Source organism: Podarcis vaucheri (assembly GCF_965113315.1).
Source record: "Podarcis vaucheri genome assembly, chromosome: 11".
NCBI classification, from domain to species: domain Eukaryota; kingdom Metazoa; phylum Chordata; class Lepidosauria; order Squamata; family Lacertidae; genus Podarcis; species Podarcis vaucheri.
The window spans coordinates 23,767,940-23,871,429 of record NC_138749.1 but is presented as its reverse complement, the minus strand read 5'-3'; the positions used below and the strand labels follow the sequence as shown (position 1 = coordinate 23,871,429).

Genomic DNA, 103,490 nt, shown 5'->3' with positions numbered 1-103,490 from the left:
TCATCTGCTCGGCGGGTACCTGAAAAACCAAGCGTCAGGCGGCATTCAACGCACACCTCCTCTCCCCTGTTTTCTCAACACGCTTTTGTTGGAACCCGTCTGCTTTCCTCTTCGTGGCCAGGGACCAGTGGTGCTGCTGGGATCTCCTTGGGAGTTTCAGACAGAGGTGCCAACTAGAATAAAATATTGGGGTGGAGGGGGGGACAGGTAAGCCCTGCCCCACACAACTGATCACAAGACACGCAGACCATTTGAAGGGCAATGCCCATCGACTGGGGGGGGGTTACCCCCTCTATTTTATGGGGGGTGGGCAAAGGGACCTCGGCACCTAGTAGCTGACTCGTATGCTCTGAGATCACATTCACACAGTCCATTAGAGGCGCATTTATCTCACTTTAAAAAGCCCTGGCTCCTTGCAAAGAATCCTGGGAACCAGGGCTTCTCTTCAAAGCACGGGGCTGAGGGAGGACTGGATGGCAGGAGGTGATGCTGTTGCTTTCAGGGGCTCTCATCCCCATTGCTACCCACCCCCACCCCCTGCTGCCACCAGCCTCCGCCCGTCCCTGTTGCATCTGCTATCTGGTAAGCTCATCTGGGAAATCCCTAAAAGGGTGGTGTTTGGGGGGTCTAGGGGCCCCCTGAGACGCGGGTGGTGCTATGGGTTAAACCACAGAGCCTAGGACTTGCTGATCAGAAGGTCGGCGGTTCGAATCCCCGCGATGGGGTGAGCTCCCGTTGCTCAGTCCCTGCTCCTGCCCACCTAGCAGTTTGAAAGCACATCAAAGTGCAAGTTGATAAATAGGTACCACTCCGGCGGGAAGGTAAACGGCGTTTCCATGCGCTGCTCTGGTTGGCCAGAAGCAGCTTAGTCACAGTGGCGTAGCGTGGGGGGTGCAGGGGGGCCGGCCACACCGAGCGCAACATCTGGGGGTTAGGGTTAGGGGGCGCAAATCCATGGGTGAGGGGGCGCAAATTACTTGCCTTGCCCCAGGTGCTGACAACCCACGCTGCGCCACTGCTTAGTCATGCTGGCCACATGACCTGGAAGCTGTACACTGGCTCTCTCGGTCAATAAAGGGAGATGAGCGTCACAACCCCAGACTGGACCTAACCCTTTACCTTTGTCTAGGGGCCCCCTACCCCTTCACACCTAGCTCTGACCCTGGCTCAGGAAGTTTTTAACTTGCTTTTCCTTCTTTGAACAACAGGGCCTTAAGTCTTAAAGTGAAACCCTTTTCTGAATCTGTTTTAAAAGTGTTTTGCTATGCTTGACAGGGCACTGTTTTCCCAGTCCCCTTTGAGAGCACAAAACTAGTTCATTGGATCCTGGTCATCATTTGCTATCTACCCATTGGGAACATTTTTTTAAATGATGCTGCCAGGAGACATAAGCAGAGCTGGGTGAAACACATATGGTTGAGCAATCTAAAACGATATTTCAAATGGGCATTAAAAATATTTTATTTGTGGTGGAGTAATACTCAGAATGGACTCTAGGTTTAGATTCCTCTTGATAAAAAAGAGCAGTGGAGACCTAGGGTGTCTTTGTAACGTTTGCTCTATTTACAAATACTCAAGCAGAGCCAGTGGCGTAGCGTGGGTTGTCAGCACCCGGGGCAAGGCAAGTAATTTGCGCCCCCTAACCTGTGGATTTGCGCCCCCTAACCTGTGGATTTGCGCCCCCTAACCCTAATCCCCAGATGTTGCGCCCGGTGCGGCCGGCCCCCCTGCACCCCCCACGCTACGCCACTGAGCAGAGCTTACGTGGAGACAAACAAATAGCAGATCTGCAGAGAAACATGGAGACTCCAATGAGCTTCACCTTCAGCTGACTCATAGCTCTCTCTGTCCCTTTCTTTGTAGTATCACATTCAAAACTCAAATCTGCTCTTTTGCAGTCTCTCTGGCCCTACCCTTCCACTGTAAATGTGTTATGTTCTCCAAGCTCTGGTGGCATCACATTCAAAACCATAAAGAGATTCCCAGCTATCAGGAGAACTTAGTCATTGGCTCCCATTGATAACATATAAACTGACCGTTCTCCACTATTCAGAAGCAACCCATTCGACAGAAGCACTTCTAACACCAGTTTTGCAAAGATTTGACTAAGAGAAGTAAAACAGACCATTGATGCATTTATCAAATCTATTGTAATAGGTTGAATATTCTCACCCTGATTCCTCAGGTTTGAAGAACCACTTCTCCCAACAGCTCTCATTCTTCTCTCATTCTCCCTTGATTCACCCCCTAATCAATCTTCTGGTCTATTCACCCCCTAATCAATCTTCTGGTCTGGGGCAACCCCTAAGTTGTGGAATTCCCTCCTCGCAGAGGTATGGCTGTCACATTCACTATACAGCTTCTAGCAAATGCTGAAAACATTCCTCTTTACCGTGGCTTTTGACACCTGATGTGTGTTTTGAGGACCCACCCTATTCCTGTGACTGTAATTTGTTTTAAAGGTTTTTAATACTGAATTTTAAATTGTTGTAAACTGCCCCAGAACTTACTGGTGAAGAGCAGGTAGTAAATTTAATAATAATAAAGCAACAAAGCTGTACTCATAGCAACCACTTTGACGAAGAAAAGGTAGCTGTGGCGCTTTCTGCATTAGAGACTACTGTATTTTTTTCCACATCTCACAGTCAATTGTTTGTTTGTTTGTTTGTTTGTTTGTTTGTTTGTTTGTTTGTTTCTCCCCTCCCCGCTTCCTCCCAAAGGAGCTCAGGGCAGGAAACAGACAAGTAATAAAACAATTAAAGTTTCTAAAAATCTATCCTGCTGCCAACGGGAATTTTTTCCTACCGTTAACAACAAACTATCTTTTAAAGCACAAGTTACCATTCAGGAAAAAAATACCCCTGAAAATGCTCTATTCATGAGTCTCAAACTCTGATTGACACTATAAAAAGGTAAAGGGATCCCTGACCATTAGGTCCAGTCGCGGACAACTCTGGGGTTGCGGCGCTCATCTCACTTTACTGGCCAAGGGAGCCAGCGTACAGCTTCTGGGTTATGTGGCCAGCAGGACTAAGCCACTTCTGGCGAACCAGAGCAGCGCATGGAAACACCATTTACCTTCCTGCCGGAGTGGTACCTATTTATCTACTTGCACTGTGTGCTTTCAAACTGCTAGGTTGACAGGAGCAGGGACTGAGCAACGGGAGCTCACCCCATTGCAGGGATTCGAACTGCCGACCTTCTGATCGGCAAGCCCTAGGCTCTGCGGTTTAACCCACAGCGCCACCCGCGTCCTGCTATACATCAGTTTAAAATTAACAGACTGGTTGAATGCTAAATATAAAGCACATGCCTTTGCGGTGCATGAGGGAACATCATAAACACACAAAGTTAGGAGGAGGAGGAGTTGCTGTTGTTCATTACGTCTTCTTCTCTGCGAGCACACACATATATGGTTGGTTTTCAGAGCGGGAATCGGATCCTTTGCTCTATCATCCTGAGCCACCGCCAGGGTCCGTCGATCATAAACTACGACGATGAGAACGGGAAGACTTGCCTCCACATTGCTGCCGCTGCAGGATACAGCGACATTATCAGTGAGCTGGCCAGAGTCCCAGAATGCAACCTGCAGGCCCTTGACGTGGATGACAGGTGACCATGGAAACCAACTGAAAAGAGCTGCAGAGCTCTGGCAGGGGCCCTCGTTGTTTTTTGACCTACAGTGAAGGAGGTTTGGCAGCTTTGTTATGAAACGTGTCCTCTAATGAAATGATACTCTCCATGGATCCTCCTTGCTCAGCAACAACTCAGCAAGTGTCTTCCTTAACCTTTACTGTTACGGTTCTGTAAAGGAGAAAAAGCAAGTGTTTTTGGAAGGCGTTTCTTAACATGTTGTTTGCTTAAATGTTGGCCAGAGTTGATTTTGTGGCACCACGGCTCAGTAGGGAGGAGCCTTGTGAGTTATTATCTAATAAGTAATAAGATAAAGGAGGAAGTGCTTCTTGCACGTCTGGGGTTTAAAAGGTAAAGGCTTACAGGGTAGACGATGAGAATCTCAGGTGGGCTTTTGCCCTTTCAGACAGAGGGCTCCTTCAAATTGGGAGCCGTCTTCTGACAGCCCTTCTAATAGAGGACGGTCCCCTGTAACATGGAGCGCATGGCCTCCCTAGGTCCCAGAAGCTCTCATTTTATTTTAAAAAGCCTACTGTAAAAAGAAGAAAAGCCCACAATAGATAAGCATTTGTGTTTTTAGAACCAGAAATCAGTATAGAAATGTTTTATAATTTTTAAAAAAGAGTTTCAAAATATAAGGAGATTTTTTTTTAATTGTTAAGAATGCTTTAACAATATGGTGTAAAAGCATATAATATCTGTTTTATAAAATAAAGTGATGCTCATGTAAATGATCTTGGAGCACTGAGGTTAAGCAGGTGTGGACTGGGTAGTTTTTTCTGGATTGGAGACCGTTAGGAGCCCCATGTAAAAGTTGAATGCAGAAATAAGAAACAAACTATTAAAAAAAACAAAAACCTCTCTCCAACACACAATTTAACACAGAGAATTCAGTCTTTAAATATTTGTGCTGTGATGCAAAACTTTGATCTCAGCACAAAGTCCTACTGGCAAATCTCAAATTACATCCAAGTGTGAGATCTGCAAATATAATATTGGCTGTGCTGCCTAAATCCAGGTTTCTTTGGCTGCTTAATGTTCAAATTCAACTCTTTTGAAGTAGAGTCAGAGGAACAATGGAGGTGGTATTTCATAGGCAAGTATCAAGAAGATTAACTGGACCTGAGTGCATCTCATGAGCTCCAGGAATCTTACAAAGTCATGCTATATAGGAAGTGGTGAACTACTATGTTGCCTCTGACATCTAATTGCATCAAAATGAACAGTTGCCATGCCTCAAAAATCCTGACTCCATAGAGGTGCTAACCTCCTCAGCTGGTGGTTTTAGTCTGAATTTAAACAGCACAAAGCTATAAAATGATTTGTTTTTCTGCTCTCTAGGACACCTTTGCACTGGGCTGCAGCAGCAGGAAAAGCTGACTGTGTAAAGGCCTTGTTACAACTGGGGGTGGATTGCAGCCCAAGAGACATCAATGAGAACACCCCCCTGACATATGCTATGTACTGTGGGCACACAGCCTGCATCAAACTGCTGTCCCAAGAGAACAGGTAAAAACCTTCCCTTTTCACTTCTCCCAAAATAGCAAATGGGAACAATTATAACCTTGGAGGTTGTCCCTCACTGTAGTTTTCCCTGAGGACCTTCACCTTGCTTCCCCACTCCCCACCCAACGTAATAGCCACACCGTTGCAAAGTGAGTTGCAATGAACATAGGAAGCGGCCTTATACTGATTGGTCCAGTAGCTCAGTGTGGTTGGCACTGGCTGGCAGCACCCATTCAGAGAACGAGACATGAGTCTCTCACAGCCCTACCTGGAGATGGCAGGTACTGAACTTGGCACCCGTCTGTATGGAAAGCAGATGCTTTATCACTGAGCTATGTCACTTTTCCAGATTCTGTTTTTGAGTTGAAACTATTCTGTGAGGTCATTTTTTTTAAAAAAAGAAAGAAAACCCTCCTGAAAATTCATCAGCATTTTACAGTTAATTTCTCCCAACAAACACATTTTATCTTCAGCTTTGACTAATGTTCATATTTTTGCAAGCTATTTCCCCTAATATAATGTGATTTTCCATCTTATTCTCACCAATTTGGTCATTTTCATGAACATTTTCCCCTAATATATGTATTTTTGTAAACATTGGTTGGCAAACTGCATGGTAAAATTCAGATAAATGCAAAATTCAAGCAATAGCCGCGTTTCAGTTTGCATATTGCTTTAGAAAGTGTGGATTTGATAGGTTCTGCTTTAAATGAGAACCTGAATCAAATTTCTTCCTCATCCCTAGTCGTAACAGCATTTGTGATGATTAACAAAACTCCCTGCGATACCAGTGCCATTTTGAGAACTATTTTCATATTGTGTTTTTATACTCAAGTACTTTCCACTAAAGCTTAGAACAGGGGTGTTGAACTACATCATCCCTGACCACAGCCCTGAGGCAGGTAGAAGTTCACCAATATTGGGAAGGTCACAGGTTCCCCATCCCCAATTTAGAAGTTGTGAGGACACTGTCATTATATAGTTTAGTCACTAGGTTTCATTGCACTTAATTGCATCTGGGTGGAGCATGGGTAGGCAAACTAAGGTCCATAGGATGGATCAGGCCCAATTGCCGTCTGGATCTGGACCATGGACGGTCCGGGAATCGCCGCGTGGTTCGCCAGCGCGTGTGTTCTTTCCCTCTCCCTCCCTTTCCCTCACACGGCAGCGGCGCCTCCTCCCTCCCTCCTCCTGGCTTCTCCCCACCCTGCCTAGAGGAGGAAGGGGGCTGGGCTTTGTTGGTGCCAGCAGCAGCAGTGCTCGAGCGGCCGCCATTTTAAGCAGCCGCTCTCCGGAGCCCTTTCGTGTGCCACTCATCGTCCTGCCGCTGCCAGCCCCTGCCGCTCGCAAGACACAGGTCACCAGGGCTCATGGTGCTCTTGCATTATTTCCCCCCAAAAAAATATAGTCCGGCCCCCCACAAGGTCTGAGGGACAGTGGACTGGCCCCCTGCTGAAACAGTTTCCTGACCCCTGGGGTGGAGTCAGGAGTTGGTGCTGCTTTGCTCTTGTTTAAAAGAGACGATAATGTTTTTGTTGCACTTCCTGACTGGAGAGTCCTCTAGCTTTCCATCAGAGAAAGGCACTGGTTTTATTAATGTTTAAGTAGTGAACACAAACAAGGCTACCTTCCTCTCACATCAGTGCCGCACATATAAAACAAAAATGTACCTTTTGCTTTATATGTTTGTAGTTGCAACCCCAAGCTTTATATACACCATACATTTAAAGCACACACAAAATCCTGGGAACTGTAGTTTACCCCTCACAGAGCTACAGTTCCCAGAAACCTTAGCAAACAGTGCCAATAATTCTTTGAGGGGAGAAATGTGCTACAAATCTGCTTCAAAGGTATCAGGAAGGATTCAGCTAATGAGTCCTATCAATGGAATCTCTGAGCAAGGGCAGGTTATAAATCTGAACTGGAATTGTGAGACTAGAATCAGCTAGTCATGCAGTCTTTGTTCACTGTTCTAAATTAAGTTCAGAACAAACAAACCCTAGATTAGGTTTCAGTTTACATAATACTCAGTCTGATACATACAGTATCACATTCAAAGAGTCATGGACTATATATAAAAGAAAGTTCTTTGGATATCTAAGTGCAGTTTGAGAGATCTACCTTTGCATGCACATTCATTTTTTTCTCTCCCTTAATAGTTTCTGATCAAACATGTTTTGCAGGTTTTAGTAGTACTTCAAGCACCTGCAAAGCCTGTTTTGCCAGAGATCAACTGAAGCAGGCAAAATTATGTATACCCAAGGAGTCTATCACATCATCATTAGGTACTACCTTAGAGCTGTGGTGGTCGTCCGTTTGTTCTGGATTATTGCCAAATTCACTTGCAAAAGAGGTTCATGGTTTTCCTTAAAATACCACTATGTACTGAAAAAAATCATTCTGGATACAAGATGTAACAATCACACAACTGCCCTACTAAATGGCAATGCACTATGAATCCTCTGTGCCTTTTGTATCGATATGCTCTCCATTTTTGAGGACAGTCATCTATGAAGGTGGAAATTTAGCAATGTTTTCCCCCAGTCTTCTGAATATTACATTTCTCTGCCCTTCCCCACCCTCCGGTTAATGACTACAACTAGCCGCCTTTCCTGTGCTGTGAAGTGTGAGAGTGAAAATGTTTAAGCCTCTTTTCCGATAAATTTTCAGCAAACTGCAGTACACTTCCTGTAAAGGTTTAGCAGAAGCTCACTACTTTGAGAACAATCCTCTTGCTGCAACCGTACAGAGTTTAGGATATTGGTTGGTTGGTGGGGTTTTTTAAAGTTAAAACTAGAACCTACTCCCATTGTATAAATGTAGCTGGTTCTCTTAACCAGTTTGCGAGCTTCAGCTTTATCTATGTGTAACATTTTATTTAAGATAAACTTTTTTCGAATATTGGAGAATGCTGCTGGGATATATGTTTATCATGACTTAGCAGACATAGCAATAGGTCTAAAAATAGCATACCAGTTGAAAAATGAATGTTAATTCTGTGTACTTTCACTATTGCAAGAATTTTATATGCAGAAATGTAGAAACATCCTTTTTAAGTCTAGGAAGTAACTATTGCACAAATTATGGGAATGGACTGAAATTCTTAAATTAACAGCTATATTGAAAGACCTAACAGGATTATGTTGCAAAAAGTAACCTACAGACATGGATCCCTGTGATTAAATATATTAGACAGAAATTAGTTTTTAAAGGAACAGAGGTAGAATTAAAGTACTCTGAATTACTTTTTGTATGTTCAGTATGTTTGTGTGTGTTTTTGTGTGTGTGCAGATAAATTGGTGTTGTATAATAATAAACATAATGTGTATTGTTAAACCTGATTTTTGAGAATAGAAGTATATGACCTTGTGAAAATTGCAAAAGTTGGGATATAAATTTGTGGGCAGAATTACATGTTTTAAATATGGGTATGATGGGTGACAGTGTTTATTTAATAGTATTTTAATTAAAAATATTTTTCCAAAAGTCTCAAGTTTTGTTTTTGCTTTTTAAGTAGAGTGTCTATAGCCCTATAGTTTTCTCACCATGGATTTATTTTTTATTATTGTTGTTGTTTTTATTATTCTTTAAAGATCTGAGTTTGTCCATCAAGTTTCCAACCAGAACAATAAATTCCTGAAGAAAGAAGGCAAATTCAGCATGCTTAACCAAATCTTCTGCAAAAAGAAGAAGGATGATTGGAAGTCAAACCCAAAAGACAAGAAAGAGAGAGATCTCAGAGGGACGAAACCTCGGAGATGGATGACATTATCACCACATTTGACTGCATTATGGATGCCAGCTGCAAAGGTTCCTCTGAGGAATGTGTCACAGCGATTGACTTCAAACGAAGAAGCGCGGACACCAAGAAGTACCTCATCTCAGAGAATAACCCCTCAGACTGCAATGGCCTTCCACCAATAAGAGCCCAGAGTCTCCCGCCCATTACTGTGGGTCATTCTTTTTTAACAGCTTCTCACACGACAACCCCTAGCATGAATCTGGGTACTGACATCCACCATTTTGTACACCGGTCCCAAAAAAGCAGAAGTGAGCATGATTTGTCAGATCAGAGGAGCAGCCGTCAAACCCTGGACAATCCTTGGAAAGTTGACACCAACCAAATACTCACATGTAAAGTCTGGACAGCAATGCCTTCTGATAATAAACTGATAGACGGATTGTACCCGGAAAGATCCAGTCATGTGCTGTTGTGCCCTCCCCATCTTCCCCACCTGCCCAATTCTCCATCAGGTATTCCCCCCCCCCTCTGTATTTATTGCATGTGGTCCACGAAGGCCCATAAGTGCTTAGAATGGCATCATTACATGCAGCAGTCAGAGCTGTGCTTATTGCTCTCAGTATGACAGTTTCCATACTGAAGAGTCAAGCCCCTATTAAGCTGAACTGTGGCTTTTTTCTTCAGAAGTGAGAATGAATAAACCCCACACAGTTCACATCATTCTCTTCCACACATTCGTCATCCGTCCCCTTTCTGGACATAGTACCGTAATTCATATACTCTTTTAGTTCCCAATACTCAAACGAGGGGATCAAGGAAGTAGGATAGTTTTGTTTCAAATAAGGCCAGATCCGCTCCAAGCACTGGTCTAGCCATAGCATTACTATAATACCATTTCATTTGTTTTATATTACTTTTCAGTAATAAAAATTACAGTTTTGTTTTGTTTTTAATAATCAAATTCTTAATTTAGCGCTACAGTCTATTACCATCATGCATGAATGGCCAAGTTACAATGTAAGCCTTTATTCCATACAGATATCTAAATTAATGGGGGGCGGATTTGCACATGTACTAATTTGTCCCCATTTGTGAAATACCATCCTTCTTTCTAGTCATCTGGCACCAAACTTCACAGTTATTAGGAACCTGGTAATAACTGTTTCATTTCCCTAGCCAGGTTTTTTAGCTGGGATGGATGAGTTTGAATATTTTAAATATACAGCGGTACCTTGGTTGTTGAACTTAATCCGTTCCGGGAGCCCGTTCAACTCCTGAAACCATTCGAAAACCAAGGCGTGGCTTCTGATTAGCTGCAGGCGCTTCCTGCACTCAAGCGGAAGCCGTGTTGGATGTTCGGCTTCTGAAAAATGTTCACAGACCAGAACACTTGCGTCCAGGTTTGTGGTGTTCAGGAGCCGATTTCTTCAGGAGCCAAGCCATTCAAGTACCAAGGTACCACTGTATATCATAAAACACAACCACAAAATAATAGCAAATGGTTGTGTGTATCTGCAAGGCATCTGGAATGGCTTCTGGTTTGTGTTTTTAGAAATGAACACTTACTGGATTTAGAACTGGCATTTATTCCAATGACAGTGTCTGTGGTTAGTGCTGTGGGATTATGTGTTACACAGTTTTACCACTGGCACAGGCAATTTCTCTTGGATTGCTTTCATGAATATCATGGCTCAAGCATGCACAATCTGTTATATTTCAATTGATACTTTCAAAAATTGGAATGGAAACTCATGAAAGCTTACACTGGTGAGATCTCTACTGAGAACTAGTTCCTTGGCTCACATTCTATAGCAAAAATTGGCCATCCTGGTACATTTTAGTATCACAACTGGTGAGCACTGGACTGTTGTTCAGGGTGCAGATCTTACAAGGTATCACAAAACCTAAAGTGCGGTTGGGGTACATGTTCATCACGGGTTAAAAAGCCCATATTTTGCTGTCACTGCAAAGCTCTTACGGAGTTCCTGAAATTTAAGGCCAAACTAGATGTAATGTGAGCAATTGCATGTGATTTTTATTATGCTAGCTAGTGGGTCTAGGATGTGTTTACTAGCCATGATGGCATTATGCCTCTGAATGCCAATTGCTGTGAATCACAGGTGGGCAGAATACTGCTGTTCTCATGTCCTTCTTGCTATATGTCTCTGATTGGCCACTGTGAGAACAGGATGCTAGACTGGATGGGTCTTTAACCTGATCCTGCAGGTCTCTTCTTATTTTCTCTTGTAACTCTTTTTCCTTATGGCCTTTCCCCAAGATAAACCATGCCTGATCTTTGGTAGGGAGACAGCAGCACTATCTGCATGTAGGATAATACTGCTTTGTTGATCACTTGGGAGGTGAGAGAAAGGAAAGGGGCTTACAGAATCAGTGTCGGCCCTCCTCTCCCCCCTGCCCTCACCCCCATATCCCACCCTTGTTAGGCTCAGTGTCTTTTCAAAACAAACACAATTTGTGTGTCTGTATTTTCCTCCCATTTCAGGGAAAAGCTTTCAACAAGCAATTCTAGAACGACCCAAAGTAAAAGAACTAACACCCATTCGGAACAACTTGGCTCCCATACTAAACCACTGTGTTCAGAAAGGTAAGAGTATTATCTATGTGTAATCTGTAAAAAATGATGGTTTACTGGCCACTTCCTCATCCCCCGCCCCCCAAAAAATGCTTAATCCAGATCATCTAAAAAATATTCTGCAAAGATTTTGGTCAGGTGTGGGGAAGCTTTGGCCTTCCAGATGTTGCTGAACTGTGACTCCCATCATCTCTGACTTTTGGCCACACTTGCTGGAGCTGAGGGTGAGATGGCGCAACAGCACTTTTCTCCCCGGCGCCGTTGGGCCTGCCCTCACTTAAATATAGTGCACCCACCTCACAGAATACCAATTACCCAAATTCTTACAAACTACCCCAGATTATCTTATGGGGGACTTGTGTGAGGGAAGACTTAATAATTTGGAGTCTCAGGCAGGATTTGATCAAATAAACAAGAAAGATTTTATTAAACAAAGGAAGTTTATGACACAATGTGGGTAAAACATAGGATACTTCAGATTGTATTGTTCTTTCACTTCAGTTCTTCCTCAGTTGTTGCACAGTTGTTGCCTCTTAATACTTTGGTTCTTAAACAAGGTGGTACTTCCTGTCAGTTACACACCCCTTTTACAACCCTACTCCTACCAATGTATGTAACTCTTTACAATAGCTTTTCAAATAAATTATAAACTTTCCCCATTCTTTATTAAAGAGGTCCTCTTCCTAGTTTCTAATTCTGCCTGCAAGCTTTGCCATCTCGACGTTGTTCATCAGTTTTGTCTGCCACTCTTCTTTGGTCAGAGTTGTAGACCCTTAGGATCATCTAGTCCAACCCCCTGCAAAACACAGTCAGTCGCAGCAAAAGCATGGCTCCATCAGTGCCGGATTTATGTATAAGTTAACCAAAATTCCTTATTTTGGTTGCTGATCCCTTATTTTTGAGGCTGCTGGTCCCTTATTTTCAAATCTGTAAGTTGACAGCTATGGGTTTGGGAATCTTCTCTTTTTGTAGAAGAATCTCTCCCCCTCCTGACTGGAATGAGTCCTAAGTAGACTGTATCCTCACAGCTTCTGCTTCTCCTGGCTCAGGCTCAGGCTCCTTCCTGGCCTCTTACTCTCACAGGACACCACACACTGTCCTTCACTCTAAGCTCAGAGACTCCTTTCTCTAGCTTTTGATATATTCCTCAGTGTGGATGTTTCTACAGTATCCAGAACCAACTCTCTCTCCTCTCACTCCCTATCTCCCAACCTGTTCTCCCAACCTCTATCCCAGCCAAAAACTGTTTCTCCATATCCTCTCCTTTTCAACTCCCCCTCCTGGAACCCAGGCCAATCATAAGCTGCCATTCATTAGCCATTTGCTGTCAGGGAAAAAGAAAACACTTGGTGAAGCAACCTGCCCAGCAAAAACAAACTTTTCCATCACGCTGGGAGCTGTATTTCAGCAACAGCTGGAGGGCCAAAGGTTTCCCAGAACTGCGTTAGGTTGTGACCATTGCTTATCCTATTGCGTGGACAGGCGGAGTCCCCAGATCCCGAGCGGTCCCCCCCCCCATCATGTGGAATAACGACTCAAGACAACGTGCTATGGGATTAAATTGGCCACAACTTTATTAAATTTCAAATGTGGGTAGACCTTGGCTCAGGCATTGGGCGTTCTCCCTCCCCAGTCCCAAGCCGGGGACCTAGGGAGCTTCAGGGTTATCCAGTGGGGGGGGGGATTGGCCGGCTCTGGAGAACATATGTTCAAGCAGAGATAGCCGCCCCCATTGTGCCGCCGCAGGGGAGAGCAATGACGACCTTTTGGCGTACTGTCAAAGCCTCCCTTCAGAAACCCCTTTAACGGGGAACCCTGGTATCGCCACCGCAAAGAGGAAGATGGACTAAAGGATTCCGCCCAAGGCCTGATACGGCCAAAGTTGTGACGTTTTGCTATAGGAAAAGCGAAACCTGCCAATGCAGGGAAATTCCTTTCCGGCCCTTTAACAGCGACCTTAATGTAGCAACCCCCGCATACCTGTGAAGATAAGTTAACCTGCAAAACCTATGAAGAAAAGTTAACCTGCAAAAGAAGACATTAACTGAGGATGGGTAGGGTGGGAGAAGCTCTGGAGCCAAGTGAGGATTCCCAGGTAAGATCCTCCCTCTATTGTGTGGGCAGGTAATCCCTCCCCTACCTGGCCTGGTCTCCTTGGCAACGCTTCCCCCAGGTGGGATTGGACAACTGACTGAGGTAGGCGGAGACCTCCAGGTATCCCACCTGAGGGAAGGGCAAAGCCAAGCCTATGCTGATGGGGCCGCTCCAGATCTAGGGCTGCACGCGTCCATGCAAAAGGCGCCCCCCGTTTTAAGCGGGGAGCGGTCGTTCTTTATTTCTTACTATCAGAGCCAGTACTGTGCACCAATAAATCCCTGTTGCAGTGTAGGAATAGCAGGCTATACTATATTGTAGTACAGTATAGACCTTGTAATGTTGAAAGGCTGGGTGGAAAATGTTCAAAACAAACGTTGGTGTTTTTGTCTGAATCACTTAAAACTCCTGCAAACAAAGTGATTTCTCCAGTAGTTTACCACAAACTCAATTTCCCCCAGTAGTCAGCACGTTGCTTCAGTGGTTTACAGTAGCAAGTGGTGAGGCAAAATATCAGCTAGCAGAAGCACTCTATTTGGAGCACAATGTTTGCATGGCTTTTCTGGGTTGTTTTTAAAAACGTTTCCCAAGTTAATAATTATTCTGTTGTACAAACAGGAATCACATTTTGAAGCTATAATGGGTAACTGTACTGCGATCTGAAAAAAATAGGCAATACTAGCTGTCAGAGCAACATAATTTAAAAACAGTCAGCCTGAAACCACATCCCGATAAGAGCCAATGTGTGACTTGCCTTTTGATTAGTTGATTAGAGGAGCTGAGAACCTTTTAAATTAAGCACAATGTTGATTAGTAAAGGCATATCAAGATAAAACTTCTAGCCATTTCCTACTATGGAGAAAGGGTTCCTGCCAAGACAGAGAGAATTTGAATTAAGTTAAATTCAGGTTTAAATGTATATTATAATAAGTGAACCCCACAAAAAGACATAGTGATTTTTTAAAAAGTCAAAAAGAGAAGGGGTGGAAAGCTGTATAGCTTAGGAGAAAACTTTAAAACCTGAACTTTTTAACGGTAAAATATAAAGAAAAACAAAATAGAATGGGTGTAAAAAGTAAAGAGGAACCACTTAAAAATAGAACTGCAAAAGAGAAGTATGTTATTCAGTGTTTATAACAAGTAGAATTGGCATAAAAAGAGAATAATGATTCAGGAAATGATATTTCCACATTTCTTTGGAGCAGGGGTGCATAATCTGCGGTCCTCCAGATTTTTCTGGACTACAATTCCCATCAGCCCCAGCAAACATAGCCAGGGATCAGGGATGAGTATGTCCAACAACATCTGGGGGGCCACTGGCTGGGCACCCCTGCTTTGGAGGAAGGCCTTGAACAGAAATAAATATATCTCCCCTCCAAAGCTGCTATTTGCTTTTGGGATGTTTAGTACCTTTAGCACCAAAGGCAGCATCCCTTGAAATGTGGACAGCCACTTCAGACTGAGCGTTTTGGTTTTAATGTTATAAGGAGAGTAACAGAGACAGAATTATACCTTCCTTTACTTTCCTTCTCTGCTTGCCGTATTCCTGAAGCTCCTCACTTTCCCTGTTGCAACTATTTACATACAGTTAATTGCATGCAATTATTAGTGTCATGTCTAATTTGGCTCTGACTTCTGGTGTGAGTGGAGGGATTTGTTTTGCAAAGAAGCAGAAAATAAACCAAACTCAAATGCCTTTCACTCCCCGGTAAAGGAAACTTGCTTATGTAACTATAGGCAGAAGTAATTGCCACACTCAGCAAATAAAGTGTTCATTATTGGCTGCTGTGCATTTGGTTGGAGAAAATGAAGAGCCTTAGAAGCAAGAATAATTTGACCTCTATTCTCAGCCATATCAAAATAAAGCTGGCCAAATATTTGTAATATTGGTTTTGTTGTTTTTTTAAAAAGGCATATCCATTGCAAAACAGTTAATGTATAGATGAAAAGGTAGATCAGCATAAACTAAAACATCAAGACTGAGCAGCAGCAGCAAAAGGAGTACTTGTAAAACATAACTGAGCTATTAGAAGAAGTTTAAGGAAAGAAGGTTTTAAGTTTATGTTATTTATTAAATTTGTATTTAAATTTGTATCATCCGAAAATCACAGGCAGTTCACAACATCAATTCACAAAATACATGACAAAACAAACTAACTAAAGCAAACCAATACCCCTCCCCCCTACTCTCACAAGCACATTTTAAAGGCCATAGATTGTTCAATCTATCAAAGGCCTGGCTATAGAGAAACGCTTTTGCCTGGAGCCCACAGGGACGTGGGTGGCACTGTGGGTTAAACCACAGAGCCTAGGACTTGCCAATCAGAAGGTTGGTGGTTCAAATCCCTGCAACGGGGTGAGCTCCCGTTGTTCGGTCCCTGTTCCTGCCAACCTAGCAGTTCAAAAGCACGTCAAAGTGCAAGTAGATAAATAGGTACTGCTCTGGCGGGAAGGTAAACGGCGTTTCCGTGCGCTGCTCTGGTTAGCCAGATGTGGCTTAGTCATGCTGGCCACATGACCCGGAAGCTTTCTGTGGACAAACGCTGGCTCCCTCGGCCTATAGAGTGAGATGAGCGCTGCAACCCCAGAGTCGGCCACTACTGGACCTAATGGTCAGGGGTCCCTTTACCCTTTACCTTTTAAAGATATGTAATGAAGGCTCCAGGAGAACCTCCCTAGGGAGTGCATTCCACAAACAGGGAGCCACCACAGAACAGGAATGAATTCAGTTTTGTCTATGCTCAACTTTAGTTTGTGTTGTGACATTCTAGATGAGGCTACAGATAGAGAATTATAAGGGGATGTCAGACACGCCTACCCCTCCACATATCATGATCTCAATTCAAAAGCCACATACTGGGTTGACATCTTCATCAAGCTGTCCAGTACAACTCCAGGGTCTGCTTCTTCATCACAACCAGTTCAGTCCTAATTAGCATATATGCAAAATTAGGAGTGAGGTTGCCTTGGTGGTTTGCAAGAGGCAAGTACCCAGTCTGCCCATGGAAAGCAAGAACAGTTGAAGTGTTAAGCATGCATAGTATAACAGTTTGGCAGAGGAGCAGAATGCCAGTATTACAATGGTGCATCTTAAAGCAGTTATGAGCAAGTCATACATACATATTGCCTGCAGCATAGCCCACTAGAATGCACTAAAAAATATACATCTGATAAGCTGCATTATCTCTTGGTTTCTTCTCTTACTTTTCTCTCTTTGCTTTCTTCCAGCCCAGCTACCACCCAGCCAAGCTTCTCAGGGTGTCAAGGAGACGAAGTCGTTGTCTTTAAACTCCTTACGGACTGGCGCCTCTGTTCTCCCACCAGCACTTACCACAAAATCCCCCAAAGCAGGACTCTCTCAGAGTAATTTGCTGTACTCTTTTTTACCAGTGCTGTCAGCAGAGCCTCTCCGAACAAGCCGAGTCCTGCCTGCCATTCCAAGCCAGAAGGAACCCAGCCTCGCGGAAACACTTAGCCAATCACACTGCAAATCAAACAGCGACAATTAGCTGAAGAATCCCGGGCCGTCCAACAACTGGCAGATAAAAAAACATTTGTACACATTGCTTTCCAATCCATTGTCAATGAGAGAGTTAGCAAACAGACTGTTTCAAAATTCATGCAGCACTTATCGCAGCAATCTATTGGGGGCATTTATTTAACTTAATAATATATTGGGAAAGTGCTAGCAAATGTGCTGTGGAAACAGAAGGGAGACGATGAAAACACAGTTTTTCTTAACTTTGTTATTTAGGCCTGGGAGCCAAGCAAGAGTGCCTGTTATCAGTGCCCAGTCAAATGTACTTAATATTTAGCACATGTACATCTCTTTGAGGTCTGATTTGCATATGGTGCCACCTTTAGGAGGCCACTCAAAAGGATCTACCTGTGCAGGTACTCCAAACACCAGGCATTACATTTATCTGAGTTGTAAGACATACATATGCAGCATTTATATGCCAGTATTCTGTGGCCCAGATGGCAGCCATGTTCATGTGCAAATGCTCCAAATTTATCAGTCACCAAATGGGCTAAGAACCTTTTAAACAGGATGTCCCTTATATAAAGCATGCACCCAGGTAAGTGTCTTTCAGAACTATCCCCACACAATGGTCTTGTTCATTCATCATGATAGGCTACAGGTTGTCTTCAACCATGGTTTAATTAAGAACGCCCCTGCCCTGCTTCTATTCCTTCTTTGTATTTTTCTGTTTTGTGGCTCATGGTTTGTTTGAACCAAGAAAACCATGATCCAGGTTCAGATGATGAAAGCCATACTATGGCCTTTTTGGGTGCCGCGATATAAGCAGGAGAGGAATGGCAAGGGGAACAGCATGGCAGGAAGCAAGCACATTTATGATTAAAGAATGGTTTAAGGCAAACAGGCTTGTTTTCATGTGCAAACCAGGCCATATGGCTGACCCAGTTCAATCATCTCTAAGACCATTTTGAAGGTTGCATTGACTAGTAGGAGTGAAGCACACTTAACTTCCAGTATTTTGTACCCTGAGTGTTGGCTAGGATTTTCTTTTCTTTTTCCCTTTTAATTGGCAAAGGTTTTTTAATATATCGAAACAAAATATAAACCAACAGTAAAAAAAAAATGTTGACTATGACTGTAGAAAATCTATGAACTAAAAATAAAACTCATACTTTATAAATTTCTTGATGTTGGATTGTCAAGAAATATGCATTTCCTGTGTTAGGAACTGTTGGTCCCTGTGATTGCTGTGCTAAATATAGTGCAGAGAAGGGCAGACCAATGAAGAGCATTGCCTTTTCAGTTGTATAGTTGATGATTGCAAAAGAAATATATATATAATGTATATATTTGCAAATGTACATATCTGCATTCAGCAAACGTGCTTGGGGATTTCTCCACACAATCAGTTTAAACTTATTTGTGGTGCTTTTTCAAGCCATTGCAGCAGCACTGCTATATTGCTCTGTTCACAGTTACTCAGTTTTGCCAGCACCACCATGACAAATAAAGTACCGCTATCTAGGGCTTTTTGCTACAAGGGCATGTGTGGCGGCATTATTATTCTTATTATCATAGTTGTTATTGCTATTTATTAAATTTCAATACCACCCTTCAGCTGAAGATCACAGGGTGGTTTACAATATAAAAACACAGAAATATACAAACCACAATAACAAATTAAAACAATAACCCACACACACACAAACATAGATTGCTTAATTAGCCATAGGTCTGGGAGGAGGAGAATGTTTTTGCCTGGTGCGTAATAATATGTCATGATATACAACACATTCACCATTGTGTGGAAGGCTGTGGTCTGGTGATTTGTGTGCTAGTTGTTGGTGGGCCCTACTTTCCCTTCCTGCAGTTCTTTATCTTTAAACTGGACTTGGACTAGTCAGCCCTTCAAATAGAGCACTGTCCACCATTCATTTTCCTTCCTTCTTGCTTTCCTTCTAGAAATAAACAAATAATATTGTTCATTTGCCAGTAAGTGTGGCTAGAAGAATAAGGCATAACTATACAAACAGATTTTCATACTCTTATCTAAAGGAGATCACACAAACCTATGGGCAGATGAAATCTCTTCCACCACCATCCCACTTCCTGCTCAGAGGGATCTGCTCCTTCTTCTCAGGTTACTCCTTCTCTGAAAGTTCAGATCCTTTTCCTCCATCTCACAAAGGTCATGGTTATGCATAAATCCCTTTCCATCTTCATTATATCTAGCCTAAGTATGTACCTACCTACTAAATTCATAGGGAAATTTCTAAAATCTCTCCCAGACTATTCTCCCTAAATCTAGCCGCTAATCCTTCCCAGGCTATTCTCCCTAAATCAAGCCCTGTTGAATTTTAAGCTTACAATAGGCACTTGCAGATGGCCTCTTGAGAAGGCTATCAACATCTACTACTAGCCAAGATATCTGTGCAGACCCTCCAAGTGTCCCTATTTTCCAGGGACATCCCTGATTTAGAGAAGCCATCCCGTTTTCTGATTTGATCCCGGAATGTCCCAATTTTCCTTAGGCTGTCCCTATTTTCATTGGAGAAATGTTGGAAGGTATGGAGTTATGCGACCCCCAAGGTGTATGAAGGCAATCCTGTAGAGGGAAGGGTCTTTTAAATGTTTAATGTTTTATTGTGTTTTATTTATATGTTGCAAGCTGCCCAGAGTGGCTGGGGCAACCCAGTAAGATGTGTTGGGTATAAATAGTAAAAATCACCATGGAATGGGACGTCCCTATTTTCGTTGGAGAAATATTTGAGAGTGTGTCTGTGTAGTATTGTAGGTGACCACAAGCGGGGAGAGTGCTGTTGTACTAATTTACTTCATGACATTTTGTTTTCCTACAATTTTAGAAAATCTTAGTGAGATTTTGCAAACTGATTCCAAGCAAAACAGTATGCTCAGAAACCTTCAGGCAATGATCTGTCTTTTATCCTCCAAAAGTACCACGCCAGAAATGTTCATGACTTCTTTAACCAATGTAGGGCAATGCCATCATTTTGGTAAGTGAACAAGACAACTGCATTACAGTTTGAATCTCTTCATTTAGAAGGGTGTGTCCATTTCATTTTATTGGAAGTGATTGTGGTCCTTAAGCAATAACCTTTTTATATGGTATTTTTTTAATGGAAGCCAACAAACCAGCTGGTCCTGATTAACACTACTGCTAATTTGTTGCCAAGAAATGCCTTCCTTGTAATTTTGTAGGAATGTATTTCCTTTTTTTATTGCAAAAATTGTAATTATGTTTCCCAGAATATTTCTGAGACAAGGACCAATCATCGCTGAATCGGAGCTCCATCACAATTACCATACCTTCCCCCATCCTTGAGTACAAAGTTCATCAGTGAGGAACAACCTACTGCAATCAAGTACATCAACAGGGGCCACAAGATGAGCAGAAAACAGTCACGGAAACCTGAGAATGTGGGTGGAAATTATACCATCAGCTTTGCTGCATGTCTTCAAAGTCTGCAGTGCAGGGAGAGCAGTTAAGCTTCACCACCACCACCAATTGCCTTCTGTAACCCCAACTCTCAACAGCTGTTCTCCTAGTTCAGTTCCAAATGAATGGTTTTGATGGAAACACAGTTCTGGGCTGGAGAAAAGAGAAGATGATGAGGGAGAAATTGAAGTAGAAGGCAGCACATAAGACAGGGGTGAGCAACCTAGGACCCTCCAGACATTCTTGGACCCCAACTTCCATCATCCTCAGCACAGACAATGGTCAGCGATGATTGGAGTTGTAATCCATCTGAAGGGCTGTATGTTCCCCATAAGAGAAGCATTAAGTGCCTTCCTTCCAACTTCTACTTCTGCTCTGAAAACTGTACCTTCCCAGTCCTGCTGTGGAGCTGAAGAACCCTTTGCTAAGTAATGAAACTCTGCTCCCACCCACCCTGTACATTTAGAGCAGTATAATGCCACTCTAAACAGCCATGGCTTCCTACAAAGAATCCCAGAAACTTGCTGAGAGTTGTTGGGAGGCTCCAATTCACAGAGCTATAATTCCCAGTGTGGTTTAGCAGTCAGGCCACTTACATCTTGGTAGCATAGGTGGGGGTTGGTCACTGGCCCTGAGAGGGTTTACTTGAGCCTGCAGTGAGCCCATTGTGGCAGGAACTATCCTGTTCTTACTGGGCTCCTGAGAAAACAGGGACTTGCTGGCAGCAACCAAGGCAGAATCCAGTCCAAAGTCAGAGTCCAAGCAAGCAGAGTCCACAACAAGGGTCAGGTGAGAGGCAAAGCCACAGCAGTCTACAAACACTGGAGCTATTTCTTGTATCTAAACAGAACTGTTAAGTTCCCTGAAATTAGTTATTGCCTCAGTTATGTTCTTGGATTTGTGTATTCAATTCAGGAACCATTTGTACATGTCCCTTGCCAAAGGTTAGAAGCAGTTATTGGAGAAAAGGTACTCGTGGATGGAATGCTTTTGTTGTGTTTTGTTTTAAAGCCTGAGACTGTGTTGATCTGCAAACAGTATCAGTCATGCCAGGCAGGGCAAAGCAGCCTCACCCCTGAAGTTCTTCCAACTGATTGGTGCAGCTGCAGTAGTGAAGGAAACTTGCTTAACATTTGCACCTAGATGTTCCCGCTTGTTTGTCTTCTCTTTCATCATTTGTGCCTGTTTCTTTCTCCTCCACATCTTCAATGTAGACTTAATTCACATATGGGATGCACAAGAGAAACCACTCAACAGGAGTTATAGTTTACAAATTTAAAATAGAGTCCTCCCAAAACCAGCTCCAAGATCACAACATGTCAAAGATGTGAGATATATTTTATTTTAATCTTCGTTTTATGACCTTTGTTTCTCTTTGGGCTTCTTTTAAACTAAATTCTTCATTACCTAATAAATAGGAAGAATGTATGTTTGCTCCCATGTGCTTCTCTCACAAAGCAACACCTTACACTTTTCCAATGTGGTGATAATTATTGTGCTTTTAAAAAATGTGGTCTATAATTGCTGAAGTACAACTTCATATTCTTGTTGCTTCATACAAAGCAAAGGTTTAACATCTATTCAGAGATATCACTTTCTGTAGACAAGAAACCTTCACTTAGCTATTCGTAGAATCATAGAATAGTAGAGTTGGAAGGGACCCTGAGGGTCATCTAGTCCAACCCCCCTGCAATGCAAGAATCAACTAAAGTATCCATGACAGATGACCATCCAACCTCTCCTTATAAACCTCCAAGGAAGGAGAGTCCACCACCTTCTGAGAAAGTCCATTCCACTGTTGAACAGCTCTTACCATCAGAAGTTCTTCCTGATGTTTAGTCGGAATTGCCTTTTTCGTAATTTGAATACATTGGTTCGAATCTTACCAGTTCTATGAAATCCCCTAAAATATTCACCCACTTCTTATAAGAATCAAGGTTCTGAGTTACAGGAAAAGGCATGGGATGGGCTGCAGTCCATTTTCTTCTTCTTTTGTCAATTTCACAATAATACAACTTGACCTTGACCTTGAAAACAAAAAAAAGAGGGGGAATGTTCACCCTTTTCCTGTTTTTGTTCTTTGAACTTTTCAGTTGGGTGGACTCCCTGAGATTACTTTCTTTTCCCTTTTTTAAAAACTCACAAATGCAGAGCAAAAATGAAATGGACAAACAAGTGTCACACATCAGTTATCATTTTTCTATACAAAAGTGGAAACCGAGTGGAAAATATGTTGATCAAGCAGCCTTGCACGTTGACAAATTTAGGTTCATATTTGATCTAATGCTTTATTACTCCGTAGCCTATAATGATTTACATGATCCACATTTGGTTTGGCCATTAGGTAGATGGGGGTTGCGGGTCTCTGCCCCCCTGACCCAACCACAGTTATTCTACCTGAGCAGGCAGACAGTAAACCAGCCAAAGCACTCCAGCAGGCAATGTGAGTTTGTTCTTGCTTGTGTAGGAAAGGAGCAGGCACCAGGTGGAGTAGTGAGTGAGATGCAGACAGGTATTGGAAAACCAAGCTGTATGTGCCACACTGTGACCTGCCTTGGTCGCCTAATATTGCTGCTGTCTCAGCAGAGAAGCTGGAATGAGATCAAGCTGCAGTCCAATCAGCTTCCGCACAAGGAATGGGGGTGAAAGCATAATCCTGGCCCGATTGCGCTGCCCCAATTCAAAGTGCTGGTTTTGACCTATAAAGCCTTAAACAACTCAGGACCCCAACAGCTCATGAACCGCCTCTTCCCATGTTAGCCACCCCAGACCCTGTGATCAGTTTTTTTTCATTAGTAGTAGCAGCCGTAGTTGCAGTACTATTTTGTGTTCTCATTTTGTATTCTTCTGTTGTGAACCACCCTGTGATATTCGGAGGAAGGGCAGTATCCAAGTTTAATAAATAAATACTCTCATTTACTTAAGGCAGCAAAATGTCTTGAACTGATCCTGCTACATTCTGGCTCTACCAGGAATCGACTGGTAACACCAAGCAGTCGATTCAAATGGGCAGTTCCTGAGATCATCTGTGTTCAGATATAAGTGGATGCTGTTTTGAATAAAGACGGAAGCTTTCAAAACTGCACGGATTTTAGCCACCGATTTTGTGTACCACCTTGTATATCACCAGCAGTACCACCCGGGATGCAACCCAAAGGACATTCCTACTGGCTGTAGACCAGGGAGGAGGATCCTCTAACTTCCAGTTGTTGCTGGACTCCCATAACCTCTGAACATTTGTTATCTTGGCTGCAGCTGCTGGGAGTATGGATAACTTAATGCACAATAAAAAAGACAACTGGAGAGACCCTGTGTCAGACCAGTGATGCATCTAGCCCAGTTCCACCCTGGAGCGACTCTCAAAGATCTCTGTAAGAGGCCTTTCAAAAGCCCTTCTAGCTGAGATCCATTTACTGAAGATGCCATGAAGTGAACCAGGGTGGCCATCTTTCCTACTTTTCAGAGGAAAGTCATCTATTTGAAAGGCTGCCCATCTAAGGGTGGCTGCAAGATAAAAACACCCTAAGAAGGAAGAGCAGGGGCTTTGAAGTTGCCCGTTGACAGAGAACACCTAGCCAACAGTCACAAAGGTCACCTGGTCACAATCTTCTCCATTATGAGATTTTATGTGTTTCTATTTAAATTATAGTAATTCTTTCTATGCAAATAAATTAGCACATTGCATATGTATCCTGTTTTGTCTTTTTTGTGACTTTTGTCCTCTTTTTTGGCAATGCATACCTGGCCACCCTGCACTGAACTTGGGATCTTCTGCATGCAAAGCGTATGCTCTACAGAGCCAGTGAAAAAGAGGTGCCAAAACCAATGGCGGCGTTAGCTGCATGGGAGCCCAGAGTGGCGACCATGCTGTGCACCGGGGGGGCGGGGCGAGCTGCGCGGCGAGGCCATTCATCACACACAGGGTTGGCAAGGCGAGCCCCCTGCTGTGTGCCTTTTTGTCACCCCACTCATAGATGACATCCAGGGCATCCTACACCCCTGGCCAGAACTCTCCATGAACACCTCCCTTGTTCTTCTATAATGGCAATGGCACCCACTTGAGAGGTGCTGGAACTGAGTTTCAGCAAGTTCCGGATGGTGAAAAAAAGCCCTGCACAGAGGTATGGCCAAATCCCTTTTCACAGAGAAGCATTTTCACTCAGCACAGACTAGGACACATTTCTATTACATTACATTCTAACTCTGGCCTTGAAAACATATTGGGATCTGTTGGTTAAGGAGAGGCTGCCAGTCCCATAATCTCCAGAATCCAGTTTGCCCAAAGAACCAAAATGCTAAAGGGCAGAGTTGTGGTGAACCAAAAAAGACTGCTGTGTGGTTTTCCATAGTCTATTGTGTTCCTTATTTACAGCAGAGATGCATTTCTTTGGAAATGTGATGGCTTCGTTGCCAAGAATCCCATCCTCTATAATCTGCTCTGCTGAGAAATGTTTGTAAAAAAAATATAGTGGAGTTTGACGGGTAAGCCAAAAAAGCATATGGGAGGACAGATGTGGAGATCTTTGGGGGAACATAATCCCTCTGCTATCGGTCAGTGAAAATAAAGAATGGCCTTCCTAGAAACCATTGTCATATCCTGAAATGCTCCTTTCTCTGAAATGTTTGAAGGGCTGTTCTCTCAACAGCACAGCTTTTTCCTGGTAAGTTTAATTAATTTGGTCTTGGCGGTCGTGTTAAGGGTAGAAACAGATGCTACTTGGGAAAGCCAGGGGTCTCAACCCCATGCTTCTTTCATAACATTAATGGAGGCAGTTTCCAGCAACTAGTATTCAGGAGTAATTTTTTTTTTTACTATTATAAAATATTTATTAAAGATTTTAAACAATATAACAAACTTCATCCTCACGCCCAGAAAAAGAAAAAAAACCAACACCATTACACTCAATACAGGAAAAAAAAACAGAAAAACGTGCAAAGCATACAGAAAAAAGAAAAAACAAAGCATATAATAGACATACAAAAAGAAGAAATTCAGTTTCTCAAATGCTATTTCCATAACCTTCTTTCTTGACTCCCTCGCATCTCCCTTTTCTGTGTTCCCATTTAGAAAATCTTGTTCAGCAATACTTCACCTTCTTTCAAGTCCTATTTTATATTGTATATTTCAACCATTATGCCCCCAATTTTTCCCCTTTTTTGTCAGTTAATTAAGCTTGGCATAATATTGTTCACATTTTACCTTTGTTCTAATAAACCAATTTTGCTTATTTCTTTCATATATGTCACTAATGCCATGTTATCTTTATATCCTGCATCATTCTAACATTCATACAGTTTACAATACTTCTGCAAATAGTCCTTAAACTTCTTCCATTCCTCTTCCACTGTCTCTTCTCCCAGGTCTCGGATTCTGCCAGTCATTTCTGCCAATTCCATGTAGTCCATCAGCTGCATCTGCCATTCTTCCAGAGTGGGCAAATCTTCTGTCTTCCAATACTTTGCAATGAGTATTCTTGCTGCTGTTGTCGCATACATAAAGAAAGTTCTATCCTTCTTTGACACCATTTGACCGACAATGCCCAGGAGGAAAGCCTCTGGTTTCTTAGGGAAGGTATATTTAAATACCTTTTTTAGTTCATTATAGATCATTTCCCAGAAGGCCTTAACCTTTGGGCATGTCCACCAAAGGTGAAAGAATGTTCCTTCAGTCTCTTTACACTTCCGACACTTATTGTCTGGCAAATGATATATTTTTGCAAGCTTGACTGGGGTCATGTACCACCTATATATCATTTTCATAATATTTTCTTTCAAATTACATGCCGTGAATTTCACCCCGGTGGTCCATAACCATTCCCAGTCAGCAAACATAATGTTATAGCCAATGTCTTGTGCCCATTTAATCATGGCTGATTTAACCATTTCATCCTGAGTATTCCATTTTAACAGCAAGTTATACATTCTTGATAGTATTCAGGAGTATTACTGCCTCCAGACGCAGAGGCAGAACATAGCCAGCATGGCTGGTAGCTGTTGATAGCTTTATATCCCATTAATTTGTTTAAGTGAAAGGAAATAAAAGCTGGACCATAAAGAAGGCTGATCGCCGAAGAATTGATGCTTTTGAATTATGGTGCTGGAGGAGACTCTTGAGAGTCCCATGGACTGCAAGAAGATCAAACCTATCCATTCTGAAGGAAATCAGCCCTGAGTGCTCACTGGAAGGACAGATCGTGAAGTTGAGGCTCCAAGACTTTGGCCACCTCATGAGAAGAGAAGACTCCCTGGAAAAGACCCTGATGTTGGGAAAGATGGAGGGCACAAGGAGAAGGGGATGACAGAGGATGAGATGGTTGGACAGTGTTCTTGAAGCTACAAACATGAGTTTGCCCAAACTGCGGGAGGCAGTGGAAGACAGGAGTGCCTGGCGTGCTCTGGTCCATGGGGTCACGAAGAGTCGGACACGACTAAATGACTAAACAACAACAACAAATTTGTCTAAGCCTCTTTTAAAACCATCCAAGTTGGCGGCCATCACTGCCTCCTGTGGGAGAAAGTTCCATAGTTTAAACTATGTTCTGCACGAAGAAGTACTTTCTTTAATCTGCCCTGAATCTTCCAACATTCAGCTTCATCGGGTCTCCACAAGAATGAACCTATAGATGCAGCCCAAACATATATAAGTTTGCTCAAAAGTTAAGTTTTGCTGAGTTTGGCAGGACTTGCTCGCAGGTAAACAGCCAAAAGGTTACCAAGAGAAAGGTTAAAAGTAAACTTCTTGAGCTTCGTGTAGAAAATGGGTGGGAGATCTTGGGTGAAACAGAAGTCAGCGGATAGTTTACAGAAGCTTCTTCCTCCAATTCTTTTGTGGAAAGCAGGATGCTGATAATTAAAGCATGAGTCCTTGGATATGCAACTGGAACTGGCAACAAACATGTAGAATCCAAGAGAAGGCTGAAGAGTTATCAGTCTAAACAGATTTGTTTGCTCTTAGATGGAGACTTCTCACCCACTCCTCATATATAACGACATGTTGACACCTACATTACATATATTTGTGGCTTTGTATGCACACATAGGTGTGGTATGTGGAATGCCTTCTTCGAGATCCCTTCTCACCAATTCAAATACACAAGCCCATTCATGCCCATTCAATTTTTTGGGAGGAGGCACCTCAAATATTTTATGGGGTGGCCCCGAAGAAACCTTGGCCCTTAGGAGTTGACTCCTATGTCAGTGGCCAATTGATTTATTGTCACTTGAATATTGGACTTTAGGTCTTCAGCAGTTGCAGGTTCCTACATTTTGATTGCAAGTTTGCAGATCCCATTAGTTAAGGGATCCAAGCAAACATTTACTTAATGCCCCTATTAATGTGGAACAGGCTGAAATGTTTACATTGGCACCACGGTTTTCAAACGTAATCCGTTCCAGAAGACCATTCGAGTTCTGAAACATTTGAAAACTGAAAACTCGACAGCCGACAGCTAGGCCTCAGGATCTTGCACTCAGTGGAAGCCGCGTGGCATGTTCGACTTCCGGGGCATGTTCAAAAACCAAAGCATTTACTTCCAGGTTTACAGCAATCGTAAACCGAAATGTCCATCAACAGAGACGTTTGAAAACTGAGGTACCACTGTATAGCACTTTTAAAGTTATTCACAGTTTTATTTATAGGGGTGAAATGCTCAAACCTTTCCAACATTCAGCTACAAGTGTCAACACTGCAATTTGCCAATAAAGCCAAAGTTAAGGATTACAAGCAATAATTATTTTGGGTTTACTTATAAAGCCCACCACACAGGCTTTGTGACCCACTTGCAGAACACGACCCACAGAGTAAGGAAACACTACCCTAACCTAACAGAGGGACCCTCCTGGCTGGTTTTTTGGGAGTTGTATTCTACATTCTTGAGCTGATGTAATGAAGTTTGTTTGTGGTTGATTTATACTGAACCATCCACACATCTTTCTCCTTTGCTAGTTGCGCTATGATTCTTCCCCAAGATTACCATGCTAGTGCCCTCTGGCAGGACACTGTTTTGCTACAGCGCAACAAGAGCTGGACACACAAAAAAATCCCACTTGGAATATTTGTGGTGGTATGGTTTTGAAATGAAGAGGTATATCCACAAAACATTTGCTGGCACAAACAGCATTGAAAGCGCATTGTGTTTAATCACCCCAATACCATCATGAGCACAAATCATAACTGATGCACATTAGAAATGACATCTGGAGAGGCCCAGATTATTCAAAGCTAGTAGTAACGTCACAGAAATTGTGAGGGCGGTGGAAGGTGATGAGACACTTACTTCTGGTCTTCCTAAACCAGGAAAGCATGAGTTTCTGGGAATTAGAGAGAAAGCCATATCTTCCAGGACATAGGTTAAAATGGGAGGACAACTTTTGAATCAACCTACCTGCTGGACAGCTGAAAAGCATTGGAGGAATATTGCTTCTAGTTTGGCTGGAAAGTAGGGTACTGCTAGCATCTCACTCTCCAGCTAAGCTAGTAAAGAATGGCATTGAGTATAGAGAATCCAGCTCCCCAGGCTCAATTTGTTGGCCAAATTCTGATATAGGGGGTGAGATATGGGAGGGAGCGCATTGCTTTGTGCATATGGGCATCATTTCAGGACACAATGCTTCTGTTGAGTCACTCTTGGCTACAATCAAACCCCAAATTATTTATTTGGAAAGCAACTCATAGTGAACCACTGATTCACGGCCATGTGAATCCTTCTGGTCATGTGGGATACCATCAAATAAAACTGCTATGAACCACTGTCACCTAAAAAGGACATTAGCATGCCATCTAAGTGTGCTTTTCATGAATCATGAGACAATGAAACATTCCTTTCTGGCTGTCGGAACTGCCCTAGTCTACATCTTGATGTCGAGTACAGGGCAGAAGTACTGGCAAGGATCCCTTACCCCACTTTTATAGAGCAAAATGAGAGACGGCTGTGGAATACCATCTCCAGTTCCTGTTAGATTTAGCAACACAACCACATTACAGGGTGTGAAGCAGCATCTACTGATCTGCCAAACTGCTAAACAGAAGAGAGAGCAAATCACCTAACATGGTGATATGCATTGACCAAGAAGCTGAGACTTGCTCCATTTGTGTGTGGAAGAGACAGTGAGCTGGTTCTCTCCCCTAACATTCTCCTCTCCAAGCTGGTGCCCTTCATATGTGTTGGTCTACAACTCACTTTACCCCTGGGGCTTCTGAGAGTTGTAGGCATCATCTCTGGAGAGCACTGGGGACAGAGAAGCTGCTTTAGAGATAAAGGTGTGTTGATTCTAGTCCATACTGTGGGAGAGCCTACGGACCCTGGAAGTGGCTCTCTAGGTTTTGTTAGTTGCAGCCCAGGGCAGCCCAAAGTGACTTACTACCAACCAGACAGAAAGACAAAAAAAAGACCAAAAGAAAAAGATGCCAGGATTTAACCTGGAACCTTCTGCATGCAAACCAGATGCTCTACCACTGAGCTAAGAAGGCTCTTCCCTTTAGGCAGTGGTGGCTCTTCCTCAACCTTAGGCAGGAGCCTGGAATGATGAGAGAGCAACACAACAGAAAAGGTATTGGGGGGGGGTTAAAGAGAGAAAGTCTCCATCCTACCCCATAAACAGCAGGTTGAAAAATTTCTTCATTCAAAGAGGATCTGTCGGCAAATGCAAGGAGCACGACTTGCAGGTGTGATCCTACTCCTCCATCACTGCCTAAGGATGTTTACTTAAAGACAGTGTTGTTCACCTTAAGACAAGGCGGTGGAGAATCACTTTTGTCACAGTAGATGTGAAGGTGTCAGCCACTGTATGAGCTTTCCTAGTTGTACCACTTTGTGCTCGGTTCCGACAAGCCCATGGCTTTCAAACCATTACATTTAAAACCAAACTAAATGAATAATGGTGTCCTGCCATGCTCCCACTGAACTCCGCATACTATCAATATAATTAGTTCGCATTTCCATACCTAGCCCTGTGACTGTGATTTGTTTTAACTGTGTTGTTGTTAAAATAAAAAATTCCTTCCAGTAGCACCTTAAAGACCAACTAAGTTAGTTCTTGGTATGAGCTTTCGTGTGCATGCACACTTCTTCAGATACACTGAAACAGAAGTTGCCAGATCCTTCTATATAGTGAGAAGGTGGGGAGGGGTATTACTCAGAAGGGTGGTGGGAATGGGAGATTGGCAGATAGCTGAGATGAGCCTGTTGACGACTCTTAACGACTGCAATAGGTCTTACAGGAAAAGGCAAGGGGTGAGAAATGGCTTGTTGTTGTTGTTATTGTTGTTGTTGTTGTTGTTTACGTTTACTCTGGGTTTGGAATGGTAGACACCTGACCTGGGACTTGCTGGTGAAGGGCAGGGAATTAATGTAGGTTCATCATTGTTATGATTTCATAAAATGTATTTCATAAAATTTAAATGCTGCTTGATTGGAAAAGAAAAACAAAAACCTCAAAGAGGTTTACAAAAAGAATAAGAATAATAATGAAGGGGTGTCATTCATGGTCACCAAATCTTATGCTGTTTGCACTTGAACATCTGCTACAGAACATGCAGTTGTCTTTACCTTAACCCTTCTGGTTTTTCAACAAAATCAACCACTTGTCAGGAAGCTGTATGGCTATGTGAGCATCATCTGCCTTTACCAGGCCACTTCACACTGATATAGGAAGAGGGCTTGTTGCTGCGTGCTTCCTTCCTCTTCAAAGCACAGGCCACATTCAATTGCTGGGGCATCTTGCCCTTGCCCACATTGAGATGCTTTATTTTTGGCATACTGCTTCAGTGTTGAGTGGCAACAGCTGCCCGAGTGGCTCAATGACATCACACATTTGAATTCCAAAGGGGAGTTTCCAAAATCAATCTTTGACGTTCCCTTGCCTAGCAGATCTCAGGTTGGAAACGAACAGGGAGGGCTCCCTGTGTAGATTAAATACTGGGAGCAAGCAGGATCCAAAGTCCTACAGAGGAGGAGCAAACTGTTGGGTGCTCCAGGTATCCAAAAGATTGTTTATTCCCTAAGGACGCCCTGATTTTCAAGTGCTTTTTGATATTATTAATGCTTTTAAAATATTTTAGATGTGTTTAATTGTAGTTTTATTTGCAACAATGACAAAACCAGAGGAATAAGAGTGGGTAAGCAAAATTATAAAACCAAAGCATTTGCAGACAATAAGCATTCGCAGTCTTAACTTTGGAACAACCCTTAGAAAGTGCATTAGAGTTATTAAAGGAGATAAACGAATTTGCAAAACTGGCAGGCTTTAAAATAAGCAAAGATAAAACCAATATGTCAGTCAAGAACATGGATGATCATGTTAAAAAGAAATTAGGGGAAATTGCTAGTTGGGAAATAGAGAAAAAAATGAAGTATTTAGGAATGTGGTTGATGGCAAATAATCATAATATCTATAAGGATAATTATATGAAGACTTGGAAAGAAATTTTAAAAGTCCTAGATATATAGGGCAGAATATAACTATTTCTAATGGGGAGAATCTGGGCGATAAAAATGAATATTCTCCTAAAAATGTTATTTCTGTTTCAAATGACCCCAGCGCTTAATGATGTATGCTGTCTTAAAGAATGGTAAAAAGTTCTGACTAAATTTATATGGAGGGGGGAGAAATCCAGGATAAAACATAATATTCTTATTGATATAAAGGATAGAGGCTATAATCATTCATGAGCGATTTCAGCAGCAAAACCCAAAGAAAAATCTGTACCTGTTGGTTTGTGGTATATCTTCAGAAGAAGAAAAGGCTAATTGTAAACCCTACTCAAATCTGAAGTGGGTCCCTAAGATTGTATTGCGGAGCTGCTAATCTGCATGTTATTTTCACTGAAACATGCAATTTTTATGCACTCTTTAGCCCAGGTATATGCATTTTCGCACACTTTACCTGGCTGAAGAACTACATTGCAAAATTTGGAGAGCTGAAAACTTCAAAAGATGGCTGCATTTCAGTTCACACATTGTTTCAAAAAGTACAAGTCTGGTAGCCTCTCCTTTTCATGTGAACTAAACTGAATTTCCCCAGCATCCCTCCTTCTAAGTTCACTTCTATCGTGCTTTCCCCCCTGTTAAGTGTGCAGAACAATACCGCCTCATCAGCAACCATGGCAAGAACCTATTGAAGGCAGTGGACATGGTTGACAGGCTTAAGAGCCATGAATCTGGGGAACAGCTGCTCTGTCCAGAATCAAGTTCCAGATGAGGAACGAGGGAGTTGAGCCAAATAGGTTGGGGGTGAGGATGGGTTGAAGAGTGTCTGAGAAGTGGAATGGCAACGTGACAACAAGCAGACTGGAAACGTCGCAGGAGCCAAGCCAGCAATGGCAAAGCAGGAAGCCAGGCTCAGAAAGGTCACATCCACACCATGCATTGCAAGCACTCTTATGCCACTTTAACAGTCACAGTGGCCCCCTGCTTTGCCAAAGGCAAAAAGGGGTTGGTTCCCCCCCTTTTTTTTTTGAGGGATTTCTGAAGCAAATGCAGCACACAAGTAGTGAAGAAAGTCTGAAATTTATCAAGCGGCAGGCTTATCTCGCACAAGAAGAAAATAGATTAGGCAAATAGCAACCCCTCCTTTCAGCTGCTGGGAGCCCCAGGGACATAGCAGCAGAGTAGAGCTTCATCTAGCCAGGCTATGCAACACCTACATCAGTTTGTGCCTGCATCAAACCTTCTCTCTCTCTGGCTCAGACCCTATGGTTTTTAATACCCTTGTCCACCCCAAGTCATGAGGCTTAATTGCTTAACCAACTTCACCCAGCTTGATTGTTAAGCTACCTTCACCTGGCTTTTTTGGGGGGGGTGGATGATCTCATGATTGAGGCCAGCAGGCAAGCAAAGTAATTAATCTACAATTGTGTTATCTCTGCGCAAGGAGCATTCCTGCAAGCAATCAAGTCAGCAGGAATCACTACTGCTGAGCTTAGGAGAGTGGTGAAACCCTTTATTAAGGGTTAATTGCACAAGGCCACCTATGCCTCCTTGGGTTAACCGTTTATTTTCCACTACACCTCCTTGCAACTGTCAGCACACTTAATGAATTACAGTTCCCATGTTTCTTTGGGGGAAGCCATGACCCTTAAAGTGGCATGAGATCATAAGACGAGCCCATCTTGTCCAGCATCCTGTTCTCAAAGCAGCTAACTAGATGCCAGTGTGGAAACCTGTGTGGCGTTCATACGGAGCCCCCAGTCAGCTCACGGACTATTGACCCATACACCACTAATCCGCTGCCACCAACCAGCTCCTCCCCAGTAAATCACTTAGTCTCAGTCAGGTTCTTAAATTAACAAAGAAGAGTGCAGTTTACTGCAAACACAAATAAACTTTAACTGCATTCAAAAGATTGTTATTCTTTACCTTCTTAGTCTTATTTTATCCTGTCTCTAACTCTTCTACCTCCCCTCACACAAGAACCAACTGCCCCTCTATTTCCAACTGTCTGCCAACTGCTTTTCCAATTGCCTTTCCCAACCAACTAAAACCAACCAACCCAAACCGCGGGCTAAGCCCTTTTATAAACAGGTAGGCTCCGCCTTTGGCTTTTCTATTGGTCTACCTATTAACTCTTTATCTCCCCCTGTACAGACATTTTTAAAAAGAACAGGCAAACGCCACACCTGCAAGCAGGATTTGATCACAAGAATGCTCTTCCCTCCTGTGGCAGTCATGTTGCACCCCGGGAGCTGCCGGAGGGGTGACAAGTGAGGGTGCAGGCCTGATAAAGTGAATGTGAAAAGAGGCTTGCAATGCAATATACAAAGCCATTGGAAATCTGAAGCCAGTGGGATCAAGATTGCTCTGTTACAGGATAGCTAGCTTAAGTGCTTTGTAGGCAGTACTTCCCTCCAGAGTCTACCCCTTTCCCTGATGAAATGTGAGGCTGAAAGTATGAAAGAACTGCAAAAAAAGAACTGCCAGCAATGTCAGATCATTCAATCCTTAGCTCTTGATTAGTTCTTGGGTGGATGTGCAGCTGGGATACCTGATCAGGACACCTGAGTTCAGAAACAATAGCCAAACAATTCCAGGGTACGGTTGTGGCTCAGTGGCAGAGCATCTGCAAAAGGTTCGACTCCTGGAATCCGCAAGTAATATTAGGAGAGTTCCCTGTGTGAAATTCTTGAGAGCTGCTGCCAGTCAGTATAGAGATACAGACTACCTGGACCTTTGGACTCCTCCATAGCCTCAAACCCCTTCCTATGTCCTCACCAGCCCTGCTCCTTGCCCTTTTGCCAGACTGGGAGTGTCCTTCAGCTACGACAATGCCTCTGGCTTGCCTGGGTGGAGAGAGCAGTATGTAAACTTCTGACTTTTGCATGGCTGAATGCATGTCCTACTGTCCGCAGGTAAAACAACTACATCCGATGCTCTGCCTACTGTTGCCACTGCTTCCACCCACTGCCCGCATGTGGGCTCCAGAAGATTGCCTATGAGAGTCAATGTGTCCCTCTGGCTGAAAAAGTTTCCTGTGCCCTCTGCAGTTGGCAAGGTTTGTCTCCAGTTATGGAGGCTGGGATTTGGTGGGGAGATAAGGTGTTCTTCTTTCCCCAGCAGGACTCAGCTTGTCCCCATAGGTGTTGTCTTGCCTCCAGGGAAGGCTCAAAGGTAGGTGGGAACTGGGCTAGCCTGGAGACAGCCTATGTTCTGCAGTGGCTGGGCCTGTCCCCACATGACAAGTCAGGTATGATGGTATGAAGAAGTACCTGGATTCAGATGATTTCTGTATTTCCAGTTATTAAACTCATGTAAATGTACACTGATTGCTCTCTCTTCCCTCCAAATAACCTCTATGCTTTTCAGTTACAGAGAGCAAAAAACTGGTTTCTCTCAATCTTCTCAGTTCAGCCAATCTACTCTGATCCAATAGTAAACCATTCCCATGGTTAGGATGCCACCCTCTATCTCCAGTACAGAACAACAAACCCCCGTGTTGCAAACTTAACACAACAAACAATACAAGCAACACAAAGACCAGTTTACTAGATAGCACTGCAATTCTTATTGCATTACATGATTTAGTACAACAAAAACAAAATGCGTACACTTGTGAATTCTCTAACATACTGTATTTGAAAGCGAATGAACACACGTCTGTCAATCTTTGAAAGTCTGTAGAAGTATAATAAGTCTATGGCTGAAACAAAGTAATAGATGCTATCCTGTGGGCAAAAGTCTACGGACTTTCAAAGATTGACAGATGTGTGTTCATTCGCTTTCAAATATATTAGAGAATTCACAGGTGTACACATTTTGTTTTTGTTGTAAAGGTAAAGGTAAAGGGACCAGGTCCACTCGTGACCGACTCTGGGGTTGTGGTGCTCATCTCGCTTTATTGGCCGAGGGAGCCGGCGTACAGCTTCCGGGTCATGTGGCCAGCATGACTAAGCCACTTCTGGCGAACCAGAGTAACGCATGGAAACACCATTTACCTTCCCACCAGACGGGTACCTATTTATCTACTTGCACTTTGACGTGCTTTCAAACTGATAGGTTGGCAGGAGCAGGGACCAAGCAACGGGAGCTCACCCCATCACGGGGATTCGAACTGCTGACCTTCTGATCGGCATGTCCTAGGCTCTGTGATTTAACCAACAGCGCCACCCGCGTCCCATGTTTTTGTTGTACTTACCCTCTATCTCCAGGGCAGAAACGAAGTAAACACATAAGCACAACATGTGAAAAATTACCATTTTACTGGCCCAAGATCAACTCATTTGCCCTATGGAGGAAGAGATATGAGAACACAGCTCCATAAGAACTCTCAAAATATAATTTATGATGTTAGTGTGTTGTCCTTCCCACAAGGAATTCAGGGTAGCAATACAGGAAGCTCTCACATTTTATCCTCACAACGACCCTGTGAGGCACAACAACTGGGCTAAGGTTGAAAAACTCACGTTGGAAAGATTTAAAATTGACAGTGCAACCCAGGGAAACAATCCCCTTGAGTTCAGTGGATTTTATTCCAAGCTAAGTGGGTATAGAATAGAAGGTGAAATTATTGAATTGAATCTCCTTCATTTCCTCTTTGCAACTTCCTCAGGGGAGCCACCAGTCTTGTGCAATTCTATATACATGTACTCAGAAGTAATTCCCACTGAGTTCTGTAATACTTGCTCCCATGTAAAGCAGTATAGAATTAGAATTTTATTCCTATAGACCAGGCATGGCCAAACATGGCCTTCCAGATGTTTTGGGACTACAGTTCCCATCATCCCTGACCACTGGTCCTGTTAGCTAGAGATGATGTGAGTTGTAGTCCCAAAACACCTGGAGGACCAAGTTTGTCCATGTCTGCTATAGACTATAACATTTTTCATAATTCCTGATCATTGGTCATATTGGCTGGGGCTCAAGTGGGTGCCGAATAGCAAGGCAGCTTCAGAAACAGGATTGAGAAAGTAAAGGGGGAGCACATGGTGGAACTGAGAAGATTCATGTAAGGGACCATCACTGATCAGTTTGATTAAAAAAACTAAAATGTTACTTGCAACCAGGGAAGGATCCTCCCAGTATCTCATATTTCCAGTCTTTTAAGTTCAGTTTTCCAGATTTCCATATCAGTTTGTGGTTTATTTGTTTTTTTAAGAGAGTCCTCATAAAAAATTATCAGTACCTTAGTACAAGTTTATTCTCATATGCACATTTTGGCAAAGCAGCTTTCCCCAAGAGAATGTATTTTCCCCAATAGATGCATTAATATGCTACTCTAACATGTTCGTTTTCGCATACAACACTTGACCGGAGTACAGTGGTACCTCAGGTCAAGTACTTAATTCATTCTGGAGGTCCGTTCTTAACCTGAAACTGTTCTTAACCTGAAGCACCACTTTAACTAATGGGGCCTCCTGCTGCCGCTGCACCGGCAGAGCACGATTTCTGTTCTCATCCTGAAGCAAAGTTCTTAACCCGAGGTACTATTTCTGGGTTAGCAGAGTCTGTAACCTGAAGTGTATGTAACCCAAGGTACCACTGTATTGCATTGCAAAATTTGGAGAAGTACAAATTTTGAAGGATGGGTGTGTTTTGGTTCACATGTTGTTTCAGAAAATGCATATTAGGTAAGTTTGCCTTTAAATGAGAACTGAAACAAATTTCTCCCTATCCCTATTTGCAACTAAAATGGTTTGGAAAGATACTTCTTTTGCGTACAAAGCCCCCAAAGTATGGCAAAAGAATCTTTGAGAAACATGGACTCAACAGTTTTTATTATGCAGCATGCTAAGATTTTCTGAATTGTCAATTTATTTAAGTGTGCGGTTTATATATTTGTTACAGCTAATGATATTGACAACTAGAAATACTGACTGTTTTCTGGATTGCATCTTCAGCCTGAATATCTTCTGTTAGTAATGTTGATATTCAGTGCCAGAATTACATGTAAGCTAAACAAGCTATAACTTAGGGCCCCACTCTCTTGGGGGCCCCCAAAAAATTCAAAGAGAAAAAAACTAGATGTACATTTCCAAAATATAAGATAAAAAACAAATAAAATAAAACCTACATACAACAAGTGCTGTATGTAGGTTTTTATTGTGTTGTGTATGGACCTATTGGGTGCATAAATTACCATATAGCATATATTCAATGCAAAAAACAGCAACAATTTGTTGTTGACAAAGCACAGGTGGATATATAAAGGGCACCATTACCTTCAGTAGCTTAGGGCCTCATAAAACCTAAATCCGGCCCTGCTGTTATTTGAAAGGCAGAGAAACACCAGCTGTTTGTAATTTTTAAAGGATTCTGTAATAAGGGTGAGACACTGAAATTGAACCCATCTGAAATCAATTTAATAAATTTGCACGTGTAAGGTCACAGGTTGGTGTAAGATCACTTTTCGTTTTCAGAGTAAAACTAGAGTTATTCATGTGTCCGAGTTTTAATTGTTTCTCACAAACACAGTTCAAAGAACACACACACAATATATGAGGTATGTCAGTAGTAATTTTTAGAATATTAATGACTAGTTTCCTTTGCTATTCATAGCTTTGTTTTCCAAGTAAAAGGGGGTGGAGAGTGTGAAGTAGCTACTTCAATTTTTCCACCAGGATTTCCTTGAGCAGGTAGAGGTTTGCCCTTCTTGTTCTTATCTAGGTAAGTTTTGTCTTTGTTCCATTATTTTAAGTCTATTGCTATGGCCACTTGTGTTCCTGGACTAACCACTTCCATGTGGCCCCTAGAAGATTACCAGCAAGGGAATATGGACCTCTGACTGAAAAAATGTCCCCTGTCCCAATGCAGAGGAACCATTTCAGAACAGAAACAAGAAAATCCAGAATTTTCAGCTCGCCGGGAGCCTGCTGTTTATCTGTGTTCCTTAGGTGATACAGACATGGAAACAAGGCAGACACACCCCTGCCTTGGCCTGCACCAACTGATACAGTGTTTGCGTGGCTTGTGGCTGTCATCACATTAGTTTTCTGTGTGGTGGTGTTTCCATAGGTTCTGAGGGTGTGTTTGTGTGTCATTTCCACATCATCTGCAGATTCTGCATGGGGTTTCTTTTTTCCCACCTGGGCTGAGTGGTCATAGGATATTGTGGCTGTAGTGGTAGTGCATCTCCCCCTTCCCCAAGGTAATTTAATTAATATATTTATTTACTGCTCTTCATCACTGCGGCAGCAATCCCAGGGCATTAAAAATGCAAATTGCAGCTCATATAAACAAGCAAAACTTCACCAACCTGCTCTTAACTAACCCAATAATAAACAGACAGGCTGAGGTACTAATATCCAGAGAATGCCTGAGTGTAAACTTACATGAAGAGCCTTCTCCAACCTTGGGGACTGGAGTACAAAACATCTGGAGGGCACTAGATTGGGGAAGACTGGTTTATGCAATGGGCCGCCATTTTGTTATTTAATAATAACAACAGAAACACTGTCACAAGAGCTAACTGTTTCTCATATTTTCATCCTTTATTTCTGTCCTGCTCTGTTTTATACATTTGAAACAGAATCTTCCCAGCAGCTTGTAAGCAATGCTTCTGTGGAGAAACTATGCTTCAATTTCTGGAAGGATGGCTGTGAAATTATTTTGCATTAGAAAAATGTGGTACAGTGGTACCTTAAAGATAATCAAATGCCTGTGTCAATAATAAGTGAACTCTGACAGATGGAAGCTATTATCATAAACAAAGATTGTTGAGGCACCTTACAGTGCAATCCTATCCATGTCTACTCAAAAGTAAGGCCCAATGACTTTAATGGGGCTTGCATCCAATAAATGGGGAATTATTTAGGGGGGGGGGTTGTTACTGGTATTAGTATTGTGTAACTTTCCTTTTCGATACTATTATGATTCCTGTGGAAACAGTTTCCATTTGGTTGTGTACTTTTTGACTAGTACTGTACTTTTGTTATGTTTGTAATTATGCAAACCTTTTCATGCTGTAAGCTGCCTGGAGCAGGGTTTTAACTATCATTATTATTTAGCAAATTATACTGCCCTTCATCCGAAGATCCCAGGCTTACAAATAAAATGATGGTGACTGAAAGGACTGCAACTGTAATATAAAGACTTCACAGATTCATTATAGTCATCAGCTATCGTGGCCTTTCCCTTTCCCTGTAGTGAGAACCTTGCTGGTATTTGAAGCGCTACATAATAAAAAACCCAAAATCAGATTAAAATCAATTATCCAGTGTATCTTGCTCACGTGCTAATAAGCAACGGAGCTCAACCGGGCTCCCTTCCAAAGTAAGCCAGCACGTCGGATTGTACCTTCAGCCTGCAAAGTGCACATTCAGCCAAGCCCTGGGAATGTAAAACTGTACTAGGTTTACTTTTGCTGGTTAATTGATTGGGGCACGGAGCGAGGGGGGGGATGTCCCACTCTCTGAACGTTCGCTGCCCTGCGCGCAGACGCTGTTGAGCGCTTGCGGCTCGCCACGCTCAATCGCAGCGCCCCCCGCCCACCTCCCCCTTTCCCGGCCTCTCTTCCCCTCCCTTCCCCCGCCCCTGCTGGGACCAGGAGCCCGGAATCCTGGCAGCCCAGAGGCCCGTTACGGGAAGCACCACCTCTGCCGTCTGCCCCGCCCATGACCGTGACGTCACCGCCCTGCTCACCAATGGCGGCTCGAGCGAGGCGCTCGAGCTAGCGGAGTGAAGCCGTCAGTCAAGGCGAGCGGCGCACCGCAGTTCATAAGGTGTGCGCGGCGGCGGCGGCGGCGGCTCGTGAGGCGTCTGGCGGGGACGGCGATGGTCCAAGGCCTGTGGGAGTAGCGCGCCAGGAGGCGGTGAGTGAGGGGTGGGTTTACCGGCCCGCGTTGGCCGAGGGGATTAGCCTGTTGTCCAGGCCGAAAAGGAAAACTTGGCAGCTGCCCTCAGGGGGGCGGGGGGAGCCGCTCTCCGCTTCCCCCCGCGGACAGGCCTTGTCCTCCGAAGGCTGTGAGGGAACGAAGCCCGTTCTCGAGCAGCCCGCCTCGGTCGGGCTCTGGCCTCGGAGGCGGCCCCTGAATCGGCTCTCTCCTCAGCGGAGCCCTTTTAATGTGCGCGGCTGAGGCGCGTCCCGCTTTTCGGGCGCCTGGCTGGAAAGGCGCCTCGCGTTGCTTTGGGACGCCCACCGGCGCCTCAGACCGTCAAGCGCTGGGTCGGCCTGGTTTGCGACGCCGCCCCCTGGTAACATTTCTCTTAGAAACCACCCTCCTCCAGTCGCGGCCGAGGGTGGCAGCAGAATTCCCTCTGCCCTCTTCTTCCTGCGCGTTCTTACGTGCGCAAAGAGGGGTCGGGGGGGGAGGGGAGGGGCGACTGCTCCGTACTCCGGTCTGCCTTGAGTTCTCAACCGAATGGGGCAAGTGGTCGTTCTTCCTCGACTAAACATTCAAACTAATATCTATGGAAATATCTATTGAAAGGCTACCCTGTCGCGAGCGGTTTGGAGAACCTGAGTTAATTTCTCTCGGTTATTTCTTCCCCTCTTTTACACGATAAAGCTCAGCGGTCGTAGCAGATAAGGGTGTATACAACCTTATCTTCTGGGTCGCCTCTCTTTCCTCCGCTGTTGCAATCTGGCCGTCCCTGATCTTTTCACGCCTGCTATAACTTTTTTCCCCCTTTTCCAAATTCTTATCTGTGGGGCGTTTGTTCAGGTAAGCCCCACCCCACATGATCACATGATGCAGTGCACACACCCCATCTGAATGGGAATGTGCGTCAACTTTGTGGGGGCCCAGCCCCTTGAAATAGGTTACTGTGGGGGCCAAAACCCCTTGGGCCCCTAGGAGTTGGCTCCTATGGTGGGCACCCATTGCCTTTCTAAGAGAAAGAAGAGGGCGTTCATGTTGAGTTCCAGCACCTCTTTTTCTAGAAAAATAGCACTGCCGATAAGTCAAATGAGCGTTGTGCCAGTGGCATTCGATCAGTGGACTAGGGGTACTAGGCTAGTCCCCTAAATGTCCTCCTGGTGCCTCCTCCCCAAAGCCCAGAAAGCTGCTGCCCTGCTTAGGGAGGGAGGCACAATGCTCACCTGCAGTTGCAACTTCGGAGGGCCTCAATCACCCTCACAAGCTGGTTCCTCTGGCCCTAACTGATTACCTATGAAAAAATCACTGCATGCCACTGGATTGTATGTTCCCTGGCCAGGAGCTGAATCATACCCCTGCAGTCTAGGTCTCATTGGTGGTAAACCTGTTCCTAAACTGGGGGCTACCTTTGTGGTGCCCTTTAGACACTACTGGGCTACAACTCCCATCAGCCTTGGCAGCATAGCCAATGGTTTGGGATGATGGGAATTGTAATCCAGCAGTATCTTCCTTTCACTCCCGTTCTTCGACTTCCACTTGTACAGTTTTAGACCAAACTGCTTTGGAGGAGGATGCAGCCTTTTTGTTGTTATATGCAGTTCATGGCATGCTATTATAAACAATACTGATAATGTGCAGTGTTCTAACACATTCTTGATGTTGAATAGTACTGGGATCAAGCTAGAAGTACATGGTGGCATAGAGATTGGCTGTCATTCACCCTAGTTGATATCTCTTTTGAAAGGCAGACTGGTGCATCTCAATATTGTCTCTACTGTATTTCTGGGCTTGCCATTTGTGTACTTCCTCTCCCCACCCTCCCAAGGATGCTAGGATCATCAGTATGCCTGATTAGGGGATTTCCACAGGGTTACTTGACTACAGTAGTGTATGACATATAAAGGAAATGATACTATTTTTATTTGTATGATAAATTTGAGTAGAGTGCTGAGAATTAGTACAGGAGAGTGGTGAGAATTTTCTCGGCATGTGGTTCTTTTACCTGAGTTGATGGTTTGCCTTTGACAAAATGGGAAACATAAGCAGTAGCCAGTAAAATTTTCTTAAGGTGCTTCTTGGTTTCCTATCAAAGGCAAAAAGGACAAGATCAAAGTAGGCTTTCCATCTCCCCCATAAACTTCCTGTGGATTCTGATTATCTTCTGTTGTGCATTAATAGTCTACTATTTTAGCTAAAATTGTATTGGTACTTTGCAACCAAAATTTATTATAATATAGATTTTGGTTCTAAATACTGTATTAATGTAATGTGCAGCCTGATCATTGCAGTTAGGCATGTCTAGTCCCATTGAAGTAAGAAGGGCTAAGAATGCATATGCATAGGATTGTACTGTTAGTGGTGGGCAGTATTAAAATTCTGTTCTATGATGTTAGATGCACTGGAAAGAACTATGTTGGCTTTCATTTTAAAGCACTTTGCTCTGCCTAGAAAATGTATGCAGGCCTTGTAAAACAGAAATGTATTTCAAATCTGCAGTAGCATCAATTCTTAAGTCATATTTCAAAGATCCAGGTGTCAGCAGATAATTTCTAACTTATAAGATCTGCATATGGGAGGGGTGGGGGATGTGTGTGGGGGAATTCTATATGCACACAAAATTATAACCTGAAATTGTAACATACGCCTGGGTTGTATTTCACATTAACCTGTAGTTAAATTAAACTTATTTAATGTGAACAAGCACCATGCCAGTGTGTACTCCTCAAAGGTCTGTGCCTTGTTCCTCCCTTGCTCCAGCTCCTCTGGGGAGAAAACAAATCAGAATTTGGCTTGTTACTTGTGAACCCAAGCTTTTGGTTTGTTACTCTTCGGACAAACCATAAGCAGAAGCAAGACAGCAGGAGGGAGAGAGAAGTGAAGCAGGACATATTAACATTAAATCACAGTTTCAGTGTGACACACAAACCAGACCATGCAAACATCTGCTTCTAAATGGGAAATTTTATAATGCACCTTATTTTTGTAGTTTTAACTTGTTTTACACTGATTTTAATATTGTGTCTTAATGGTTTTAACTTTCCCGGAGACCTTAGGATGAAGGATCAGGTAATAAATTGTTATTATACTAATCCAAACACACTAAATCAGATATATATACCTTTTAGAAAATGTGCATCATTGGCCAAGGAAAGTTCTAGCCACAAGACAAAAAATGGACTTTATCAGTATATTTAATCATGATCATTAAGTAAACCACAACTGTCAACTTTATATTTTTATAAAATCAATATTGTGATAATAATTAACAAGCAAGCTAGACATAAATTATATATAAAATGGAGGGTGTGTTAGTTTATACTTTTCCCTCACTTTATTGCATTGTGATAATGGTTGAGAAGTGAGTTCAGTAGCCACACTCAGGCGCATATTGTACCTGGTCATTGACCACTTGTGACCAAGTGAAGATGCCTGGGCACCAGGATGGCACCTGACATCTCCACCATCTGAAGGTTCATGCCTGGGGATCATTGGATCTGAACTGTTTTCACACACTAATACCACATCCTGTAGAATTCTGTCAGATTTATTTATCTTTACAATTGAAATGGATTTCATAAAGCAAAATGCTTTTTCTGTGCAGCCTGAACAGGAGCTGGTACCATTAAGAAAAAGAGGTAGGAATAGGAATATATGTGGACTGTCCCTGGATTGAGTACTTTTCTTCTTTAAGTTTTCAGAGTTCTTAAGCTAGCTCAAGGTGGTCATCCGAACTAACCAGATGTTTAATTGATATTCAATCAATCATTTGAAGAAGAAAAAAGACTTTAGAGCCATCTTGCCCCAAAATGGCAACTAGACAATTGGGGAGTTGCCTGTGTTCCTGTTCTCACTCTTGGCTGTTTCCCTGAGTGCTATTCTTTTCTTGCTTTCCACTAAACCTTTTTGTTCATGGTTAATAAACGTGTCAGAACAGAGGAAACTACAGAACCTGTCTCCTGAGAAATATCTTCATAAAAAGAAAATAGTGGCTGATTGAGCAGAGTAAAAATATTATATATAAAAAAATTGTTTTTACAGAGACTTGGTTCAAGATGTTTTCAAAATGGAGTTGGTTACTGCAAGCTGTGTGTACTCTCCTGAGCATTTACTCCTTTGGAGGTAAGTCTGCAGGATTAATAATAATAAATTGTTCCATTATATTATTAAGTTCTGTCAGTTTGTTGATTTGTATACATTATAGAAAACAATTCTTGAATTTTAGTTTGAATCTATTATATGGAAGGCAACGGCATAGAGACTACAGGCTTGTCAGATCTATTTGTGTTTTTTTGTTAAAACCACAAGATCTGTGAGCCAGAGCCAGGTGTAAAAGGCATACAGTTAGATTACATTCTGAGTCTTTGTATTTGTTTTTGGTAGCAGAAATGAATCAAGTTCACTGAAAAGTCCACTCCTGGTTAACCCAGACTTTCTTCATTTCAGGAGCCTAATGTAAGGGGGGTCAGTATTCTAGATAGATACTGTTGGCTTGTAAAGTCAAAATATAAAAAGTTGTGAAACAAGCCAATAGTTGATGTGGTAATATGAAAGGAAGGATATTTAACTTATTATCAGGTTTTCTAGCTTGCTAGATTCCTCTTTTTAAAAAGAAATCCTGTACAGTAGAGAAAGATTACACACAAACCAATTAAGTTACAACATGTGGTATGTTGTGGTGGAAAGTGAGAAAATGGTTGAAATATTTCCTGCAAGATTAATATTTAAATTGCACAGACAAAATTGAATAATATGCTTTTAGAAATGAAATATAGGTGAAATTTCAAGACAATGTTTCTCTTTACATAATATTAAACAGGCCTAAGGAAATGTAACACATATGTACTGCTACCTCTGCACATTTCTATCTTTTTTATTCACTCCTAATTCTGATGTTTGATAATGAAACTATCTTTGAAATCATGAGGTGTGGGGGAGTTCACTTAACTAGCACAGGCAAGAAATGCAAATAGTCATTGGGAAAATGATTACAGTTGCTAGACCTAATGTCTTGGATCCTTAGATATGAGAACAGAAGTAAAGCGTCCTTTCCCTCCCCCACCCTCTGCATTACCCTGAACAGCCTCTGGAGACAGTTGGGGTTCCTCATGAACAATGTGGGATGGGTTTGCTATGGTAGGGGAGGATTTTCCCCCAGATTGGAAGGAAATTCCCAGCTATCCCAGCAGTCTCTGGTACCCCATCCCAAATTGTTCGGGGGGGGAACCTTTTGGAGTAGCTTTTCAAGGTGCAGAGCTCTCACAAGATCTCACTGGAACCCAGAAGCTGCTGCTGCTTGTAGGTGGGGGGGTGCCCATGGATGGGCAGGCCCAGAGGTGAATTCAAGAAACCTATCTATGAACTTCCATCCAGTCATTTATCTTGGATCCAAGCAAATGTTGTCAATTAATGTACACTTGAAAAGTAAAGGGGGAAATGTATTTTCTAGGTAACTATTGTCTTCCTTTGTCATATTGTATGCTTATAGCAATAGTAGCCATCTTAGTGAACAATACCAAACAAATGATCTCTCTCAGTTTCAGATGGATATGTGCGACCATGTGGCTATATAACTCCGGAGTCTGCTGTAGTATCCCTTGAGTCCAGCTTTACAGCATACTGCATTCTTCGTGACTATTGTCCAGATTATGGCAACCTTCGTGCTGATAAAGTTATCTGGAGAATTCAAACTAAGGTTGTTCCTAAAGAACACTATAGCATAATAAATGAAACTGTTTCAAGAGTAACATTCAATGACACGTCTATATTGGCTTCTCCTCTGACTTGTAACGTCTTACTGGCAGGAAGCATTGAGCAGAACATGTATGGAATTCAAGTTGCCTTGGGCTGTAAGTATTTCTCCTTAAATTCTTCCTTGTGGGGATACACATAAAAGGAACAATCTATTGCCATACAGTGGACCCTCTAATTACATACCACTCTGGATATGTAACTTTCAAGTTACGAACGTGGCAAACCCAGAAGTGTATACTTCCGGGTTTTGCCGCATGCACAGAAGCGGCACCTCTGCTTATGGACTTTTCGGGTTGCGGATGGACCCCTGGAACGAATTTAATTCATATCCGGAGGGTCCACTGTATAGTCATTCTCCTGCTCCTTATAACACTCTTAGAGGATGTTGGATTTTGTCGAATATATTGTAGACAACATGGAGAAATGAGAAACTTTTATTTCACATAGTTGAAAGGTACCAAGTAAAGAAGAAAAAAGTTACATCGTCACTTGGCAAATATGTCACCAGGCAGGAGTAAGGGCAGAAATTGCTGCCTGAATGATGTTTGTTCCACATAGTAACTACACAATTTCTGCCCCTGTACTGTATTATGAGATTCTGAGTATGATTTTATTTTGAGAATAGTGGTGACCCACCTGGAGAATCTGTCAAAGATGTAAAACGGGATATAAGTTTTCTAAATAAAGTTTAACTATGTTACATGGGGATAGGCATTATGCTTCCATAAGAAAGGCAGTTCAGCAGGTATGCCTGTATTGTGTGGCATCAGTTTCAGCGTAGCCCCTTGACCCCTGTTCCTTCTGGCTTATTCAATCTAGCAGAGAGGGTGGTTGGGTACAGAGTGTGATTAGCACTTCATTGATTGCAGGGGTGGTGCATGCTGCCTTGGAAGAGGTAGTGGTGTGTCCTTCCTTAAATAAACCAGTCCTGGGCCCCTTAGTTATACTAGTTCCTCTACCAGTAAAAAATACCCTCTTCTTGGGTAGGTGGTAGAGAGAGTTTCAGTGCAGGATGACCACCTACTATTCTTGGATAATGCAATTTTTTTATTCCAGTCTGGGTTCAGGCCTGGTCATGGGAATGAATTGGCCTTGGTCACCCTGATGGATGAGCTTTACAAAGAGCAGGGCAAGCAGTGTGCAATCTTGTTCCTGCTTCTTGAATCTGCAGCTTTTGACACCATTGGCCATGGCATCTTCCTTGACTGGGAGCAGCCATTGGGCTTTTTTGTACACAATTTTATGGCTCCTGTTACCCCTTTAGGGTTGTCTGTCCTGAAACCATATAGGTCAGCAGTTAGTAGGACACACCACCTTAGTTGGCACCATGCCCATTCTGTTTGGAGTGTCATCTGACCCTAAGCTATTGTAGAGTAGCAGAAATCCTTCTGTGAGTAGCCTGCTTGCACAATATTGGATGCAACTTGGGGAATGAACAGGTGAACAATATTAGATTTTGATACACAAATTCTATTTACAGCTGTATATGTTGCCTCGTATGTAAAAATGATACTATTGCTTCAAGTGTTTTTATTTTCCTATTTTATTTGTAAGCTGTCTGGAGTCCCTCTGAGGGAAAAAGGCAGGAAATAAATACTTCCCTTCTTGTAATATTTTATGTCAACTGTGGTGTTTTGATGTACTTCCTTTTTACCTTTACCTTTGATGACCTTTTGACATGAATGCTCTGCTTTACAGTATTGAAAAAAACAATTAAAAATGAGTTTGTTTGTTTTTTGAAAAAATTGATTATGACCAAAATGAATTCATGTTGTTTTTGCAAGTGTACTCCTAGATTAACTTCTGTTTATTTGTGTGTGTTTAAATGCAGTTTCTCCAGACAAGCCTGAGAATTTGAGTTGCATTGTGCATCAGCTTCAGACAGGAAGAAAGAAATATTCTCAAACTTGTACTTGGGAGCCTGGAAGATACACATTTCTGGACACCAATTATACTTTGAAATCTCGATGGTAGATATATTTTTTCAGTTTTAAAGACCTGTAGTTAATTTGTTGAATACAAAACTTTGAATTCTTAATATTTGTTGTTAAGCATACAATTTTTTAAAGGGAAGTCACTTGTTCAAAATATTTAAACATTGCTCTACACTGTGTCTAAGCAGCACAGTGGTCCTGCTAATTTAAAAGAGCTGAAAGCCAAAATAGGCAGTGGATGAGAAAAAGGGGACCAAAACTACTGAATAGCTGAATCTTGAGGGACTATAACTTTGGTTACTGATATGGTTTGCAACCAGGGTAGATAAATAATCAGATTTTTTTTTTAGTTAAATCGGATATTTTTTTTAAAAAAAATGCTTTTGGACGAAACCTCTTTCTAAAGATAGTTTTTTATTTAAGTTAATTATTGTCCAAAAGTTATCCATCAGGAAATAAGGATTTGTTTTTAATTATGCAGCATGAGGTTTTATATGCAGTGTTTAAATTTTTTGGTAAATGAATTCCACTAATCCATTCACATTGTCATGTTCTTTCAGAGGTTTCTATAAGATTATTTGGGGCATTTTTTTCTAACAAGAAGATATTATCACGGATGCTTGTTTTTGCTGTTCTAAAAAGTTTAAATTTGTGTCTGCAGAGATAACATGCCTTTTCTTCACAGGAAAAATGTTATAAAATAAACATGCAGAGTTGAGGGGGAAAAACTTAATCCCATTGTTCCTTTGCAAATTTATATACACAGAATCAACCCCTTAGCTCTTAAATGCTAAGTTCCAAGAGGTTCAATGAATAGATTGTTTGGAGTGGAATAGATCTGCACAAGTACCTAAGTGTGAAGCAGTAAAAATGAAAGTGCAACCTTGTGAGCAGAATACTCACAATATATGCATATTCATAATAATCATAATTATCTGTCTATGTATTTCTAATAGCATAACCAAATCAGTAATTTTTGATATAACTGTAAAAACTACTCTGAAAATTTATTATTCCAAAAATGAAACCTTCATCTGGTTGTGAATATTAAGATTATACCAGCAAAAATGACTCCTTCTCTAAAAAAATTATTTAAATCAGTAAATCTTACTGACTAGTGATTTAAGTTGATTTGATTTAAATCAAATCCATGCTGTTTGCAGCAAGATTTTTTTTTTAAAGAGCAGAATATTTTGTAAGAGGAAAAGAGAGAACAATAGTTTGCTTTAAATCCCCCCCACAACAGAAAACAACATAATGTTTAGAGATATCTACCAAACTTTTGGTTGATGCATACAAGTCAACCTACTTATGACTGGTTAGATGGTGTACCAGTTAATAATAAATAAATAAATAAATAAATAAATATGAACAGCCACTTCCTATTTTACTTAAAAGTATTTCGATTAAAGCAAATTGCTTTTGGATTAAAGCAAATTGCTTTTGAAAAAAAGTCTGATTTGGTGTCCTTTTATCAAAGCCCCACCTTTAAATAAATAAATTTCTTTGTGATATTGTGGAGCAAATGCTACAGTCGAAAGCTCATTTACTACAGAGTAAGTTTCATTGAATTCTGCTAGACTCACCTCTGTTTAAATCTGTCAAGGATATGTACATATAGTTGTGGTTTTTGAAGTATTAGGACCAATATAAATTTTAGTGTATTCAATCCTGCTTCTTTTTCTCCAACTTCTAGGCCAAACGAAGAGTTTCCTGACTGCCTGGGTGCCAATAATTCTTGTACCAGTACTGTGGTTGTATTTTTTGTTGACTTGGAAGTGTGGGTAGAAGCAAAGAATGCTCTTGGGATAGTTGAATCTGACCGCATTGTGTTTGATCCTCTAAAACATGGTAAATATATCAGCAGAGCCACTCCTATGAATGATTTCATATCGTCATATCTTCTAAGGAAGATAATGTTTCTTTATATGGTGAAAGAAGGAATAGGGTGGAAGAACAAGACCACCACCTCATTGTCATACTTCTAGTTAAAAGTCACACTGGGGAGAGTCTAAAAAATTATGGTAAACCAATGTGCCTGAAGCTGGAAGGCAGTGGCTTAGGAAAAATATCTAAAAATTTTAAGAGGACAATAGCTGGCAAAGAAAACCGATGAGACCTGAGAGACTTTAAGCAGGGACTGACCAACCAAAGATTCTGGGTTCATCAAGCAGCCTGCTCCCCTTCCATAATGGGATTGCTAACTCCAGGCATCAAAAGACGCAGCTTCTAACAGTTGGATTTCTGTAGCCAAAATAGATACACTAGCCTTTCTGGAGGTGGCTCCTCTTAATAATTTTAGTTGCTTCTCCTCTAGTTCTCTGATAATGGTCATAGAATGGACCCGAATAAACCAAACAATTGGTTTAATTTACTGGTTTTAGCACAAAGCAAGTGTCACTTGCACTCAGGTCATTCCTATCTACTGTTTGATTTTATTCAACATAGTTCCTACACAGAGTTTGGGTGAACTGAACCCAAAAAAAGGTACTCAAATGTAGTTTTTTAAATAGAATTATTAATAAAATTGACCATATGGTTTATATATTTCCCGTGTTAAACTAACTCAACTGGCATGATCCGAAGTGTTTTTTTAACATTTTAAAGAGATCTCGCCTGATTTCATAATGGCATCCAGTGATTAGCACATGTCAAATTTCAAAAGAGAATGCTAAATAACTAATCAGTGGTTACAACAAGCACCTTTGAATTCACTTTCAGCACCAGTTAGCTGTTTTGTGCAAGGAGCCTGCCTTCAAAGGGACTTGCTATAACTGATCAACAATTACAGGAATCTCTGTTGAAGTCTGTTTGGGGACCTGGCCCCCTCTCCTGTATGAACCTCTCCAGTAGTTACGATATTCAGAGCTGCTTACCTTGTTGCCCCTACTTTTTTTATTTATAAGATATTTATTAAGATTTTTTAAAATATATTACAATACAAAATGAAAAAAAAGAATACAAAATAAAAATGATTAAAAACCACTCCATTTTTCTATTACTTACTTTCCTTTGCTTGTTTCCCGGACCTCCTCATACCTCCCTTTTTTGTATTCCAGTTCAATTTGTTGGCTCAGCAAATCCTTACCCTCTTAGTTTATCCTAATCTTTGGTCTTAAAATAGTAACATTAGATTTTTCCCTATTAATAACCCATTTTTCATATTCCCTTAAAGCATTACAGCTGGAAACCACTTAATTTCTATCCAACATCATTCTAACATTCATTAATTTTACAATATTTCTGTAGATAGTCTTTAAATTTCTTCCACCGACTCTTCTCCCTGGTCTCGGATTCTGCCAGTCATTTCTGCCAGTTCCATATAGTCCTACTTTCAGAGGTTTGTTGTTGTTGTTGTTTAGTCGTTTAGTCGTGTCCGACTCTTCGTGACCCCATGGACCAGAGCACGCCAGGCACTTCTGTCCTCCACTGCCTCCCGCAGTTTGATCAAACTCATGCTAGTAGCTTCAAGAACACCATCCAACCATCTCATTCTCTGTCGTCCCCTTCTCCTTGTGCCCTCCATCTTTCCCAACATCAGGGTCTTTTCCAGGGAGTCCTCTCTTCTCATGAGGTGGCCAAAGTATTGGAGCCTCAGCTTCACGATCTGTCCTTCCAGTGAGCACTCATGGCTGATTTCCTTCAGAATGGAGAGGTTTGATCTTCTTGCAGTCCATGGGACTCTCAAGAGTCTCCTCCAGCACCATAATTCAAAAGCATCAATTCTTCGGCGATCAGCCTTCTTTATGGTCCAGCTCTCACTTCCATACATCACTACTGGGAAAACCATGGCTTTTACTATACGGACCTTTGTTGGCAAGGTGATGTCTCTGCTTTTTAAGATGTTGTCTAGGTTTGCCATCGCCTTTCTCCCAAGGAGCAGGCGTCTTTTAATTTCATGACTGCTGTCACCATCTGCACTGATCATGGAGCCCAAGAAAGTAAAATCTCCCACTGCCTCCATTTCTTCCCCATCTATTTGCCAGGAGGTGATGGGCCCAGTGGCCATGATCTTCGTTTTTTTGATGTTGAGCTTCAGACCATATTTTGCGCTCTCCTCTTTCACCCTCATTAAAAGGTTTTTTAATTCCTCTTCACTTTCTGCCATCAAGGTTGTGTCATCTGCATATCTGAGGTTGTTGATATTTCTTCCGGCAATCTTAATTCCGGCTTGGGATTCATCCAGCCCAGCCTTTCGCATGATGAATTCTGCATATAAGTTAAATAAGCAGGGAGACAATATACAGCCTTGCCGTACTCCTTTCCCAATTTGGAACCAATCAGTTGTTCCATATCCAGTTCTAACTGTAGCTTCTTGTCCCACATAGAGATTTCGCAGGAGACAGATGAGGTGATCAGGCACTCCCATTTCTTTAAGAACTTGCCATAGTTTGCTGTGGTCAACACAGTCAAAGGCTTTTGCATAGTCAATGAAGCAGAAGTAGATGTCTTTCTGGAACTCTCTGGCTTTCTCCATAATCCAGCGCATGTTTGCAATTTGGTCTCTGGTTCCTCTGCCTCTTCTAAATCCAGCTTGCACTTCTGGGAGTTCTCGGTCCACATACTGCTTGAGCCTTCCTTGTAGAATTTTAAGCATAACCTTGCTAGCATGTGAAATGAGTGAAATTGTGCGGTAGTTGGAGCATTCTTTGGCACTGCCTTTCTTTGGGATTGGAATGTAGACTGATCTTCTCCAATCCTCTGGCCACTGCTGAGTTTTCCAAACTTGCTGGCATATTGAGTGTAGCACCTTAACAGCATCATCTTTTAAAATTTTAAACAGTTCAGCTGGAATACCATCACTTCCACTGGCCTTGTTATTTGCAGTGCTTTCTAAGGCCCATTTGACTTCACTCTCCAGGATGTCTGGCTCAAGGTCAGCAACCACACTACCTGGGGTGTACGAGACATCCATATCTTTCTGGTATAATTCCTCTGTGTATTCTTGCCACCTCTTCTTGATGTCTTCTGCTTCAGTTAGATCTTTACCACTTTTGTCCTTTATTATGGTAATCTTTGTACGAAATGTTCCTTTCATATAAACTTGGATTACTGTGATGTTAAAAGGTCTGCCTTGGATTCGTATCGAGATCATTCTATCATTTTTGAGACTGCATCCCAGTACAGCTTTCGCCACTCTTTTGTTGACTATGAGGGCCACTCCATTTCTCTTACGGGTTTCTTGCCCACAGTAGTAGATATGGTAGTCATCCGAACTGAATTCGCCCATTCCCGTCCAGAGGTTAGGCAGGTGGCAAATGTGGAATAGGACCTTTTTGTGGCTATAGAAAACTCACATTCAGGATACAGTCACTTTCGAGTTTTAGGCACAAACTGAAACATTTCCATTTTTCTGAGATTTTATAATTAGGTTGGTGCTTTCATTGCCACTTCTGAGTGTTACCCTCCAATTTTTGTTTTATTTTGTTGTTCACTTTTTTATCAGGTGTTTTATTTTATTACCTTATATTTACTAGGTACATTTTTATACATTTTGCAGAGCTTCCATGACATCAAATGCCAACAGTATTGCATCTTTTGAAAGTTTTCCCTCAACATCCTTAAATAAGAGACACGGGGGAATGATTAATGGACTTCAATGTCTGTACACTAATGCGCAAAGCATGGGAAATAAACAAGATGAGCTTGAGCTCTTGGTACAGCAAACTAAATATGACATAATAGGCATCACTGAAACCTGGTGGGATAAGTCCCATGATTGGAATGTAATAATGGGGGGATACAATCTATTTCAGAGAAACAGACCAGACAAGAAAGGAGGAGGAGTGGCGTTATATGTCAGGGATGTGTATACCTGTGAAGAGATCCAAGATTTAGATCCTCAAAGCCAAAGTGAGAGCATTTGGGTCAAAATTAAGGGAGAGAAGAATAACAGAGACCTCATTGTGGGAGTTTACTATAGACCCCCAAGCCAAACGGAGGACATAGATGATGCCTTCCTGGAACAGATGGCCAAGCATGCAAAAGGAAGGGAGATAGTAGTAATGGGGGACTTCAATTACCCAGATATTTGTTGGACGTCAAACTCAGCCAAGAGCATAAGGTCAAACAGATTCCTCACTGGCCTTGCAGACAACTTCATTGTCCAGAAAGTGGGAGAAGCAACAAGAGGAACAGCCATTTTAGATCTGGTCCTAACCAATGTTGATGACCTGGTTAGTGGGGTAGAAGTGGAAGGGTCATTAGGCGCGAGTGATCATGCTCTTCTGAAGTTTACTATACAGCGGAAAGGAGCAGCCAAGCATACTAGGACTCAATTTCTTGACTTTAAGAAAGCCGACTTCATAAAACTTAGGGAAGTGCTGGGTGAGATCCCATGGACAACAATACTAAAAGGAAAGGGAGTTCATGATGGCTGGGAGTTTGTTAAGAGGGAGATAGTAAAAGCACAACGTCAGGCAATACCAATGAGACGGAAACATGGAAGGTGCCTAAAGAAGCCAGGGTGGCTATCTAAAGAACTTTTAACCGAATTAAGATTAAAAAAGGATGTGTACAAAAAATGGAAAAGGGGGGAAACCACCAAAGAGGAATTCAAACAAAAAGCCAGCACGTGTAGACACAAAGTCAGAAAAGCTAAAGCACAGAATGAACTCAGGCTTGCTAGAGAGGTTAAAAGCAACAAAAAAGGATTTTATGGGTATGTTCGTAGCAAAAGGAAGAACAAAGAAACAGTGGGGTCACTCAGAGGAGAAGATGGTGAAATGCAAACAGGGGACACAGAAAGGGCTGAACTCCTCAATGCCTTCTTTGCCTCAGTCTTCTCCGATAAAGAAAACAATGCCCGACCTGAAGAATTTGGAGCAAATGATTCAGCAAAGGAAACACAGCCCAGAATAACTAAGGAGATAGTACAAGAATATTTGGCTAGTTTAGATGTATTCAAGTCTCCGGGGCCAGATGAACTGCATCCAAGAGTATTAAAAGAACTGGCAGATGTGATCTCAGAACCACTGGCAGTCATCTTTGAGAATTTCTGGAGAACAGGCGAAGTCCCAGCAGACTGGAGGAGGGCAAATGTTGTCCCTATTTTCAAAAAGGGGAAAAGAGAGGACCCAAATAATTACCGCCCAGTCAGTCTGACATCAATAGCAGGGAAGATTCTGGAGCAGATCATTAAGCAAACAGTCTGTGAGCACCTAGAAAGGAATGCTGTGATCACCAATAGTCAGCATGGATTTCTGAAAAATAAGTCATGTCAGACTAACCTGATCTCGTTTTTTGACAGAATTACAAGCCTGGTAGATGAAGGGAACGCAGTGGATGTAGCCTACCTTGATTTCAGCAAGGCATTTGACAAGGTGCCCCATGATATTCTTGTAAAGAAGCTGGTAAAATGCGGTCTTGGCTATGCTACCACTCAGTGGATTTGTAACTGGCTGACTGACCGAACCCAAAGGGTGCTCATCAATGGTTCCTCTTCATCCTGGAGAAGAGTGACTAGTGGGGTGCCACAGGGTTCTGTCTTGGGCCCGGTCTTATTCAACATCTTTATCAACGACTTGGATGATGGACTCAAGGGCATCCTGATCAAATTTGCAGATGACACCAAACTGGGAGGGGTGGCTAACACCCCAGAGGACAGGATCACACTTCAAAACGACCTTGACAGATTAGAGAATTGGGCCAAAACAAACAAGATGAATTTTAACAGGGAGAAATGTAAAGTATTGCACTTGGGCAAAAAAAATGAGAGGCACAAATACAAGATGGGTGACACCTGGCTTGAGAGCAGTACATGTGAAAAGGATCTAGGAGTCTTGGTTGACCACAAACTTGACATGAGCCAACAGTGTGACGCGGCAGCTAAAAAAGCCAATGCAATTCTGGGCTGCATCAATAGGAGTATAGCATCTAGATCAAGGGAAGTAATAGTGCCACTGTATTCTGCTCTGGTCAGACCACACCTGGAGTAATGTGTCCAGTTCTGGGCACCACAATTCAAGAAGGACACTGACAAACTGGAACGTGTCCAGAGGAGGGCAACCAAAATGGTCAAAGGCCTGGAAACGATGCCTTATGAGGAACGGCTAAGGGAGCTGGGCATGTTTAGCCTGGAGAAGAGGAGGTTAAGGGGTGATATGATAGCCATGTTCAAATATATAAAAGGATGTCACATGGAGGAGGGAGAAAGGTTGTTTTCTGCTGCTCCAGAGAAGCGGACACGGAGCAATGGATCCAAACTACAAGAAAGAAGATTCCACCTAAACATTAGGAAGAACTTCCTGACAGTAAGAGCTGTTCGACAGTGGAATTTGCTGCCAAGGAGTGTGGTGGAGTCTCCTACTTTGGAGGTCTTTAAGCAGAGGCTTGACAACCATATGTCAGGAGTGCTCTGATGGTGTTTCCTGCTTGGCAGGGGGTTGGACTCGATGGCCCTTGTGGTCTCTTCCAACTCTATGATTCTATGATTCTATGAACATATAGCACACCATGAATTTCCAGTTAACTTTCCATAAACTTTCCCATTGTTTCATACCAATATTATACCCAAAATCCTGGGCCCATTTAATCTTGGCGGCTTTAACCTCCTCCTCCTCTTTGACATCCCAGTCAAGGAGGAATCAGTATGTCTTGGGAAGAATTTTTGTTTTGGAATTGATCAAATCTGTTTCCAGTCTGGGTGCCTCTGTCAAAAACCCCTTTTTTATCCATCTTAGATGTCTCAAATAGTTGATAGTATTGAAACCAATCTGCTATTTGCTCTCTTACTTCTTCAAAACTTTTTAGCTTTAACTTGTTTGTTTCTTCCTTTAGTAAAGTTTTTTAAGTTGGCGAGTTCCCTTCCGTATTTTTCCTTTTTACCGTGGTTGCCTAAACTGGTGAAATCTACCAGTCTTAGGCTTTAAAAGATCTTTATATTTCTCCCAAACTGTGTACGGGGATTTTCTAACAATATGGTTCAAAAAGTTTTTATGTATTTTTACTTTCCCATATCCCAGGTACCCATGCCACCTGTACCTGTTATCGTAACCCTCGTAAGACCAGGAGGTTGGGATCTTAAAGTGTGCACCATTCATTTAGCCAGGTGAAACAGGCTGCCTCATAATATAATTTTAGGTCAGACAGGGCAAAGCCTCCTCTTTCCTTTGCATCGATTAGAATTTGATGTTTAATTCTAGGTCTTTTTCCCTGCCATAAAATTTTTGAGATTTCTTTTTGCCAGGTTTTGAGGCAGCCCGTTCCACCCAGAATCAGAATTGTTTGGAATAGAAAGAATAATTTGGGAAGCATGGTCATTTTGATGATAGAGATCTTTCCTAAAAATGAAAGGTTTAGCCGACTCCAAATCTCAGGGTTCCTCTTAATCTCTTTTCAGGTTTTCATATAGTTATTCTGAAATAAATTGATGTTTTTTGGAGAGATCCAGATACCTAAGTATTTTGCTTTATTGCAGATCTTTAAGCCAGATGTTTTTTCCAGGTCTTCCTTTTCTTACGTTGTTACATTTTTAAGCAGCAATTTTGTTTTGGAGAGGTTTAGTTTGAAGCCCACCACTTCTCTGAAAGTTTGTGCTCCTGTCATAAAGGTGCAAACGTTGTGCTGTGTACCTGAATATTAGACTTCAAATTAATTGTAAGTAAAGGTAAAGGTACCCCTGCCCGAACGGGCCAGTCTTGACAGACTCTGGGGTTTGTGTGCCCATCTCACATCTATAGGCCGGGGGCCAGCGCTGTCCGGAGACACTTCCGGGTCACGTGGCCAGCGTGACAAAGCTGCATCTGGCGAGCCAGCGCAGCACACGGAACGCCGTTTACCTTCCCGCTGGTAAGCGGTACCTATTTATCTACTTGCACCCGGGGGTGCTTTCGAACTGCTAGGTTGGCAGGCGCTGGGACTGAGCAGCGGGAGCGCACCCCGCCGCGGGGATTCGAACCGCCGACCTTTCGATCGGCAAGCCCTAGGCGCTGATGCTTTTACCCACAGCGCCACCCGCGTCCCTCAAAAATTAATTGTAACCATATATAAAAAGGGACACGGGTGGCGCTGTGGGTAAAACCTCAGTGTCTAGGACTTGCTGATCGTATGGTCGGCGGTTCGAATCCCCACGGCGGGGTGAGCTTCCGTCGTTCGGTCCCAGCTCCTGCCCACCTAGCAGTTCGAAAGCACGTCAAAGTGCAAGTAGATAAATAGGTATCGCTCCGGCAGGAAGGTAAACGGTGTTTCCGTGTGCTGCGCTGGTGCTGGCTCACCAGCTGCAGCTTAGTCACGCTGGCCACGTGACCCGGAAGTGTCTTCGGACGGCACCGGCTCACGGCCTCTTGAGCGAGATGAGCGTGCAACCCTAGAGTCGGACACGACTGGCCCGTACGGGCAGGGGTACTTTTACCTTATACCGTATTTTTTGCACCATAACACTCACTTTTTTCCTCCTAGAAAGTAAGGGGAAATGTCTGTGCGTGTTATTGAGCGAATGCCTGCGGGGCGGGGGGGATCTGCTACAGTCATGAGCAGAGGATCCATGGTTCCGCTTCCTTCCCTTCTCCGTGGTTACAAAGCATGGATCCACATGGATCCTCAGGATTTTTGCATTGGGCTACTCCAAACTTACTGTCAGATCACATGTCTGTGGCCACAGCATGAACCACAAAAATCATATATCCACTATTTCGTTTAGAATATTTTTTTTCTTGTTTTCCTCCTCTAAAAACTACGTGTGTGTTATGGTCTGGTGCGTGTTATAGAGCGAAAAATACGGTATATTAAAAACAGTGAAATGGCCTGTGGCTAATTGAGTGCACCTTTTTCCCCCTAGTAAAACCGCTGCCGCCATCCAATCTGTCCCTCAACTCAGGAGAACTTCCCAGAGTCCTAAAGCTATCATGGGAAAACCTATTTCATGAAGTACCACTGGAGCTGAGATTTCAAATTCGATACAAGATCATTGACAGTATAAACTGGATCCAGGTAACCCCACACCTATTATTTGTCAATTATTTTTTGTAGCATTTGGTGTGTTTGCATCCAAAGAGCTGTGACAGTTGCATTTTATCTACTAGAATAGTATTTGTTTAAATAAGAGAAAATATAGATTTCAGTTAAGTGTTCAGTGGAAAGATTTATAAATTAAATAATGTGAAAAGAAATATAAAAAATCCTTGTTGGGAAAAGTGAAATAGAAATTTAAGAATAAGTCAGAAGGAAAATAAACTGTTGAGGAAGCTTGTCAATTCTACTTCACAGTAGTTTCTAAGGGATTGACAGGCTGCTGGCAGGATAGGAAAATAAGTTTGACTTGATAATTGTCGAAACTAAAAAAAAAAAATCCTTCCAGTAGCACCTTAGAGACCAGCTAAGTTAGTTATTGGTATGAGCTTTCATGTGCATGCACACTTCTTCAGATCCCACATAAGCTTTATATAAGCTTGTATATAAGCTTTATATTGATAGCAAATGTCTATCTCTATTGGGGATAGGTGTTGCATCTTTCAGAGGGAGTAATTCTGCCTTTTTCCAGTAGTAGTACTGTGAGATTTGCAAATCGCTTCCAAGGCAAAATCATTTGGATTTCTGCTGAACCTAATGCTTCAGTTGGTTCAAGTCCATTAGTGGTCCCTAGAACATAATCAAATCACACCTTGTGGGATCAGTTTCAAAGGTTGCGGTCTGAATATGTGAGCAGGACACTTGTGCCAGTGAGGCTGACAATGTGCTCTCCTGATCCCTACCCATCATGGCTGATAAAATCAGGACAGGATTTACTGAATGGGTCAAGAGTGTTGGTAATGCCTCGTTACAAGAGAGAGTTATGTCCATCACTCTGAAGGTTATCCCCCCTGAGGTCCTCCAAGGTTTTAGAAAACTACCATCCAGTGTCTTAATACTCCCTGCACATATGCCCGGAGGAAGCAGACTACATAGATCTATTCCAATCTGGTTTCAGGTCCAGTTTTAACACTGAAACAGCTTAAAACATCCTTTATTAAAATATGCCATCCTCTTGGCTGCCCTTGACCTCTCAGAGGCTTTTGACACTATTGGCTATGGTGTTCTTCTGGTGCAACTCAAGGAGGTGGGAGTTGAAGGTACTGCATTACAGTACGGTGGTTCCGTTCCTACCTGCAGGGTCACAGCCAGAAAGTAGTTCTAGGAGGCTCGTCCTCGGCCCTGTGGCTTTTGATTTGTGCAGTCAGGCAAAGGTCCATTCTGTCTTATGCCAGTCAACATTCTGTATGAAACTGTTGGGGACTGTCCTTTGAGGATTTGGCACAGTAGCATCGCTATGCCAGCAATAAACAGCTCTACCTCTCCATTCTGTCTGAATCCGGAGAGGCTGTGAAAGTGCTGGACCAGTGTCTTGAAGCAATGATATAGCTAAATTCCTAAAACCGCTGAAAGGGAAACTTTAAAAAAAACAGCAAGAGCTCTTGCTGCAAATTCCTTCTCATAAGAATGGTGTGGTAGAAAAAGGAATAAGTGCCACAGCAAATATAATGTGAAGCAGTATGGATCTAGCTCCAAGGGATACTTAATCTACTTGGGTCTTTTATGATGAAGGGAGAAGGTTCCATCTGCTTAAGAACCCTGTCTCTACCTCCTGCTCCACATGAATTGCAGTACACATTAATTTGTGTGCTTTCACATGTTAAGACTATAAGCTTGGGATATTTTTTAAGACAGTGGAGGCTAAATTTTAGAATCCTGGTTTCAGACAAGGAGTGTGAACTCCTTGGAAAACTAGGCAGCTGCTTGAAACTAGTACTGGGCCAAAGTAGTGCCCAGCCAAATTTCATAGGTTTGAAGGATTGAGGGCAGAGTGAAATCTCTGCAAAGACTGCATTACTTATCACTAGGTGGCAGATTTCAAAAAGTCTAAGATATATACTGATGCTTGTTATCAACATACTTCAGAATTGCAAAAAGAATGATGCAATGTAAGAATTATTATAAAGTATAGTTACTTTCACTCTCTTGGTAAGATGTTTAGCTTCATAAGCTTTCTCAGTTTTTTAATCAGGCAAAAAACACTAAATGGAGGGTGGAGAGAATAGTGACTAAACAATAGTGTAATTTGAATTTAAGTTCTTGATCACAATTTCATGTTTTCTGCTAATGAGGGTCATTCAAACAAAACATCTAAATTTGCCATGCTGATTTTGAGAGAGAGCTAGAAAATTCAGTATAGTGAATGTTGTTTATTCACTAGTAGCACTTCTTAAAGCCCAGTTTCATTTTGACAGGTTCCTCTTGAAGACACAGCAACACAGAGAGATTCCTTCTTCATTCAAGACCTCAGACCAAACACAAAATATGTGTTTCAGCTGCGTTGTGTAACTAGTTGGGGAGAGTACTGGAGTGACTGGAGTAAAGAAGTAGTTGGGTTCACAGCTGAAGATAGTAAGTAAGATTCCAAACTTCTCCAGTTTGCTCCGAATTGTCAAAATGTGTTTCTGATTAAAAGGTTTCTACACAATAAATATGTATACATATGTGTAATAACTATGATACAATATAATGCAATTTGTCATTTAAATCATGAGTAGCAAACAGTAGTTATTAATATTTGCGAATTTACTCTGGTGTTTGTTCATCTCTTATTAACTTCCAAGTAATGGTTCAGCATTATCTTGTACTTTATTTCACAATAGATGATGATAAAGCTCAATTTCTCAACAAATTAACAAGTTTTCTTCCTTCTCTTACCTTGACCAAATTTGTCAATTTTACCATTTGAACTGTAAATCATCCCTGTATCTCAGAGGGTTGGTTCCCCACCCCACCCCCAGTTATAGCTGATTACCATATAGCCAGCTGTTAATAAGTACAGTAGGCCTATAACTTACAAGCATTTACCTTGTGTACATTCAACTTTACATGCTTGACAAAATAATAATATAATAATTAAAAAGGGGAACCCGGGATATTCCCAGGGGAACTGAAGGAGGCAGTGGTGCACCCGCTCTTAAAGAAAACATCATTAGATCCCTTAGATCTATCCAATTACCGCCGGGTTTTGAATCTTCCATTCCTGGGTAAGGTGATTGAGAGAGCGGTTGCTGAACAGCTTGGCAGGTTTCTGGATGAAACATCGGCTCTGGATCCATTCCAGTCCGGCTTCTGCGCTGGTCATGGGACCGAGACTGCTCTGGTTGCCCTAACAGATGATCTCCGCAGGCAGCTGGATCGAGGCGGGTCAGGGCTGCTGATTCTTCTAGACCTGTCAGCAGCCTTCGACATGGTCGATCACGAACTCCTGGACCACTGCCTTGCCGACGTGGGGATCCAGGGCACAGTCCTTCAGTTGCTGCGCTCGTTTCTCTCTGGTCCGGGGGGGGGGGAATTGTCATCGCGCCACTCCTTGGTGTGTGGAGTGCCTCAGGGTGCGATACTCTCCCCAATGCTTTTTAACATCTTTATGCGCCCCCTCGCCCAGCTTGTCTGGAGTTTTGGGCTGGGTTGCCATCAGTATGCCGATGACACGCAACTCTTATCTGTTGATGGATGGCCATCCTGACTCAGCCCCAGACACACTGACCAGATATCTGGAAGCTGTGGCTGGATGGTTACGTGGGAGCCGGTTGAAGTTAAATCCTTTGAAGACAGAGGTCCTCTGGCTGGGACGGGACGATATGGGATTGAGGGGGCAACTCCCATCTCTTGCGGGGGTGCAATTAGTGCCAACATCGTCCGTTAAGAGTTTGGGTGTAATCTTCGATACCTCCCTCTCTATGGAGGCGCAGATTACACCTATAACAAAGGCGGCATTTTTTCATCTCCGCCAAGCTAAGCAGTTGGCTCCTTATCTCTCTCGCCCTGACCTAGCCACTGTGATCCACATGACGGTCACCTCCAGACTTGATTACTGTAACTCGCTCTACGTGGGGCTGCCCTTGAGACTGACCCAGAAACTCCAGCGGGTGCAGAATGCCGTGGCAAGACTCCTTATGGGGGTCTTCACTGCGAGATCACATTCATCCGGTACTATACCAGCTGCCCTGGCTCCCGGTGGAGTACAGGATCAGGTTTAAGGTGCTGGTTTTAACCTTTAAAGCCCTATACGGCCACAGAGAGGTTAGGCTGGCCTCAACTAGAGCCAGGGCTTTCTCGGCTGCGGCTCCAATCTGGTGGAACGCTCTGTCACAAGAGACTAGGGCCCTGCGGGACCTGACATCTTTCCGCAGGGCCTGCAAGACAGAGTTGTTCCACCAGGCCTTTGGTTAGGGCGCAGCCTGACTCCCTCCTCTGGCAACCTGCACAGAATTTTGCTTAACGGTTGCCATCAATTTGATTTTAATTAATTTTTATAATTGAAATGTTTTTATAATGTTGGATTATTTGATTGTTTGATTATTTGATTGTTGTTAGCCGCCCTGAGCCCGGCTTCAGCTGGGGAGGGCGGGATATAAATAAAATTTATTATTATTATTATTATTATTATTAAAACTGCGGGAGGCAGTGGAGGACAGAAGTGCCTGGCGTGCTCTGGTCCATGGGGTCACGAAGAGTCGGACACGACTAAACGACTAAACAACAACAACAAATATGGTTTAAACCTTAAAGAGATTAAGAACTAACAAAAATGGTTTATAAAACAATTATTCTAAATTGATATTAAGAGTTTGATTTGGAACATGTTTCCAGAGCTATTGACATGTTCATTACAGCTATAACATTGACTTGAAACACCAACTATTATTCTCATTTGGATTGGTAGTTAGTACAAGATAAATCAAAATCCATGAACATGCTGTATGTATTCCTAAAAAACTTATTCTAGAAATAAAAAAAAAAGTATAATGACTTTCTGTACCTGCTTTCTTATCTTCCCCACTCCCTTACTATATTCCTAACTGGTGGTGAGTAAAAAGTTTGGGCCTTTTAGCCCTCCTGGGTCTGTCTTTCCTTCAGATCACACAACTGTGATCCTTACTTCAGAAAAGCTGTAGGAGTCTCCCAGCCACTTTTCCTAGGTGCTTGTCCCAAATCATGGAGGTGATATCAGCAGACACATGCCCGGTTGTATGTCACAGCCAACCATTGGATGACTAGGCGGCTGCTATTCTTCATGCTCCATCTACTGCAGCAAAGCACTTGTGAATATATATATAGGCTTGAATCTTTTTCAGTACCCTACATATATATTAAAGAAAAATGAATAGTGGGCTAAATAAACATGATTCTTAAAAGAGATGTTTGTCTTTATCAGAACCAACTAAAGGACCAGATCTGTGGAGGAAGATTAGTCCTGTTCACTCACCAGAAAACTGGACTCTGGTGCTGATCTGGAAGGTAAATAGTACCAAATTTACTACACTCTGAATGTCTGATTTCCTGATGTTCTTACTAATATCTGTCATCTGCACTCAAACATAATTCCTGTTATATGTAAACTCATGATACCATAACACATACTACTGTAGACACTTTCTTCTAGGTGGTAGCTTCTTTCACAACATATTGCACTCAGGATATATTGAAGTGTAAGATATGCACACGTGAAGCTTATGAAGTAAAAGGCTCGTGTATGTCACATTTGCTACTTGTCCGTTTTTAAAATAAACAGGGATGAAGATCTTATGCTTTCTTAGTCCTTGCTTCTGCAAACTGCAAGTTGTGCAGGTATATATGTGCCCTTCTCCATAAACATGGCACACATGGATGTAGTTTCTGGATAACAGTTCTGTGAAATACTGCTTGACAATTGTCCATGTTTAGCTTATGAGGCAAAATAATTTTGAGTGGAGTAATTTATTCTCTTTGAACAAAGCTTTAACACGTAAGCCTGATCTCAGCAAGTTACAAGATAGTGTGTTCCTGTCATAATAGATGAGAAGCATGAAATTATGTTAGTTGGAGCATTGTGCCCAAGGCCAGATGGTAAATATCATGGCTGAGTAGGACTTTGGAAAAGGTATCATGCATAGCTCTGTAGTAGACATGCTTTGCATAAAAAAGGATCCTTGTACAATATTGGTTAGCAAGTCCAAGAAAGGCTCTGCCTTAGACATTGGTGAGCTGCAGCTCATCAGAATAGATGGTTCTGGCATAAGTGACCCCTAAAGGTCTTACTCTCATTAGCTAATCTCAGATGTTCACATATAAACTGTCAAATAAAACAGATCTTTTTCTATTTTGGACAGGAGTTAAATCCTTCTGAAGCTAATGGAATAATTTTGAAATACGATGTATCTATCTTGGGAAAGCCACCACTTCATTTTCAACAGCAATTCTACAGTCTAAACACCACACAGCTGACTCTAAATGTAGAAAATGGGACATATGAAGTGAGAATTAAAGCATCGAACAGTGTGGGTGAATCTCCTGCATCAGTTTTGCTGATCCCAGCAACTAACTCAAGAGGTAAGTTTTCCTACATGGCATTGAGTATATATTCCACTTTTTTGCCTACTTCACACATCCCATTAGAAGAGTTGCATGTAAGATTAAACTAAATGGTCAACCACAACACTTAAGTGAATGCTACAGAAAAGTTTGTGCTGCACTCCTTCCTTGCTCCTGCAAGGAACAAAAAAAGTTTGGCTTGTCATGTCATCTGAGCCCAGGTCCTTGGTTTGTATCTTGCTATACAAACTAGGAGCAGCAGCCAAGGTTTGTGCTTGCTGCTTGTCATTTGTTAGGGAAGAAACAAACCTCAAGCCTGAGTTTGGAAGACACAACAAAGCCAGAGAAGTACAGCAAGAACTTTTTAGCCACATGTTGCACATTCACACTAAATCATAGTTTGTTTCTAACTGTGGTTTAATGTGATGTGTAAACTGGATCCCCACAAGAGGAGGAAATATTTCAAACTTACTGAAGGATATCAGCCTTTCAGTTTCTGTTTGTTTTCAAATTAGCATTCCATCTGTCCAGTTCATTTTATTTTATTACGTGTATAATGCACCTTTCTTCTGTCATGGAACCCAAAATGGTTCCAGGCCATCTAGGTATTTGCCATACCCAGAACTGCTTAGCTTCAGCCATAAGGTGGCTTCAGAAAATGCTGCTACTTCCTCATCAGATCTCTTTTATTTTAACTTAAGATCCAGGAGCTTTACAGGATAGCTTCTAAATGTTTCTGACTTATTTAAGGCAGTGTAGGCATTAGGAAATGGAAGCAAGCTTGCGAGACTTGGCATCTTCATTCTAACTTAGACTATTAGCAAAGCAAATAGAAAATACCAATACAGATTATTTATTATGAAGTCATAACTCGCAACAAAATAAAACCAATAATCCTACAAGCATCTGTCATGGGTGCTTTAGCTGAGATTCATGCATTGCAGGGGGTAGGACTAGATGACCCCTGCCATGTCTTTAAAATTTATGAATCTATGATAAGTAAAATACTATAACATGCAAATACATTAAAATGGGTTGTAATACTTACAGCCCCATTCTACAGAAGTCTATAGGTAAGAGGAACAAGTGGGGATTACATATCTGGTATCTGTAAGACTTCCTCTGAAATACGTGGCACCACCTAACAACTGAAACAGGAATAAGTACATATTAAAAACATCTTTTCTTCCCTTACTATATACTGCTATATTTATATGGCAATTTCTCAGTGTGGTGGACCTGACCACTAACAGGTCATTTTTATTTTCTGCTTTCGGCCATTGCAGCACAGTAGCTATCAAGAAGCAATGAAACCTTTATTAAACGTGCTTCAGAATGTAAACATTTGAATTCTCTTTGGGTGTCAAAACTTGATTGAATTGCAGCTTACCTTTGATACTGTTTGATCTGTGACCTTGGGCGTCTGCTCAGGCTTTATTAACATTTTGTTGTAGTGAAATATAATTACAACTCTCCGACAACCCCTTTTAGTTTTTTAATGTTTGAAATGTTATTCTTTTAGAAATAAAAATACTAATTTCACAGTATGTTTATGGTCATTTCAGCTCCTGTGAAAAATCTTACAGCATTTCCTAAAGATGGCAAGCTCTGGGTAGAGTGGATAGCTCCTAAAACTGATGTTAATAAATACATAATTGAATGGTATGAAGAGTGTGACAATTTGACTTGTGCTAGTGAATGGCAACAGGAGTCTGGAACGAAAAATCGCACATTTTTAAGAGGTAACTCTCAATATTTATAAACTCTTGGATATTTGTAGAGTATGTAAACTTTTTTATACCTTAAAGAAATGTGATTTTGGGTTTTTTTTAGATAAAAAGGCACTTGTAATTTGACATCTTTTTAAATATAAAAGAAATATAAATATGTCTGTAATATCTGATATTTTTAGTGAGTCTCTAAGCTCCTGTCACACATGGGGAGGAATTCCTTTAGGGCACTTTTTATAGGTTGAGAGAGATGAATTCAATGTTACATCATGCCAGTTTTGTCCTTTTGTGAAGTCTATCAGTGTGTGTGCCCTTCTTTGCCAATGACTGAGCTCTGAATAAAATCAGTCTCCCTTTCATCATAGTCCAGAGGTGATCCTGCTACTCATCCCTTTTGTGTCAAGGGAACATATTGAAACCTGCAAGAGAGACAACAGAGCTCAGTAGCTACACTAACAACAGATGGGAAAACAGACCTTGGGTGTCGCAGCTATGCCAAGAGTACATTTAGTTTCTTCGGGATTACAGTTTTCCAGTATAGTTAAGAAACTCTCTAACACTGCATTTACTAGGTAGCTTCAAAGATTTTTGTGGAGAATGCTGTTCTGTCCCCACCCATGGATAGCTTGGTCATCGCAACCCCCAAAAGTTCCCTTTTAGACATTTCAGATAGAGAATAAGTATGAAACATTTGCACAATCACTTGCCAGCATGTCCTGTATAACATCCAAGATTCATTCAGGTGTATTTTAGAATAGCTTCTAGGCTGTTCAGCTGACTTTCCAGGTGTTTAGAGTATTTGTACCCCACTCTTTGGCTGAAAACGCTGCTGGAGTGGAAATGAAGGGATTTGATTAAAGGTATGGAGGAAATTGATGAACTAGTGTTCAAAATGGAAATGTCAGTGGATCTATATATTTGAGAATATGCAAATCTGATTTTTAAAATTATTTCCTTAGGAGGCATAAAGCCACGGAAAAGCTATAAAATAAGTGTGTATCCATTATATTCAAATGGTCAAGGAGAAGAAAGATCAATACAAGCATACCTTGAAGAAGATGGTACGTTTAAAGCACCAGAATTTCTCTTGCATGACGGTAGCCAAAAACGTCTTCGGACTTCTGCATCAATAGGTGGCATGACTGCATTGGGCAGATGGTGTTTTCTGAGAAATTAACTCGCATTATGCAGCTAGCTTAAGGGTTGGCCAAACCAGATTCATGTGGTCATATGGTTTCTATTTTTAATGTGATAAGAAAGAAACCTCCAGAGTCTTTAGCTTTCTTCTGACGTGACTAGTGATCTAGTGTTTACTCATGTGCTCCTCTCCCCTTTGCTCTGGAAATACTTATGAAAATCTGTGATAAATGGCCTATACTTTTTAAATGTGGAGGGTTTTTTTACTTTTTACTTCTCTGTACTTAGTTATTAATATACGGGCTCTTATTATGCAAATCTTGTTGTCTTTGTTATTATAATAAATTTTTAGAAATCTCAACAAAATACAGACTTTGAAAATTAAAGGTTCTTCTTTTCTTACAATACAATCAGACATAGTATGTCATTTACCAGTATACCTTCAGGCTTGTTCCATATTAAAACAGAAAAAACAGCATTTTAATATAACAAACTTAAAAGATAAGCAATTATCTAGAATTTGCTCTTCAAAATTAATTTTTCAATATTTTCCACTAATAGCACCTGCTATAGGTCCCACTGTTCGCACAGCAAAAGTTGGAAAAACTGATGCCCTTATTGAATGGGAACCTCTTTCAGTAGAAGAACAGAATGGATTTATCAAATACTACAATATAATTTACAGAACAGCTACTGGAAATGAAACGGGTAATTGAGTTTTGCTTATCTTGTATAAATATATGATTCAACTGTGATTACTTTTTTCTAAAGGTATTTTAAGACTTCCTTTGCCTTTTTCTCTACCCAAACTCCAGACATTTTAAGTTAGCATTTATGTCTGCAGCAGCATCATAATGTATAGTGATGTGGCACAAGTGTAGTAATTGCTATACCTCATTATGCATATGTTTTTTGCTGGCTCATATTTCTGGGAACAGTTTTTTTCTTTTATAAAATCATTCCTTTTGACTGTGATCTATAGGAACTTTCAGTCATAAGTTAAGTTCACTTCCTTCAAATTACTGAGTCGGCTCTCTTTTAGTCTTTTACAACTTCCGTGAAATATATAAAAAGCTCTTCAAGCTTTCATATCCTGACAAGCATAATATGCTCTATGTGAGCTTGTTTTGGTGATCTGGAGGTTGCAGCTGATGTAGAATGCAGAGGATACCTCTTGAATAGTGGGGCACTGGAAAGTCATTAGGCATTAAAGCATCTGAGTGCTTGCTGACTTTTCTGCAGCCTTTTGTGCACAGCACCAGCTGCTCATTTTGACTAATGAGTAGCATAATCTAAATATCTTACCTCCTCCCATGTGCTCTACCACAGCTCCGAAAGATAAATGGAGAACATGCCCATTTGCCAAGATAGTAAGGTATCTCAGCAAATACTTTTTCATAGATTTATGCCTTGGAGTTTCTTCAAACCTTTTCATTTGATAGAGAGGAGGGTTTCTCCACACCTGCAGAAAGAAGGGGGAGCTTGTGGCCTGCTTCAGAAGTAACATTAAACCATGGTTTTGTACTACATGGATAAGCAGAAACACAAGCAAGCCATGGGTGATCGCTCTCCTCTTCTCCAGTGTTGACTGCAAAGGGATTGAAAGCACTTCATGTTTTAAAGAAACTTAGGTTTATCATTGTTTCTAAACCACGGAAATGCTGGTTGGTGTAACATATAATTTGTTAAAAAACAAACTAAGATCAAATTGTGGTTCCTGATCTTGGTTTGTATAGTTTAACTAACGAGTTTCACCAGTTCAGGTCTAATGATATTTCGGTTAGTTTTTTTAAAAAAAACTGGAGGGGATGTTTCCGGTCCTCTTGTAGTCATGTCTGGAGAAGGAAGTGAGGGGTGGGGGGAATACATGAGGCTGAAACTTGCTTCTGCTCACATAACACTAAGTCATAGCTTAGCGTTTTGTAGAACCAGTGTTCTCATAGCAAACTTCATTATTGGTGTGTTAAATATTTTTGTTTAAAAACACTTTTGAAGTTTGATCTTAAAGAAAGTGAAACATACATTATTTTACACTTCCTTTAAATTTTTAATTTATTGAAATGAAGGTCACAAACTTCTAACAAGATCTCTGTTTACACTTTCACTTCTTTTCTAGTAGAGTATTGAACTTGAAACAAGTACTGCCTTTTTGGTGGTAGGGGTGTTATAGAAGAGTTTTATTTACCAGGCATGCAAGTTGAAGTACAGTCTTCACGTTTTATTTTAATCGTGCAAATTATAACTCATGGGTGAAACTGGTTTTGCTTGTATAGTGTTAATACAAGAGCTGTCTACTGTTTTATATAATGCATATCAAATGGGTGATTTTCATTTCCAGTTGTGTTTGTGGACCCTTCTAAAACGGAGTACCCACTGTCGTCCTTATCAAGTGACACTTTATATATGGTGCAGGTAGCAGCATACACAAAAAATGGAGGGAAAAGGGGTCCTGCTTTTACATTTACTACAAAGAAATTTGGTAAGTTCTTACATAAAATGTTTAATTGTTGAACTGCTCAGGACCTAGTATGAGTTGGTAGTGCCACATGTCTAGTTTCATACTTAGTTTAACCTTAAGTAGTACTCTGGGACTGTATTCCACACTTGATAACCCTCACTTGATCATCAAAAGCAACCATTGGCCTCATCTGAAAGGTGGCTTGAGTGGCTGTCCATCCATCATGTGATGCCATCTAGTACCCAATGACAGAAATGAAGTCAAAGCATCCGCTTAAAAGAACTGGAAGGAATAGTATACCTGTGCATTGACTGAGTGCATTCCCTGTCTTTGGACACTAGGTGGCATCACACCACACAGGTTCACTCACTGAAAACATGAATTAAGATGGGTCAATATTACATGTTTTCTCACCTCTGCATATTACCTAGAGATACCTTTTTATATTATCTTCACATACTTAAGAGAGGGTCTTTTGAGTGGCTGTATCCGGGCTTTGGAACTCCTTACAGCGGAGGCTCATAGACCTAGCCCCCTTGTTGATGGCCTTCTGTTGGCAGGCAAAGCCCTTATGTAAGTGGGCATTTGACCTGCCAGGGTGGATTTGTTCTGCCATATTGCTGTAATTCATGTTCTCAATTAGTTGTCCTTTCTTACGTTTTAAATCTGCTCTTCCTTTCTTTTGATATTTTAATTGTATTACTGCTTATTTTGTGTGGATCAGTTACTTTTTATTCTGGATTTTATTGTTAGTCACCTTAGGCTTTGCCTTATTATTTATTTTTAAGTAGGGCAAAAGTGTAACAAAAAAAGCTTTTGCTTATTATTCCTTAAACCTCATCTAAATCATTTAAACTTTTTTCTCAAGCAAAGAAGACTAGGGTCAGGTTCTGAAAGACTTACTTTATACTAATGGATTTCATGTTTTTAAAATATGATTGTACTAAGCACAGCATTTTTCGGGAGATATTAAAAACATCTAACATTTTGTCTTTTACCTTTTAGCGGAAGGAGAAATTGAAGCAATTGTTGTCCCTGTGTGCCTAGCAATCCTGCTATTTACTCTTTTAGGTGTATTATTTTGCTTCAACAAACGAGATAGGTAAGCATCCTTATTTCAATACATTGCATGGATAATATGCTGCATTAACACTGAAAGAGGTATTAGGCAAAAGTTCTGAGTTCTGAATTTGCTCTGATTGGGTTTTTTTTCCTTTCAAGCCCAGGGCTGTATTTCCCCATGGGCAGTCTTGAGGCAGGGAGGGGCTGCTGCTTGACACTGGTGGAGACAAAATGCCAGAGAAACAGATGTTGTTCTTTGGATAATAGGCTGCATTGCAGCCATGCAAAAAGCAGAACTTTGTACACTCATATCTCTCCATCCAGGCAAGCAAGGGCAACTATCACAATTCAAGGGCATGTACCAGCCAGGCAACAGCAGTAGAGAGCACAGGGTCAGGGAAAGGAGTATAGCTTGGGGTGGGTCCCATGTTCACATTCAGGCCCTGAGTCTGACATTCCCCACCTCCTTTCTGTAATCCTACAGAAAGAATTTATAACACTACTCATGTTTTAGTTGGTGTATGTGTGTGTAATAATTTACATATTACCTTTCAGCTCTTGAAAGTACCCTCAAGACAGTTCATAGCATTAAAACAGCTGATGAGCAGATTCACAACCTGGTTGGAATTAAAGCAAGTCAGAATCCTTTAGTTTTAACCCACCTGCCTAAACATTGTTGGAGTGGAGGAGTACAGTTATCTCCTTTTAAGCGAATGTTCCACAGCTAGGGTGCTGCAGCAGCGAAGGCCATTTCATATCCTAGCCAGCCACGCCTCCTATAGAGATGGCACATGGAGCAGTGCATCTGGCTGGGGTGTGGAACAGAACATTCTTGGTTGTGTCATGGATTGTATGCATTTGTTTAGAAAGAAAGAAAACAGACTTTTGTAGTTTCTGGGCCTTATTGCCCCTTCCTTTTATAGCCATAGTGATGCTAAGTAAGGAAAACATTCCAACCTGGCCCAGTGCAAGTCTCTCCTGGCTTCCTTTTCTCAGTCAGAGCTGCCCTCACTGTGAAGGGGAAAGAGGCTGTCAGTGGTTTTCCAGATCTAGCATCAGACCTAGAATACTTGAAACATCTTCTGTCTGCATAATATTTTCCCCTATTCACAAGGTGTGGCCAAGACCACAGGATCCCTGTTCACCTATATACAGAACTCAAAAATCATAACATTGAGAATCTGAAAATTGGAGCTTAACATTGGTGTAAGTTTATTAGTAGGCACTTGCAATGCAATGACTTTTCTCTTGATCCTTTGCCAGCATCAAGAAGCACATCTGGCCTAACGTGCCTGATCCTTCTAAGAGTGTTATTGCCCAGTGGTCACCACAAACACCATCAAAGGTAAGAACAAAAACAGACTATTCTGAAGTACTTTGTCGTCCTCATCATTGTTTATTTGTATGATGCCTTTTCATAGTTAAACCACTAATGTGGCAGTAGGATGCAAAATGATAGTAATGGTTGGGAAATGAAAACAGGCTAGAATTAAAATATTTTATTGTGGAATTTAATAGCATCCATTCTTGGGATAGGAGTATCCATGCCACAAAAATTCTTCATAGTCCAACAGTAACTGTGACTTTGTGTTTAAAACAGGACTTGCATTAACAGAAACAGAAACTGAGTCTTCAGAACAGTGTAGAGATGTTACAAATTGCTCCAGAAATTAGTAGCTGAAAAGTGTTGTATTGCAAGGGAAAATCTTGAGTGGAGAGTTGCTTCTTGGCACTTGACCTCTGCCACAAGTACAGAAAGAAGGGGAATAATAACTTGACACTGAAGGAAAGGGCATTTCCGATATTAGGCCCAGAACGAGTGTTCACCGCCAGGTGCACTCTTGCACCATTGAAATAATAAATATGAATGCCTTTAGGGCAGAGGTGAACAGAAGATAGATAACAAATTTCAGGTAGATCTTTGGATGGTTTTTAGTAGATTACTGATGTTGCTGCAAACAGCTGGAGATCAGAAAGCAACTTTTTCCTTTGGATAACACTGCTGAAATAAAGCTTGGGGGGATTTGGAATAGAGAGCTCATTTCTGGTAATGAAAACAAATTCCTGGGCTGAGAGGCACTCAGAGGTGCTCTCATCTTCAATTCTAAGAACACCTCTGCCCCTTTTTCTAATCCACTGAATTGTGCTTGGCTCCAGCTGGTGGATCTGTAGGGTCTGAGAAAAAACAAAGATCTTGCTGGCTTGAAATCTGCCTACTCCTTTAGGGAACATGGAGATTGCTACAACAAACTCTCATGTATTGAGATTTAAAGATGAAAAATAAAAAGAAATACCCAGTTAGATGCAAGCTCCAGCACTTCTCATTTGAAAAGTTGTGGAGGAGGGAATTATTGTTGCATTTTTGAATCCGTAAACATGGAAGAAACTTACTATCTTATTAAAAATACTAAGTATCTTATTAAAGATACTTAGTATTTTTAATCCGTTAAGTAGAAATAATTAATTTGCTATCCTGGAGAGAATCCAATTTTATATACAGAAACTTTTTGAACCATGTTTGGGGAATAATGCAAATATGGCAGTAGCACTGTTGTGAACTTTGAATAATTCAGTATTTAGGTGAGAGGGCTTTAAAGCCAAAAGACTGAATTGGAGCTGCACTAACTCGCTGTTCAAGTAGCTATAAGTCCTAGAAGGCTTTTTGAGTGCATGCTAACGACAGCATAATCTAGATCCTGAACATAGTTAATCAAGTTGCATCATTTAAAGGTAGCATTAATTAAATCTATGGTTTTTTCCTTAGCATTTTCATCATTCCAAAGATCAAATATATCCAGAAGGCAGCTTTACTGATGTCAGTGTGGTTGAAATTGACAAGAAGTCATTTTCCGAACAGGATCCTAAGCCTTTTGACTTGCTTAGAAAGGAGAAGAATGCCTCCGAAGGGCACAGCAGTGGTATAGGGGGGTCATCCTGCATGTCTTCTCCTCGACAAAGCGTTTCTGACAGCGATGAAGGCGAACCTGCTCAAAATACTTCCAGCACTGTGCAGTATTCAACTGTTGTACCCAATGGCTACCGGGACCAGATACCTTCAGTCCAAGTCTTTTCAAGGTCTGAGTCAACGCAGCCTCTACTAGACTCAGAGGAGAGGCCTGAAGATCCGCCAGTGCTGGGAAGCGACAACTCAACACCAAGACATCGCTATTTCAAACAGAATTGTAATAACGATGATAGAGTCATGGATGAGCCTCATTTGGATGGGGCAAAACAGATTTCTCCAATAAATGAGGAAGATGCTGCTGGACCTCAGACTTTGCAAATGTGTAGCTCTGGCCCAGATGAACATGATGTTGCCTTAGCAGGTGCTTTCCACCCAAGCCCCAAAGGACTAGCTGCAGAGTTTGAAACAATGAGAACAAATGCAGTGACAGAGGATGAGGTCCCAAAGTGTTACTTACCACAGACTGTAAAGCAGGGTGGTTATATGCCCCAGTGAGGAGACACTGCCACCAGTAGATACTGTTACATTATTGGTTCTGATAAGTTAAACTGTTTTTTTAATCTTGCTTCTGCTGAACAATTCAGGTTCATTTATGGAAGAAAACGTGGACAACATGGGTTTGCGGACTTTGATTTAAGTTGGAAGTTTCCACCCGTTCTTGCAGAAATATTCCTTCACGCACTACATGTCACTCAACTTTTCAGGCAAATTAGTTGCCATTCAGTTTTCTTCTGGGGCATCACACTTCTTTTAAAGTAAAATGGAACACACCTCGTTATGTTAGAGGTAATGGCATAGAGATGGAGACTGACTGTGAATACCTTCTTACAGGATGAAGAGATTAGTGTATTATATTATGAAATGTGCTCTTTTCATCAACTTTGTTGTCAGCTTTGTAAAAGTACAGTGTTTTATACTGGAACGACTGTGCTTTAAAAATAATCTGGAGACCAAATCTGTGGCCAAACCTATGGCAGAATCAAAATATTAGATGGCATCTAATATTCCCAGATTAATGGACCAGAAACACTTTGTTTGGAAATGTGCCCTCCTTGCCACTCAAGAACTAAAAGCCAGTGGAGTGAGATATTTACATGAATCATGACTATCAAAATACTATTAACGTCAAATGCCAGTATTTCATACCCTTCCTGTCTTGCAAATTGAGCCAAATCTACTGCCGTTTAAACACTTTTAGAACTCATAACCTGTGCACTTATAAGTGCATTTTTTTGGTTTTTATCAGGATAGACTTGGGTGAAGTCAACATATTTAATAATAGATAATGAAGTTATATAGTAAGTGTCTTTTTAAGGGGGAAAGTCCACTGCTCTTTCTGACTGCCAATGCCAGGTTCTAGTATTCCCTGCTGCCATTATTAATTCGTAGAACAGAAGAAGAAAACTGCATAGCCATGGCGGACCCACAAAGACATCTTGAAGAACTGCAATATTGGCACTCTGCATGGAGGGTTTTCTCTTTCGCCAATGAATAAATCTAGAAAAATTTCTTGCAGATTCTGTTTGTATTTAATATAAAATCATTAAGTTGAGACTGATTTTTGAAGCAATCCAAAAGCACTACAATTGTTTTAACAGGAAATAAAAGTTAATTTGATTCTTCCTCAACAATTTAACTATGGTAGTGATTGTGTTTTGAAATCTCAGTGGCTTTTACTTTATAAGCTCTTGCACTGTAATTGGTGGCTATGAAGATCAGCCAGCCAGTCTCTTAAGAATGAATAGCTGTAAAACACATTTTAATGTTTTAAGGGTTTCTTCTATAAAAACAATTGATTACAGCAATGTTCTTGGAGTTCATAAATTATAATAATGAATTTCTGCCATAACCACCTCCAGACTTGTTTTTATATGTTGAGCTAATAGATTTACTCTTCACCTGCTTGTAGTGCATGGCTCCTTAATGCCACTTTTATGATGCAGTTATACCTCATCCAGTGCTCTAAAAATGTAATGAATGCCAACAATATTCAGTCCATAGTTTATTGTGATTTTTCTATTTTTCAGAAACAAATCTTCCCAAGATTTATTTTGGGGGAAAGCAAAGTTAACACTGTGAATAGTGTTCTGGGTGCTTAATTAAACCCGCAATCCTAACACCTTACCTGGGAGTAAGCCCCATTGTGCTTTTTGAACTTGTCCTATACAGGCCCCAGTAAAATAAATGTAAGTTTCTCAGTGGCAAAAGCAGTCTGTTGTGACCATAATACAGTCTTCTTTTAGGGTATCACAAGTGTCAGAATCCCATTTTAATGCTTGAGCTGTCTGTCTTCATGTTAGTCTCCAACACAATTTGGTTCTACAATCACCTTACTTCATTACAGTTAAATATAGTTTGAAACACGCTGTTTGAAGTTTAGACTCGCCTTTCCTTGTTTAGCAAGCTTACCTCATCAAAATTTAAAAATATTTTAAAATAAAATTAAAAAATGGATCTTCAGTACTCATGAAAGTTTTATTGAGCATTTTCAAAAGTTTGTCACAGGGTATGGTATGAGACAACATGGAACTATACCTTGCTAAAGCTTAGTAGGTTTAGGTCTGGTCTGTCCTGAATGGGGACTACCTAAGAGTCATGCGTGCCTTGCCTTGGGTTCCATAATGAAAGAAAGGCAAGCTATAAATTGTTTTCCTTCTCTGGTACTCTAAATGTGCTATCCCTCTTGGTGATTTGTTATGCAGAACACAGAGTATTGTCTCTTGGGAGGGACTGTCTCAATCAAATCAATGCCACTAACAGTGCAATCGTATACATGTCTACTTAAAAATAAGTCCCAGAGTTCAATGGAGCGAGCTCCCAGGTGTGTATGAAATAAGAGTACAGAATTCTAGCCTTAAGTTAGCAATCCTATGCACACTTCCTAGTTCCATTGAAACCAGTGGGATTTAACTTCTGAAGCTTTTCTGGAGTGCAGAGAGGAAATGTCCAATCGCCCATTGCCTGTGAAAGTTGGGCTTTAGTTCCACCTGGTGGTTGAAGGCAAGATGAACTCTTGGGAAGAGGAAGCTCCCACAATTCAGTTTACTTCTGCCTTTGTGTATTGTTTAATACACCATTCTAATGTTGAAAAGAGAGTTTTGAGATTTTGCTTCATTTGGCCGCACCAAAAGCTGATTTGTGACAGTAAAAAATAGCACCTAACATCTTCCTCAGGCATGTCAACACTAAATTGCCTGAATCCAGTTAACAGGCAATGTAAGGTAAAAGGTTATTTACATGCTATATATATATGTATGTATCTTTATGGGGGAGATTTCACATGTGACATGCTTATTTTCTGTATTAAGAAAGCCACACTGCAGAAATTGACCTTAAAGCACTGCTTTCAAAAAATACAAAACAAAACAAAACTTAACACCTGTTTTTAAACTAGAGTTCTGAAGCAAGCTGAAATAAAAATGTAACTTTTTTTAAGGTTAAGTATTACCCATTCCTTTGTGAGAGATAGAATTGTTATGTAATAAAATTCTACATGTAATTTTGTTCATAAAATTCAAACTAATGTGGCATTAAGTGTGACTTATAATTAAACACTGTGGTTAACTTTATCATGCATGGATTTAAACTAGATTCTGTTCTTAAATACTCAGAATTAAGGCTGAGTTCGGTAGGACTTGCACATGGATGCCTTGCTTGCATTTGGTGTCAGTGGGGTGAAACAACAAAGACCTTCATACAAGCTCTGGGTTCAGATGTTCTGGAGCAATGCATTCCCTAACTCTGTATAGCATTTGTACATAGGCTGGTTGCAGGGATAGTACAAATACATTAACAGTTTATGCTGATACATGCATTCCATCCTATGTAATATGCTACCCATGTCTCTTTCTCACCCAATACTGCCTCCTTATGTTGCTTGTTAGCTAAAGTGATGGACCAACAAAATGTATGGAGATATACCATGCTCTGTTCTGACTGCAGGATGGAATGTTAGCTGGAGAACTTTGTCTCTTAAGTCTGCAGAAAAGTTGGAAACCTCATTTGATTTCAAAACAGCTGTGAAAATTTGATGCTGAACATCAGTATTGTAGTTTACTGCTCCAGACATATATCTGGTAAAGGTTCATAAACACCTTTTGATTGTCAACTCAGTAATGCACACAGTGCTTAATTTTTCATCAGGACCTGTCTGTGCTGCAGCTTGATACAACCATTTACAAACATTCACATGACTAATCTCTGTACTCTAGGAGGAAGGTTCTTGTCTGGGGCAATTAACTAAGATGTACTTCCTACTTCCTGTCTGGCTTGGCTAGATGTGACCTGTTTCAACCAAGACCATACAAATGCAAGAGAAAATCTCAAAGATAAGGCACGATCTTGAAGCTGCAGCCACTCAACTTCAATAGGTCACACTTTAGTGAAGACAACCTTCCACCAAAAAAAAGGAAAGCTGTGCAAACATCTTTCAGGCCTGCCTGGAGCAATTCCCAGAATTTCTTGGACAGTTGTTTCAGGTCAACTGACAGTCAATTCAGCTCCCAACTAAGCACTGACATGTAGTCAACTGCTAGCATAAACAAGCCCTTGGCCATGCCTTATATAAGAACATCTGATACCCATTCTCATCTCTATATAGGTGCATGTTTGTCATCCTCACAGTGCTGTGCAAAGTATTGTTAACATATCTGTGTAGCCTTCAGTGTTTTTGGAGTACCGTATGTTGTATGTGTATGTTGCTTTTCTAGCTGCATAAGACTATGAAGTCATAATTAAAAGTTGTCTTTTTGTTTCTCAGTATTTCCCAGCAGTGTTTTGCTTTGTGTTTGGTTTGTTACATTATATTCATTAGTGCAGTGGCTACAAAACTGTAGGTCCTTATATACTGCTGTGCTGGAAGAGAAATGTTTTGGAAAAGTCTCACCTGTTTGATGCAGCCACCTCTGCCCATTAAAGCAGATTGACATTCAAAGTAATGATCCCTTCTCTGCCACTATATGGGTAGCAACATCAATTGGAGAGAACAAGGATGCAGTGGGCTTCACTGAGGTGGTCTGTGCTACAGCTGAGTTAGAATCTGTAGCACAGGCATTGTTTACTGATTAAGAAACTCATGAGTGTGAAGGCTACCTCAAATTTTAATCCAGAAAAATGAACTGGTCTAGTTATTACTGGTCCAGTATGGGGGAAACATAGGATGGCATGCAAGGTAGCCAACATGATGCTCTCCTGCTGTTGTGGACTCCTCAACCCAGCCAGCATGGCCAAGAGTTAAGAGATGGAAGTTGTGAACTACAACACTTGTAAGTTTGGCTATCTCTGCCCTAGAGGCCACTAGGTCAGAGAACTCTTGCCCCTTCACAAGTCCATCTCCTTTGTGCAGGACTACTGTAGATTCCGCCGTATTAGGCAACTGGGTGTATTAGACGACCCCCCCAAATTGGCAGCTGCAATTTGGGGGGGTCGTCTAATATGCCCAGTCACCTAATACACCGGGCAGCTCCGCGCCGGGAGAAAGCTGCCCGGTGCAGAGCTGAGCCTGCCCACTGCTGCTTCCGCAGCAGGCGGCAGACTCCTCGCTGGGTGGCTTTCTCCTGGCGCGGAGCCCACCTGGCGCGGAGCGACCCCCAACTTTTTAACCTATTTTCCGGGGTTAAAAAGTCACCTTATATGCCGGAATCTACGGTATTTGTATTCTACCGTCTTGTAGGAACTAGGATGGGTTCGGTGGTCAAGTATGCTTCCGAAAACGGGCTGTACAAGTGTAACAACATAGCTTGACTTACCAGAGATACTGAAAAGGTTCCTCAAGACTTGCAGAGAAGCTGTGCCTCTTCCTTGAATCTGAAAGCCTGAGCTACAGTAATCACCTTTTCCCTGGTGTCCAGAAAAAGACAAAGTCTGGAAAGCAATCTGAAGATGAATGCCTAACATATATTGTCTCCTCCCTTGGAGCTCACAGAGGGGGAAGTAACAGGAATAGTTTACAACAACATTAAATCTTCTCTAAGATGTCACACAGGACTTGTGTGTCTCTAACGCAACAAACCATTATGCCCATGTCACAGAAGTACAAAACTGATGGCCTGGAACCATTTTAGTTTATTTGGTAACAAAAAGGAGCATCCATGGAAATTTGTCACATCCACACCATACACTGAATAGTCATGGCTTCTCTCAAAGAATCTTGGGAACTAAGAGGTCTGTGAAGGGCAAACAACAGCTCCCATGTTTCTTTGGGGGAAGCCATGACTGCTCAGGTGGCATAAGAATGTCTTAAATGTATGGTGTGGGTAGAACCTCTAATGTTGCTTTACTGAACCAATTCCCCACTCTGCCACACAAAAATCTAGCAATGACTAGTTATGTCCTAATGCTATACTGTATTATCTTGCTTCACAATAGAGCTGCGAAGTCAACAACTGCACAGACACTAGCAATGACGAGTTGGGAATAGGCAAACCCTGTGGGAGTTATCAGGCAAAAGTGAGGTTAATATGAAAAACTGGCATTTTTTTATTACCATTGGTTGCCTGAACTAGTCACAGTATACTCACATTCTGTTCATGAAATGGATTGTTTCAAGATGTCCTTGAAAGATTGAACTCCACTCCTATTCACTTCACTCCAGTCTCACTTATTACTCAGGGCTGAAACATATGCTCTCCCATCACTTGCAACTTCATAACAAAGCCATCTAGAATTTAGCAGACTATTTAATTGGCATTTTTTTTTCCAGCAGCTCAGAGTAGGATGGTACATTAAATAACAAGTCTCACACCAATATTTACAAATTTGATCTTGTTCATGTATCTTGTATCAATGTTTTGTATATGAGCAATTTATGCAGCATTTCAATATATACCATTTTTGTTAATATTTATGGTGTTTGTCCTCACAATAAATCTGTAGTGTACATCACTATTGTTTCCATTGACACATGGAAACTGGGGTCTTAAGCCATTGAAGCACTAGTCAGGTGTTCATTAACTGTATGAGCAGAGACTGACTGTGCCAGTTCCACATCTGACTTTCACACAATTTAAACGGGGCTTGTAAGCCTCTTAGGCTGAATGCAATGAAAGCCTTCCCCCAGATCAGGAATTCAGACTGCACAGTTTAACAGGCTTACAATCCCCATTCAGACCTTCCTGCGTTGAGCAGTTGGGGCAGCTACAACCTGTCTAGATACAATGTCTTGAATAGGCAAATTTGTGGCAAAAGCAGCACTTCTACTATATAGGAATACCAACAGGGCTGCCATCTAGAAAGGGCATGTAGATCTCCTGGCTAGGGCGTAGGTAGATAAAAAGGCTTTTTGGTTTCCCAAGGACCCAGGTCATCACCGCAGTTGATTGCGTGCCATGTGCTTAACCTCTAAAAGTGGCTGGCGTGGTCAGCTTTGGTAGTTGTGATCACCTGATCTGGGAATGTGATGGAACAAATTCCAAGTCCCATCCTTTGCTCATCATTTCAGCATCTGTTTGGACAACTAACAGCAATTGTGGGGGGTTATAATCTATGGAGTTTATTTGTGGTGCTGTCTCATTTCACCCACTCAACATCTACTTGCACCTTGCTGCTGTATTAGGAACACCTACCACCAACAGTATGCTAGGCAGTCTGCAAAATACAAAAGAAGGATACAGAACTTGGCTTGGCGCTTATATTATCTTCATCAGAAGTATGAGAATCTGTGGTGCTGAAGATGCTGGTGACCTCTGGCCACATTGTTGGAGGCTGAAGAGAGTCGATTCTAGCAACATACAGAAGGCTAGAAGTTCTAAAATCCTGGTCTACATGCTGTAATTGGTATGCATGGGCCCTGTATTTCCACAGAGGGTTTGGCTGGGGGGGGGCCCTAGAAATAGAAAAAGAGCTGCATAATGGATGGAGAAATAGCTATCATACTTATCATTTTGACAAGATCTTTGGAAGCTTTTTTCTCTCTCTTGTCCTTTTTCTTTCTGGAAAGCCTAATATGCTTTCACAATCAGCAATATGCCCTAAATATATTAAACTGGTAGTTTGGCAACCAATAATGCCAAATAGCTACAAATGGACAAGTAAGCTGAATGAAGTTGGACTGCTGTCATGATTCCTCTACTACAGGAAAGGCTGAAACCACAACTTGGCTAGTTTTCAAATTCTTCGGCTAAAAACATTTTTTTGCCAAACCTGACAAGTCTTCCCATATGAGAAGGTACATGAGATTCAAACATCCAATGTGAAATGGGAGTGGAATGCATTTTTTTCCCCATTTACCTATATGCAAACCAAGTAACATAAGACTCCACAGTAAGGTAGACTGAAACAATGGAATATTTGTACTATGTACGTTTTGGTATCTATCCAAATAAGGTACCATATCAGTCACTTGAATAGGATTTTTGCCTAAGGAACCTTAATGCTTTTACTTTTCTTTTTACTTGGTTGTATACAACCCATTGTATTTTAAAGTCATACCCAGAGGAGACCCACTGAAACTTAAGTCTTTTGACTTCAGTAGATCTATGCTGAGTATGACCTTGTGGGATACAGCCCCATGTTTATTATTGTTTCCTTTGAAGGAAATTCCATTTAACTTTTCAATTACATGCTTTGATTCCTTCCCCCTGCCTATTCAGCTATGCCCCCATGCTTACCAGGTAGGTATGAAATATTAGGGCTAAAATCATTATAGGGTTTTAAAAAGGTGCTCGAGTATTCTAGAACACTTTGAGGATTGTGAGCATTTTCAAAAATATGTTTTCAATCCTCTGGTGTCAAAGCTTCCCAGTTGACTTTCTCCCCACATTCTGATGGCCACAGAGGTTTGGGATGCAGAGAGATCGCCACCCCCTCCATCTCTGATCACTCTTTCTTTGGGTAGAGGGTGTGGGGGAGAAATATAGTGCCTCCATATGAATTACACTACTTTGTTTTTGCTAATGAACAGTGGACCACGGAAAGCCATCAAATGCCTGATGCCAATTTAAAATAGGACGGAGAACTTCATGTCCTAAATAATGGTCACAGCTAAACAGAGTCTGCAACACTCTCCTTGACTCAGGCAGCAGCAGCAGCAGCATCATGCTTCTTTCAGTGAATCATAGAACTGTAGAATTGGAAAAGACGAGGGTTATCTAGTCCAACTCCCTGCAATGCCCAACGTGGGACTCAAACCCCTGACCCTGAGATTTAGAATCTCATGCTCCATTAAATTACTCTGAACAGGGCTTTGAGAACAGTTTAACTGCATCCAGTGCCACATAACACTGTCCTGTTACAAAAACTGGTTGGCCTTTTGTTCCTTCTGTATTTTGGCCTAAGAACTCTCTTGTATGGACCGAGTTCTTCAAATATAGGTTGAACTCAGTTTTCTCCTTCAACTCTGGCTGATCTTGAACTTCGTCATCTCCATAATCTCTAGAATCCACTTTTGGAGCTGGAATTGGTGGATTCCTGAAATCATGCCCCAAAGAGGTTGATTGTGCAAGAGGTACTATAGCTTCATGTTCTTCACTACACAAAATCTCATGGTTGGCCATCAAGAAGTCTGAGGTAACATCAGTCTGGTTCAACCAGGTTTCAAGGGTCAGCGAGTGTAATTCATCATGATCCTTTCCACAAGGATCTACCCTCAAAACACTGAGTGTCTCATTCTCAGAGGGTGAGTTTCTTAGCATTGTCTTCTCCTGGGAGGGGAAAAAGAGAAAGAAAGAGGATGTAATTAAGTTCCTCTTGGGTCTTTACCAACAGGAAAAAAATGATTAAGTCTCCAAAATTTGCAGAAGCTTTGAAAGTGTAATTTCCTCCAATGAGTCCTTCCCTTTTGGAATCTTGCAAATGAACTACAAGTAAGACTGCAGATGAGCAACTGTCCATCTGTTACACTCATAATCTCACATTCTTTGAATGATCCTCAAAGTAATATGAGTGCAGCCTGCTTGCTAATAATCAATAACATGGAAGCAAAAAGGAAAAGTCTCATTAACAAGTCTGTTCTATCCTCCTTCATTCTAAGGAGCAGATGCTGCCTGGTGACATTTTCCATCCACTTGAGTTCTCAACCCCACTATAATATGCCCTAGTCCAGCCTGACTAACCTTTTGTGGCCCTAGAATCACCTCTCTCAGGGAAAGGCTGGAATCAAAATTCAATTTTGTTTACATTTTAATGAGAAGCTACCCAGTTCACATTTCTCAAACAAATACACAGATGTCCTTAGAAATTCACACTTGTCCAAATTTTGCAATGCAGTTTGCTAGTCAAGTAATGTGTACAAAAATGCATATACAGTGGTACCTCTGGTTGCGAATGGGATCCATTCCGGAAGCCCGTTCGCAACCTGAAAAGAATGCAACCCGCATCTGCGCATGCACGGGTCATGATTCGGCACTTCTGCGCATGCGCGTGACGTCATTTTGCACGTCTCCTCATGCACAAGCAGCGAAACCCGGAAGTAACCCTTTCCGGTACTTCCGGGTCGCTGTGGGACGCAACCTGAAAACACACAACCTGAAGCAAACGTAACATGAGGTATGATTGTACTAGGGTAAAGTGTGCATAAAAATGCACACATTGTTGAATATAATATGCAAAAATGCATTATATTGGGGAAATTGCTTACAAAAATGTGTATATTATTCAGAACTGCTTACAACAATGAGTTTATTAGGGGAAATTCACAATGAAATGTTGACTAATCTTAATGAGGTTTTTAAATTATTTTTTATTGCAAATTGCTCTAAAGAAATGTAGAGAACTGAATCTAAGATTGGAAAAATTTACCCATCCCTTTATGAGGGCCACAGTCCAGCAAGTAAGCATGGTCAATGCATGTGCATGAGCCCACCCCATTCCATTTGTCGGGGGGCTGGGGTTGCTGGAAATTCTGCCTTTTACTTTGCACTGAATGGTGTCTCTAAAAGCCTGGAATTAAATAACACTCTTCTGTAGAAAGTGATCTCTAACAATCATGCAGTAACTCCAGATCAGATCGAAAGACTACCTGTGGCTTTTCCAGCTGAATCAGGCTCACAGGTTAGCCACCCTAGCCATAGACCAGTCAGAAAGAGAGAAATGATAACCATATTTTTATGAATGTTTAAAGCACTTCACATACACTATCCTAGTAATCCTTGCAACCACCCTGTAAGTTAAGCATTATCCTCAGGAAGAGGAACAAAGAGGGGACTCCTGGAAGAAGTAGCCCCCTCTCTTCCCTCTACCACTGGCCACACTTTCCACTCTTCAAGCAAAAAGGGCAAGTGTCTGTTGCTTGCCTTTGCAAGTCATCAGCCGGCAACAGCTGCTACTGGGAGCTGCTAATGCCTAATGGAGAGGGCGGGCAAGTAGTAGTTTGGTGGAGGGGAAGGGCAGGAGGAAACATAAGCATGAAAGGGAGCGGAGAGCAAAGCGAAGTCTCGTGCATGCCCACAAGGGAAGTCAGGTTGCAGGGCAGTGCAATGATCAGGGACAGCCCTGGCCACCACACACATCTATTAGATATTATTTTTCTTCTATTTTCAAACAAATTATCACACTGGATCAGCAAAAATTATTCATTACCTGAAATCCATTGGGAAAACTTGGTAGTACCGGATGTGGGATTTCAGGCCAGCAAATCTTTTTCAACCTGCCAAAACAAAATTTATCCATCTAATACAGGTATTTATTGACACCTATTAACTAGAAAAACCATTTAAATTAAGTTAAAATCAAGCCCCTTTTCCTCCATCATAAGTTTTTAATTTATGTAACTTGCCATAATTCAGTAATATGATTTCTCAGCTCAGGGAGTGGCTCTGCCTGTCCTTTGTAGTGGTTTGTTTTTCAGACACATATTTAACAAGCAAGAAACTTTTTTAAAAAACTATGCTTCCATTTACTACAATGCCTCGTTTTCACCCATATAAAAAGACTTATGCAAACATTTACTCACGTGCGTCTTTTCAGAGCCCACAATAACCCAACAGTTGTTAAGCATAGCATGAAAAATCCAACAATGACAAACAGAAGAAGAATATCTGTCTCACCTAGGAGGGGAAAGAGGAAGGGCAAAATGACTTCAAAATACAAACATCCAAGAATTTTAGGTTATCTCAAAAGTAAGCGCCAATGAGTTCAATGGGACTTACTCCCATTTACTGAACTATACTATATTTTAGCACTTAAAAAGGGGAGAAGGGGCTACAGTCTTGTAGAGAGGTCCCCAGTAAGAAAAAGAAAGAAAGAAATTCCATCAAAGGACTTGTGGTGCATCTTCTTGTTGCACTTTTGACATATATACTGAACCACACAGATGGCTGCTATAGAATGCAACTACATGGGTGTCACACAGCGGGGGGGGGGGAGGCTGTTTGTGTGTAGCAGCTGTGTGTGGCGGTCAGCTTAGCGGGATCCCACCTTCGTTGCCAGTGAAAGTCGAGAGTAGATTTCATGCTCTTTATTCAGCTCATAGTGGTGAGGAGGAATGAAAGTCCCCTCAAAGTATCTTCTTTATATACATTATTTACACAATGGGCTGCACATGATTGGCTAATTCCAGAATTCTCCTGTAGGCCAATCAGGTTGTGGATTTACTTCCATCTGGAGCTGGATTGGGTGGCTCCTGCAGACCAATCATACTGCTGCATTGTTCTAGGACCAATCAGACTGCTGCATTCTGAATCCTATTGTTCTGGGACCAATCAGACTGCTACATTTTGGATCCTATTCAACTCACTACATAACAAGCTTCCTGTCATGATACTGCATATCCTCCCCAGAAAGCCTTCAGCACAGTGCCCTGTCCATACAATTGTGACCTGATTTAGTACTACTAAGCTAGGAGCAACGCAGCAGGGCATGTGTATTTCAAGGAGGTAATAACCTCAGCACTAGAGGAGTGGCCTGTAAGAACATTCTTACATGTATAAAGGAAAAAAAGTGAGATTACGTACAATCACAAGTTGGAAGTGCACCCTTTCTATCAGTTTATGTCAACTGTACATTCTTTCAATCAACAGAATTAAGGTTTCCTGTATTTCACTTTGTGTTATAACAGTGTTGGAGAAATAGGCTACCCTTTCTGAGGCCCAGTTCAACACGCATTAAAAAGCAACCCATGAATAGAATTTTTTTTGCACTGAGTAACTTACTAAGTTTATGGGTGATGAAATCTAGCTCTGTTCCATTGGTTCCTCCAGCCATGGTGCTTGCCATAACATGAGCTGTGTACTTGGTGTTAGCTTGCAAGGATTTAAGGCGGTATTCTAGCACATCAGCACTCACTGTTTCTCCTAATAAGACACAAATTCAGGGTTAAATGTTCATCTGGTCTAGTATATACGAAATTCTTTTAAGCCTGAAGGATCTTCAAGAGCCAGACAAAAGTAAACAGAATTTTTTTTACTACCAAGAGTTATGAGATGCTGCTGCTCAGCAAAATGGACAGCAATGACGCATGTGACAAAATGTAAAATGATATTTTATTAGAGAGAGAGAGTGGAATCTGCAACAAAATACTGTAGTGCATTCATGCCCCCTAAGAAGAGTGATGCAGATAGAAACAGCTTCGTGGTGCAATTCAGGCTTCTTGAGGTTTGTGTTTCAGGAGTTGAGAAGTAATCACAAACACTCTTTTTCTTCCCCCACTGGAAATATGGGGCTGGAGGACTGGCAGCCCCAAGCCTCAGCATTTTATAGTCATATAGCACACACAGTAGTGGGTGTAGCCAAACTTTCTTCAGCAAAGGTTTTCAAACTATGGCACAGTAAGCCAGAAAAACAAAAACAACAAAAAATGAATTCCCCACATGTAATAACAAACTTGTTGACAAAACTAAGTTTGGCACCAGGTTTGAGAACAGACAAACCAAAGGAAACAAAGGGCCATTTAAAAGACAGGAAAAGAATTAAGTGGTTTGTTTGGAATATGTTTGGAAGGTCCAGGGATGGGTGTGAGACAGCAGGTAGCATTCTGCCTCCACACCAAATCACATGGGCCATTTTCCCTGGCAGTTGTACCAAGGCAAACGTGTTGGATTACAAACAGAAAGCTTCCAAATTTTTCAGTTGTTCCTTTCCTTACCAACAATCCATGCCAACATATGGAGGCCACCTGAGACTAAAGAATAGCACTACAGCCGAACACTGCTAAAAAGTGGTATTATGACAGCCTTCTAGCTTTCTGCCTCTTATGTGTATACGTACCCAATTCTTTTCCACCATCAGCTTTGTAAAATATAGTGTAGTTAATAATATCACCACGTCTGTCTGCTTTTTTAATTTCCTCCCACTTTATGGCAGCTTCACTTTTATCAAAATATTTCACCACAGCAGCAGGACCTCGGATCGGGCCTAAATGATGTAGGAAAATAAAGACAACAAAACTTTAATAAAAGAAATGATGTCGTGAATGATGTCCGGTGTTGCAAAATGCATAGCAATGTAGAAAAACAAGTTTCTCAATAACTAATACAGTTTTACATATTTAACAGAACAATCCTATTGGAGGTAGTCGTAGGAAGGCAGAACCCAAAGCAGATTCAAAGCTGACTTATTCAGATAGGATTAAGGGAGACTGATATTTGCCACAGAGGCAGTCGTTTATACGTACTTCCTTCTTGAAAGTAGGTTCTGGTGGAACTCGGCGCTTTTACTTCACCTTTATGTAAGGGATACACTGAAATGTTGTAACATATATAGGGATTGAAGGTTCCTGGAGGGAGGGGAAAGAAGATGCACAGAATGTTACTGCTCTTTCAAGATGTGCAGCAAGACTTTTAATTACACATAACGTAACAGAACAGAACAGAACATAAAACATAACATAACATTCACTCACACAGCAGCAACAGAAAAGCCACATGCCAGAATCAGGACTTTACAAACTTTGGACCTTTCCTTTATGACATATTTTCCTTGCTATATTGAAAAGCAGTATAGACTAAGAAACCCGCAAGGCCCAATTTTTATGTAGGATAAAACCAATATAAATGCAGCAATAGCTATTTTTTAGACTTTTTCTTTCTTAAATATGACTCCTGGAACAGCTGATAACCAGACTTTTTATGGCAATACAGAAATGGAACTAGACTATTTTGAGGAGTTTACATTAAAACAAAGCACCATCACTTGATGGGATATAAACACTAGAAGTAAATAAATGTGTTTCCAACTTGTGGAATTTTTCTCCAATAGATATTATGTATTGCTTGCAGCCAAGGAAATAAGGCTGCACAGTAGTATGTGACAGAAATCCACTCCCTTCTGTCTGTCCCTATCAGAATAGTCCAAATTTTCAAAACCAATAATCTGAAATAGCTCAAGCAATTTCAGCATGGACTATTCTAGAGGACTTTAGCAGTGAAGAACAGCATTGCACCCATGTGCTTACCACTCAGAGATATTTGCTAACATGCAACCAAACGCAAAAGTACATAAATAAATACCCAACTGGAAACTGTCTCAACATAATGCTGTATTGTTTTAACACTCGATTGGGAGCTGCCCAGAGTGGCTGGGGAAACTCAGCCAGATGGGCAGGGTATAAATAATAAATTATTATTATTATTATTATTATTATTATTATTATTATTATTATTATTATTAAACATCTTTAGATAGAAAAAATGGGGAGTGAAGCTACAGAATTAAATACATTGGGTTTAAAAGATAGTCTCCAGAACCCTTACCTTTTGGAAATGCCCAGTTTGTGACATTTGTTATGTATTCCCAAGATCTGTTGTATGGATCTGTCTCCAATTCATTATACCATTCTATAATGTATTCATTTATTTCTAACTCTGAAGTTTCCCATTCCAAAAACAAGTGCTCCTTTAAAGCAGAAGTATTCAAGCTAAGAATCCTTTGGCGATCTAAGAGAATGATTGCTGACATTAGCAGGAATGTTGACTTAAGCAGACTTCAGCAATTCAACTGAATATTATTGTGATTAATAAAATATTTGAGAACAGAAGACAGAAGGAAGCAGAAAGGTATGTAGCAATAGCAATCCTTCCTAAGAAAACCTTTTAACATGATCCCCACAGAAAACAAGGTACTCTGAGAAGCAGTACTCCAGTACAGTCTACATTTTATCAATACAGTGTAGGATGCAAAAATAAATACACAATGAATAAGCAGTGAGACTGCATAGCAATATCCTTGCAGACAGGGATTCAAGTACAAAGAGATGTCTTGGATTAGAAGTCCCGTTTTCTTAATTCTACCTGCACTAAAGTAATACTGCTTACTCAGTATCAGATAAGTCTTGATATTTAGGTGGCTATTTAAGACATTTTTGTTTTAGATGTAGGCTCCATAACTATTTGCTGTTTTGCTCTTTTGCAAGCAAATGCTGCAACCATGTAATTGTATTTTAAAGAAGATCTGAAAGGGGATACACATTTACAAACACAATGACACATATCAACACCCGAACCACAGTGACCTATTACTACATTTTAAAAAATCACACATTTTGATTGCATAAACTCACTCATGCTTTCTTCATGTATTGATGGAATTTTCAAAACAGCCTCAGGAGAATCTCCAGCTATGTTATGAGCAACAACACTGATCAAATAGGCTTCCCCTGTCAATCCGAAATTACTGGAAGTATTTTTAGCGTTGACAGTTTTTTCAAAAGGAGGATTGGTTTTTGTAAAATACTTTATTCTGTAGCTATCTATTCTTCCAGAAGATGGGAATTCTTCATGTTTCTGTTAAAAAACAAAGCAAAATGGGACAGCAGAGCAATTGAAGAAGATACGACTCTTAAGTCTTGTGTGCATTAACCTGAGAAAGCAGTGCTGAACACAATGGGACTGCTGCGCAAACATGTACAGGATCATATACATTGCATAAAAACTAAAATGCAAGTCACACATACACACACCGAAAAGGACAGAGATGGGATCCTCTCTCTCCCTCTATACATATACACATATACTTCTCATGGAATCAGAAAGCTCTGAAATATGCCAACCAGTTTTGAAAAGTTGGTTATCCAATAAGTTTGCAATCCATATACACTTGAGTTTGCATGTCCTGTAAAGGACTGCACTGTTAAATCTGGTCTTGAAATTTATTTCCATCTTTTGCTTACAGGAAGTTTACAGCAAGTGGTTTTGCACTGTACCTTGCGGTCTTGATTCACTTAATACCAGCGATAGGTCAGCAAATCATTACAAATTTATTTACTGTTCTTATTTCCATTACTCTCAGGAAGCAAGGGCAAGCTGCTGTTTCTCAGCTTAATGATCTCCAATCCAATCATTGCATATCTATTTCATCAGATTGACATGAATTTTGCAATAATGCACTAGCAGGTTGCTTTCAATATCAAGGGGATAAATAAATGGCATGCCTATATATGCCACAATACCTACTACTCTGCATAAAAAAAATACTTTCCACCAATTCTGTGCTACTTTGTGAGCCATACTAACACTCCAGTTTTTTGTTTTTCCTTATTTTACTGTTTATATTTTAATGTATTTTATTTATTTCTATCATGCAACACCCTAGAAACTTATTCTCAAGGGGAGCTCAGATATTTTCAGGATAAATACATAAACATTTCCTGTATGTACCCTCCAGGCAAGTTTACAACCTAGTGCTGATTGCCTGGCTTATAGGAAACGGCGCTTCCGTGTAGGACTTTAACACACATCAGTGGCAATGTGTGCTATTGTGGATTTTTGTCTGCAGTCACCCTAATTGTGCAAATTATTTCATTTAATACATCTGTATATTACCTTTCCAATTCATTGTTAAAGGTGTTTCACAGAAAAATAGAAACTTTACAGAAGGCATCAACAGGAGGGAAGGCACGAGATAGTAAAATCTTTTCCCAGAGCCTAAAGGAGAGCTATGTAGGTGCCAGTCAAACTGCCCTTGGGAGGATGCTCCATGGTCAGGGCACCACAAGCCAAGCAGTAGAATCGCAGGCTTGTCCTCCAGTAGCCACCTTTCCCAACTCCAAAGCTGGGGACACTTGGAGCAGCGCAATGGCCTCACACAGATGTACTGCTTTGTACAATCTGGAGCTTCACACAATCTCTGCAGAGTTGCAACACCACTACAACATGTGTGCACTCCCATAAACTACTGTAGGAAGTTGCAGGGTGTATAAGACCAATTTATTTTGAGTCCTCACCCCCATCCTGCCACTTGCTTCTGCTTTTGGCAATTTTTCTCCCAAACATTTATGCAACCATTAAAAAAAACCCAACACCACCAGCCAGGATTCTTAAGACTTCTGTATGATATTGCAAGCTACACTGAAGAATCTCATGAACCAAAGCATGGACCATATTTTTCCAACACCTGATTTAAAAAAGTGCATACACACACATACATTTCCTATGCCAGCCTCTCCTGAATAGTATCCTGGTAAACTAATATGGACACCACCTTAGATAAAGGTAAAGGTAAAGGTACCCCTGCCCGAACGGGCCAGTCTTGACAGACTCTGGGGTTTGTGCGCCCATCTCACATCTATAGGCCGGGGGCCAGCGCTGTCCGGAGACACTTCCGGGTCACGTGGCCAGCGTGACAAAGCTGCATCTGGCGAGCCAGCACAGCACACGGAACGCCGTTTACCTTCCCGCTGGTAAGCGGTACCTATTTATCTACTTGCACCCGGGGGTGCTTTCGAACTGCTAGGTTGGCAGGCGCTGGGACCGAGCAGTGGGAGCGCACCCCACCGCGGGGATTCGAACTGCCGACCTTTCGATCGGCAAGCCCTAGGCGCTGAGGCTTTAACCCACAGCGCCACCCGCGTCCCACCACCTTAGATAATCCACCTTTATTCATGAAAACAAATAATTCCTTCACAGAATTCAGCAAAACAGTTTTTTTCTCAGAGAGATCTTTACTGCAAAAAACAAAGCATCACTGGGAAAGTCTATTCAGAAATCAGAGTAATCAAAATGACAGAGGTGTTTGCCAGTGTAATGGCATGTATATGCATACGAGTTAGAGTGATAAAAAGTACGTAGTGACTCATCTCAAACATGAAAATACCAATTAACATAGTATATAGGCTACTGAGTTGTATCAGAAATAATGTCAGTCAAACCTGACAGCACATTCACCATTCAAATACTAAACCAAAAAAAACCCAGAATCTCAAAGTGTCAATTTTTTTTACCTTCCACAAAAGCTGCACAGTTCTTCTTCCAGTGGGCTGATGCGATTCAAGTACTCGCCACAAGTCTACTTTCAAGGGAGCTATCAAAATTAATACATCATAATTAAAAATATAGAAATAAAAGGCATGAACAGACTACTCCTATAGCCCACCAAGATAGCCACTTCTATGCTGCTGAAAAGCTAGTTAGCATCGTATTCTCATCCTGCATCAAGTGGATATTCAAGAATAGCACAAGAATAGAACACATAACAACTAGTTCTTTGTTGTTATCCAAAACTGGGGAGGCTGTCTATGAACAACTACCCTATCAACTGGGTGCTGGAACACCATGACAAGCTGGCAACACTAAACACATACACTTTCCCTCTAGACCAGTGGTTCCCAAACGTGGTTTTTTTGGCCATGCCCCACCTAAGCATCTCTAAAATCCTGGTCCCTCCCCGCCCCCCGTGACATATGGTTCTTATTATTCAAAGAGTGAACTCCTATTCATGTGGAGGAAACCTAAAAGGCCATTCATTTGCCCCACTTAAAAATGAAATTGCCCCCTGTGGGGCATGTATCTCATGTTGGGAAGCGCAGCTCTAACCATATTCAAGAGTAAATGACTGGAAACAGCAGCAATATCCAATACTAATACTAATACTGAATTATTATTATTATTATTATTATTATTATTATTATTATTATTATTAATACCCCGCCTATCTGACTGGGTTCCCCCAGCCACCCTGGGCAGCTCCCAACAGAATACCAACAACAACAATGAATGATATAACCAATATAACTGCGTGAGATAGCCCTGCCTGACAGATACCCCTTCACTGCCTATCCTATTTAACATATACAGTACAGTATAAACATTCACTGTGGATTCCCTAGAGATGGAATTAGTCGTGGATATATAATAATAATAATAACAATAACAATAATAATAAACTGAATTAACATAAACTGATTCTTTTCTTAAGTTCTGTAAATATAAAACTTAGCAACAGCATCAAACTGTATCAGCATTTTTGCGTACCCTGTTCTTCTGTTGTTCCCATTTTTTCTGCACTCCACTCACTCCAAAACTTTGAGTCATTATGAGCGCACCGAATGTCAACAGTATAGGATGTACAATCCCACAGATTAGTGAGATCAGTTGTTGCGCTGTCTTCTTCCATGAAGTAATCTTTCTAGAAATTGGGCAGAATAACAGTTTTCCTTCAAAGAACACAGCAAATATCATAGGAGGCAAAATATAAATTCCATGGTCTTTCTTTTCATCACTTGCATCCGTATTCTTACATTCATCACCCCCCACCCCAAGTGTGGCTCAGATGGAAAATTCTACTTGCCAAAAACTGGCATTCATTCTTGGCTAAAATAACTGCTTACCGAAAGACAGACAGTACACGTGTGTTTGTGTGTGTGTGTGTGTGTGTGTGTGTAGGGAAAAGTTCAGAAAAGGGCAAACAAACTGATTAAACGAATAGGGAAACCCTCCTTTCAGGAAAAGTTAAAGCATTTGGCACTTTAGAGTTTAGAGAAAAGGCAAGTAAGAAGAGACGTGATGAAACTGCATAAAATAATGCTAGGAAGAGCAGACTGAGAAGATGAGGCCAACATGGGCTACATGCCTGTAGTCATATGAGCTGGAAAAATTGCTACTCACTTACAATTCAACTTACCGTGCCATTTTCCTTTATGGATTTATATCGAATTTGGCACCTCGTATTGTTCTCGGCACTTCGAGGCATATACCGAGGCTTAACCCAATGAACTCTTAGTGTTTGCTTCATCCCTGGAACTGTTTCTATTTTAGTTATCTGAGGAGGATCAGGCTTCACTGGAATTGAGAAAGAAAGCTCTCATGCTTTCAATGCTAACGATTTCACAACCAATCCTACCGGCAGTAGCAAGAGAGATTCTGTTGGAATGGAGAGTGGGGTAGGCGGCACACTTGAACCCCATTGCAGAACTTACATTTCATTTCTAAGCACAGCTATAAAAAGATAATTAAATTACTTCTGTTCGGTGGAGGGGGACTGATGAACCAGATCAATGTGATGCAACACCACTGCCACACTTGGAATTAAACCCAGCTGGGTTGGAGGTAGAGGCAGATAGTTGTTGTTGTTGTTGTTGTTGTTGTTGTTGTTACAGTAGACCCTCTGGATACAGATTTAATTCATTCCGGGGGTCCATGCTCACCCCGAAAAATCCGTAACCAGAGGCGCCGCTTCTGTGTGCACACGCAGCGGGATAGAGCGCTTCTGTGCATGTGGCGAAACCTGGAAAAAGACTTCCGGGTTTGCTGCTTTCGCAACCCGAAGATTATGTATCCAGAGGTACATAACCCACGGGTCCACTGTATTTCAATTTATAAACCACCTTTATCTTCCAAGGATCTCAGGCGGTGTACATGGTTCTCCTCCTCCCCATTTCATCCTCACAACAACCCTTTGAGGTAGGTTAGACTAAGAGAGGGTGACTGGCCCCAGGTCACCCAGGGAGCTTCATGGCTGAGTGGGGATCCAAAGCTTGCTCTCCCAGGTCCTAGTCCAACACATGAACCATTACGCTACACTGGCTTTCAGATGGTGATAGCAAGAGCTGGCAGGTATGAGGGACAGGACCTTCTTAAAGATACAACTGTTATTATGGAACTTCCCTCTCCAAGATATAGAAGCAGCTTGCCCTTTAGTTTTATTTAGGCAGGCACTGTTTTCAGTGAAAAAATCCACATAGGAATGTAGATTTATGCAAAATAGAATTCTTCAGCAGGGTGCTGTCGGTGTACTAGAGAGACTGGGCTGGTACCCTAAATGTTCCTGGTAACTTAAGAGTATTAAAGTATTAAAGCTTGTTGCCTCCTTCTCAAAGCCTAGGAAGCTTCTGATCTGCTTAGGGAGAGAGGTGCAATGCTCCAAGGGGGTCCAAGAGACCTTCTACCATCTTCCCTAAGCCCGCTCGTCTTTGGTAAGGAGGCAGCAGGGCTCCAGTATCCTGTCAGAGGCCTGACAACTCCTTCCCAAAGCCCAGGAAGCTTCTTCCCAGCTTAGAGAGGGAGGCACAATGTTCATGCGCATGGCATTGCCCTGCCCCAATGACTCAAGCTGGCGCCTCTGGCCCTAAATGCTATCCTACGAAATTCTTTAATCTCTGCAGTAGCAAAAAATGTATTGCATAAAAACTGGTTGCTCAAACACAGTCTATTTTTCTCATATTTTAAATTGTTTATAAACTTACAAATCTTTGTAGAAATTATGCAAACAGGCTCTGAGGTTGCTTCCCCCAAGCGATTTCTTGCCGTCACCCGGATACGATATTCCCGAGCAGAAATTGGTTGATTGAATATTGTACATGAATCATTTTGGGTTGAGCAGCTTTGTATCTCATCGCCTACTAATGTTGAAGCCCTTTTCATTGAGCAGTTTTCTTCCTCATTCGGTGCTAACATCCTGTTTGTGAAAAATTCAGGCGGTGGGAAGAAGAAGAAAATTAGTAAATATTTTTGGTGGAAGAAGTGGTTAAGAAGCTCACAATTAGAATCAAATCCAGGACTGAAATATGTTGAGCACAATTTAGAAAAGAACAGTAAAAGGTGAATTATGCTTTTAATAATGACAACCGAAAGTTGAGAACATTCAAGTGCCACAGATTTCAACAGAAGAAATTTAAACCATGTGTTTTTCCCTCCCACAGAAATTAAAAGGATGAAAATGTGTATTTACATGGGTATTTTGATTTTGATTTTTAAAGATCTTTGTATGTATTGGTAACCACACACAGCTGCTTTGAAGATTAAAAAAATGGCAGCCATTTGTACTATGCCACACCACACTATTGGCAACCACTTCATGGCCACAACATGTTTTCAGAATTCCAGGTGTGCCCATGGACCCCAAAAATCTTGGCAACTCCATGTATCATTGAAAGATGACCAGCTGAATGAACCTTGGAGGTTATGGTTGAGGCCATGGAGCAGCACTGCCCAAGCAGATACAGAGACACAGTTGGCCTCTGAGTTTGCCACTGTGTTTGCATCTTGTTGGCTGCCCTGTTTGTGATGAATAGCTATTTAAGATTACTGGGGTAATCCAAAAGCAGTTGAACTAAACATTTGATTAAAGGGAGGAAATGCAATTATCTAACTCACATGCTACACGCTTTGCATAACATTAGCAGCCAACCACTTAGCACTTACTGTTTAGTGAGAGTATAGACTGTTTCAGAGTTCCTCTCATATGTCCATGTGCAAGTAAGAGTTGAGCCACTTTTGTAATAAAAGATGCAGAAAATAATTTCAGGAGGCCGTGGAGGAACTGCAAGCAAGAAAGGCAAAACAATACATTTCTCAGGCATTTGAATGACCGGCTTCATTTGGTAAAAAGACTTTAAACTACTTGGCATCAGTAAAATCTTACAATTTACATCTTTTAAAACATTACACCCACCAGGATCCCATTCTACGTAAATATTGTCAAAGGTTTTTAAGTATTGTTAAACTGCTTAAATCACCCATTTTCAGTTCAAGACTTTTAAGCTTACTTACACCCTGATCTAACTTCAGAGTGAGCCAGGTGTTGCTTTTTAACCGGAGAATCAACAAAACATTTAACGTGAGCTCTTCCATAAGTGAAATTATGAATAACTACTCCAGAGACAGAATCATTGATAATTTGGTAGTTTTCTTCTGCAATCACAACATCATTCAGTGTCCAGATGATATGACTTGCATTTTTATAAGGAAAAAGTTTTTTGCCCAGTCTACAAAAAACTTTCAAGGTAGAACCACTTTCAATTAAAGGGGATGAAGGAAAGATGTGAGCCACAGCATCTCCATCTATTTTTAAAGAAAAATCACTTAGATCAGTTATACTAAAGCAAAACACAAAGCAACACAGCAGTGACGGAAAAATGAACAAAGAAGACACTATTCATGTATATACAGTTCTACTACATCCCTTTAAGAGACTTAACTATTCAATACTACCCCTCATGCTTGAGATACACATGCTTTAATTCCCCGTGTAGTTTTTCATAATAGGGCATATTGGACTTTTCGCCATCATACAAAGACTTAGGAGCCACTTTAGACTTCACACATTTGCCAAACTTCTTTGTGTCATCCAGGGCCAAACTAGACACAGCATAAACAAGTAATATCAGTGTGTGTTTGCTTTTTGAATAGCAGATATGTTTTGGGACTGTAGCACATATGATAAGTGGGTTTTCCTCCCCCACGGTGGTATTAGCAATTGACCATCACCACCTTATTTGGGATTTAGTCCAGTTAATTTAGAAGCTTTAAACTGTTTATACAGTCAAACCTTGGCTCCCGAACGCCTCCGTTTCAGAACATTTTGGTTCCTGGATGCTGAAAACCCGGAAGTAAATGCTCCGGTTTTCGGAAGCTGGGTGTCCAATGCAGCGTCTGCTGAGTGCAAGAAGCTCCTACAACCAATTGGAAGCCGCACCTTGGTTGTCGAATATTTCGGAAGCCTATCAGGCTTCTGGAACAGATTACGTTCGACAACCGAGGTTTGACTGTATATGGATCACCCACCTTCATTCAAGAAAGCAGATTTCCTTACTGCCCATCCTAACTAAATGCTTAATTGGAATTTTCTTCTAAGCTAGTTTGCACTCCAACAATAAGTAGAGAAAAGGTTCAACTTACCCGCTAAACAGAAGTTGCAATGCATGGTTAAGATCCCAAGCATAGTATATAAAAATTTATTTAGAATCATTGTGCGTAGGCAGGAAACACTGTAACAAAATTAAGATTTTTTTTCTCCAACAAAGTCAGCAATGCTGCTGTATTATATAGTATATATTTCTATCTGGTGAGCATACCATTACAGTTAATAATGAAAATAAAATTGTTTTACATATCTTCCCTCAGCTAAATTTCCAAAGGAACCAGAAATCACCATTCTACTATTACTTCACACATTTCAGAGTTGAATCCTGAAAATAGGTTCCAGATCTGAACTTTTGACTCTTTGCTTTTGACAATGTTATTGCAATAGTACAAAGCTTTTGAAATGGGCTTCCCATTTTTTTAGGTCAAACAATTTAGAAAAACCTGCAAACCACAAAGCAGTATTGCCACCATTTGAGCTATGTAGCATTTTGGGCTCCCCCTGCCCACAGTGCTCATGGGTAGTTTTTCAAGAGTACTGCATGTACATATAACAATTATTAAAAACTGACAAGTGCTCATCAGATGCTCTCCTGTCCCCAAGAGTATGCGCTTATTCTTCTACACACTCCTGAAAATAGATCTAACACATTTACGCCCATATGTTCTGAGGTCTATAAATCCTATCAGCAGCACTGGCTCCCAAAGTCCCTGGGATCTTAGTGGTTATAATGATTGCCCCCTCACCTGTTGCTATTTAGCTGACACATCCCATTGGCCCCTCCTGCCTATGTTAGACGACATTAGTAGGATCTACTATGAAACTTGTAGTTCTTGAGAAAGAATGCCACATAGTACAACACACTTCTTTCCGACTCTCAAACTACAAGCCACACAGTTCCAGTTTGCAGATAATATTATAGTTTAAAATAGGCACTGTGGGTTGGACTAGATAACCCTTGGGTTCCTTCCAACTTTACAATTCTAAGATGTAATAAAAGGTCCTTACAACATAATAAAATTTAGTCCCATATGATTAAGCAATTATAAATAAATGAGTTTCCCCACCTTGAGAAGATTGCACTCAGATAAACTGGTTTGTGCATATCTTTTTGGGTAAGATACTTTTGTCATAATAACAGGCTACATCCAGCTAAATCCTATGTAGGGCAGAGCCTTTGAAATTAATATTTGGATTTTTAATTCATTTCAGTGAGTCTACTCTGAGTAGGACTAGCATCCGAGGCAACCTGTGAGAGATTGGGGGGGAGGGAGAGATATATGTAAATTTACATAGCAGCAGGACAAATGAGGGCTGACAGCAAATAAAAAAAAGGATGGGGCAGCTGTATATTCCTGCACTGCAGAGGGTTGGACTACATGATCCTCAACAGGGTCCCTTAGAACTCTACAATACTATAATTCTAGGGGTAGGAGCTATAACTGTCTCTCCCACGGTGGGTCTAGGCACTACTATAATAGACAGATCCTACCTGTTGAAGGCTTTGTTTTAAAGGGACCGGAAATCGTGTTCTACCTGAGCTATACATATATCACGTTTCTGTAGGGATGCTTTGCATTTGTGGAAGGATGGAAGCCACCTTGAGTAAACCTTTTGAGAAAGAATGCAGGGTATCAGTGATAAAAAAGAAACAAAAATTGGGTCAAGCTAGACAGGACATTAGTTGTGTGAACATGATAAACTTAGAATCTTTATTTTGTTATGTTTCCCCTAGGATTTTGCCCTATAGGCAGGTCTTACGTTTCCCCAAACCTGTCTATGCGCCATTGATCTTAAATTGTTTAAGATGCTGTACTTAAAAGGATGGAAAATACTCTATTAATTGACAGCTTCTTTTTCTAGTGTAATGTTAATAAACTGACAGTGCAATGTCAAGCATGTCGACTCAGAAGTAAGCCCCACTGTGCTCAACTGGACTTGCTCCCAAGTAAGCAGGTGTTAGATTGCAGCCTCTCCTGATGCTTCTCCTGTATTCTCCCTGTTCCTTCTCACTTTTCTCAAAATCTGAAATCCTTGTGTCTAATAGGGAAAAAAATCTACTGACAGAGCTGAGCAAAGCTGAGCATATGGAGTACAGCCAAAGTAACAGGGGAATGCGGGTAGAAAAGGCAAGGCAAAAACGGCAGGCAAGGCAAAACGGCAATGTGTGTGTGCCACTGACTCCGCCAAAGCTTAGGCTTCCTGATAATTATGCAATGATCTCTTTTAATAATAAAGGATACCCCAAATCTGGTAACAAAACACGGCACCGAACATCAGGGCCATCTCTGGTTGCAGAATCCTGGGTGATAGAAACATGCCCTTGTGATGCATTAATGCGTTGGCGAGATACATGTTTTGTCCAGGGCTCGGGAGGGGCAGAGGGACCATGAAACTAAGGAATGGGGGCTCCAGATTCCACAGGGAGACATAAGCAAGTGGGAAACTTTGCCTTCACCCTGTTTCTTCCAAGAATCGCCCCTCCCCTTCCTCGCTGCTTAGCCAACCAGCCCCTCCCCAGCCTCGGTTTCCGCACCAGTGCCTGTACTGAAGAGCTGATATTGACGAGAAGCAACTCTCTCTCTTCCCCACCCCACTTCACCCCTTTCACTTTCTTTCTCCTTCTCCCCCAAAGTGTCTCTCTCTCCCTCTTTTTTTCGCCCTTTCGGACTTGCCTACATTACTACGGATTGTGGTGGTGGAAGGTGTCCTTTAGCTGCTGTCGTGGTTAAAAAAATCAGGAGTCAGAAATGCTTCAGCTACTGCAAACTTCTACAGAACTACCAGTAGAACTTGACTTACTATCTGCTTACTCCTGCTAGAAGGCAAATTTCAGTGCAGAACAGACTGTCCACACACTATACCTTAGAAGCACATTCCAATCACATCTCTCTCTCTCTTTCCCTCTCTCATATATGGCAACTTTTGTTTTATTAAGGGTTGCAGGGAACTGGGGTAAACTACAGTGCCCTAAATTCTAAGAGGAGTAGTATGCACTTCAAATGTACTTTAAAAGCATTGCACATGGAGCTGAGAGACATTTAAAGATGAACAACATGCACAGGTGGCCCAGAATAAAGCCCTTTAAAGTCTCACCTGTCCAAAAGTCCTTAAAGAGAATTTACGTCTTCGGTTTGAGGGTCCAGGAACCCAGCGCTTGCAAACTGCAGCCGACAGCAGCATTCAAGCCGCTTCGGGGTTAGTTACCAGGAATACGAAATTGCGAAACTCGACGTCGTTCTCTACCCGGCGGATCTTTCAAGCACTCGAATAAACTCCTCGATTCTAGCTATTAAAAACAACAATACAAAAAACAAAAGGGGAAAACCCACTGAGTTTGGACACTGTGTGAAAAACAGCTTTAAAAAATAATACTAATCCTGGGAAGCGAGGAAGGCGGGCGGGGTGGGTGAGAAGTGTATACCGATGACGGGGGACGGGAGAATGAAAAGTAAAATGCGGTGCTCGAAGCCAAATGACTGTCGAGGGAATAGCTGAGTAAGAAACTGCCTTTTGCGCAAGAAAGACGGAGGAGAGGAAGCCGGGGAAAGAAAGGGAAGCGAGAGGAGCGGCTTCTTTTCGGTTGAAACTGCCAGGAAGCAAAGCGGGGAGGGCGGGAAGTGCCAAGCGAACCAGCGAGAGGAGCTTAGCGAGGCGGGGAGAAAGCAGCGT

General features: G+C 41.5%; 3 protein-coding genes and 1 long non-coding RNA gene across 11 annotated transcripts in view; 2 read left to right on the top strand and 2 right to left on the bottom strand.

Moving 5' to 3' along the window:
* Window positions 1–18,589, top strand: part of ANKRD55 (ankyrin repeat domain 55) — a 44,925-nt gene extending 26,336 nt beyond the window's left edge. The window contains 6 exon segments of the mRNA XM_082191318.1: window positions 3,428–3,612; window positions 4,975–5,142; window positions 8,733–8,860; window positions 8,863–9,393; window positions 11,385–11,486; window positions 16,797–18,589. Of these exon segments, the coding sequence (XP_082047444.1) occupies window positions 3,428–3,612; window positions 4,975–5,142; window positions 8,733–8,860; window positions 8,863–9,393; window positions 11,385–11,486; window positions 16,797–17,077 (1,395 nt within the window). The 3' untranslated portion in view covers window positions 17,078–18,589.
* Window positions 18,590–40,560: 21,971 nt separating this feature from the next.
* IL6ST (interleukin 6 cytokine family signal transducer) lies at window positions 40,561–79,850 on the top strand. Its single transcript, XM_082241857.1, has 16 exons — window positions 40,561–40,745; window positions 44,790–44,870; window positions 46,286–46,597; window positions 48,334–48,472; window positions 50,133–50,287; window positions 59,214–59,365; window positions 61,639–61,795; window positions 64,605–64,687; window positions 65,539–65,758; window positions 67,306–67,482; window positions 68,430–68,531; window positions 69,169–69,315; window positions 70,946–71,086; window positions 72,071–72,167; window positions 73,391–73,472; window positions 74,892–79,850. Exons 2-16 carry the CDS (start codon window positions 44,804–44,806, stop codon window positions 75,585–75,587), a joined length of 2,727 nt encoding a protein of 908 aa, XP_082097983.1. The 5' UTR covers window positions 40,561–40,745; window positions 44,790–44,803; the 3' UTR covers window positions 75,588–79,850.
* Window positions 63,943–67,297, bottom strand: LOC309514318. The gene is made up of 3 exons (XR_014211919.1): window positions 67,131–67,297; window positions 66,789–66,888; window positions 63,943–64,171 (listed from the first exon to the last, which is right to left on the bottom strand). It is a non-coding gene; the product is annotated as an uncharacterized lncRNA (long non-coding RNA).
* A 3,461-nt stretch (window positions 79,851–83,311) lies between the features above and the next one.
* IL31RA (interleukin 31 receptor A) lies at window positions 83,312–103,218 on the bottom strand. 8 transcript variants are annotated; one of them, XM_082241875.1, is made up of 18 exons: window positions 102,915–103,218; window positions 101,355–101,429; window positions 100,886–101,067; window positions 99,854–99,942; window positions 98,726–99,016; window positions 98,378–98,495; window positions 97,420–97,631; window positions 95,859–96,016; window positions 95,210–95,363; window positions 94,180–94,259; window positions 91,522–91,744; window positions 90,716–90,898; window positions 89,638–89,739; window positions 89,232–89,378; window positions 88,178–88,318; window positions 86,980–87,073; window positions 86,607–86,673; window positions 83,312–84,730 (listed from the first exon to the last, which is right to left on the bottom strand). In XM_082241875.1, exons 3-18 carry the CDS (start codon window positions 100,921–100,923, stop codon window positions 84,257–84,259), a joined length of 2,571 nt encoding a protein of 856 aa, XP_082098001.1. In that variant the 5' UTR covers window positions 100,924–101,067; window positions 101,355–101,429; window positions 102,915–103,218; the 3' UTR covers window positions 83,312–84,256. The 8 variants fall into 8 exon arrangements, with proteins under 8 accessions (XP_082098001.1, XP_082098002.1, XP_082098004.1 ...); XM_082241876.1 differs by lacking the exon at window positions 100,886–101,067 and having other exon boundaries at window positions 101,311–101,429; XM_082241878.1 differs by lacking the exon at window positions 100,886–101,067.
* Between the last annotated feature and the right edge of the window lie 272 nt (window positions 103,219–103,490).

Coding starts and splice junctions, on each gene's coding strand:
- IL6ST (XM_082241857.1), top strand. CDS start 44,804: ATGTTTTCAAAATGGAGTTGGTTACTGCAAGCTGTGTGTACTCTCCTG. Junction 59,366..61,638: donor ACAGTATAAACTGGATCCAG/GTAACCCCACAC, acceptor TCATTTTGACAG/GTTCCTCTTGAAGACACAGC. Junction 72,168..73,390: donor TGCTTCAACAAACGAGATAG/GTAAGCATCCTT, acceptor ATCCTTTGCCAG/CATCAAGAAGCACATCTGGC.
- IL31RA (XM_082241875.1), bottom strand. CDS start 100,923: ATGCACAAACCAGTTTATCTGAGTGCAATCTTCTCAAG. Junction 94,260..95,209: donor GGGAACAACAGAAGAACAGG/GTACGCAAAAAT, acceptor TAATTTTGATAG/CTCCCTTGAAAGTAGACTTG. Junction 89,379..89,637: donor AACCTACTTTCAAGAAGGAA/GTACGTATAAAC, acceptor TACATCATTTAG/GCCCGATCCGAGGTCCTGCT.